Source organism: Eriocheir sinensis, unplaced genomic scaffold (assembly GCF_024679095.1).
Source record: "Eriocheir sinensis breed Jianghai 21 unplaced genomic scaffold, ASM2467909v1 Scaffold647, whole genome shotgun sequence".
In the NCBI taxonomy this organism is placed as follows: Eukaryota; Metazoa; Arthropoda; class Malacostraca; order Decapoda; family Varunidae; genus Eriocheir; species Eriocheir sinensis.
Genome location: NW_026111995.1, coordinates 2,501 through 145,000, shown reverse-complemented (window position 1 = coordinate 145,000; position 142,500 = coordinate 2,501). Strand labels below are relative to the sequence as shown.

General features: G+C 43.2%; 5 protein-coding genes across 6 annotated transcripts; 3 read left to right on the top strand and 2 right to left on the bottom strand.

Annotated features, from left to right (window-relative positions):
- Positions 1-21,333: 21,333 nt before the first annotated feature.
- LOC126993633 (glutamic acid-rich protein-like) lies at positions 21,334-36,733 on the bottom strand. 2 transcript variants are annotated; one of them, XM_050852802.1, is made up of 17 exons: positions 36,590-36,733; positions 35,343-35,384; positions 34,786-34,992; positions 34,040-34,313; positions 31,825-31,890; positions 30,867-31,180; positions 29,857-30,022; positions 29,472-29,552; positions 28,715-28,816; positions 27,766-27,927; positions 27,221-27,313; positions 26,998-27,079; positions 26,512-26,634; positions 25,811-25,950; positions 24,623-24,988; positions 24,240-24,454; positions 21,334-23,651 (listed from the first exon to the last, which is right to left on the bottom strand). In XM_050852802.1, exons 2-17 carry the CDS (start codon positions 35,381-35,383, stop codon positions 23,600-23,602), a joined length of 2,484 nt encoding a protein of 827 aa, XP_050708759.1. In that variant the 5' UTR covers position 35,384; positions 36,590-36,733; the 3' UTR covers positions 21,334-23,599. The 2 variants fall into 2 exon arrangements, with proteins under 2 accessions (XP_050708759.1, XP_050708760.1); XM_050852803.1 differs by having other exon boundaries at positions 27,766-27,876.
- A 1,005-nt stretch (positions 36,734-37,738) lies between these two features.
- Positions 37,739-47,705, top strand: LOC126993636 (uncharacterized). The gene is made up of 13 exons (XM_050852806.1): positions 37,739-37,945; positions 38,047-38,238; positions 39,178-39,313; positions 39,696-39,891; positions 41,529-41,736; positions 42,213-42,329; positions 42,700-42,803; positions 44,186-44,313; positions 44,697-45,075; positions 45,420-45,686; positions 45,840-46,700; positions 47,156-47,396; positions 47,628-47,705. The coding sequence occupies exons 2-13, from the start codon at positions 38,061-38,063 to the stop codon at positions 47,690-47,692; spliced, it is 2,880 nt and encodes a 959-aa protein (XP_050708763.1). The 5' UTR covers positions 37,739-37,945; positions 38,047-38,060; the 3' UTR covers positions 47,693-47,705.
- Positions 47,706-47,771: 66 nt separating this feature from the next.
- Positions 47,772-48,408, top strand: LOC126993635 (tRNA-cytidine(32) 2-sulfurtransferase-like). Its single transcript, XM_050852805.1, has 3 exons — positions 47,772-47,827; positions 47,946-48,072; positions 48,196-48,408. Exons 1-3 carry the CDS (start codon positions 47,772-47,774, stop codon positions 48,406-48,408), a joined length of 396 nt encoding a protein of 131 aa, XP_050708762.1.
- A 533-nt stretch (positions 48,409-48,941) lies between these two features.
- LOC126993634 (protein furry-like) lies at positions 48,942-64,018 on the bottom strand. Its single transcript, XM_050852804.1, is given in 16 exon segments — positions 48,942-49,099; positions 49,218-49,371; positions 49,531-49,723; positions 49,932-50,065; positions 50,349-50,537; positions 50,698-50,847; positions 51,204-51,305; positions 51,911-52,105; positions 52,241-52,377; positions 52,445-52,504; positions 52,507-52,521; positions 52,524-52,671; positions 53,282-53,625; positions 53,813-53,862; positions 62,140-62,323; positions 63,844-64,018. Coding segments are annotated over 16 exon segments (2,388 nt in total).
- A 4,383-nt stretch (positions 64,019-68,401) lies between these two features.
- Positions 68,402-136,443, top strand: LOC126993637 (uncharacterized; the record flags this gene model as incomplete). Its single annotated transcript, XM_050852807.1, has 3 exons — positions 68,402-68,534; positions 80,045-80,184; positions 136,274-136,443. Coding segments are annotated over exons 1-3 (443 nt in total), but the record flags the coding sequence as incomplete, so codon positions are not given.
- Positions 136,444-142,500: the final 6,057 nt, after the last annotated feature.

The following is a 142,500-nucleotide window of genomic DNA, read 5'->3' as shown; positions in this document are numbered from 1 at the left end:
CGGGAGCCTCTTTCCTGGCACGACTCGTTTCCGGTCCGGGAGTCACAGCGCCTCCCAATTACCCCGCAAATCACACCTGTTATTGACATCACCTGCCGCCGCCTCCCAACACCCCGTGCCCCGACTAACCCACCATCACGACGCACGCCAGACCCACCCATCGCCCTCAAGACCCTAAGGCCAATCTCCCTTGACCCGAAGACCGCATGTTGGCCCTTAAGGATCCCGTGACTCCGAGGTCGCTTGAAACGTATGTAAAATGGACGGATTCAATTTCCCGGCGGCAGGGGACTCGAGGCCTTAGCGAGGGTGGAGGCTAAGGCGAGGACGGGCCCGGCGAGGCTCCGAGCATCAATCCTGCTGTCATCCCACGCGCTGTTGGACGTGATGGCTCCGGCGTAACACCCAGGATTCATTATAGATTGTTAGGTGAGTTGCCTCCTTCCCCTCGTCCTCCTCCTCCTTCTCCTCTGGCTCATGCTCCTCCTCTTCCTCCTCCTTCTCCTTCCTGCTGGTGTCTTCTCCTTCTTGTGTTTGTGGTCGTTTTGTTTTTATCGTCCTTCTCTTCCTGTTTGATTTCTTCCTTTTTCACTTCCTCCTCCTCCTCCTCTTCCTCTCACTATTGCTTGTCTTTATCCCTTCCACATCCTCCTCCTCCTTTTTCACCTCTTCCTCCTCCTTCTCCCTCCTCCCTCCTCTTATTTCTTCATCTAGTCTATGGATGGATGAATGGATGGAAAGAGTTAATGAAGAGAAAAATAACGGCAAGGAATTTAAAGATCGCATGAACAACAAAGGTGATAACAGTGAAATTTGAAGAAACACACACACACACACACACACACACACACACACACACACACACACACACACACACACACACACACACACACACACACACACACACACACACACACACACACACACACACACACACGAGCTATAGAGTTGAATTCTCCATTATGTCATACGCACCCCCTCCTTCCCCCCCTCCCCCTTCCCTTTCCCTCCCCCCCCAACACACATAACACATATTCCATTATTTACCTGAACGAACTAAAATGATGCTTGTGATTTATGGCCGCGCTGAGCTGTGGGATTCGTTTTTTTTTTTTTTTTTTTTTTTCAACGGTCATATTTTTGTCTTGTCCTTATTTAGATTTTTCTCAAACTTCATGACACGCCAGACAGCAGCAAAGAAGTTTTCGATATCATATTAATAATTCTCTCTCTCTCTCTCTCTCTCTCTCTCTCACTCTTCTTGACCTTTACCTGGCCACGTTAACATTAATTGACTTACCTGTAGAGAGGGGGAGGGGAGGAACCGGAGGGGGGGAGGGGGAGGAAGGGAGAAGGGGTGAAGAGAGAGAATGTGCAGTGATGGAGAACTCACCTGTAATGTAGAGTGTCAAGGTGTGAAGGACAGGTGAGGAGGATACCTGCTTTAATTCTTTACTTTTGCTCAATCATTAATGTATAGGTGTTTATTATTATTATTATTATTATTATTATTATTATTATTATTATTATTATTATTATTATTATTATTATTATTATTATTATTATTATTATTATTATTATTATTATTATTATTATTATTATTATTATTATTATTATTATTATTATTATTATTATTTACCCATTGTACTTTTTGTTTTTCGTTTCTTAAGTCTTTTTTAATCCATTTTATCGCCATACTATTTGATCTATTTTATTTTATCTTAGTTTTAGGTGGATTTTTTTTATCTATTATTTTTTTTTCTGGAATGGGGATAATTCGTCATTAGTGAGAGGTTCTATTGCTACATTTTCTTGTTCTTTATTTCTTCCTTTATCTTGTATCTTCAGCATATTTGTGGCTTCACGTAATATCTACTAACTCATTTGCTCCAAGCTTCATCAATTGCTTCTACATTATTTCGGTAAGTTTCACGTTTTTTTCTTTTTTTCTTCTCCATCCTCTTCTAGAATTCCTCATGTACTTCCAACACAACATAACGTTCTCTATTTCATTACCTCATTGACTCTCGTGACATTTTCTGGTACCATTATTTTTTTGTTTTATTTTCTATTCTTTCCCTGTGTTCTTCATAAACCCATATCAGAACTTAACCTTTTAAAACTCCATTGCTCCATCGTTATTTCCTTATTTCCTATCTCTTTTTCTGGTACTTATCTTTGTGTTATTTTTTTCACTCCATCCTTTTCCTGTCTTCCTGTCTTCTATATATTATGTATAGCTGCATTGTTCCTTCGTTATTTCCTTATCTTCTATCTCTTTCTGGCACTTATCTTTGTGTTATTTTTTTCACTTCATTCTCTTCCTGTATTTCTCTATTTAATGTATAGTATCTACATAATCGTATAACTTAACATCATAAATACCTAGTTTTCTCTCCTTTTTCACGTTGTTGTTGTTTTTTTTACGTCATCCTCTTCTTCCTGTATTCTTGCTCGTAAATTCATATCCTAACACATCGAAGTTCTCTGTATAATGTATAATCTCTATATAATCGTTTAACTTAACATCATATATACCTTGTTCGTTCTTTTTTTCACGTTTTTTTTCTTTTCACGTCATCCACTTCCTGTATTCTTGCTCGTTAATTCATATTCTAACACACCGAAATTCTCTGTATAATGTATAATCTCTATATAATCGTTTTATTTTGCATCTTAAATACCTAGTTTGCTCCCTTTTTCCACGTTTATTTTTCACGTTTATTTTTCACGTCATCCTCTGCCTATATTCCTGCTCGTAAATTCATATCCTAACACGTCTTAATACCGCAACAGAGCCTCGTTTGCTCCCTCTCTGCTCTTTGTGTCCCGGGCGGCTTTTGTGCCTCGAAGACCTCTCGCCCGTGATCGATGCGCGTAATCACAAACTTTTAATGGCCCTTCACCCTCGAGGACCAGCTGTCGCCCCGCCTTTGTCGCACCTGTCGTCCAGCCAATGAATTAACACCTGGCCGGACTGTTACCTGTGTGGCCGCGACGCGAATTATTCAGTCCTCCATTTTACTAGTTCGCTTCTACATTATGGATAGGCTGAGAGGGCGATACTGGTAGGGTTGCGTGGTAGGTCTTTGTGTAGGGGGCGATGGTGCTCGGGTGGTCACATGTGGTACTAGAACTAGTCAGATTTATTTGGTAATCTGATCTTTATTTCAGTTGTTCATTTTTGCAAGTTCGGATTATTATTGTGGATACACTGAATAAGTAACACGTATGCTACCGGTATTGTCTTTTTTTTATATAAAGTAGGGGGTGTATGTGGGAAAGTGAGGTGAATCTGTAGTGGTGCTCAGGTGTGGTAGATATTATAATTAACCCTCAGATTTACACTATGCACAGGTGAAGTGGGTAATATGTGATTGTTTTTTTTTTATAGTAAGGGGTGTCTGTATGGTAAGGTGAAATGGGAAAGATGTAGTGGTGCTCAGGTGTGGTGATATATAATTAACCCTCACATTTACACTATGTTAAGTGGTTATAGTATATGTTTTTTTTTTTTATATATAGTAAGGGGTGTCTGTATGGTAAGGTGAAATGGGAAAGATGTAGTGGTGCTCAGGTGTGGTGATATATAATTAACCCTCACATTTACACTATGCACTGGTTAAGTGGGTAATTTTGGGGTTTTTTATAGTAAGGGGTGTCTGTATGGTAAGGTGAAATTCGATTGATGTAGTGGTAGTCAGGTGAGGCGTTAGGGCAGGTACGGTTTGAGGTAATTACCACTACGATTTACCTTATGAATTGATTGTGGGTAATATTTTTTTTTTTTATAGTAAGGATGTTTGTGTGTGGAAAGTGCGGGAGGGAAAGCAAAAGTGATAATGTATAGATGTGACGTTAGGACAGGTAATTCTTAAGGTAATTCTCACATATTTTATTTATATATTTATCCTTTTTTTTAAGCAAGTCATACGCAATAAAAAAACGCAATAAAACAAAAAAACTGCACATATTATGGGTTATTATGGATAGGATGCGGGTAATAAAGTTTTTTTTTTTTTCAATGGTAAGGGTTGTTTGTGTGGAGGAAAGTGAAAGGAGAAAGTTTTGGTGGCAGTGGTCAGGTGTGGCGTTGGGCAGGTAAGGTGTCCAGGTAATTAGGTGTGATTGGGTGGGCGTGTCACCTGTAGGCGTATGACAGAGTTACCTGGACGGCGCCTTCCCTCACCTCACCTGCGACGCGACACGACACACCCATTTGTACCTGTGTGTGTGTGTGTGTGTGTCTGTGTGTGTGTGTGTGTGTGTGTGTGTGTGTGTGTGTGCCGTTTTACTGTTCTCTATCATGATCGTCCACGTCTTCCTCCTTCTTCTCTTCCCCCTCCCCCTCCTCCTCCTCCTCCTCCTCCTCCTCCATCATTTATCTGAGTTATTTCCTTTTTTCCCTTTCACAATCCTATTTATGCGTCTTTCTCCACATCTCACCTGCTTAGCATTCTCCACCTGTCTCCCTCTCCATCATGCCTCCACCGCCTCTTGTCCACGCCTATAAATCTCCACTCCACTGCCTTTCACAACACTCCACCACCCTTTTGTTCGCTCCACTGCCTCCTCCTCCACCCCCTCTTCCTCTTCCTCCTGTCCCTGTTCCTTTCTCTCCTCCCTCCTACCTTCTATATCATCGCCTCCCCTTCCGTATCCCTCCCTCTCCCTCACACCTTACCCCTTCCCCCCTCACCTGTCCCCTTCTTCGCCGGGTAGTACAACACAAACTGTGGTCGTAGTGGACGAAATGCTTATTGATGCCTGATTTATCGTCCGCCTCGTAAAATAAATTGAACCACTTTGCTCCCAGGTGTATCTCTGGATCATGCAATGGCTGGCTGGCTGGTTCTCTGGCTGGCTTGTTGGCTGAATGGAATGGCTGGGGACTCTGCGATAGGGCGGCTCCTGTTACTTACACATAAACACGTACACACACGAACGCACGCACTTACAGGCAGACACAAACATACAGCCTCACGCACGCACACATATGGTAGTCAACTGTTTCTCCCTTTTCCTTCCTTTCTTCTGCTCTCTCCTTCTCCCTCCCCTCCATTACCTTACCTTTTCTCTCTTTCCCTTCCTTTCGTCTCTCTTCCCCTTCTCTTCTCCTAGTCTCTTCTCCCTTCCCATTTCTTCCCTTCGTTTTCCCTATCCTCCCTCTCCCTTCCTTTCGTTTGTCTTTTTTCCTCCCTTTCCTTCGTTTTTTGTCCCCATTTCCTCCCTACCCTTTTCCCTACTTTCCCTCTCCTCTCCATTTGTCTCTTATCCCCCTTTTCCTTCTCTCCATTTTCCATTCTCTCCATTTCCATTCTTCACCATTCTTCTCTCGTCTCTCCTATCTCCCTCCTTCCTCCCTTGATTTTCTTTCACATTCCCTTCCCTCCTATTCCTCTACTCTGTTCCTCCTCTTACTCCTCCTCCCCTTCTCCCCTCTTTTCATTTCCTTCCTCTTCTCCCTCTTTCTCAACTCCATTCCTACTCCTACTCCACCTCCCTTTCTTCCCTCTTCTCCTGCCCCTCCTCTCCTCTCTTCCTCTACGTAATTCAGTCTCTAATTCTACCTCCCTTTCTTTCCTTCTCCCTTACTTCCTATCCTTTCTTCCTTCCTCTATTCTATTTCCACACTACCTCCCTTCTCTTCCTCTCCTCTCCAATTCCTCCAAATACTCCCTCTCCCTCTCTTTTCCTCCCTCTCCTCTCTTCTCTTTTCCTCCTTGTTCTCCACCTCCCCCTTCTTCCTCCCCTCGTCTCCTTCCCTCTCCCATCCACCACCACCTGCCCTCCCTCTCCCCGCCCCTTCCACCTCGTGTTAAGCCATCGACCCAGACTCTGTATTGTGTTTGCTGTGGCCTGGCGTTCATGCAATCACATTATTATTCATATTACCGCGCAAGTTATGGCAATGTTTTGAAATACCGTCGTATATAAGTCAGATTTCTTGTTCCTGGAGAATTTATATAGAGTACCCTATGCCCCGCCAGCTACTTCAGGGAGAATGGCAGGAGGGTGGGTGGGAGGGGGTATGATGTAGTGACCGGTGTGTTGTGTAGTGTTGAGGAAAGGAGGGAGGTGTTGTATTGCCTGTTTGTGTTGCGAGGTGTGTGAGTGCGTGGTGTTTTTTTGTGGAGGTGAATATTGCAAAGGAACACATTTTGAAGGTGATGGGAGCTTTTTTTTTATGTGTGTGTATGTGTGTGTGTGTGTGTGTGTGTGTGTGTGTGTGGTTGAGACTAAGTTGCTGGTGGTGGTGGTGGATGTGTTTCTTACCTGTAAAAAGTCGTGATTAGTTTACAGGTAGAGATTCTTATGGTGTTGATGGTGTTGATATGTGTGGGTTGGTGTTGGTGTGTGTTTGTATATGTGTATGTTTGTGCGCTCAGATCCATTATTCTGCCACCATAACGCTAAACACATCACACCACTTCACCACACTTCACCTCACCACACTCATCATCACCATCCTATCGCCAAGACTAAATATCATCACCAAAACACCACAACACAATTACCTTTTTCACCAACACACACCACTACGTACAAACACCCCTCTCCCTACCCCCTCCACACACCATCCCATCACTCACCACACACACATTCAATAACGCTCTGATTTATAAAAATATCCCAAAGCCAGCCAGAGCCAGTCCTCCTTCTTGCCCCGGTCCCTGGCGTGTGGTTCCTCCATGACCATTTTCCCGTTTTGCTTATATCAGACGAGTTGGATTTACGAGCAGATAACGAGACGCCGCGGGGCCAAGGGCGGATAATGCTCGTATTGAAAGTGTATGTTGGAAAGGCCGCGTACTGAAGACGTGTTTGTGCGGCCATTGATGTCATTCTCGTCTGAAAGCACCTGTGAATACCTTGTGTGTGGCTGTGACGAAATGGAAACAGGTAGTGAAGTAGTTTGTGAAGTTCCAGGAGGAGGAGGAGGAGGAGGAGGAGGAGGTAGAAAGGTTGGGGTGGAAGAGGCGAAGGAAGAAGAAGAGGAAAGTTGGAAGTAGAAAGGAAGAACCTTGTGTGTACCTGTAATGTATTGGAGACAGGTAAAGATGTAGATTGTTGAGTCCGAAGAGAAGGAGGAGGAGGTAGAGAGGTTGGGGAGAAAGAGGGGAAGGAAGAAGAAGAGGAAAGTAGATCTAAAGCACCTGTGAATGCCTTGTTTGTGTACCTGTGAAGTAATGGAAACAGGTAGAGATGTAGATTGTAGAGTTCGAGGTGGAGAAGGAGGAGGAGGAAGTAGAGAGGTAGGGGAGAAAGAGGGGAAAAAAGAAGAAGGGGAAAGCAGATTGAAAGCATCTGTGAATGCCTTGTGTGCGTACCTGTGAAATAATGGAAACAGGTAGAGAGGTAGATTGTAGAGTTCGAGGTGGAGAAGGAGGAGGAGGAGGTAGAGAGGTTGGGTAGAAAGAGGGAACGGAAGAAGAAGAGGAAAGTAGATCAAAATCACCTGTGAATCCCTTGTTTGTGTACCTGTACCGTAATGGAAACAGGTAGAGATGTAGATTGTAGAGTTCGAAAAAGAGGAGAAGGAGGAGGTAGAGAGGTTGAGGAGAAAGAGGGGACGGCAGAGGATGAGGAAAGTTTATCGAAAGGAAAAAGAGAAAATTGAAAGGCTGCGAAAAAGGTGATTGAGAACGAACAGAGAGGAAGTAGGAAGCGTAGATTAAAAGACCAGCGCTGAGTGGACGAGGAGAGTAAGGCATTGTCGGATAAGAATAAGAAGAATAAGAATAAATAAAAGAACGAAAAGGAGTAAATTGAAAGGCTAAGAAAAAGAAGGCGATTGAGAACGAACAGAGAGGAAGGAGGAAGCGTAGATTAAAAGTAGGGTTTTATCGGGTAAGAAAAAGAAGAATCAGAATAAGTAAAAGAAGGAAAAAAGAGTAAATTGGAAGGCTACGAAAAAGAAGGTGATTGAGAACGAACAGAGAGGAAGGAGGAAGCGCAGATTGAAAGACCAGTGCTGAGTGGTTGAGGAGAGTATTGTCGGTTAAGAATATGAAGCCACAGCACAATGAAGGGACTGCGTGAATGCCGCCGCTCGGACCACAAAGAAAACGGAGAACCTGTACACAGCGAAGACGATGGTCCGTCACGCAAGGCTTCCCCGCTTTCGAACCTAAATATTTACTTACTTTCAACTTGGGGCGCCGGAAAGACCAAATATACACTCAGTTTGATATGAAAGGAGATACAAAGGAGGTTGGAGTAATAGGTAGCGCGCGCGCACACACACACACACACACACACACACACACACACACACACACACACACACACTCTCTCTCTCTCTCTCTCTCTCTCTCTCTCTCTCTCTCTCTCTCTCTCTCTCTCTCTCTCTCTCTCTCTCTCTCTCTCTCTCTCTCTCTCTCTCTCTCTCTCTCTCTCTCTCTCTCTCTCTCTCTCTCTCTCTCTCTCTCTCTCTCTCTCTCACTCTCTCTCTCTCTCTCTCTCTCTCTCTCTCTCTCTCTCTCTCTCTCTCTCTCTCTCTCTCTCTCTCTCTCTCTCTCTCTCTCTCTCTCTCTCTCAGTCCCGCAATCACTTTAATGTGTCCAGAACCTCGTCGTAAATATCGGTCTTGGCAGCCACTCCCGCCGCCGTTAGGATTAATAATTGCAACCAGGTAAGTGGCTTTAAAGATTGGATTAGCCACAGGACAGGTGCGGTGGTGGCGGGGACAGGTGGGTGGGGGTGGTGGGGGGGCGTGGTGGTAATGGTGGTGGTGGTATAGCCGCTTATTGTTTGTCTCTGTGTTACTCACGACATAATTTAAAAGTAGTTGCTGGTAATGGGTTTTGCTTCTTGTTTTCTTTTCTTTCTCTCTTCTTACACTGGTTTTTCTTTCTATCTTATTCGTGTTCGATCTGTACTTTGTTTCATGGGTTTGCGGTTAGTGTCAATTATTGTAGTAGTAGTAGTAGCAGTAGTAGTAGTAGTTGTAGTAGTAGTAGTAGTAGTAGTATTGGTCCCCTCTGAGGCTTCGAGTAAGACAATACTTTTCACCCCAACAAAACTGACTCGTCTGCATTAGAATTCCTCACGGCAGGGGATGAACGGGAGGCAGGGAGGAGGCAGGGGCAGGAGGCAGGCAGGGCAGCAGCAGCGGCTCTTAATATATTTAGCGGCGGCAGAAATATGTGAGTTTGTCCCTCGTGCAGCCGTCAGCCCTCCGCGCCGCGCCCTGCATGACGCGTCCCGCACCTCTGACCACCCCACTCCTCCTCCTCCTCCTCCTCCTCTAAGGGTGACGGCGGGTCGGGTACTGTTGCTCCTCTTCACCGAAATGCAAGCGTGAACACAACACGGGGAGAACCTAATATTTCGCCGGATAATTCTAGTGCGCAAGGATTTCAAGATTAGAACAGTTTCCCTGCACTCAAATCACTCCCCCGCGACCCGAGAATTATCACCAACATTCACGTGGATTATTGTACTACGTGAAGGCTTTGGGGATTGAACATTTTCCTTGCACGGTATTTATCCCTGAGGAGTCAAGACATAGTATACTGCCAATGCTTACGTATAGATATTGCAAGCAGCGTAAAAGATTGTTAATGATAACCCAATATTTTCTTTTTTCTTTCTTCTTTCTCTATTTCTCTTTCGTATGCAAGACTAAAACAGCTTCTTTACACGTGAATTATTCCTGAAGGCCCGGGAACTGAGGGCAATATTTACGTAAACTAATGTGGGACTAATGACAAGTTCGTTTTTTCTTTTTATTTTCGTTATTCAGAATTGACGTCGTTGGGTCATTCTCTTTCTCTTTCGTATGCAAGATTAAAACAGCTTCTTTACACTTGAATAATTCCTGAAGGCCCGGGAACTGAGGGCAATATTTACGTAAACTAATGTGGGAATAATGACAAGTTCGTTTTTTTTTTTTTTTTTTTTTTTTTGCTTTATTCTGAATCGTCGTCGTTGGGTCATTCTCTCTCTTTCGTATGCAAGATTAAAACCGTTTCTTTACACTTGAATAATTCCTGAAGACCCGAGAACTGAGGGCAATATTTACGTAAACTAATGTGGGACTAATGACAAGTTGTTTTTTTTCTTTTTATTTGCTTTATTCTGAATCGACGTCGTTGGGTCATTCTCTTTCTCTTTCGTATGCAAGATTAAAACCGTTTCTTTACACTTGAATAATTCCTGAAGACCCGAGAACTGAGGGCAATATTTACGTAAACTAATGTGGGACTAATGACAAGGGTTTTTTTTTTTCTATTTATTTGCTTTATTCCGAATCGACGTCGTTGGGTCATTCTCTTTCCCTTTCGTATGCAAGATTAAAACAGCTTCTTTACACTTGAATAATTCCTGAAGACCCGAGAACTGAGGGCAATATTTACGTAATCTAATGTGGGAATAATGACAAGTTGTTGTTTTTCTATTTATTTGCTTTATTCTGAATCGACGTCGTTGGGTCATTCTCTTTCCCTTTCGTATGCAAGATTAAAACAGCTTCTTTACACGTGAATTATTCCTGAAGACCCGAGAACTGTAACCAATTTTTATATATACCAATGTGTGACTCCCCCCCCCCCTTTTTTTTTTTGGAGGGGCGTTATCTTGAGTACTCTGATAAATGGAAACCCACTACTTTCTTTTTCTATCTTTTTCCTGTGCTACATTAAAACCATTTCTTCACACCTGTAGCCAATGTTCACGTAAAGTAAGGTGTGAAAAGAATGACAAGCTGATTAGTTTTTTGGGGCGTTATCTTAAGTACTCTAATAATGAAAATTCACTTCTCTCTTTTTCGATCTTTTTTCCTATGCTAGATTGAAACCATTTCTTTACACCTGTAGCCAATGTTCACGTAAACTAATGTATAAGAAAAATGCCAGTCTCGTTTTTATTTCTTTTTCTTTTTGTGTGTGTGTTTTTTTCTGAATCGTCATCGTTGTCGTCTCTCTCTTTCGTATAGATTAAAACCATTTCCTTACACCTGCAGCCAACATTCACGTGAACTAATATGTGTGAGAATAATAGCACCCTCTTTTTTTTCTTTTCTTTTCCTTTTTTGCGTTATCCTGAATCATCGTCGTTGAGTCGTTGTCGTGTTGCAGCGGAAGGCGGTGAGTAACGAGCCCCGTGGAGGTGTTCCCCGGCGAGGGTTCCTGAATATTGCAGTTTTATTCACCTGTCACGAAACGGGCAGGTAATACATAATCAGGCTCAGGTATTATGCTCTCTCTCTCGTTCTCGCTTTCTCTCTCGCTCTCGCTCTCTGTCCATTATTTTTCTCCCCATTTCTTTTTTCTCTCTCTTCATTTCTCTCTTTTCTCTTTCTCCATTTCTTTCTTTTCTCTCTTTTGTTTCTTTTCTCCCTCTGTTCATTCTCTCTCTCTCTCTCTCTCTCTCTCTCTCTCTCTCTCTCTCTCTCTCTCTCTCTCTCTCTCTCTCTCTCTCTCTCTCTCTCTCTCTCTCTCTCTCTCTCTCTCTGTCCATTATTTTTCTCTTTTTCTCTGTTTCTCTCTTTTCTCTCTTTCCTTTCTCTCTTTTCTTTCTTTTCTCGCCCTCTGATTATTAGTTTTCTCTCTTCCTCAATCAGTTTATTTTTTCTCTTTTCTCGCTCTTTTTATAGCCATTAGTTGTTGTTTTTTCTCTTCTTTCTCTGTGCACTAGCTCTCTCTCTCTCTTTCTTTCGCTCTCTCTGTCTCTCTGTCTCTCTACGTCCATTAGTTTTCTCAAGGGCGGGTAATTTATGGATAATGGCGTTAACAAAGACCAATACATAACCGTGACAAAATGAGGTCGTTCTGGTAGCTGGCCAAACTCTCCCCCCTCCTCGCCCCCTAACCCCCCCCCCTCACCCCTGTCTCTACACCTGTGCGCGGAGAAGTCAAAACAACGCCCCACACCTGTGATTACCTGATACACCTGAATGCTTGATACACTTACCTGGGCGAGCGTGTGGGTGGGGGGGTTGTGGGGGGGCGGGGTGTAAAGGTGATGGTGAGGGATAGTGTAATAGTGTTGGTGGTGGATGGAGGAAGATTGTGTGTGGGATTTAAAACTTGTGTAATGGGGATAGTGAGGTGATGATGAGGAGATTGTGAAAAGATAGTGAATGGATTGTGGAAATGTAGTGAAGAGAATGTGAAGGGATTGTGAAAGGAAAAGGATAGTGAAAAGATACGGGAAAGATAGTGATGGGAGACTGAAGATGGTGAAAGGAAAGTGAAAAAATAGTGAAAGAATAGTGAAGAAGAGATAGATGAGAAATAATAAGAGATAATGAAGGGATAGTGAAAGGAAGGTGAATGGGATCGTTAAAAGATGGTAAAGCGATAATAATGGGATAGTGAAAAGATAATGAAGGATAGTGAAGAAGAGAAAGTGAAAGGATAGGAAAGATACAGTTAATAAATATTGAAGAGATAGTGAAGAGAAAGGATACTGAAGAGAGAGAGAGCATAGTGAAAATTATGTGTGGGATTTAAATCATGCGCAAAGTCGGCATAGTGAAGAGAAAGACGAGGGATGTTTTAGGCAAAAGCAGTGAAGGACTGTGTTTGTGAATGTTCTTAGTGTTATGTTTGCGTGTGTGTATGTGTGTGTGTGTGTGTGTGTGTGTGTGTGTGTGTGTGTGTGTGTGTGTGTGTGTGTGTGTGTTCATCGTGGTTTATATGCCCTGTTGAGCTCAAGATGTATAGTTATAGAAGAAAAAATTGAACTCTTATGTGGAATGGATACAATATATAAACTAAGGTGTGTTTGTGTGAGGATAGTGACCCTTGTGTGTATAGATTTTAACACACACACACACACACACACACACACACACACACACTCAGGTTGTGACAAATATTGACAAAGGAAGAAGGGCGAGAACTGAGAATTGGGTGATCAGAGAACCGGAGAAACTCTATTGCCCTGAATATCATACTACCTAAGTGTGTGTGTGTGTGTGTGTGTGTGTGTGTGTGTGTGTGTGTGTGTATGGTTTTTCTAGGGGTGACAGGCGGTCCTCTGCATAATTTAGCGTAATTATATTTTGTTTTATTATGGAAGTAACGCAACCGCCCTCTCTCCTCGCCCCTAGCCTTGATGTTTGTGTCGTATAATTGTGTGTGTGTGTGTGTGTGTGTGTGTGTGTGTGTGTGTGTGTGTGTGTGTGTGTGTGTGTGTGTGTGTGTGTGTCCCTATTTTCCAGTTCTCCTTTCTTCATTCTCTTGCTTCCACACCATTCTTCAATCTTCACCTGCTTTCCCTTTCATTTTCTTCCTGTCTCTCCATTCCCCTTACTTCATTGTTCTTCTTTAATAATCCTTCCTTTTACCTTTCCTTAATTCATTCTTACGGGCCTTCCTCCTCCTTCATTCTTACCCCTGCTCTCTTTCTTTTTCCTCTCCATCTTTCTTCACTATAGTTTCTGCTTCCTTGCCTCGCCTTCCCTCCTTACCGTTTCCAATTCCTACTTCTCTTTCACCTCCTCGTCTCCTTCCCTTCTTTCCTCCATCCTTTTCATTCATTCTTCCATCTTTTCCACCATTTCCCTTCATTCTCCCTCTTCCACTTTCTCTCCGTGTTCCCTTTCCCCTTCCTTTATCCACTATACCCTCCCTTCCCCATTCTCTTTCATTATTTCGCCGTCTTCCCTTCCTTTTCCAATTCATTTATCCTCCTCCTCCACCTTTGCTCCCTCCTCTTCCACTTCCAAATGGCGGAATCCAATCAGTCCAGTCGTCTGCGTCTCAGGAGATATATATGAGGTCGACGGTGTGGCCAAATGTCGACTTAATGGTGTTATTGAATGGTGCTTTGTGTTCAGGGCCTTACACCACCCCTCTTTGTCTCACTCTCTGTCTCTCCCTCCTTCTTCTTCTCCCCTTCTCTCTTCTCCAACCTTTGTCTCTCCCTCCCTTCTCTAAATTCTCTCTCTCCTTTTCTTCTACTCCCTTTCTTTTTCTCTTCTTCCACCTCTTTTTTCTTCTCCTCCCCTTCTCTCTTCTCCAACTTTGTCTCTTCCTCCCCTCTCCACTTCCTCTCTCTCCTTTTCTTCTACTCCCTTTCTCTCTTTCTTCTTCCACCTTATCTCTTCTTAATCTCTCCTATTTCCTATGTTCCTCTTTCATTTTCCTCCTTCTCCCGTTCTTCCTCTTCCTCCCTTTCTCCATTTCTTGTCTCTTTCCCCTTGTGGCTCCTCCTTATGCCTCTTTCTTGCTTCCCTTTATTCCCCTTCCAACTCCTCTGTCTCCTTTCATCTCTGTCATTCTCCTTTCTTTCTCTCCCTTCTCCTCTATCTCCTCTTCCCTTTTCACTTTTTTTTTTTTTTGCTCATCCTCCTCCTTCTTCATCTTCTTCCTCTCTCTTACTTCACCTTTTTTTTTTTCACATCCTCCTCCTCCTCCTCCTCCCCCTCCTTCTTCTTCGACCATCTTCTTCCTCGTTCTTCTTACTTCACTTCCATCTTCCTCTCTTACCCACGAACAGGTAGAGATTACGTAGAGAGAGAGAGAGAGAGAGAGAGAGAGAGAGAGAGAGAGAGAGAGAGAGAGAGAGAGAGAGAGAGACCTTTTAATTATCTTTTCTGTCTACTCTGCAATATCAAAGACACCTCCATTACACCTTCATAATTGCAATAACTTTAGGTGTTAGTGAACTTAAGAAGAAATAACGAAGGTAGGAAATTTAAATCTTGGAAGAAAAGACAGAAGGGGAGAAGAAAGGAGAGGGGAGGAGGGGAGGAGTAGGGAATGGGAGGGGGGAGTGGGGGGGGGAGGGGAGAGATGAGGTTACCTTCTGTGGTGCATATGAGATGAGAAACATGATTGTGACATGAATAAAACACCGCGTGAGGTAAGATTATTTGGCAAAGGAATAGAGGAGAAACGTGAAGGGCTGCTACCAGTGTGTGTGTGTGTGTGTGTGTGTGTGTGTGTGTGTGTGTGTGTGCGTGTGTGTGTGTGTGTGTTTGTGTGCGTGTGTGTGTGTGTGTGTGTGTGTGTGTGTGTGTAATTGTGTAGTTCTAAGTGCGTATACGATTTACATTAATTATATCACTCTTGTAGATTAATATAGTCGTAAGCGATATTACTCTCTAACACACACACACACACACCTAGCTGTAACACAAAACAAAGCATTTAATCTGAAGAAAGATGAATTTCTCCTTCACTTCCTCATCTTTCCCTTGCTGAAACGCGCTAAGAGGAGACGGAGGCGGAACAGGAGAAGGAGGAAAGGGGAAGACTAAGAGGAAGAGAGGAAGGAGGAAGAGACACACCAGGAGGAGGTGGAGGAGGAGGAGGAGGAGTGGAGTTATTCGCTTAATGCCTCCCATACTGAATGAAAAGCACTCCACCTTACTCCCCTCACCCTCGAGAGAAAGAGAGAGAGAATTACAGTGCAGGGCCGAGATTCGAGGGGAAGCAGGTACCGGGCCACCCTCACCCTTGCAGAGACACTAACATATGCACGGCCGAGGAGGAGCAGGAGGACGAGGAGGAGGAGGAGGAGGAGGAGTGGGGTGGTCAGAGGTGCGGGACGCGTCATGCAGGGCGCGGCGCGGAGGGCTGACGGCTGCACGAGGGACAAACTCACATATTTCTGCCGCCGCTAAATATATTAAGAGCCGCTGCTGCTGCCCTGCCTGCCTCCTGCCCCTGCCTCCCCTTGACCTCCTTCCCTTCTCCTGCCCTGCCTGCCTCCTCCCTGCCTCCCTCCCTGCCTCCCGTTCATCCCCTGCCGTGAGGAATTCTAATGCAGACGAGTCAGTTTTGTTGGGGCGAAAAGTATTGCCTTGCTCACAGCCTCAGAGGGGACCAATACTACTACTACTACTACTACTACTACTACTACTACTACTACTACTACTACTACTACTACTACTACTACTACGCTAACATCCATCTCTTGCCTCTCGTGATAGCGTGTTGGAGTCTTGCTCGGTTCCCTTACGTCCGTGTAGCGTGATTGACAGAGAGAGAGAGAGGACTATATGTTTAACTCACTCTGCAGTAATAGGCCACTTTCCTTTTTTTTTTTTTTTTTACCTACCTTTCTCGTGATCATTAGGGAGGCTGTTCTCAGGTGTATCTGGGCAGGTGGACAGACAAGTGAACAGGTGATCCGTCTCTCTCTCTCTCTCTCTCTCTCTCTCTCTCTCTCTCTCTCTCTCTCTCTCTCTCTCTCTCTCTCTCTCTCTCTCTCTCTCTCTCTCTCTCTCTCTCTCTCTCTCTCTCTCTCTCTCTCTCTCTCTCTCTCTCTCTCTCTCTCTCTCTCTCTCTCTCTCTCTCTCTCTCTCTCACCTGGTTCATTCTTACAGGTAGACACACACACCTTTAAGTCACGTCACTATCACCTCATATTTTCACTTGTTTATTTTTTTTATATCTTTCTTTTTACTCCTTTCTATCTCATAACCTAACATCTTCCTTTTTTCTTTTCCTTTCCTTCCTTTCCTATTTCCTTCCTTCCTTCCTCTTCCTAAGCTTTCTAATATATTTTTTTCTTTTTCTCTCATAATCTTACATCTTTTCTTCTTTTCTTTTCCTTTCTCTTTCCTTCGTTTCCTTTCCCTTTCTTTCCTTTCCTCATTCTCTCCTTTCTTCCTTTCTTCTTCTCTTCTTAGGCTTCCTTATATCTTTTTTTTTCTCTCTTTGACAACTCAACATCTACTCTCCTTCTTTTTCTTTCCTTCCTTTCTTTCTTTTCCCTTCCTTCTTCACTCTCCTTAGGCTTTCTTTTATCTTTTTTCTCTCTCTCTCATAACCCAACATCTTCCTCTCCTTCCTTCCCTCCTTTCCTCCTTCCTTCTTTCCCTAACGTTAACTTCAAGCCGCCCCTCTAAAAGTCCACACTTCCCTTCTATTCCTCTTCCGCAAATTTCACTTTATTACCCTCTTTGCCTCCCTCTTCCACTTAGCTCCCCTTTTTCCTTCCCTTCCCGCGTCCTTCCTTCCTTCCTTCCTCTCCCCTCGCATAAGCCTCCCTCAGTCCACACGAATCAACAAAACAAACACACACAAAAAACAAGTCTTGATCACTCTCTCCCTCACCTTTCCCATACCTTCCCCCCTTCATCCCCTTCCTTCCCTCACTTCCATCGGAGAGGCAGTGAGGGTGGGACGGAGGAAGAAAGTGAAAGGAGGGAGCGAAGGAGGAGAAGGGAGAAAGGTTGGAAAGGATCAGTTTAATGTAAGGGAGGAAAAGGTTTTTGGGGAGGTAAATTTCCAATCTCGCACTCTCTCCCCGCTTGCTAATGACACCCTGGCGGGGATTAGAGTCCTCCCTCCCTCCCCTACCCCCCTTTGATCGGGAGAGGGAGAGGGAGAAGGTGCTAAAAGGTGCGATGTGAGTGTGGGGGTTGAGGTGCTTAGCGGAGGGAGAAGAAACCAATGATTACCTCCTCCCCTATCCTCCTCCTCCTCCTCCTCCCCTCCTCCCTCTCCTGGTTCTCCTTGGCGGCGCGTGACTCCTACAGAAAAAAGCAGAGGAGAGAAAGTGAGAGGAGGGTGAGTTTAAGGAAAAGAGAGAGTGAGAGAGAAGGAGAGAGAGAGAGAGAGAGAGAGAGAGAGAGAGAGAGAGAGAGAGAGAGAGAGAGAGAGATAACGGGAGGGGATCGGGGAGAGAAAGGGAGAAGAGAGGGGAGAGAGAAGGGAGGGGAGAGGGGAGTTGAGGGTGTGCGTAATGCGTTTCAGTTGGTTTAGAGAGAGGGGGACTGCTCCAAGCCACCCAACCGATACAAGGTGCGATTTCCCTCTCTCTCTCTCTCTCTCTCTCTCTCTCTCTCTCTCTCTCTCTCTCTCTCTCTCAGGAAGTAAAAAAATCTTCACCTCCTATTCTTACACACACACACACACACACACACATTTATGCAATAGGAAATGACCCAATACCCGATATCTCTCTCTCTCTCTCTCTCTCTCTCTCTCTCTCTCTCTCTCTCTCTGATAACCGCTAATGTCTGAGAGAAAGAGAGAGAGAGAGAGAAAAAAAAAAAGAAAAGGTGATTGGCAGTGATTGAGTGAGGAAAAGTGTTAGGATTCTCTCTCTCTCTCTCTCTCTTGGAAGACAGGAGAGAGATAGCAGGCAGGGCTCTAGAGAGGGATGCTGTCCTAGCGTCTCTCTCACTCACTCTCTATCTCTCTCTACCTCTCTCTCTCTCTCTCTCTCTCTCTCTCTCTCTCTCTCTCTCTCTCTCTTTTTTAAGTTATTACGAAATTTTCCTGAAACAAAATATTATAGGAGAGAGAGAGAGAGAGAGAGGAGAGAGAGAGAGAGAGAGAGAGAGAGAGAGAGAGAGAGAGAGAGGGGGGGGTGGGGGTGAAAGAAAGGAAGAGATGAAAGACAGCTAAAGAAAGGAAGAAAAGTAAGTTAGAGAAAATAAAAATAAAATAAGACAGATGCTAAGATAAAGAAAGAAATAGAAAGAAAAAAAAACGAGAAGTAAATAGATAGAGAAAAGAAGAAAGAGGAAGAAGAAGAAGAAGAAGAAGAAGAAGAAGAAGAAGAAGAAGAAGAAGAGGAAAAAAAAAAGGAGAGATTTGCATGAGATAATTTTCCCTCAAAGTTTCAGGACGCACCCTCGCACCCTCTCCTCCATTTATCTCCATCCCGCGCCTTCCTCCCCTCCTCCTCTTATCTTCCCTTCACTCCTGGACACATTAAGGTCACACTGTACTCCTGGAACGGTAATTACACTCAGTGTTTATCGCAGGGCCAGACAAAATCGTAAAATTAATTTGACCGCCATCTCCACGTGGTCACTTCTGTAAACAAACTGAAATGGCGGGAAAATTTGGCGGGAAATATTAATGTTTTTTCCCGCTTCATATTGTTTTTCTTTGCTTGATGATGATATTTTAATTGCCGTATTGTTTCTTAACCCTCTTTCTTCCCTATATTAACAGTAGATATATTGATAATTGTATACCATTGCAGCCTTCTTCTTCGTTGTATGCCTGCAACAATTAAAACTATCAATCAATCCATGCTTTTTTCACCATCATAACAATATCTATTCCAAGTAATTTGAATGGTTCCATTTCGTATCTTATTCTATCCGCATAACAATCTATTAATAATCTCCACACTAAATTAGAATTCCAAAGGCTTTCCATAGGAGTTTTTGGGCATTTCCAGTAGTAGTTTATGCTACCCTCAGTGGTAGTTTTGTCCTTCTTTTGTACCATGAACCTAAAGAAACACATATTTGACAAGGCTTTCGTTGGAGTTTTGGGCATTTCCAGTAGTTTTATGACCCTGGTGGTAGTTTTGCCCATTTTCTGTACCATGAACCTAAAGAAACATATTTGACAAGGCTTTCGTAGTAGTTTTGGGCATTTCCAGTAGTAATTTTATGACCCTGGTGGTAGTTTTGCTCTTCTTTACCATGAACCTAAAGACACACAAATTTGACAAGGCTTTCGTGGGAGTTTGGGGCATTTCCAGTAGTAGTTTTATGACCCAGGTGGTAGTTTTGTCCTTCTTTTGTACCATGAACCTAAAGCAACACATATTTGACAAGGCTTTCGTAGGAGTTTTGGGCATTTCCAGTAGTAGTTTTATGACCCTGGTGGTAGTTTTGTCCTTCTTTTGTACCATGAACCTAAAAAACACATATTTGACAAAGCTTTCGTATAGTAGTTTTGGGCATTTCCAGTAGTAGTTTTATGACCCTGGTGGTAGTTTTCCCCTTCTTCCGTACCGTGAACCTTAAGAAACACTCATTACAACCCAATTGACCCCCTCTTTGACCTTTAGAAATACTGATGTGAGAAGCGAAATCAGGTTTCTTATAATACCGACCTTCCAATAAGCCTCATAAAATTTGAATTATTGCATAAATTCAACTTCATTCCTGCAGCATAGAATCGCATTATAGAGTCCATTTATTTGAGTCATAGTCAACAAAATCTATAGCCTATTATAAGAAAAATGGGGAATATACGGCTATACTAAAATAAATATAACAAAATCTATAGGTAGGTACTGTTACAAAGGAAATACAATAAAAATAGGCTGTACTGTACGTTAAGAGATGGATAAAGCAAAATCTATACTTTAATGAAATACAACAAAATGGACAAATATACAACCAAAAAACAAGGGAAACGCAACCAAGTTATCCTACAATTAACCCAATCCCCCTAACTCACCCCCATGGCTTCATCTCGTTAAGGTCAGGCTGGGTCCGACCTTCCTCTCGCTACGTGCAAATATTGAAGACCTTTTTTTTCCTTTGCTCTCTCAGCCAATTATCTCGGGCTCATTTTTGCCCGGCCCAAGTTCGCCTCCCAGCCATAAATTCTTGGTATTTAACGAAGGAAAGGAAGTCTGATGGAGTGCCAGAGGAGGAGATAAAAAAGAGGAGATAGTGCCAGATGGAATAAGATAGAAGAAGAGATGAGAAGAATAAAGAAGATGGTGTCAAAAGGAAGAAGATATAAGGAGAAAGAAGATGGTCAAAAGGAGGAAGAAGATAAGGAAGATATAAAGATGAGAAGAAAAAGATAGAAAAAAGAAGATAATAGTGAAGAGGTCAAATGGAAGAAAAGATAAGGAGAAAGATGATGATTAAAAGGAAATTATTAAAAGGAGGAAGATAAAAGATAAAGAAGATATGAAGGAGATAAGTGCCAAGAGGAAGAAGGGATGGATATAAAGGAGAAATAAAGTACCAAAGGAGGAGATAAGAGATAAAGAAGAGATTGGGTGCCAAGAGGAAGGAGATAAGAGATAAAGGAGAAATAGTGCCAAAGGAAGAGATAAAAGAAGAGATAAAGAAGAGATAGCAGACCAAGAGGAGGAGAAAGAAAAGACAAATGTAAAGAATTGTGGTAGACTTAACATGTTGCTTTAATCTGAATCCACAATCTTTTTTATTCCCCCTGTAAATTTGTTTAGGCAGAATATGTTAAGCTGTTGGTCCATGTCTGTTCAGGCTTCTCAAAATACATAGATAGTAATAGAAAAAGAAAATAAGAATAAAACCATAATTGATAAGCCTAATACACACAACCTAAATTATATGCAAAGGTGATAAAAGAAAAAAATAAAATGGTCTGATAAAAACTTTCTAATATATATACGGAAAGAAAAACTGAAACTGTATGAATAATTATACTCCACAAACATCAATGGAGCTGGAAAGAAATAATATAAGTTAAAATGCCTTCCGACAAACCTAAGAGAGAATTGATGAGAGTATTCCTACAGCTCCATAATCATGTATACGTCAACAGGTCTCAAATCTCGCGCGTCTAACCCCATAATGGAATATACGATCATCAAACAAAAAAAGACAAAAGATGAAGAAGGTCCTAAATATCGTGCTACATACACAAAGGATAAACGTAACAAAACACAACGCTAGTTCACAGCATTTTATTTCAGCATGGCGTAGCAGGCCGACACATACACTGATATAGTTGGCCTGGTTACAGACACCTCACACGCCTACATAAGGTGCACTGAACTCACGGAAATGATGAAAAGTCGTACGCACGGAAAGTAAAGGTCGTCAAACGTCTCGGCAACACTTCTGCTCTAGGCCGAGGCAGCAAAACGCAAGGTAGAACGTCTAGCTACGAGTGTTCCGTGTGGCATGTACGTTGATTGGCTTAACGTGGCGTTACCGGGGAACAAAAGTATGGAGAAACCCTCTTGGCCAAGACTCCGATGTCCACACACACACACACACACACAGTTAGTCACATACGCATACACACACACACACATCTCATTGTACTACTGGCCATGCTCTCATTACACTCATATCTACAGCTGCCCTACACACACACACATATACACATACACACACACACACACACCACCCTATCGACAGCTCTCATAGTCCAGTTAATGTCAAATAGATAACCCATGGCGGCCAAGCTTATCCATCAGTGACACAAATAGGAGTCTCCGTTACACTCATGCTCATAAAGGACCTTACAAAATAAACTCATGATGCAGTGGTTTCCCGTGCACTTACATCAATGGTTGCTGCTGGCACACCTCCATCAGTGAAACCTTGGCATTCGGTGACTTTGTACAGTACGGAGGTGCCCTGGGCTCCCTCGGACGACACACGCACGGCAGCCTATTAAGTTGTACAGTGACGAACAAAAGTCGTGTCATTATATAATTTTACTTAGGTTCAATGACAGACCACATATTTTGGCCCATAGAGTCTGTGCAGTCTGAATATCTATGTAAATATCTAGCTCATGGTCTTGGGTTTCCACTTTTCACAACACAACTTTTAATCCTAACTGTACAATCATTCATGTCTTTCAGCTGTGATAAGGACTTCCGAACAGCATTTGGGTGGACTATGCACATTAACGGCTGCCTCAGAATCTACCTTCACTCATCTCTCTTGTGCCGTGTGTTAATTTCTAAACGGTTTCTCCCTCCCCAATAATCTCATCAGCAGTTGTACAGTCATCACCTCTGTCTTTCAGCTGCAGTAAGTACATCAGAGTATCATCCCCTTGCCTATTCATCTTATGTCTGCCTTAAAATTCTATAGTCTTTTTTACAGTGTGAACTTGATGGTTTCTTTATTTCTCTTATCAATTTTTCTATTTACTATTTGGTATACTTAAGTTTTATTATTCTCCATTCGATTATAATTCCTCATTTAACCCAGTAGCAGCAACGGGCCAAATTTGTGACTTTACCTTGTACCAGCGACGGGCCAAATTTCTGCCATGATATAAACCCCCCCAAAATAGGCGATGCATTAACTGATCACAAATGCGTTGATATATATTATGGAATGGTTTGCGCGAGTGATGATTTTTTCTCATTTTTCTCGCTTAGAGGGGCCTTTAAGAAAAATTATCCCTGCAGCTACCGGGTTAATTTCTCATATTCTTATTTTCTAATCGATTTTAATTCCTCACATCTCTTATTGATCAGGCTATTAATTATTCTAGCCATTTAGTTTCCCTTTTTTTTCCACTTACTTCCTCTCTTCTCAATGATTCTCCATGTATTATTTAATCAGATTACTTAGGTTCATTTTCCATACAATTTTACTCCCTCAGCTTCTCTTATAAAAATCTCAATGTACCTTTTCATCAGACAATTTGGATATCATTGTTCTTATTTGATTTCACTTCCTCAGTCCTCCAATTATCTTCTCTATGTAATATTCAAGCAGACTATCTTTCCTTGTACTTCTTCTTGCTTCCACACTTCCTATTCTTATATTAATCTTCTGCTCTCTCTCCTCAGCATTGCACATATCCACTTAACCAAACCACTTCCATAATATTTCCCTTCGTCAACCTCTAGTCTCCACACACCACTTCTTCTTCCTCCTCCTCCTTCTGCCCACACTTCGGACACAAGTACTACGGTGAGAAAAGGAGAAACAAAACAAAAATATACATCCACTTACAGGAATATAAAATGCATACAGAAAATATGTACTAAGGTGACTCCATTCCGTCGACACAATGTGGAAATTCGGTTTGGCTTCTCGGGGAAAGGGGAAGGATAGGAAGGGAGGGAGGAAGGAAGGGAAAGGGCAGGTTTGGGACAGCTTAGTAGGATTCACCTGTGACCTTTCCCTCCCTCCCTCCACTCCTTGTTTTCCTTCTCCCAGCCCCATGTCTGATTTATCCGTTTATGCTTCCTCTTGCTCTTCTTCTTCCTCGCCGCCTTCTCCTTCGTCCCCACTGAATTGAAAGAGAAAATGGAAGTTAAAGAAAGGGAAAATATCGGTAATTGAAGGTAATATTTTCAAGCCATTTATACAAACACAAAATTCAAGGTTCTATATGTATTTTTAACTTAACTTTTTACTTTATATGCAAAAGTGTAATTCTGCATCATATATTTTTTTCAACTTAAAGAAAGGGAAAATATCAGTAATGGAAGGTAATATTTTCAAACCATTAATACAAAGCACAAAATTCAAAGTTATATATGCATTTTTAACGTAACTTTTTACTTTATATACAAAAAATGAATTTCTAGTTTATATATATTTTTTTTACTTAACTTTTTACTTTAGGTGCAAAATCAAAATTGAAGTTTACATATGCATTTTCAACTTCCTACTTTTTACTCTAAGTGCAAATACGAAATTCAAGTTCACGATATATTTTTAACTTAACTTTTTACTTTATATGCAAAAACATATTTCTGGATCATAAATATTTTTCAACTTCTCTTTTTACTTTAGGTGCAAATATGAAATTCAAGTTTAAGATTCATTTTTAACTTAACTTTCTACCTTTTTACTTCAACCCAAAATTCCTTACCTGTTCAACTCCCCCTCAAAGTCCTCTCCTTCCTCTTCCAGTCCCTCCACCATTTCCCCCTCGCCCACCTCCTCCTCCTCTCCCTCTCCCTCTCCGTCATACTCTCCCTCCATCTCCTCATCGTACTCCTCCTCCTGTTCCCCTCCCTCTCCCTCCTCCACTTCTTCCCCTTCTTGTTGCTCGGTTCCTTCCTTCATCTCTGCATCTTCTTCCTCCTGCAATAATAATATTAATGATAAGAAAACAGAGAAGAACAAAAACAAGAATAACAGCAAAAATACTCAATAGACACCCCTTACTTCTTTATATTATCACTCTGACTCCACCTATTCACACACAAAATAAGTATAAGTATAAAGTATAAGTGATTTAAGTCTTCTTACCTCATTTGCCTTGTTCTGACTCCTCTCTCCTCCCTCTTCCTCTTGCTCTTCCTCCTCTTCTTCTCCTTCCCCTACCTCCTCCTCCTCCCCTTCGCCACCCTCCTCACCAGCTGCCTCTTCTTCAAACTCCTGGTGCTCCTCCTCTTCCCCCTCCCCCTCCTCCTCCTCCTCCTCTCCTTCCCCTTCTCCATCTTCCTCTGCAACATCCACCGTCTCCATGTTGGATATATCTTCTTCCTCTTCTTCAGCATCATCTTTTGTCTTCTCTGTCTTCCCCTTGTCTGCTTCTTTCCCCTCTTCCTCTTCTGCGGCCTTGGCTGCCTTCTCTTCCTCCTCCTTTTTCTTTCTCTCCAGCTCCTTGGCCTCCTGTATGAAAATAAGAGGTTGGTTTATGCATGTACGAGTGTATCATATATTATCATTATCTTCTTTTTCACTTTTTTGTCCTCCCTTTTTTTTACATCAAAGGAGTCAGTAAAAAAAAAAAAAAAAAAAAAGCCCATTACTCACTGCTCCTAAAGAGAGTTAGAGGAGTGGCCGAAAGATTTCTCCTCTTTTCTTCCCACCCTTTTTTACTCCATTTCCCTTTCTTTCCTTCTTTATTCAGCTCTTTATGCTTCACTATCATCATCTGTCTTATGTATATTCATTTTGTTATCCCTCTTCTTCTGTCTGTCTTCCCTATTACCACTGCCCTTTTCTTCTCCTTTTCTTATTCATTCCATTTTTTACTCTATTTCTTTTTCTCAACTTTCTTAACTATCGTTCTATCATCATCGGTATTCTGTATATTAATTTTTCCTCCCCTTCTTCGATCTCTGCCTTCCTTATCACCTTCATTTCCTTCCATTTTCTACTCAATATTCTTTCTTCCCCTTATTCAACCCTGCTACTTAGTTTCTTTTTTTTTTTTTCATTTGATTTTACTTCCTCACATCTCTCTTTGATTTCTATTCCTCCTCCTCCACCTCCTCCTCTTCCTAATGTAAAGAACCACCACTATTCTGTTCTTCTGTTAATACTTCCTCTCTTCTCTTAATGATTCCTAGTTCTCCTAATCTTCCTGACATATTAGAGCCCCCACTATTCTCCTCTTTAATATTACTTCCTTGCTTCTCAGATTTAAAGTCCTCCTTCTTCTCCTTCTGATGTGCAAGAACCGCCACTCTCCTCCCTGCCCCCCCTTACCTCTATGGCGGTGAGGCTGTTGCAGATGTTGTGGTAGTGTTCGAGGGAGCGGAAGTGATAGCGTGCCTGGCGGGGGCTGTCCAGGATGCAGAGGCAGAGGTCACACTGGTACCTGGTCTCCTTGTACAGCATATCCAGGCCTGTGTGTGAGTGTGGGCTGGATTTAGTGACATTAGAATAAAGGAGGGAGAGAAGAGATGTGATTGTGGTGTATAGAGTGCTGAATGGGATGGAAAATGTGAACAAGGAAGACCTAATAACATGGAATACAAGAAGAGGTTGGAAGAGGGGATTTGATTAGTCTTCCTTATATTGTATTGTGTATAAATAATAAATAAATAAATAAATAGTTTTGGATTTATAGGAGAAAGAAGACAAAAATAAACAGACACACAAGGGGAGAAGAAAATGAGAAAGAAGCAGAAATGATAGGAAAAGCAGGAAGTAGTCACGTATGGAAGTAAAAGTTGAAATAAATGAAAAAAGTAAAGATGTGAAATTACAGGCAACAGAACACACACACACACACACACACACACACACACACACACACACACACACACACACACAGAGGAGACAGTGTAGTGAAAGGAAAGAAGACAAGAGTAAAAAGATGTCAGGGAGAAGGAAAAGGAGAAAAGGAGATAGGGAAGGCAGGAAGTGAGAGAACAGAAGTGAAGGCAAAGAAAGTGAAGGCTTACCGAAGGGTTTGTTTGGGTCATGGGGCGGAAAGTTGGCTGTGGTGAGCTCCTCCAGTCCGTCCTCCTTCTGCTGCTCCATGCCCTCCTTCTTAAACTCGTGAACCGTCCTGTGGAAAGCCGTCTCTGTGGGGGAGCAGAATAGGTGGTAAGTACATGTGGAGTTACCCAATCGGGGAGGGAAGGAGCTCATGGAATGGATGGAAACTTGATGCTGGTAACACTGCAATGAGAACACGTACATCGCTCACCTTAACGATCATTACAGCAAACAAGAAAATGATTTAAAGAGGGAATTGATTTCTTTTTTATGGCAATAGAAAGACTGTAACAAGGAATATAGAATTGTACATCCTTTGTGCTATACTGGGGTGACTGTAAACCCTACTATAATATGTTCCTATCCCTTCCCAGGTACAGCAAGGTAAGTCAAGAGCCCTGCCAGGTGTCATGCTGCACAGGTAATGAGGCAGGATCCCCCACACTCACCTTCCTCCTTTGTCATCACGGCCCGCAGCTCCTTGTCCCTCTCCCTCCTGGCCTGTTGAGCCTCGTCATAGGATATCTGATTCTGTGGACGGAAGAAGAAAGGATCGTCAGTGCCTGTTACTTTGCTTGCCATATTCAGTGTATGAGAAGTTTACACCCGAAATTATTAGTAAGGTTGAAGAGGAAAACGTACAACAAGGCTGCCGAGGAATCTGCTACATACCTTGAGGTGGCGCATAGACAGTCGGTGCTCCTCCACATTGGCACGGTTGTATACATAGCCACAGCACTGCACCTCCATGTACCGACTCACAAGCTGCGGAATGACAACGGGTCATAAGCTCACGAAAAAATAATAAATGAATAAATAATGAAATAAAATAACCAGCTACAGGAGAACAATATATCACACCATTACAAAAAAACAGATAAATAAATAAAGAAAACAAATGATAATAGATGACACTGTGAACTATCTTTTAAGGGAAAACAAGGACACTGAATAAAGAAAAAAAAAAAAAAAAAAAAAAAAGACTGTGAACTATCTCTTGTATTGCTTCCTGCTTCTCACTTAAAATAACACACGCAACACTGCACTCCTGTCTTCTCTATTTTTTGTATGTACGGTAATTTTTCTTCAAGTCTCAGGGTAAAGCTATACTCATCATCATTGCCTACTAGCTGATCACTGAATTATCATTATTACTATTGTTATTTCTATATATTCCTGAACCGAGCCTTTTGAGAGGAGGGGTGAGTGGTACTAACCGTGTGTTCCGTTGACTGGCAGTGCTCCTTGGGGTTGGGGCTCATGGTACAGTCACACTCATTACACCACCGGGTCTTGCCTCTCAGCCGGCTCTTCCTCCTGTTAGCCAGCTGGGGAGAGAAAGAACTTGTGCAACGAACGTGAACTTGCTCGTTGTATAACTGCAATGAGAACACACATACATCGCTCACCTTAACTGTAATTACGACAAATGGGAAAAATTATCAAAAGGAGACTGAATTTGCTTGCTGGAAATACTGCAGCAAGAAAACACACCTCTCTTTTGGCTACTCTTCACTTTTATCTTTTATAGAAGCGGCGAGTAGCGGGCTTTTTTTTTTTTTTTGTACTATTTTTATTGCCCTTAAGCCATGTCCTTTGATGGGAAAAAAAAAACATTGTTCCCTTAACCATAATCACAAATAAGAAAAATGATCACAAGAAGGAGATTGAGTTTTCTTCCTTTTATATAGCAATGAAGTTAGCAATGAATGGAAACCTGCTGCTGGTAACACTGCATCGAGAACACACACATCGCTCACCTTAACTATGAGTACAACAAATGAGAAAAATGATCAGATTGAGTTTTCTTCCTCTTAAATAACAATGAAGTTAGCAATGAATGGAAACTTGCTGCTGGTAACACTGTGGTGAGAACACGTACATCGCTAACCTCAACTATAACTACAACAAGGAAATATGATCAAAAGAAGATCGAATTTTCTTCTGTTTTTATATAGAAATTGAGTTAGCCAGCCGTGGAGGGAAAGAGCTTATGCAACGGATGGAAGGAAACGATGCTGGTAACACTGCGACAAGAACATGTACACCGCTCACCTCGACTATCAATACAACAAACAGGAAAATGATTTAAGGAAGGGGACTGATTATTTTTTCCTTTCTTACGGCAAATAAATATGGGTGAATCAGAATGGGGCAGTAACTCACCTTGGACTCGGCAATGAGCAGGTCCATGGAGGCGGCGCAGCGAGAGTGGAATACGTGGGCGATGCGCTCGTGGTTTTTGCTTCCCAAGTGACTAAGATATGCCTGCAAGGAGATAATTAATGGATCAGAAATGGCCGTGAAAAATAATTATATAAAGATTAGGATACAATGTCATAATCATTTTGTATTTATAGGCTCAAAATATACTCATAACTCATCATATATCATCATCATATATCTCATCATATATCTCATAATGGAAACTAAAGGCCTTAAATGAGAAGAAAAGAGAAGTAAGAACATCTAGAAAAATTTATAGGTACAAAACAAAAGATTAGGATCATACTATATCAAATACTTTAAAATTGAATAGCTACAAAATATGAAGCAAAAGATCCCAGAATATCACATACTTCTTGTAAAAATTATAGGCATGAAAGATAAAGGTTCCAGAATAACTTACACATCATGGAAAATTAATAAACAAAATATGACAGTTAGAATTTTGGAATATAACTGATCTAGAAAAATATACAATGAGTCAGGGTTCCACATTCAAAGAGTTTACAGGTACAGAACATGTTAGCCTGTGTTGGACGTAGAGTAATGGCTAACGATGATGACTTACAAAACCAACAAAAAAACATATTGATAGACAGGTGAAGCTAAGAGAATTGGAAGAGAAAAACCACATAACACACACAGTTAGAGAGATGACAGGGACCAAGACGGACAGCAAGGAGCCCCGAGCACTCACCTTAATATTGGGGAATTTGGTCATGTCGCACATATGGCACTTGAGAGCGGTGCGCGGGAACACTATATTGGGATCGCGGGACTGTTGGGGGAAACAAGACGAGATGTTGAAACTCTTACAAGGCACATTCACTACTTAGCCTATAATGTATGGAGGCTTGGATTCTCTTATCTAACTGCCTTCCTCTTTCCTAGCTCAACATATCTATCTATACAATCTTTTTACTGTCTTTTTATGATCAGGATTTTACCGAGGGAATTATTTTTTAGTGAATCTCGAAAACTTTACTTACTGTATTTACTTTACTGTCTTCTTATTATGAGCACGATTTATTTTCTAAGCTTTATTTTTGACAGTGCGTCTCCTCAACAACGACTTCACTTACTTCATCAGTCTCGGTAGTCTCCTTCTCCTTCTTCTTCTCCTTGGTTTCTTCCTCCTTTTCCTCCTTTGTGTCTTTCTTGGTTGCCTCCTTGTCTTCCTCAGTCTTCTCCTTTGCTTCCTCTGTTTCCTCTTTCCCTTCATCTGTCTCCTTTTCCTTCTTCTCTTCACTGCAAAAAGTTGGTCATCCAATATGGAGGGGGAAGGGTGTGAGGCAACGCCAGGCAGGCCGTCCACCTAGCTAGCCTGCCCTGGCACGTTGTATACAGCTGTGCAGACTAACTTTTCTGTCACTTGTCAATGCCCATCTAACAGCCCTTAACTTTGATATATGAGGTGGTATGAAATTTCTTTGCCCCCTGATTCTATCCTTTGGTCTCTGTGATTCTGAGTATTATTATTATTTTTTTTTAATATTGTGTTGCTTCTGTGTACAAGTTAATCTGGTTTGGTGAGTTACAAATGTTGTTTTACTGATGGCAGTGAAGAAGTAGACTCCCAGAACTGCTTGTGCCTCCAATGACAGTACACTCACCCCCGAAACATGTGCCCACACTCAAACGCATGCACGACTACACGCACGCACAAACACTCACCCACACACACACACATATCCCAGCACACAAGCACTCACGCACACACACACACAAATGCACAAACAAAAATATATCTCTACACATGCAGTCAAGAATACAGTGAACATACCTCTCTCCCCCGGCACCGTGGGGAGCTGAGCGAGGCAGCCAACAAAAAGTTTATCAGGACTTGCTGGCAACAGGGCAAGGTGTGACCCTGTCTCAATCATGCTCAGGACTTGCTGTGTATGGTAACTTTTTACCTGTGTCATTCTCCCAAGAGTGTTAGGTGTGACCCTAACACAGTACACAGTGTACTGAGGGACCAGAGGAGGCAGGGAAGGGGGGTGACTGCACCTTTTTTACAATGTTTTACTTTGAACACTCTTGGTGGTGGTAGTGGTGGTGGAGGTTTTGGTGAGAGTGAGTGACAGCTTACCTTTGTGTGCCCTCCTCCCCTGCAGTTCCCTCTGCGGAGGCCTTCTCCTTCTCCTCGTTTCCTTCTCTCACTCTCTTTACTCCTGAAGTCTTTCTCTCCAGGTCCTTTTTCTCCTTTTTTTCAGGGTGAGGCATCTCTGATCTGGCCATTTCCATCTCCCTCAACTGTGAGTTTGACATCTTGCGGTAGCAGTGGGGGCTGCGGGGAACCATCCCGGCCCCGCCCCGGCCACGCCCCCGGTACTCGTTGTGGCCTGGGTGGTAGGGTCTCTCGCGGTAGGGGTACTTGTGCATGTGTTGAGAGCGCGCCCCATCCTGTGGAGGAAGACACTCGCCACTCAGATACCCTACAGAGGCAGGGGGAATGAAAAGGCTTGATGCAGGGAGGCAAGCGCTCCCTCGCGACACACACGGGGCGACACTCTCCTCGCAGGAAATCCTCACCCCAGGCACCAACCCTCTCCACATTTCAGGCCGGTAGAACACGTGAAAGGGAAAAGCAATGAGAACACTCTCTCATGGGGGTCAAACAAGAACAGCAGACACACCCGGAGGCGCGCTGCATGTCTTGGCAAGGGGTAACAATAAGGTATGGGCACAGCATTCACCCCAGCGGCTGTCTTGCAGGCTGCCGCATGCATGCCAGAATGGACTTTTCAAAACCAACGAAAAAAACATGTGTTGATGGACAGGAGGAGTTAAGAGAGAGTGGGAAGAGGAAAACCAGAAACAAAAAAAAAAATAGAAAAGATAATAATAATCATATACCAATTAGGAAGGGATGACAGGAAATAAGAAAAGACAGAAATGAGACCCAAGAGTAAATTAAAACCAGATTGGATAGATAAGTTGATAGCTGTAGGAAGATGGAGAAAGTAGTAGTGGTGGTGGTGGTGGTGGTGGTGGGTATCAAGAGGCCTCACTCACTCACTCCCTCCCTCACTGACACTGACACTCACCCAGTCGAGGCGCCTCATCTTCCTGGCCGGCGGACCGTAATCCCAATGGTCACGGCTCGGTGCCTCCTGCAGGGACAACAATTAAATTCAGTCCTGACTTACACCTTTCACTGCTTAGTACTTACTCTCCCCTTCACTCCTCCTGCCTGACATTTTATTCCCTTCAATAGATGACTATGTATAATTTTCTTCAATCTCACCCTGATTCCCATTATATATTTGTCAGCATTCTCTATACTCACATCTCGGTAAATCTTAGGAATAGTGTCTCCACCCCCCCCCAGCCCCCCCCCCCCCCCCCCCTACCCCCAACACAAGCCTGGGGACCTGTGGGGAACCGGGGGGTTTTGAGGGGGAAGGCAAAATCACTGAAAAATGGGCTTCCAAAATTTCCCTAGAAAAATCACTAAATTAAGGAAAATTCCCGTCTCGAAAGTAAGGAAAGTCCCTAACTTTATAACCTAACAGCTAACAGGAGCCCCCCTCGACCCCCTGCTAACCAAGGGGGGCTGTGCCACCCCTGGACCCCCCACATATATGATACGCCATAAAATCTTTTTTTTTTTGGTGGGGGAGCATATTTAATTTAATATAATCGAACTTAACGTAACCTAGCCTCTAACGGGGTGGGCTTCGCCCCCCTCGACCCCCACTGCTAACCAGGGGGGGCAACATCACCACATGTATGATGCGCCAGTAAAACTAGAGAAATGCAACAGTATGTGAGACCTTGGAAAGGTTATTATTCTCGTGGAGGCAATATTGGAGGCGCGTGCATGTCACAGCTTGATGCGCCCACGAAGCACCAAATAAGCGCACCCCATGTAGCACGCCCGTGTCACTGTTCGAATCTGGTGGATCCAAAGACAATAAGCACGTTTAGGAAACTTGACTCAGTTTCGAGACTTTGGATTCTTCCCGATTTTAGGGAATTTTTGAGGCCTATATTTCAGTCAATTTGCCTTTTAACACCCAAAATCCACATTCCGCATAGGTTCCCAGGCTCTCAATATAACGCTCGTTAGGCTGTTGAGTGTTAAGTGTAGCACATCCCATGTGACACCCCCGTGTCATTGTTCCCATATGGTGGTATTGAAGGGCCTCGGTTTTAGGTTATTTGACGGCGCAATGTGCCTCCTGAGGGATACCAATAAAGAGGCTAAATAGTCAGCTAACACTTACCGAGAGGTGTAGCAGAATAATACTTTCAGGAGACTAAAGAAGAGTTGAGTGTCGATGTACCGTCCACCATGGTGGCGCACGGAAGGAAGACTGAGAGTGAGACTCTGCTACGTGGCAACCTGGCAGCGACGTTGGCGTTGCCAGAGTGAAGGGGTTAATTCTCTTCTAAACCTTAAGAATATGTGCTTGAATGTCTCCGCCCATTATTTCCCAACAAACAATAGTTGAGTGTTGGGTCGGAAATGGGGGAGTGCCATGCATTGTTCTGCCCTCTCCTTGACCCCTCACAGCCACTGGGCACAGAGGAAACACTGGAGAGGGGGGACACACACACCTAACACTCAGCTTTTTCCTTGTTGCCGTAGAACTTGTAAAGACCGTTTTATGTCCAAAATCGTAATGATCCATGCACGTTCTGGATATTACTGGCTTAGGAACTAGTTTATATGGTGCACTGCAAGGCAGCTATGAGGCTCAGGCTCAGTCTGTCTATAGAAGCGCTCATGAAACAATAACAATTGACTTAGAAAAAATTGTGAGGCCAGCGTGGAAAAATACACCCCTTGTGACATAAACACGTCTGTCCACTTGTCAAAACCCTGTCGTACGTGGTAGAAATGTTGTAATTACCACCATACCGTGCCCTAAATGTGCACCAGCTATTCCTAAGATTGTCCCACATCTCTCTTCACCAGCATTGTTCCCTTGCTCCTTGTCACTAACTCTATCAATCATTTCCACTCACTGAACATCCCAATTCTTATCATTTTCTCCTCAAATTAAGTTTCAAACTTTTAAATGATCAAAGCGAAGGGGAATAAACACTAAAACAAGGCAAAAATGGCCATTAATACTATAAAAGTTGTATGTTCTCTCTATTCTCACCAACTATCAATCTTTTCCAGTCATTCAACACCTTAATCCTTATCATTTTCTAGTCTAATCAAGTTTCACAGACCCCTTCCAGATGACCAAAGAGAAGAGGAATGAAATAAACCCACCCAAACAAAGTCAAGGTGATCATTATACTCACGGAGGTCAGCACCGACTTGAGGATATCCAGGGCAATACGCGAGTCCTTTCCGCTGATGTGTCCGAGCTCTGCTGTCAGGGACTTGATGAAATCCGGGCCGCCACGCCTGTCCCCTGCTGGCCGCCTGCTGTAACTCTCGCTGCTGTGGCCCCGCTCCTGCCAAGACTGGTGGGAGTGGTGGTGTTGGTAGTGGTGTGAGCTGCTGCCGCCACCGCCGCCGCCGCCCCCGCCGCCGCCACCACCACCACCACCACCGGAGTATCCATCACGGTACCTGGCATAACAAGACATAGATTCGGAATTGTTTATTTGTTGGTTAGCTCACCTTGTCTGGTCAAATAATTATCAATCCATTTATAGGTATATTCCATGTGATTAAATACAGATTGTGCAGCATACCGGTATTTTAAGACAGTGACATTCAAGACATTTGCAGACTTCATTTTTGTCAATAAACTAGCAGAACTACACTACAACTGAATTTGAAAAGCCTCTCATAGAAGTTACTGGGGTTTTCATGGCCTGTTTTGTGATCCTAGTGATAGATTTACAAAACCTTACACCATGAACGAAAAAAATCGCCCATGAAAACCTGGATAATCTTCTCTGTGGCCTTGGAAAACAGTTGTAATAGAAGCCCGATATGTTTAAGAATATGGCCTTTTGTCTTTATGTTACAAGGACAGAACAGGATAAGTTATATAGATGTATAGGATAATAAACTATAGAGGGGTGTCGTAAGGTACCTGTGATGGCTGTAGTTGTCCTTGTAGCCTCTAGATGGCCCTTGTCGGCTTCCTCCTTCACCTTCAGCAGTCCACCTGTACCTGTCATTGTACCTCCCGCCTCCCCCTCCCCCTCCCCGGCCCCCGCCACCCCCATGACTGTAACCCCGGCTGCCCCCCCCGCTATCCCGTCCCCCCCAGCCTCCCATGCCCCCACGCCCATGTCCTCTGTGGAAGATAAATGCATTTGTTGTAGCACTTGAATTTCTTTAAGTTTTGTTCTTGTACACATATGCACTTGAAATAGTCATCCTCTATCTTTAATAGTTTTGTTCTTTCAGACATCTAAACTTGACAGCCCTGAAACCTTTAAAATGAATTCACACATGGACAGCTTTCTAATTTCAATCTTCAATACAAATAAGTACATTTGCAGCAGAAGATATACATAAGACCATAGTTATATATTTTTATCAAAAGAGCAAATCAAATAACTTATTCACAAAAGAATCAAGGAGAGAGAGAGAGAGAGAGAGAGAGAGAGAGAGAGAGAGAGAGAGAGAGAGAGAGAGACTAACCTGTAGCGATCCCCATCACCCTCAGTGTGATATGCCGGCATCCTGTGGAGAAAAAATAATAACATTTAGCTGCCAGTGGCTTCCCTTACTTAACCTGGATTAACATACTTTCTTTGGTTATTAGAAATGTTTCTAAGTGATGAGCAAACCAAATTGCTGCACTGTAGACTCCTGCAGCCACCCTAACTGTTGCTACACAATGGTGATGCTGTCATCATTAAATTAGGTTTGGATAGGCTAGCTTAGGTTAGTTTCTAAGCATGTGTATCTTCATATTTTGGATAAAAGGTCTGTATTTTCGCCCTTTATCCACAATATGAAGGCACATGTGTCATTTTGAGGCAGTGGAGCTGAACTACACATTTACCATAATCATATGTCTTTGGCATGTGTAGTCTCACTTGTCTTCCCTTCCATTTCATTCACTGTCCAACGTCAACTTTATTTACCTTCTCATCATTCCCTTTCTTTCCCTTGACTTTCTTAGCCCTTATCCTCCCCTTCCCGCCCAGTGGCCGGTGCCTGCGGCCTCCCGGTGAGCTACTCATGACCCAAGCCATTATTGATACACAGCTGCAAGTATCTGTACACAAGTGCAGAATAGTTTACTGATGATGATACCAGACGTGTGGGTGCTTAGGCCTACCCATACAGCCATGCACAAGGCCTAAACACACGCAGGTAACGCAAAATGGAATAAAGTGAGAAGGAAGGAGGGAAGAGAAGACGAAGAATTGTACTGGGACTGACGGGAGATAAAAGACAAGGAAAATACAATACTGAACCACGTGAAAACAGTGTTGGTGGGGAGGAGGAAGACGCAGGGAAGGAAACGAATGAAGGAAAAGATGAGGAGGAAGATCCAGGGAAGGAAACGAAGGACGGAGAAAAAGAAGAGGAGGAGGAGGAGAAAGAAGACACAGGAAAGGAAACAAATGAAGAAGAAAATGAGGAGGAGGAGGAGAAAGAAGACTCAGGAAAGGAAACGAAAGGAAAAGATGAGGAGGAAGACCCGGGGAAGGAAACGAAGGACGGAGAAAGAGGAGGAAGAGGAGAAAGAGAAAAAGGAAGCAGGGAAGGACACAAATGTAAAAGAAAAAGAGGAAAAGGAGGAAAATACGCAAGGAGGACCAACCACTCACCCACACCACCCATTGCCCAGCGCCCGCCCCCCCAAGACGCAGTTATTTCAAAAGCCTCTCACTCCTATACAACACTACTTATTTCATGTTTTCTTTCATCCTCACCTCTATCAGCCTCTCTACTTTATTTCCTAAGGTCTGGAGTGGCGTGTGGGTTGAATAAAGCGTTGAAATTGAGCGTTAAAGAAGAGTGTCTCGCCCCCTCAAGCCGCCTTCCTTCTCTGCCTTCTTCCTCACGCCGCCTCCATTGCCACATATTATCGTACTCACCACCTATTATTATTTTTTTTACAGTGAAGAAAGCAGCTCAAGGGCACTGGTGAATGAATAAAGAAGGCTCAAGGGCAAGAGTAAGTAAATAAAAACCCTTAAGAGTAAAAATAAATCAATAAAAAGAGCCCGGTTATCAATGGTTATCAATGCTCCTGTTAAGAAAGTAGATGATTGATGATTTATGACCCAAAACTGTCATATTCACAAACAAAAGACGATATTTAGTTGCATTTTCCATTGAAGAAAGTTAATTACTGATGTATTTTGAGAGATTGAAGCATAAACTCTACAATTCGAGTTACCAAATTGTCATAGTCAGAGGTTTCTTGTCGAATACGTGACACCCACATCCACACAAAAGTATATTAAATTATGCTTATTATTCAAAACGTTGATTAATGGTGTTCTTGTGGGTTGAAAGCATAGTTCTAAGCTATTCTGACTATCGTACTTGGAATGATTGTCGTACATCTGCCGACGCTTCTCCCCGCGCTGCCGATCGTTCCTCCTCAAGACAAGTGGCTGCCGGAGGTTATTCTGCCTTATTTCAGTCACATATATATCAAATAATTCCTAGCAAATTTTCTTAAGATATCTCAAGCAAAATCTAGTGAGAATCATGCCGGGTGTTATTTTCACCCACCAAGATGTAGCTAGTTTTTTTTTTTTTTGTGTGTGTAGGTGTTTATTCATGTCTATTTCAGCCTATTATGACCTTACTTATTATACAATTTTCTGTCATTGTAGATATAGAGGAGACCAAAGGGACGCCCAGGTCAGCCAATCCTGCTTGGGAGGACCGCCGGGAGTATGGACGGTGAGTGAGTGAAGCGAAGCGCCCCCCACGTGTATGCTCCCCATTAATTAGTTAGATATATAGATAGATAGATAGATAAATCATGAATATTCTGTTACATTTAGCGGCTTTTTTTCCGCTACTTTTTGTCCGATTGGCAACGCTGCTCAGTCCCGTCGTCTGTAGGTCCGCGGCACACGTGTTCCTCCTCCTCCTGACCTGACCTGTCCTCCTGAAGGGGCTCACGACGCCGGCGAGGTAGTTTGTGGAGGCCCTTCATGGTGACGCTGTACCCTGGACGCTGAGGGAAGTAGTAGCTGCTGCTTCATATATCAGTAGAGCGCCCTGTAGTAGGTGAAGGAGCCGCCCACAAGGTGTTCAGCCGCTGACAGGTGAGTGACGTTTACAGACTTATGGTAAAAATGTAAATTTTACCAGTTTTCCATTTCTAATCCAAACAGTATTATTGAATATCTTTGTTCTTGCTTTCCAGGGAGCCCAGCAGCCATGGCAAGGCCCGGCGCCCCCCGCAAGTTTTATGACTTTTCTGGCGAGGCGGGGCGAGGCGAGGAGGTGCCGGGCAGGGCCGAGAGGGACGCCAGGCCCGAGGAGCTGGTCAAGTTTGTGGCCGAGAACATAATAGGTGCTGAGGCTGTCTTCTCGTCACCCTTCGGCCCTCGCAAAGGTAATGGAAACTTGGCAAGGTCGGCAGTGTTTAGGTTAGCTATGTCATTATGGTCAAGCAGCTTAGAACCAAAGAAACTGTCTAGTGCATAACCACTATTTTGTTCTTTTTGCTGGCTGTCACTTGCCGAGGGTATTTTTGACAGTTAATGTACACTCTTCCAGTTGGTATATACCCATTTCTTATTTTTTATATATATATATATATATATATATATATATATATATATATATATATATATATATATATATATATATATATATATATATATATATATATATATATACAGTAGAAGTACCAGTTGAGGGGAAAAAAATAGAATATATAAAAAATACTGCAGAAACTTAAACTTTGGATAGAAAATGAACTTGTCAAAATCATGAACATTTATCAGTCTTTACTTTGGCAGTTGGGGGGATATTAACGAAAGTGTAGCCTACTAATTTCGAGATGCTGACTGCTTATTTCTGGACAAAATACGATGCTGTTTATCATGGAGATAGTATTTTTCTCCAGAAATCACTAAATGATTGACTTTCCAATGCCTTTTGTGGACTCACTGCCACAGCTGCAAAATAGCTTGCAGAGAGATTTAACTTGGACACCCGTGGGAAATCGAGGGTTTTGGGTGGGGGAGTGTATTTAAACTACTCCAACCAAGCTTTACATAACCTCCTAACCAGGGGGGGCCCTCCCCCCATGTATATGTGACTTATTTCTGCAAGGAGGTATTTCTCGCAACACCGGCTGGACCGCCGCCAGAGAAGGCTACGCTTTTGTGAATGTTATCCGGCAGTTGTTCCTTTCATCATATCTTAATTATCCTAATCTGTTTTTCCTGACAATCATATAATTAAAGAAATGTATACAAGTTGGCAAGCCTACTGTAATCCTTCCCTTCCCTTGTAGCCTTTTAATTTCAGTCTCCCTTCTCTGCAGTGGTGTACTGTGACTATACCGCCTCGGGCCGTTCCCTGGGCTTCATCGAGGACTACATCCAGAGCGAGGTGCTGCCCCAGTACGGCTCCACACACACCACGGCCACCGTCACTGCCCTGCAGACCACACTCTTCAGGTGCTGCAGGAGTCACTTCGTTATTGTGTCTGGTTCTGTACCCTATCTGATTCTCTCTCTCTCTTTTTTATTCCCATGGGTTTTACTACTGATGCATTAGTAAGGACAGATGTGTAAGATGTAGCAGGATATTAGCATAGTAACATTTCTTCTTCTTTTTGGGTTTTACAACTGATGCATTGAGATTTAGTTGTCTAAGTTTCCATGAAGTAGTGATTAGACATAAGTGTCAATAAAAGTAGTAGAGTCTAAATTGATCATTGTATGGGAGCATTATAAACATAGACTACAGCCGTGTCTTCAAACCCATTTGTGCATTTTTTTTTCATTTTACACCTTATTTTATTTATTCATTTTGTCTTACACTTCCTGCCTCACACAGACATGAGGCTCGTGACATCATCCGCAACGCCACGCAGGCCTCAGAGTATGACCGTGTTGTGTTTGTGGGCAGCGGTGCGACGGGGGCGCTGCACAAGCTGATCCACGGCCTGGCTCTTGATTGCCCGCCTGTTGTGATGGTGGGACCCTACGCCCACCACTCCTCCCTCCTGCCGTGGCGGGAACTCGGAGCTAAGGTGTGTGTGTGTGTGTGTGTGTGTGTGTGTGTGTGTAGAGTATTTTATGACGTTATGGTTACTCACAAAGTGCTATCTTCTCACCTTCCTTGGCCAAAGTCATGATAAATATAAGCAAGGTATTTAGGAAGGAATAGTAGCATGATTTAATGTATGCCAAAAGATTTACAGTGTGTTGTGTTGTGTTCTTTTTATTGCCTATTACGATATTTTTTGTTTGCCCTTGACTACTTACTTGGATGACTTGTTGATGTAATGTAGGCTAGGTAGGTTATATATGGCTCAGTGGCTTGGCATCAAACCCCCCAGACCACATTACCATAGCTGGGCACGATAACAGAAAACCTTATTCCCGAAACCGATAACTGATAATGGTAAACCTTATCGGTGATAACTGATATTCGTTAACTGGAGACACAAATATAGGCGATAACCGATATAAATCCACAATTCCGATACTAGGTAGCGATAAGTCCGATTGGCGAAAACGATATTATATTGATATTTCAAATAAAAAACATAGATGAATTCAAATTTTCATTATCTTTATTTAAAAAAAAAACATATAAAACCTGAAAACCACACCTTGACACGTACCTATGGACGGTAATACTAGAAACGCCTGAACCAGTGTTGTGTTATTTGGCGTCCCCACCGTCAAAAGCTGGCGCTTTTGTTTACAAACACTGGTCTCTCGTGAACTGTGCACACTCAGACCAGCAAGCGTAGACCTGTACAGTCTCACAAAGCTTTTTAACCATAATTAAGAGTTGCTGGAAGGCTGAATCAGACATACAGTACCACTACCACCATCCCCGCTGTTGCTAGAACGACACTGTATGAGTTGTATTTATATGTACAGAGTGTCGTTCTAGAAACAGTGAGGATGGTGGTGCTGTATGTCTGATTAAGCCTTCCAGCAACTCTTAATGTGTTAAAAAGCTTTGTGAGTATGTACAGTGCTACGCTTGCTGGTCTGAGCATGCGCAATTCACGAAAGACCAGTGTTTGTAAACCAAAGCGCCACCTTTTGACGATGGAACACCAAATAACACAACACCGGGTGCCTTCAATACCATGGCATGCTCACAAACGAATATGGAAAATCAAATTTGAAGCAGTGAATAATCATCTTTTGGGCAAAGTTAAATGATTTTTCTCTTTGACATATTGATTTTTGAGTCTAACATAAAAAAAAATAACCTAGTGTGTTAATGTTGATGATCTAAGTATGAAATCTCTTCATCGAAGATATTTCATACCTCAAAGTTTTTTCATACAACACCGGGTGCCCGGACCACGCATGCACAGTAGGGAGGAGACAATGTTTTTTTTCTGAGAGGCGGAAAAAAAGTAGCGATTATCGCTGGTTTGATTACAAAAGTAACGAAGATACCGATATATATTTAAATAAGTAGCGGATGGCCGATAACCTGATTTTGTTATCAGCGTTATAGCATCGTGATAACTTATCACGATAACGCCCAGCTTTGCACATTACCCATTTTCATAGTGTCTTAGTTATACAGTTTTCACAATTTTGCTTCCTACAATCCTTTCACAGTCCCGTGTGAACTTTGTTTCCTTTGTGGTTTCATTCGTAGCTGCAACCCTTACTCACACCCTCATCCACGTAGGTCATCCGCATCCGAGAGACGGCTGACGGAGCCATGGACACCCAGCACTTGGAGGAGGCTCTGGCCCAGCACCGAGGTGGACGAGGGCAGGTGATTGGATGCTTCGCCGCAGCTAGCAATGTGACGGGGACAGTGGTGGATGATGTTAAGGTCACCCAGCTCCTCCATCGCTACGGTGCGCTGGCGTTTTGGGACTATGCTACAGCTGGTGAGTGAGGTGGCCATGTGCTCTGTTTGGGGATGTTGATGTCTTCATATGTGCTGTTTCAAATAGTAGTTGTATAATTTTCAAGAGGGGAGTTTTACAACACCTCTCCACATGATTCTGGTCTCTCTGTTTTGGAACTTAACACCACTACACACTATTTGCAGGAGCAGTGTCAGTGGGCTGCCTCCTTTCCTCTAAAAATAAAAGGAAAAGGAAAAAAATTGAAGTAATGAGCTGAGGTATAATGTTGAACTACCTAATCAAAGGAAAAGATGTTTATGATTCCCCATTTTGTCACTTTTATTTTGCAACCCCAGCTCAGTTTTCCATTTTTCCCATTAAATACTGATTGGACTAGTGCATATGAATTAACTAACACACCCTAAAGAATTATTGTGTAAATGAATGAGTGTTTGGCAGCCTGTTCATCATTTATCAGCCACATATCTTCCCCTTACCCCCTACTTCTTCCCCAGCTCCATACGTTCCCCTGCGGATGAACCCCACTGTGCCGGGCGACACTGAGGGTCATGCCCACAAGGATGCTATTTTCTTCTCCATGCATAAGTTCCTGGGGGGAGTGCAAACACCAGGTGAGTTGCTGAGGGTTATTAATTCATTTTGCAGGAAGCTTACTAACGGCTGTGCTACATTAAGTTTAGGACAGAAAGAAGAGGAAACTAATGTGGAGGGTCTTTGTAGAGTCAGAGGAATCTTTTGAAAGGGGAGAATCACGACATCTTCAAAATTAAGCTTGATAATTATTTTTTCTTGTATTTTCTTATGTTATCTTTCAGGAGCTGTGTTTTGGGGTCATTTTTTATATCTGTTTTACCCCTGATCTGTCTCTTGTACCATTATAAATAAATCATAAGAGATGATACGTTAGCCTTGGTGGAGCTTCGAGTGAGGAACTAGTGTAAGGCCAAGCACTGATGCCTCCTCTGCTCCCTCCTCCCTTAGGTGTGCTAGTGGCCAAGGAGAGGCTGTTCCGGCGACGTGACCCGGAGGTGTGTGGCGGCGGCTCGGTCTTCTTCGTGTCCAGAGACTCCCACCGCTACCTCCAGGTGGGTCAGGGAAGGAGTGAAAAAACAAAAGAAAATGATGGAGGGGGAGGGAAAAAGAGTGGCAGAGGAGGAGGAGAAGAAGGAGTAGGGGTGAAAAAACAAAAAGAAAATGATGGAGGGGGAGGGAAAAAGAGTGGCAGAGGAGGAGGAAGAGGAGGAGGAGGAAAAAAATGACTAGGGAGAAAAAATGATGGAGGAAAGGAAGGAGGAGGAGGTAACTACAGTTGTCATTAGTGTTAAAATAATTAACATGAAAAATACAATTAGGTTAGGTTAAGTTTAGGGTATCTTCAAACACAGGATAGCCAGCACCTTATGGTATAAATCAACAAAGAATGACCTCACTTTGATGTTTAGAAAGTCTCATTAGTAAGGAAGCATATATGAATTTTCTGAGTGAAGACCTATGGTGTTTGTTTTGGTTTTGGTAGCTTATGTTAGGTTAAGTTTAGGGTATCTTCAAACACAGGATAGCCAGCACCTTATGGTATAAATCAACAGAGAATGACCTCACTTTGATGTTTAGAAAGTCTCATTAGTAAGGAAGCATATGTGAATTTTCTGAGTGAAGACCTATGGTGTTTGTTTTGGTTTTGGTAGGTTATGTTAGGTTAAGTTTAGGGTATCTTCAAACACAAGATAGCCAGCACCTTATGGTATAAATCAACAAAGAATGACCTCACTTTGATGTTTAGAAAGTCTCATTAGTAAGGAAGCATATATGAATTTTCTGAGTCAAGACCTATATTAACTGTTTTGGATTTTGTTAGGTTAAGTTTAGGGTATCTACAGACACATGATAGCCAGCACCTTATGGTATAAATCAACTAAGAATGACGTCACTTTGTTGTATAGAAAGTCTCATTATCAAGGAAGCATATATGAATTTTCTGAGTCAAGACCTATATTAACTGTTTTGGGTTTTGTTAGGTTAAGTTTAGGGTATCTTCAAACACATGATAGCCAGCACCTTTTGGTATGAATCAACAAAGAATGACCTCACTTTGTTGTATAGAAAGTCTCGTTAGTAAGGAAGCATATATGAAATTTCTGAGTCAAGACCTATAGTAACTGTTTGGGGTTTTGTTAGGTTAGGTTAGGTTAAGTTTAGGGTATTTTCAAACACATGATAGCCAGCATCTTATGGTATAAATCAACAAAGAATGACCTCACCTTGTTGTATAGAAAGTCTCATTACTAAGGAAGCATATATGAATTTTGTGAGTCAAGGTCTATAGTAACTGTTTGGGGTTTTGTTAGGTCAGGTTAGGTTAATTGGAGGGTGGCATGTGCCTCAATGGAGTCACTCAAACAATCCTGCCTTGTAAATTTTTCTCAATTCTCTAAGTTCCTGGGAATTTTACAACCCTACTTGCACCCAGGATGTAGAAACGAGGGAGGAGGGAGGAACACCAGCCATTGTGGAGGCAGTGCGGGCCGGCCTGGTGATGCAACTTAAGTCCGCCCTCACCCCAGCCTTCATCACCGAATGCAATGCTCACCTGGCACGGTAGGTTAGGGGGAGGGATGTGCTGGGGGTAATATTGCTGCTGTGGGTGTGTTTGAGCATTTGAAACAAGATGTATATTGTAAATTTGACGATATTTATGGGTAGTATCTTTTATTTGTTGAGTATATGGATGGCCCCAAGACTGTTTCTGATTAGGGAGATTTAATAGAGGTGCATATTTCCTGTACTTTGGTGAATCTAAGTCTTATTATTACGTACATTAGAAATTGCTCAGCTTTTTTATCTGAGTTTATTTATAGTATTTATTTTCTTAAGGTGTAATCTTTTTCATATTAACATTTCCTGAACTGTCTTTTTAGTTACTTATAATGAGTTGTATTGTTCTCTGATATTAGACATATACACTTGACACTGTGTTGCAGGGTGTTAGAGAACCTGGCAGGCAGTGTGGAGGAGCTAGAGCCACTTGGCAACCTCTCCAGCCCTGACCGTCTGCCCATCCTCTCCTTCGTGGTGCGTCACCCTTCTTCGGGCCTGCTGCTGCATCATAACTTTGTCTGTGCCGTCCTTAATGACCTGTATGGCATCCAGGCCCGTGGGGGTTGTGCCTGCGCCGGGCCCTACGCTCAGGACCTGCTTGGCATGTCTGAGCCCCTCACCCAGCGCTATGAGTCTCTGCTGCTAGAGGATCCTCGTCTCGACCGGACTCACCTTCGCCGCAGACAGGAACACAGTGACCTTGAGATGCTGCGGCCTGGCTTTGTGCGCCTTAACTTGTCCTTTGCTGCCAGTCCTGAGCAGGTGTGTTTCCATGCACTGTTTGTGGTGCTGCCTACTTCTCCCTGAGTCTGTTTATTGGCCCTAGATGGATTTGATTTATCTATAGCTCTGATGCACCACCCTCAGCCTAATTGCTGTGCACCACTTATTATATGAATGAGTGAGTGAGTGAGTGAATGAGTGAGTGAATGTGTGTGTGGGTGGGTGGGTATGCATGTGCGTGTTTTCGAATTTTCTCAAATATTCATCCACAAAACAATTTAAGTTAATGTCTTTTCGAACGGACATAAAAATAGATAAAGTAAATAAAAATGAACACTATACCTTTTGCACAGAAGCATAAACTCTTTCCCTTCCTTTGGCAGGTGGACTTTGTGGTGAAAGCTGTGTCAGAGGTGTGCCAAAATGCGTGGCGACTCTTGCCTCAGTATATCCTGAACCCAGAGACAGGAGAATGGAAGCACCACACCAACCTGGTCTTCAGGGGCCGACAGTGGCTTGGGGATATCTCCTATCGAGGAGGAAAATTTACCCGACCTGAGAGGACCTTCCCACCTGGCCAGCAAGACCCACCACCAGACTACACATTGTGTCTTGAGAAGGCCAGAGAGGTGTTCAGCCAAGCATCAAAGGTGAGGAGGAAAGGGGAGACAAACAGACAGACAGACAGCAAGGGATAGAGGCAAACAGACAGTGAGGGAGAAGGGGAGGGGGTCTTCCTTCATTTGTATTTTCAACCTTTTTGGAGATAGGATCGTAGTCTAATATCCATGTTTCTCCTGCAGGCCTCGCAGCGCCGCCAGCTTCCAGACGACACCATCCTGTTTCAAGGCGAAGCAGAAAAGTTACGCTGGTTCCTCCTCCCCAGTGAAGCCAAGACTATTCTGTTGGGGAGTCACACTTCCCTGAGCCAGTACCCTGAGGCACCCTTCACCCCAGTACAATACCCTCTGTCTGCGTCTGAGTTGAACAAGCGACCTGACTTTGTGTGGGAGGCAAAGGAGGAGAACTGGGTCATGAGGAGGAGGCCGTGGGGTGAGGTAGAGAGGTGTGACGTAGAGGATGGCAATGGAGTAAGAGAGCAAGGGAAGAGTGGGTCAACTAGCAAGGATGAAAAGAACGAAAGTGGACAGAGGACTACTAATATAAAAAATACAAACCATTCAGTGGCTAACAGGAAAACTAAAATTGGAGAGCATTATGATAGAAAAGACAACAAAGAGATAGTAAGTAAAGCTGAAGAAACCCGACCAGAGAATGAGAACCAAATGGAAACTCAGGCAAAGAATGAAGGACAGGAAGAAAAGGCCCATCACACAGAACAATGTAAAAATGAGAAAATCGAACCAGAGAATGAGAACCAAATAGAAACTCAGGCAAAGGGTGAGGAAAAGGAACAAAAGGTCCACACAGAACCTAACCTTAACTCCCTTATCTCAGTGACTAGTGGGGAGAAATGTGATGAAACAAAGGAGTCATCTCGGAGTCAGGATGAGGTCTCAGGAGAGGTGATGTGTGAGGGGTTGGTGTGCCTGAAGAGGAGAGGTGGCGGGCAAGGAACAGGGCAGGAAACGGTACAGAGGCCTGGCAAAGTGGTGGCCAAGTGGCACTCACCCCCAAAAAACATCTTCAACCCCACAATAGAGGTGAGTTAGTTGGGTTTTGTCTTTGTTAAATAATGTAAAGGTAAGTTAGTAGTGTTTTGTCTTTGTTAAATAATGTGAATATTCTATAAACAGTGAACTATAAATAAGCTTGCAACTAATATATTAACCTTGATTGTAAGTAAAAAAAAGAGGCAAAATTTCTTTGTATATTTCTACAGATAGTACAGCAAGGTAATGAGGCTTTATTTAAGTTCTTGAGCCCTTCTCTTTTTTCATTTTAATAATTAATCTTGGTCCTCCTGTTTTAGTTCGAGAGCCCTTTCCTCTTTTCAATCATGGTAATGGTTAATCTTGGTCTTTCTATTTTAGTCTGAGAGCCCTTTTCTTTTTATAAGCTTAGTAATAATTGATCTTGGTCCTTTTTAGCTCTTGCATTCCTGTTCTCACATTTAAGCCTCAGTCTTTTAAGCTTCAGTTCTTGTGTTCCCCTTCAGGCACTGACAGAGTTCGACATGATCCATGATGGTGACCGAGTGATGGTGTGCCTGTCGGGGGGTAAGGACTCCCTCTCCCTCCTGCACACACTCCGCCAGTACCAGTTCTATGCCCGGGCCCGAGGGATCACCTTCACCCTTGCCGCAGCCACCGTCGACCCCATGAGTGCCGCCTATGACCCCCAGCCACTCATTCCTTACCTGGCTAGTCTGGGTGTGCCGTACTTCTTTGAGCAGCAAGGTGGGGCAGACATCAGGAGCTTAACCTTTCCATTGCCTTCCTGTGTACTTGCCTGTATAAGTTCTTCATCTCCTTCATACCCCTTTGAAATGATTATCTTGGAGTCACTTGGTGAGGATGTGTCATATCTATTGAACCCTGTGTATTATTTGTAATTTCATGTATTATGAGTATTTATGTGTTTTTGTTAAAGTGGAAGTTCCTTTTTTATGAGCCTTTGTACCTCCCCAGACATCCTGAGTCAGGCGGCAGAACTACCAAACCTGAACTCCATCTGTAGCTTCTGTTCCGCATGAAGCGAGGGCGGCACGGCGGAACAACTACAATGTGCTTGCGTTTGGGCAGCACCTGGACGACCTGGCTGAGAGCTTCATGATGTCTGTGTTCCACAATGGTAGACTGCGCACCATGAAAGCTCACTACACAGTCAAGTATGTTAATTTTGCATTGTATTGTGATTCATGCTTTGCTTTATGCTCCCCATTTCCCCTACAACTTTACATTCTGAACCTGTTGCTTGAGGCTGACTGTTTCTGGCTTCACCAACAGGGAGGAGGACCTGAGGGTGGTCCGACCATTCGCATACGTCAGAGAGAAGGACTTGAGGAATTTTGCAGAGTCTCGCAAGCTGCCAGTCATCCCAGAGAACTGCCCAGCATGCTTTGAGGCCCCCAAGGTGAGGTTCAATGAGTGTGTGTGCATGATGCCTTCCCTAAACATCATAAAACTGTGCTCGGTGATAAGAGTGATAGTTTTAATGAAGCATGTAATGAGAGGGTTTATTTTGATGTCTGCACAGGAACGGCAGAGGGTGAAACAGGTGTTGGCCCAGCAGGAGGTTCTGTTCCCTGGCCTGTACTGGTCCCTGCGCTCAGCCCTGCATCCTGTCATGGCCATCAGCCGCACTGGTGTTGAGTCCACAGTGTTTGGCAAGAACGGTGTCCTGGCCACCTCAGGGAACAACAAGGCTCTCCCTCAGCACGATCCAGAGGAGGACGAAGAGGAAACTTAATACTGGTAAACTACAGACAAATATTGATTTCTTCCCTGTAGAACACCAATTGATGTTAGAGTAGATGAGTGGCTTTACTATGTCATTTTTGTAGCAGTAATAGATTCCTGTAACCAATGTGATTGGAATATAGAACAAAACCAGAAATTTTGTAGATGTTTTGGTGCAGAGATATTTATTGTTTTTAGAGGTATGCATGTAGTGGGAAATTGAGTGTAGTGGTCTTTCAGGTAAAGTTAAACTCCTGGAACACTTTAATGCACCATGTATTGCAGTAACTTACACTGAGATTCTGAACTGACTACACAGGGATTGGGGTGCTGTATGGCCCCATCCCTAGTACATTACAAAAGCTTTCTGACGACAACGCTTGTAATACTGTCACGCAGGACAACATTCAGATTACAAAGAAAGCTGGGATTATGCACAGAGACTTAAGAAGCACAGGACTTTGCCAACATAGAGAGCCACAGAGGATCAAACCAGACTGGGCTGGCTCTGGCTGGGCGGGGATTTGGTAATGCTGCTCACATCTAACACTGTTTATGGATGACAGAGTCTAGCGGGTCCCGCACCTGGTGTGGGGTCTGTTCAATCGCACGCAGGGCTGAGTGTGCAGACATGTTGATGTCCATGAGCCTGGAAATGGCTTCCTGCAGCTCCCCCTCTGTCCCGCACACTGCAATCATTCCTGGAAACAAGACATACATGTTAGATTATCACAGTCTAGGCAGGATAGCAGTTTATAGAGCAAACAGAAGAATTTCTCTTGTCATGGCAGAGTTCAGAGTCAGCAGACTAATACACACCTGGCTTCTTGTCTGCTAGGTAGGTGCAGTACGTGTTGAGAATGATGGTGATTTCATCATGGGCTGAAGAGGCCTCTCTGGGCCACAGGGATCGGTGCTGCCGCACAAACTGCAGCGCCCCAACCCAGCGCTGATCAGCCACAAGCTGCAGCAGCTGTTAGGGGAGAGTAGTTGATATGCAGTGTTCAGTGAGGTTTAACATTTTATCTTAATTCAACAGGTACAGTCATAGCGCCCAAATCTGAGGTGTGCATTTTCGTGCTCTGGTAACCTGCTGACACATCTTTCCAGGTTCCTGCTAGCTTGGGCTTACCTGCAGCTCTGCCTCAGGCTGGGAGGCTGGGGGCACCACAGGCAGCTCCAGGGACTGTGAGCCCAAGGAGGACGAGCTGACTGGTGAACCTCCTTCGGTGCGGCCCAAACTGCTCTCACAGGCACTGCCAACTTCACTCTCCTCTCCTCCAACACTCTCACACTCACCCTCCTCACCCTGCAACAAAATACGTCTAAGGTTTATTTTGAGCATGACGGCAAACTTTGAAGTCTCATCACCCTTATTGAAAAATGGGAAAATGAGAGTAAACTAAGCTCTGAAATGATTTCACTACCATTCTACTACCCTGAAATTCATGGGACAGAAATAGTTGATTTAAAGAAAACCTGCCCAGAGTTGTGATGAAGCTCAGACAATACACGTGCCTCCAATGAACTGACCTTCTGGCAACTCCCTCCGGCGGGAGGGACTGGGAGCTACGAGTGGGGGTGGTGGGTGGGGTGGAGTCCAGGGTTTCTGCAGCTGCCACAAGTTTGCCCTGGAGGGTGCTGAGCTCAACACTGTGATCACTTGACTGAAAACCACCAAATAGTTTTAATTTAAGCACTGGATAGCAACAGAAAAAATGTTATTTAATAAATTTTTATGCAAACTGATACTACTTGTTTTATATAACTAATTATACAGAAAGACTTTATTCCCTTATTAATTTGCTTAGTGGAGGATTTTTTTTTTATAGTACATTTATTTCGTGCTAGCCTACAGTGCTGACCCCTATTCCATTGGTAGTATGGGATAGTGTCATATATACCCCTGCTCCCTCTATGCTGTTTGCCAAACAGCCTCCCTTGACAAACCTGTGTGGCCCGGGCGGCCTGCAGCATCACCAGCAGCAGCTTGGCATAAGTGTCGTACAGCAGAGACAGCTGGAAGTGCAGCTTGTATAGGCAGCGGCACAAGTCAGTGTGCTGCTCATCAGGACACAGCTCGGGAAGACTCTCCCCTAGGTTCTGAAGCTTCACTGTTGACTTGATGCCGTCTAGACACTGACCACGTGGAAGGAATGATTAATATTTTTGGCCAAGGTGACTACTATATGCTGAATCCATGGTGGTAAGTTATCTAAAGGAGCTAAAAACAATATTATAAAAGAAGACTCGTTATAATCAAGCCCTAAAAATTTAATTGTGTGTGTGTGTGTCTTACCCTGTTGGCATTGTCCCGTTTGTCAAGGTAGGTGTCAAGGTGTTCGTGGAGGGCGATGAAGGTGGAGCGGAAGCGAGGGGTGAGCTGCGTCGACGTGAGCAGCATGGTGTCCACAAACACATAAGGGAGAGGAGCCGTCCCTGACACACCCTGCCGGAGAAACAAAAGAGTGATGCAGGGACTGGGGAGGAAGATGAGTAAAGGCCTGAAGGACGATAATTGGGAAGAGGAATGTGCTATCATCCACCCCCCAAAAATGAAAATTAGGTGGCTCTGCCGAGAATAAACAAATCTCAAGAAAATGTTAAGAGACTGAAGAAAAGAGACCGAGAGAGGAAATCAAATGGTGTAGGAATGTCAAAAAATATGGAAAGGACATTATAGCAGAAATTTCAACAAGATCATTAAAATAGGGTTGGGTTATAATATTCAGGAGGCATTAAGAAAAGGTACACAGACAGACCCAAATGGCATGATGTACTCACTATAGTGTATAAATATCTCACCTCCATGTGCGGGAGAAAGGACACATAGGCGTGGTTCATCTCCCGCCTCACCAAGTACTGGATGCTCTCCCCGACCAGCTCACTGAACTTCATCACACTCTCCTGCATGGGGGAAAGGTTTCTGTCAGTCTGGCTGAAGGAGAAACATTGGAGAACACTTAATCCGACTCTTCCCTTGATACAGTACACTTAATCCGACTCTTCCCTTGAAACAGTACACTTAATCCAACTCTTCCCTTGATACAGTACACTTAATCCGACTCTTCCCTTGATACAGTGCACTTAATCCAACTTTTCCCTTGATACAGTACACTTAATCCGACTCTTCCCTTGATACAGTACTCTTAATCCAACTCTTCCCGTGATACAGTAAAGTTGGAATCCTTGAAATGCTTTACTTTTATTATTAGGATGGTCAAAAGTTAGGTAAATATAAAGTTGGGGCATACACTATAGATGTGCATGGCCTCTGTGTTCATCTTGTGTGTCTGTGGTGAGTAAGAACCTGCTACCTCAGGACATGACAAGTGTGACATCCGAGTTACCAGTTTACCTTCCACGGGTTTTCACAGGCTCCATGTATACTTAGCTTAAACAAAAGACCACCTTCTCAATATCTGTTCATAATTTGTGCAGTTACAGCATATGCAATTTTCTCATTATTTTCCCCAGCTCACAGCAACTACACAACCCCATTCCACACTCACAGAGAAGACAGTGCTGAAGAGAGTACAGGTGCGGTTGGGGTGGGCGATGGGGGCGTCTGTGGCGATGAGAGAGAGCAGGTGTGCACGCCAGGTATCTTCTAGGTCGTTAGGCTGCCGGATGGGGCGGAAAAGCATGGCGGTGATGCTTGGGGAGGGGTTGCAGGGCGTCATGTCCCCGAGGTCTCCTTCACTACTCTCACTGGAAAGGAAAAGACCATGAGAATAACTATCATAAAATTCCAGGAAGGTCAAGAGTTAGCACCTTCATGATAAGTCAGAGAAAGAGTTAAGAGTGACTGTGTGGACAACTGAGAACAAGGAGATAACAACAGTGACGTACTCTGATATGGAGGTCGGTGAGGCTGGGCGGCGAGTACTTGTATCCAGCGTCAACTTGGGTGTCGGCGCTGAGACAGAAGTGGAGGCAGCCGAAGACACCACTGGGGGTTGATGGTGGTGATGGTGGTGGTGAAGATGATGAAGCGAGTGGTGGTGAGAGTGCCGGTGAAGGGAAGTGGAGGACGACGAGTGCCGCGATCCACTGAACGCCACTCCCACCGAGACTTGGGTCGTCAATAGGGGAGACTGATCCTCCTCCTCCCACCACTGCTGTCGGCTGGCGGAATGACCTTTTTGGCATGGGATGGGGTCAGGTCGGCACCTTGCATGTCCTCCAAGTGGCTGGAAAAGTCTCCCTCCCCAAGGTTGCTTGGGGAGCGACGCCTCACGCCCCAGAGGTTGAAGTTGTCTACACTCTCCTCCTGTGAGAAGACGGAGGAAGTGCAGTGTGAGGAAATGCCGCGTCGAGGGAAAGGAAAAATATTGTACCCCATAAAAGCAAAAGTCATGAAGGAAAAGAAAAAGTTAAATCCCATTAAAAATGTAAATTCATGAAAGAAAATAGAAAAGTTGTACCTCATTAAAAAAGTAAAATTCATAAAGGAAAACAGAAAACTTATAACCCATGAAAAAAAGTAAATATTATGAAGGAAAACAGGAAAATACAACCCCCATAAAAAAGCAAAATTTTTGAAGGAAAATAGAAAAGTTGTACCTTATAAAAAAAGCAAAATTAATGAAGGAAAACAAGAAAGCTACACCACATTAAAAAAGGAAAATTCATGAAGGAAAATAGAAAAAGTTGTACCCCAGAAAAAGAGTAAAAATCATGAAGGAAAATAGTCATACCTCAAAAATTAATGAAGGAAAACAAGAAAGCTACACCACATTAAAAAAGGAAAATTCATGAAGGAAAATAAAAAAAGTTGTACCCCAGAAAAAAGTAAAAATCATGAAGGGAAACAGAAAGTCATACCTCATAAAAAGTAAAATTCATACAGAAAAATAGGAAAAGAAAAAAAAAGTACTCACTCCCTGACTCTCCAGCTCATACTCCAGGAAGTCGAAGTCCTTGAACACCGCAAACTGCTTCTCCGAGGACGTCATGTCGTCAGCCGTGCGGTCGTTGTCGCCCGGGGCCACCGAGACCTCCTCTGTGGACGAGGCCATCGAGGACTGCCGCTCCAGCTCAGAACTCTGGCTGAAGATGACCTGTGGGGGGGAAGGGGGTGGGGGAGGGGGGGAGACAGAGGCATTAGGCAGGTAGTGGTGGTGGTGGAGGCGTTGTGGTAAGGTAACGAGCCTTATATTGCTCTGTGTGGATTTTTCTATTCTTTGCAGATTTTGTAGGTGGCAAGTTTGTTTGGCTGTGGTTGCTTATAACTAGTATCGTTACTGTTAGTTATTATTAGTTACTGCTGTTTTGTTATGCTTATTATTGGAAATTACTGGAGGAACAATCTGAATGTCTTCCTAAGTAACCAAAACTTGCCATTGAAAAAAGATATATTTTCATATTTTCAAAGACAACTTGGTTGGTGAGGTTGAGCCCTTGTGCTTTGCCTTCACACCCCCTGGTGCTTCCACACACTCCCAGGCACCCCATGGGAGCTCTGCCAGTGATGAAGAGTGTGAGGCCACAGTGAGGTGCACAGTGTGCTGGCTTGGCATGAAGGTGCACCCCTGGCACTGGGCAGCCAGCCACTCACCACCAGGAGTCACTGTCTCACAAGACTGCCCCAGTACAGGCATAAAGAATTTCCTCTGTCCACCACAAGTCTCACAATTCAGTCTACATAGAGCTGTGCACTGTAACAACAAATGCCACCCACAGTAAGAGTTGACTCACTTGAAAACATCACTCATAGCTATGAGACATGAAGGCCAGAGGCAAGTGAAAACATAATGCTAAGGCAAAGCTATGTCTGAACAAAATGACACCACACGATTACACCGTCAACACAACTAAAGTAATGAGCAAGACAAGGAATCTAAGCAGTGGTGAACACACCTCATGTTCACTGAAAAATTAAATTTAGAAACCAAGCTGCTGGCAAGTCTCACTGTGGGCTAATCTATGCCAGACTGTTCTTTGGTGCATTCAGGTAAAGCAGATTACGTATGCGCGCACACACACAGACACACACACTCACAGACACACACACACACACACACACTCACAGACACACACACACACTCACAGGCACTCACACACACAAACACACAACAAAGAAATGGGAAGGACTGTGATTCAAGATCTGAGGAGGTCAAAATGATGAAGTTTAGCAATTTCTCTCTCTCTTTCTCTCTCTGTCTCTCTCACACACAAACTCACACTCACACACTCACTCTCATATTCACACACACACTCAGAATGCAAATATGTGTGTAACCATCCACACAACTGGGATCACAAGTTAAGCATGTGATCAGACCATGGTGAACCACACACACACACACACACACACACACACACACACACACACACACACACACATGCACCAGAGCACCCACACACACACACGCACCAAAGCACCCACACCCTCACACACACTCAGGCAAGGGAGGGTCCCCCAAGCAAGCAGGCAAGCAGCAAGCCATGCACACTAAGTCAGGCGAGGCAGACATGCAGTGGCCACTCTACTACGACCTTCCATAGCAAAGGCAACTTGTTAGTAGGGTTCCAAGAGCAAAAAACTTAGAATCTTTATTCTGACAATTGCAGTGGTCTGGCAACTAGAGTTTGCAGTTGTGGGATGTGTCTGTGAGGCTGATGTATTTGCACTGCCTAGAGTGCAGAAAAATGGGGAAGTAGAGTGCAAAACATGTTTCAAAAATAATGCAGGGCAGGGTGGAGACATAGATACATTAAGAACAGCCACACCAATTGGACAAACTCTTTCTGGTAATTGTCAGCATATATTCTAAAATGTTAGTAAAGGCAGAAAAAATGTACGGTGAATTTTTAGTTAAAAGTGAACCAAAAAGTTGTTTTGGGAAGGGGAAAGGAGAAATTTTGGGGCTGTGTCAGAGAGAGAGATAGAGAGCTTCCTCTGTAACTCAGGATTCAAAGAAATAAAGTAAATAAACCGAAGTGAAAGAAAGCAACCGGTAAAGAAAGATGAGAAGAAACTCAAGGGAGCACCAGGAACATTTTGATGCTGGCAAGGCATTTGTTCCATAGTTTAATTTTTCTTTCTTCGGCGAGGTTACTAAGAAATGGCCAGCCTTTTCCATTCCTCTTCCTGAGTGCCAAACGGCAGGAGACACAAGTTATGGTGTATCATGAAAAAAGATAAGCATGAGAGAAGAGAGGATGGAGGGAAAGACTGAGAATGTAAAGATTTCAGTGGTGAGTGTGAGTATATTTACCTGGTTATATTTACCTAGGTGATATACAGAATGTGAGCTAAACTTGTGGGGTCTCATCCCTAAATCTAAATCCATTTAAAATAGTTTTAAATTTATGAATATTTCAAGCTTGAACTATCCAATTTTCGAAATCATCCCAGGTGTCAATGCATCTGTTAGAAAAAGGCGTGTTTCTTGATATCTCCAAGGCACCTTGTGATGGACAGCTTTTTTTTCAATCATTAATAAGGGAAATGAAATGAAGACACCTACACCGCTTTCCTTTATATATCGTTATGGTTTGGGTTCCTATAACAAAAGCAATTCAGAATTTTTGCCATGCAGTTTGTTGCAAATAAATAGAAGTAAGCAGTGCACCACATTGTTGGGCCAGATGTAAATTATATAAATAAATTCTTGTCCCATTGTCCTCGGTGCATAGTGTGGCGACGGTGGTGGTGATGGTGGCAGTAGTGGTGGTGGTGTTGGCAGTGGTGAGTGGGGGCAGTCATGGTGGTGAAGGCAGTGTAAATATTCATAAATATACATGGAAAGAAAATAGAAATGTAACAGAAGTGCCGAGTGAGTGTGTGAGAGAGGAGTGGCAGTGATGATGGAGGAAGAGTGTGAGAGAGAGACAGAGAGAGACAGAGACAGAGACAGAGACAGAGAGAGAGAGAGAGAGAGAGAGAGAGAGAGAGAGAGAGAGAGAGAGTTACCTTGCTGGCGGGCGGCTCCTGCTGCTACCCACCCCAAGACCATGGAACAGAGAGACACCAAAGACCACAGGTTAATGTAGCAAGCCAGGCCCCCCCACCCCTCCTGGATGGTCTCGGGGTGTTGGAGGTAAGGGGTCACTCGGGTCCTCCCACCTCCTGCAACTCTCACTCAACTTCTACTACCATCACTTAACCCTTTCTACTATTCCCTCTACTCCTTTATACTCCAACTGATCCCTTGCTATTGCCCTTTAATTCTTTCTATTCCCATTTATTCTCTTGCTGCTGTCCCTTGATTCTTTTTATTTCCACTTATCCGCTGCTATTCCCCTTTGATCCTCAGTATTCTCACTTACAATCTATTACTGCTCTTCAATCTTTTCTATTCACATTTTCTTTCTTGCTACTGTTTCGATAATTTCTGTTCCCTCTTAACTCTTCCTACTGCTTCTCCATCCTTTTCATTCCCACTTATATTCCCTTCTACAGTTAATCTATTCAACGTCATTCAATCATTTGTATTTTCACTCAAAACATGATTCTACCCTCAGACCCTCTTACTTCACCTCAACTCTTCTGCATCTCATGGTTGTCAGTTTACTTCTCTCTCCAAGCTCCCATTCCCTCCTTCCACACCTTCATTCCTAAATCTTTACTGCTTCTTTGACCGTCACACTTACGTTACATCAGTCCCTTGCAACTAAGACTTTGTTCTCATCACTGCTAATGACTTTCCCCTAGAACATTTTATAATCTCACCCACATAGTTTTATATCTACAGTAAACGGCTAACGACTATATATTTTCCTACATTTCCCACAAGAATTAGTTTATCATCTCCATCCCTACACCCAATCTCTTCATCAACTCGTCTTGCCCCATCTTTGAACCTGCCTTACCCTATCTTCTCCTCACTCAAATCACCCTATCTATCTATATCTCCCCTCTGTCGCCCATGTCACCTCCTTTTCCCTCACTTTATGCATACAAATCATTCTGCCTCTGGGGAATTTGGGTCCGAGGCTGAAAATTTGGGATTAGCTGCATTATTCTATCACACCTTGGGATGCAGAGGTGTGTTCTTAGCCCCCAGAAGCACCTAAAGCTAAAGGAAAGGGCCTATGTGGTGTCTTAGGGGAACATGGATCCAAGGAAATGCAACAAGACTAGGTACACTAACGCCCTTATTCTTAAACGTATCGGCCTCCCGTTACGACTATTTTGGCCACGGAGAAGATTTACCGGGTTTTCATGAGTGGGTGATTTCCAGTCCAGGGTGCAGATGGCGGGAAAACTATCACTGAATCATTAAACAGGCCATGAAAACCCAAGGAACTTCTACTACGAGAGGCTTTTTCAGGGTTTTCATAAGTGGTTTTCTAGTCCAGGGTGCAGATGGCAGGTAAAACTATCATTGGGATCATAAAACAGGCCATGAAAACCCCAGAAACTTCTATGAGTCTTTTTCAGGGTTTTCATGTGTGGTTTTCAAGTTCAGGGTGCGGATGGCAGGTAAAACTATCACTGGAATCATAAAACAGGCCGTGAAAACCCAAGGAACTTCTACGATGAGGGGATTTTTCAGGGTTTTCATGAGTGGGTGATTTCCAGTCCAGGGTGCAGATGGCGGGTAAAACTATCACTGGAATCACAAAACATCCATGAAAAACCCAAGAACTTCTATGAGAGGCTTTTTCAGGGTTTTTATGGGTGGTTTTCAAGTTCAGGGTACAGATGACAGCTAAAACTATCACTGGAATCACAAAACATAAATGAAAACCCCAGGAACTTCTGCTACGAGAGGCTTTTCAAATAGGCAAACGGAGGTGACGATAAGTTTAAGAACACGAGACAGGAGACTAAAGAGGCAGTTAACTTAATCGAATCATTATGCAGAGTGGACCTCACTACGAGCCAGAAACTGAAGATAGAGAACATTAAAAGATTTTACTGTTACCGAATGTTTTCCCAATTCGCCACTATTAGGTAAAGAATTGAAACTTTCTGAGGACTGAAAACTTAACATTGGTCAGCATAGCCACCTCCTCCTCTACCTCCTCCTCCTCCTCCTCCTTCTCCTCCTACTACTACTACTCCTACCTCTCCTCCACCTCCTCCCCTATATGTACACTTTTCATGGGACCCCCGGACACGCACACATGTGCACCCAGCACTTTACACACACACAGGCCCCCACATGCTTGGACGCCAGGGAAGGGAGCTGCTTGGGGGTTCAGGGAAGGGAGGTCATGCATTGTTAGTTTGATTTACCGAGGGGAGGTCAAGGAGGAGGGAGGTGGGAGGGGAGGGGCATGCAGACTCTGGCTCCCTTCCAGCGCTGACCACTCTCCCTCTCTCAGCTGTCCAGGGCGCCTCAGCAGGGTACAGAATGATGCCTCACACAGCAATACCAAATCATACCCCAAAATCATACTGAAGCCTTTAATATTTTGGGTGCGGGATTGCTACAGTGATTATTTTCCTTTGGCTTCTTATTTTTTCACTTGCTTCTCATTTTTTATTTTTTTTTCTAGCTTCAACCTTCTTTGATTTAAGCTTCCCATCCTATTCTTTGGGCACCAGCTGTTGTGTTAGTGTTCTTTTGCTCCATATTTTTTTTGCCAGGTTAAAATCTACACAGGATGAGGTAGACAGGAAGCACCACAACACCCACACACACTAATATCAACTCTTTTGAGGCATGTAAAGGCAGTCAACAGCCATCTTCAGCAACCCCATCACTCCATCACACACATTTCCATCTACTCATAAATTTTGAAGCCACATGTCATTTTAATTTTTCCCCAATGAAGGCAGACCTAGGCAAATAATAAAGGAAAGTGCCCAGTACTGCCACCACCAGACAACTCTACTTCCGCACTCTATAGCTCTGCCCATGACTCCTGCTGACATGACCCGCTGAGATGCCCTGGGCGGGGAGAGGGCGGTGGCAGGCCAAGCTCAGCACCCAGAGATTAGTAGCTACACGTATGTATGTACACAGATTACAGAAGGTTACACATGTACATCTAACCATTCTACGGATAATCCTAGTAGTTAAGATATACACAGCTGGTTAATCATGGAAGGGAGGTGAGGCAAAAAGGTGGAGTTTTAATACACTTTTACAGACCACAGACTACACACACACAGGAAGAGATGGTAAGTTTTTAAAAATAGATGCTTTAAAAATTATTACTCCCTTTTGCTATGTCACTCACACTTATGACTACAGTGAAGTGGACGGATTGGATTTGGTACTCTCTCTCTGCTATTGTTATATTATGTGTCTATTGTTATGAGGCTGTGTTATTTTCATCATTCATTATTATTATCATCATTATTATTGGTTACATATTATTATTGTCGTAAATGTAATTATTCTTTCTTAGTATTATTGTTATAGTATCATGATTATTATTGAGGTCAACGGTTATGAAATGTACAAAAACACGGTTAGCCAAAGAGTCATTGTTAGACCAGAATTCAGTTCATGCACACACGTACACGCACACAGACAGACGAGCCAGTGTGCCCACATGGAGACGTGTGTGTGTGTTCGGTTGTCCTCGGGGTTGTGGCTTACGCGAGACTCCAATTTGATGACCTTTGAACTCATCTTAAAACTGTGACTCTTTTAATTTGGTCATGTCTAACTCTTGGGGACATCTTTTTATTAATTGGAACTATGAACCTGTCTTAAAACTGTGACTCTTTTAATTTGGTCATGTCTAACTCTTGGGGACATCTTTTTATTAATTGGAACTATGAACCTGTCTTAAAACTCCCTGATTCTTGATTTAGTGACTGATTTGGTGACTCATAATTTTCTGGAACATACTTTTTACTGATTTGAACTTTGAACTTGTCTTATAACTGTCTGACTCTTGATTTGGTCACTCTTTAGGACATGCTTTTTAATAATACAAACTTTGAACCTGCCTTAAAACTGTCGTAATTTGGTAGCTAATAACTCTCTGCAACACACTTTTTGCGATTTGACCTTTGAACTTGTCTAACTCCCTGACTCTTGATTTAGTGACTCCTTTCTGGAACATACTTTTTGCTGATTTGAACACTGAGCTGGTCTTAAAACTCCCTCATTCTTGATTTGGTCACTTTCTAGAACATACTTTTTAATATTACGAGCTTTGAACTTGTCTTAAAATTGTAGGACTTTTAATTTGGTTACTTCTAACTCTCTGGGACATACTTTTTTGTGTTTCGACCTTTAAACTTATCTTCAAACTATCCGACTCTTTAATTTGGTCACTCCTAACTTTCTGGAGCCTACTTTTGACCAATCTGAACTCTGATCTATTATTGAAACTGCCAGACTCTTGATATTTTTTTTAGCGACTCACTACTCGCAAGGTTGGTAATCCTAAAATCACTGACTCGCAGCAACACTGACCAACTCATACTGAAGCAATCAACTCTAGATGACTCCACAACTGACTCATCTCTCCACAAGCACCGAATCGTAACAGTCAACAAACAACAGTGACACTAACTACACACTGGCTGTTTATTTTAGTCAGCGCCAACCATCCAAAACAAAGAAGGTAGTGGTCGTAACATAAGCCATTTATGCACAATTGAAAAAAGCAAGAGTTACTCTTCCTACCAAAAAAGTTAAAAAGGAAAATATCTACCGCTTCAAACTCCTGCTGATGACACAAGTGAGGGAACCACAAGTGAAAAATGGCTTGGTGGATAAAACTTTTGTTTCGTGAGATCAAAACCGCACAAAAAACTCATCCAATTACATAAAAAAAAAAATAAGGAACTGGTGTGTAAAAAATCATAATATAAAACTGAATACTGGAAAAAATAAAATAAATGAGGAATAAAATGTAATGGCAAGGTGTGTGAATTAATAAACACATGAATCAGTGGAACAAGCTTCACAGCGCGTGAGTGTCAACAGAACCGCCGCTCTCGCTCACTGCATTTCTACTCGTGAGGGAGACTTGGGAGACTAACATGCTGTTTTACAGGTGTTCAGGAGGTTCACAGAGACCCTCCTTCACTCCTGGCCTGTGGGAGAGGTGAGGAAGGAAGGAAAATGTTAGGTTACGTCCTTACACCATGATTTTCTTTATATAGTAACAGAAGCAGCTGAAGGGGAAAAAATAGCTCCACCAAAATGTTCCTGACTTTTAATTTCTGCAAAAAATCAAGGTTTTGTTATAAGTTTAAGATGTGAAAGGCAAAAGGTTTATAAAGGTCTTTAGATTTCCCGGCAATTTCTGGTTGCTTTTAATGATATTCTCATCTTTTCTCTTATTTCTGGTTATTTATCATTACTCATAAAAGTTAGTTTTGTATTCATCCATCTACTCTCTCTTCTCTTTTTACCTCCAATTTCTCCCACTCAACCATCTCTTGTCCTTTCTTCATCCCCATTATCCATGCCCTCATCCATCCCTCTCCTCTTTTAACCCGTAAGTCATGTGGGATTGAGATTCTGAGTGCGGCCGCTTAGTGCGGCTATATCAGCGTAGAGATTGACCTTCAATAAATGATATCTGTTATAAACGTGTCATAACATTACAATACACACATTCAGTTCTAAATGTGTTGTATCCTTATTTCTTAGATTTTCTATCAAAAATGTTTTTCTGGCAGTATCTGTCAAGGGAAACTTTTTACGCTTCTGTTTGAAAAGTTCGCCCAGAAGGCTTACAAGCAGCCATCACCAGCCCAGAAGGCGACAGCAGTTTGCGGTTAACCCTCATCTTTCTCCACATCAACCCACCCTCACCCTTTCCTCCATGTCCCTATCCATCCTCTTCTCTCCAACTCTCAATTTTCTACCCATCAACTCTCCTCTCACTCCATTCCTCCTCCTCCAGACTCTGTGAGAGCCAGGGTGTCTTCCAGCCAGCCACGGTGACGTAATCTGCAGCGGAGGAGAGGAGCGGGCGGGGAGGCTGTAGCCTGGCCCCCAGCCCCCTCCAGCACGCCTGCACTGGAAGCCCCCTCACTGCTTGCTGCATCCCTGAGGGAGTAAGATGAAGGGGAAATGTCACTCTAGAGGTTGTTTTTATTGCATCTTTTTCTTCCTTAGTTCAGCCACAACCCTTAGTTACCCTTTTGTAGAGGTTCGAATGTTGGCTATCACGGCACCTGTCCTGTAGAAATGGTTCAAGATGTCTTTTCTATGCCTAAATATGGATTTTTGAAAGCCAATTTCATTTTTATTGTATTGCTGTGGTCTATTACATAGAATGTATCCATGACCACGGAATGACGTATTGAAAAACAGGTATATTTTTATAAAAATATGCCAAAGTGGTGTCATAATTACTTATCAATATACTTCCAAAATACTGCTCCAGTAGATCAGCCATGTATATCATTCCAACTTGAATAGCAATTTCAATATATTTCTTGTGTTCATGCGTACAGTCATCGCCGGTTGTGTTGGTGTTTGGGCGTGAGGCCAAGGTTGGCGGGTTGGCCCAGCAATGAGTCATGATAGCCAGACACGCTGCTACACCCTCGCTGTTAGCAGTGTTGTCCTGCAGTGCAGTGTTACTACAGGCAGCCTTGTTAGTTTCTCCAACAGGGTTACAAGTGTCTGTTCTCCTTTAGAGCTCATTCCTGGCTTTGAACCTGAGCTTACTTCAGTTTCAGCCATACATTTTCATGGATATATGACAGTCCAGAGGTAATACACAATTACTCTTAGATATACTTGTAAAAATTGGGATAAAAGTGTAAATTGGTACAGTAGCAGAGCAATACCAAATTGGTCGGCAGCAAATGCAAAGACGCGAAGCTACGAGTAAATGTGGGAAATGTTTGGGGTATGTGATCAGCTGGCGACAGGGCGGCGGGCTGTGGTATGCAGGAGTACCAACATAAAAAACATAAATTCGTATAATGGGTTATTTTGGCAGCTGTGTGTAATTTTTTGTTGTTGGTGTTACAAAATGTTATGCTTCAGTAATGAAGGGATAATATTGTGCTACTTATATACACATAGAGAAATATAGTAATTTGTGCCGTGAATAAATTTGGTACTATGATATGATCTATAGAAAGTTGTAAACAATCCTCAGATATATTTTTACAAGAAACTCAAACTAAACAACAGTATAGTCATGAAGAAGCATTCACAGTGTGTCGGAAGCAATAACAAGAAGCGGAAGCTACATAGTACTGTTCTACATGTTTTCCACGCATTCACCACTGGAGTATTGGTGCCACGCGTGAAAGGACTCCACAGAAAACGATGCTTATAGGGAATACACATATATCGTAGGTATTTATATCGCTCAAATCGCTATTTTTTTCAATTTTATACAATAATATTATTTGGCCAAACTAAACCCCAGTTACACCTGCTTCACTCCTATAAAGCAACACTGTACGGGTTAAAACACTTGAGCACTACCATGCACAAAACTTTCAACTTACTGCTCAATCCATAGGAAAGCCACTGATTTGCCTTTCTCTTGTTCAAGGGTTGAACATCATCAAGGTCTTCACTAGACAGATTCTGAATCCAATCGCCTTTGTCGGTCACCGCTGTCATGTCCGCTGCGCTGGTCACCGTTGTCATGTCTGTTGTGTCGGTCACGACCGTCAGCGCCTGCTGCGTCGGGTCACCGCTGTCAGTGCTTATCACGAGATCGTCGTCTGTTGTGTCGGTCATGACTGTCATGCCTGCTGCGTTGGTCACCGTCATGTCTGTTGTGTCGGTCATGACCGCCGCGTCTGTTGTGTCAGTCACTGCTGCCAAGTCGCTGCATTGGCCACGATCATCATGTCTTTGTAAGGATAACAAGGTCACGTCTGTTGTGTTGGTCACTGCTGTCATGTCTGCTGTGTCGGTCACTGCTGTCATGTCTGCTGTAATCGCTGCTGTCATGTCTGTTGTGTCAATCGCTGTCATGTCTTCGCTTTGTTGGTCACTGCTGTCATGTCTCGTCTGTCGGTCGATCTGTTCCTTAGGCTGCTGTTGCGAAGGTCCAAATGTTGTGTAGGGTATCAGGCCGACTGCCTTCATCTTGCTGTTGGAAAATTACTCTTCTTTTGCCGGTTACTTTCACATCTGTGAAATATATGTATTAGGAAATATTAGTAATTATCCTGGTCGGACATTAAACTGTTTCAGTGATGGGGCCACAGTTCAGAGAGATTTGTGGTTTTGAGGAGAGTGGAGTCACCTTTATGGGGAAACAGCCTCAATATATAGATAGATAGATTCAGCTACATTTTACTACTCATATTCATCTCCAGATTGAGATCACATCATAGATGACCTTTCATCCTATATAAGAAATACAGTAATATGACCCTTTACTGCACATGGACTGCATTCTGTTTCTTCTACATCAGGTCATGATCACATAAAGCAATTAGTTGTAGAATACAGCTACATCTTACCGTCAGAATTATGTCTTTCAGATTTTTTCTTGCTGCACTTGGCAAGTTTTGTGTTGATGTGGTTGTAAGGGACAACCTTTTGTGGTGGGGGAGCAATCATATTGTAAAGATGGCCCTGAGGCAAAGTCTGTGAAAAACAATAGCTGTTAACAAAACAAAATTTACTATGGTAATATCGTCATTCAAATATGCTTATCTACAACAAACCTATAATAAAGCAAAATTGGCAGGAAGAGCAAAGCAATGTGTTGGAGATGGTTTGGTTATGTTGAAAGCAATGGAGGATGACAGGGTTGGTGAAGAAGATGAGTGCACGTTCAAACCGGGAGGGGGTGCGAGGAATCTGAGAGGCGGCCGCGTAAAAGGATGGATTGATAGTGTGAATGAGGCAGTTAAAGGGGAAGGGGACTGACACTAGAGCATAGCAGTAGAGTGATTGTGCGTGACAGGAGCACAGGAGGCAGCTAAAAAGGGCACACAAAAAGAAAAACAATAATAAAAAAAGCCCGCTACTAAGCTGCTCCTAAACAAAAGAAAAACAAAAGAGGTGTCCAAAGCAAGGTCAAACTGGAGGAGGAGATGTCCTGATACCCTCCTCTTGAAAGAGTTCAGGTTGTGACGGCAGGAGGAAATACAGATGAAGTTGAAGATTGTTCCAGAGTTTACTTCAGCGTGAGGGATGAAAGAGTGAAGATGCTGGTTAACTCTCTTGCATAAGGGAGTTTGGACAGTATAGGGATGATGCATGAGTAGAAGATAGTGTATGTATGTAGGTACATATTTTTGTCTAGAAAAACCTTAGGTTACGTTTGCAAATGTTGCAGTAACTGAATACAGACTTACGTGAACAGTCCAAATCCTGACTACTAATAAGAGTCCTTTGGCAGAAAGCTTTTCTTCATACGTTTCTTCCTACCACGCAAGGAATCAAAACCATCTTCCCCCATCCAGGTCATCTGCTGCTTCTGTCACTGTCTACTGCTGATGTCAGCTGGTGCTGCTCACATTCCTCGTAACTGTCTGAAACCCATTTAAATGCCTTTGTTCATTTCAGGTTTTCACTGCAAACATGACTCAATCACTTTTTAAACTTCCAAACCCTTAAAAAGTGTTACTCCTCAGGTGTAGTATTAACCTATTGCGAAAAAAATGACAGATCATTAGGCAATTTACGGAGGGAAGAAATTAAGACAACTGAAAGTGATCACAATAATCCCCTCCTGTATTTGGATTACGTGGGGCAAGTACAGAGACTTCTTGGATTTTGATATGCAGAGTTTCCAGATAAGGAGGATCTCTTCGATCTGCCTGTAACCTCTTCGTTACTGATGGCGTACATTGGTAGTACTTCATATAAAATTTTGGCTGAGGAACCGATGAAGTAATAGTTACCAATGCTTTACAGTTGTGGTCAATACAATATGTATTACTTACCAGAAGCTATTTTTACTTTTATCAATGGAAATTTTCTCCATGATTTGGGGTCTGGAATCTTCTCAACTAGTTAAGGCATTGTGAGCATCAACTTTGATGGCATTAATATAAAATCTGGCTGCCTTCAACTATCCAGAGGTAGATGGTACCACACACTCCTCTTCTCTTTTTCTGCCTCCCTCCAGCCACAATTCGATCTTTTCCACATCCTGAAATAGTTAATTTCATGCTTATTGCAATAGAATATGTTCAGTCTCCCCATATAATTGACCTCCGGCAAGAACCTATAGTACCTTATGTTTTACCCATTGTTTCCTTAGAGAACTTTTAAAAGCGTCATCAAGGGCAAAAAAATCAGACATGGAGACTATGAAAAAAGGTATTGGCCATTAATGGCAGTTTATAACAATACATTACCCAGTGGATTTAAACATTCTGATCATTTAAATCTTATTATCAGTTGCATTTACCAGTCGGAAATAGCTTCTTGGGATCCCCCAGTTAGGTTAAGTTAGGTCAGGTTAGGGTAATTATCCCACTGAGGTCCATCCTGTTCCTTTTCGCACTAAGACATTTCAGAATGCAATGGTTATTAGGGTTACGCCTGTGATTCCAATGATTGATTTTGTTGGAAATCATTAGTTTTATTACTATTACCTTCGGAGGTGCTGAGGGAGGAAACCAATGATTCTCGGCAGAAATTAATGTTGCAAAATCACATAGAAAAACATTAATAACCATTGCATTGCATTTGGGGAGGCGGTAGCTGAGCCCGGATAGTTTGAGAGCGGCCCTCGCGTTCAGGAGGACGCAGAGTTCAATCCCCGACTGTTGCCACCAATGGCTGGGATTTTTCAGCCGCCGAGTGGCTTAAAACTACCTACATGCTGTCCAGAAGATCACCTATCAACCCGACTCTAGATTCTAGGATTAAAGATGAGCTCCGGGAGGGTAGCATGAGCCAATGCAAGATGGCGCCACTATAAACACTACCAAGCCTGCGAGAACGGGCTGGGCCACCATCAGGCCCCACCCGGAAGCCATCATGAAATTCAGGATCCACTGGGAAGAAGCCTCACCGGTAGCAATAGGCCAAGACGAAAAAAAAAAAATCCTGAATTTCTTGGATGAGGAAACTAATAAACAAACACCAAACACAACCTAATCCCTAACTTAACCCATAGACTTCACAATCTCTTGACGGGAAAGCAGGCGGGGCCGTAATGATTCGTAAATGGCGATTTTCAAAAATTTAAAATTTAAATATTTTTCAAAACCAAAGAAGCCTAGCGACCTGAAACTAAAACAGAAGGCACCTCCCTTAGGCATATATGAGTCTCCATGGAGCAGCGGTATCAAAAAATTCAAAAGTCGTTCCCCTAATAAAAATCCCGATTAATTGTTTTTTATATAAAGTATAATTACAAAACTTAAAAAAGGGTATAAAATCCTCAGATTTTACGCTTTAGATGCACAAACATCACCAAATGCAGAGATAATCACTTATATTTTCAGAATCAATAAGCAATATTGCCAGCATATCTTATAAGTTTTTGCCCAGAAATAGCTACTTATTTTTTTTTTATTTAAGTGCAATTTTTACATGAAGTTTTTAACATCTAATAAATCACTTAATTTTCACATTAGAAACTTAATACTTGAGTGGAAAAGCATGCATGAAACATCTTAATTTTACTTCCAAACAAAAGCAAAATATTCATTTTCTATATACAATCACAAACTTATTTTGGTTTGAATTCCGATGTCACTTATTGTCGCAGCATGCGCCTTGCCGGCTATCTGGCCCTCGTCTCGAACAATCACTTCTTAGCCTTTTGGCCTCATGACTCAGGGGCCGGGTCAGGATTTCCTGGACTTGTACACGTCCCTGTTCCTCGCCGTCTCTTCCTGCCCTCCTCGATACTGCTCACTCTTCCTGCCGGGTCGGCTGCTTCAAGAGCCTTGTTCTTCCTGCGGCTTCTGGAGGTCACGTCCTTGGAGAAATTAGCACCGAAACAGTTGAAGAGGGACCTGCTGATGTGCGGCAAGATGGTGTTAAGAAGCCAGGTTATTGCCCTCCTGGCACCTGTACTCTGCAAGGTCGGGTCTGAGGAGCCGCCAGGAACTCCAGGAGGTGCCTCTGAACCCGTCCCTGTGGCACTGGCAAGGGAGAGGAACCTCAACTCTGCGCTCCTTCTTGTCCTCCCTGCACATCAGGGAGTCCCACAGCGACATCCTGAAGGACGCCATGTGGGGCCCATTGGGAGAATGGCCGCTTCCAGGACCGCCTGGCCTGTCTCCCAGCTCTCCCCTGTCGCACTCAGCTCGACCAGGGGCGTCGAACATCTACAGAGGGCGGGTGGCCCTCCCGAGCTCCACCGGTAATCTGTCATCTCCTCCTGCTGGGCAAGCTCCTGCTTGCAGCACTTTCGGCTGGCTGAGAGGAGTTGGCCTTGGACCTTCCTGGCCAGGTAGCCGGGCGTGAGTTGCCCGACCGCAGCGAGGCAACTTCCGTCCGCTCAGGCGGGTCCGGCTGGTCGTCGGCCAGCTCTCTGTGGCAAGCTGGGCCAAGATCTTACCTCGTCGTCCTCCTTCTCCTCTGCTCTTGGCTCCGGGTCCAGGTCGGCCTGCACGTCCCGGGAAGAACCTGACGAGCTTCCAGTGCAAATGCAGGCGCTAGGCCAACCTGTCCCCCAACTACCATAGAAGTTCTCCGCACGCTAGTCAGTAGTGAAGTTGGCGCCAAGACATGGTGCGGCGCTGCCAAGAGTGCTCAGTCGAGGTCTGAGTTGGCCTTCCCATGCACACATACTCGACCCCGTGAGGACGTGAAAGTGAACAACCCCCTCACTACCACACTGCCCACTGAACACATTCACTGCACTGCACACAACACTGAGTCACTGCACTGATGGCGTGAAATGCGGCTTCTCCACAGTTTACTCCACGGGGTCGCGGCGTCCTTTCACACATATCTTGTAGTCTCCTCCGTCACTTCCAGACTCGATCCACCGCCTTCTGTGTCTTCTTCAGTATCGTCCTCTGGATCCTTGCAGTTGTGGGGAAGGGTACAGAGACGATGAATAACTGTAGGTCCTTTACTTGGAGAGTAAACAGAGGCAGGACAGCGATAATCCTTTACAGAGGGAAGTGCCCAGCTGACTGGCGTGCCTTAAGGCGAGTTAGGCTGTACAGCGGGGAACTGAGCTGAGTTGCCATGTAGGCACTAACTAAACGTACATTTCTTGTTTCTGTCGTCACGTAAAACTGTGGACTTCATTATCCTACAGTTATCATTCATTTTACGTAAAGATTTCAACCTTCTAAAAGTTACGCAGAATTTGCCATTTTTACACAACGTTTTCAAAGTGCACGATGGTGCTATTTTATATAAGATTACCTTGAATCCTCGACCAAATCACTCTAGAGACACTCCTGCTCGCTTGTATGCACTAAAACTTGAAGATTTCTGTCCTGTTTCCACTTAAATTCGGAGTAAGAACGCAGAGTGTGTTTGAGTTGTACTTAGTGAAAGTCGCCATAACAATCGGCCCTTTCACGCCAAGCCAGCCAGCCAAGACTAAAGAGATTTCCGTCAACTAGCTGTGGCTCCATGCTTAACCTAACTGAACCTTAGACTAACGTAACGTAACCTAACTTAACGTTTTGTATCCTAACCTGCTCACCTCAATCGTCTCGAATCATAGTCCCTCATCACTGGAGATACGAGGCGGAGCTAGATATCAGTACACAAGGAAGCCGCCGATAGCTGGAACTGAATTTGAAATGAAGTGATGGAATGAAGATGTTAGACACGATGTCACTGGCTGATAGAAATAAAAAAGGGCGATTGGTTGAAGGAATCTAGAATTTTGCAAGAGTTCAAGAGGTCCAGTGTCATGAGGAAGGACTTAGCAGCCAAGAGACTCCTAGACAGCCATAATGCGCTGCCTTTCACACACATAACTATAAATATTTTTGCAAAATTGTATCTCGCTTATTACTAGTTTATTTACGGATGATTACTTAGAAGAAATTGTTCTACCTAATGAGAGGATTATAAAGATGATAAGAAAATCAATATGCAAATAGGGCGGGACCTCAGTGGATAAATACCCAGGTTATTTAGGTTACATTATGTTTCGTCTCTGTTTTAAGACATTCAGGCAACTGCAGCAGCCAGACTAAAGTAATAGCAGTTGATTTGGGATACACTCAAGAAATTATTTCAACTGGCCAATTTGGGGTCAGGTTATTAGGTTATCCTGATAAATAAGGTGCCTATGATAGCATTCACAAATAAAAAGTTAAATATCAAAAAATCACATGCTTTTTGCTACATTTCCAGTGATATATATGCAGTTCAAAATGTTCAGCATATGAGTCTTACCCTTTGAGGTATATTCCAGAAGTGAATAAGAGCAACTGGAACTGTACCTTGCTATATATAGGTACTATTAATGCACAGTAGTAGGTACATGATGTAATTAGTCTTGTGTATCATCATACTGTAAAAATAAAACCCAGCTGTTTCCTCTTTTACATCACTGTATCTAAGGCGAGTCAAATGTAGGTACACCCACAATCCCACAACCCACAGCCTCCACTTGTTTGCGGTGATTTACCTGTCCTTGGTCCACGAAAGCAGGGTCTTCAATATCTCTTAATGCACAACAGAGGAAAACCTGCAATCTAGACAAAACAGGGAGAAATCTGTTGTTACCGCTTCAACATCAAGTCCCCGAGTGAGTTTAGGCGGGAAAATGTTGATTTGTTTTTATCTAGTTCAGCAGTTGTCAGAGCGCTGATTTTCATGATGACGCAAGTTTACAATTGCGTCAATTAAGAACAAATGAAAGGCTATTTATGCGATTTAATAATTTAAAATTCATTATTTAGCAGAATTATAATATTTATTTAAGTACATGATGAGCCACAACCTTCTGGTAATAGGGTCAATATAGCATAATGTGCTATAATATCTAGCATTCTGATTGGCAACGCTGTGAAGTTCCTCACTGGCCACACACACACAAAGAGAGAGAGAGAGAGAGAGAGAGAGAGAGAGAGAGAGAGAGAGAGAGAGAGAGAGAGAGAGAGGGGGGGGGGGAGAATTACATAGATTTACAAAGAAAATCAGACCATACAGACCCCATGGTCCAGACTAGGTGGTCTGTCCTTAAACCTAAGTGAATTTACACTAATCAGATGGCTCCAAAACGTTGCTTTTCTGCTCTAGTTAATATTAAGTTCAAGGAAGTGACGGTCGAGCTTGTTTTTAAAGGAGTCAATCGTGTTACACTGGACCACTGATGGTGGGAGCTTATTCCATTCTCGCACTACAACGTTGGTAAAGAAAAATTTGGTGCAGTCTGAATTTACTTGTCTACATTTAAGTTTTATGCCATTATTCCTCGTTCGCAAAGTGTCATCTATCATAAACAATTTTGTTCTGTCTACATTCGTGAAACCATTAAGTATTTTAAAACATTCGATCAGTTTTCCTCGGAGGCGATGTTTCTCAAGAGAGAACATGTTAATGGTGGAAAGCCTTTCTTCGTAGGATTTGTTGCGCAAGGAAGGGATCAGTTGTGTTGCCCGACGCTGAACACCTTCTAATTTAGCAATGTCCTTTGCATGGTGAGGAGACCAAAACTGTACCGCATATTCTAAGTGGGGTCTGACTAAACTATTGTAGATGGAAGTATTACATCTTTATTCCTGAATAAAAAGTTTATTTTAATGAAGCCCAACATTCTGTTCGCTTTATTTCCTGCATCGATGCATTTATGTGAGAATTTGAGGTTTGACGCGATTTTGACCCCCAGGTTCTTAACGCATTGAACGCTTGCGAGTTTAACGCCGCGCATTTCGTATTCGAACTTCTTATTTCTTGTTCCAACTTGAAGGACCTGGCACTTGTCTACGTTAAAGGGCATCTCCCATCTATCCGACCAAGCTGAAATTTTGTGCAAATCCTCTTGGAGGCTTTGCCTGTCTTCGTCAGTGAGAACCGAGTTACCAATCTTTTATGTCGTCTGCAGATTTACTAATGCGATTATTGAGTCCAACATCCACGTCGTTGATGTAAATAATGAAGAGCACTGGGCCAAGAACCGAGCCCTGAGGGACGCCGCTAGTGACCGGCGCCAACTCTGAGTTAAATCCGTCAATCACCACTCTCTGTTGTCTGTTGCTCATCCAATTCGCAATCCATTGGTTTACTTGACCGTCAATACCTATTTGCTTTAATTTATAAAGTAATTTATGATGTGGGACTTTATCAAACCCTTTCTGGAAATCAAGATAGACTACGTCCAAAGATTTGGTTACGTCATAAACTGAGAAGAGGTCGTTATAAAAGTTCAATAGGTTTGATAGGCAGGATCTTTTGTTACGGAAGCCATGTTGTGAATCCCCAATTAATGAGTGGCTTTCGAGGTAACTCACAATTTTGTCTCTAATTATGCTCTCAAGTAGCTTACCCACAATTGAAGTTAGACTAATGGGTCGGTAGTTACCTGGTATTTTTTTGTCTCCTTTCTTAAAAATCGGTGTCACGTTAACCTTTTTCCAATCCGAAGGGACGATGCCTTGTCGCAAAGACATATTGAATACGGTTGTGAGGGAGGAGAGTATTTCACTCTTTGTTTCTTTAAGCGGTATAGGATATACTTTATCGGGTCCGGGACTTTTATTTGTTTTAAGTGAATGGAGAGCTTTAAGGACTTCATCGGTTGTTATTTCAAAATTAGGCAATGCATGCTCGCGATTTACATTAGTACTGGTGTTGGTGGTAGCGGGAGGAAGACTGTTAGTATTAAACACCGAGGAAAAGTAATTGTTTAAAAGGTTTGCAATGTGTTGGCTGCCAGTCACTAGTGCACCGTCGCTGTTTGTTAAAGGTCCAATTCCACTTCTGATCGCCTTTCTGTTGTTTACGTAACTGAAGAAAGATTTCGGATTATTTTTTCAGTTGGCTGCAATATTTTCTTCGTATCTATGCTTTGAAAAGAGAGAGAGAGAGAGAGAGAGAGAGAGAGAGAGAGAGAGAGAGAGAGAGAGAGAGAGAGAGAGAGAGAGAGAGAGAGAGAGAGAGAGAGAGAGAGAGAGAGAGAGAGAGAGAGAGAGAGAGAGAGAGAGAGAGAGAGAGAGAGAGAGAGAGAGAGAGAGAGAGAGAGAGAGAGAGAGAGAGAGAGAGAGAGAGAGAGAGAGAGAGAGAGAGAGAGAGAGAGAGAAAGGGTTGAGGCTGAGGCAGGAGAGTAAAGAGGAAGGGTGCGGTGTTTACGAAATAGGCAAAGATTTGTACCTCTGAGTTATTTCCTCCTGACGAGGCCGGAGGAAAGGAAGGAAGGAAGGAAGGAAGGAAGGAAGGAAGGGACGAGAGGAAGGAAAGGAGGAGGGAAGGAAAGACCCACTTCTCTGTCCATTTCTTTTTTTTCTCCGTTACAGTGTGTGTGTGTGTGTGTGTGTGTGTGTGTGTGTGTGTGTGTGTGTGTGTGTGTGTGTGTGTGTGTGTGTGTGTGTGTGTCTTATTTTCGTATTCATCTTTCGCTCATCTCTTTCCTTTTAGTCTTTTAAATCGTTTATATATTTCTGCTCCGTTTTAAAACATTTTCTTGTCTTTCTGGCAATCAGGCGGTCAGCCGTCCAGTTAGTCTTTGTCAGTCTAGCCTTTTCTGTGCGTGTTTGTCTGTCTGTCTGGAGGTTTGCATATGTGTCTCTCCGTTTTTTTTTCTGCTTTGATAAGTATGTCTGTCATTCGGTCTATTTGTCTGTCTGTCCGCCAGCTCGTCTGTATCTGAATGCATATCTGTCTCTCTGTATATAATTATAATAATAATAATAATAATAATAATAATAATAATAATAATAATAATAATAATAATAATAAATGGTTTATTCATTTGTAGGCAGCCATAATGCTGAAAATACACAAAAAATACCATACAATGAGTAATGTGGTGAGTAATGGGGGAAGTGGGGAAGGGTGATGAGTGTGTGTGTGTGTGTGTGTGTAGGAGTGGAGGGGTCATGTGATCTTGGAGGTGTTAATGACCCTCACAAGTGTCGGTATCGCACTAAGTCGATACCTGTCCGTGCGAGTTTTGACCGGGACGAGAATATTGTGGTGTCTTGTGGGTCTAGTGGGGAGAGGGAGGGCGGGTGGAAGTATATCTCTATGACGGGGGTTGTGGAGGAGGGACTTGCCGAATTTGGTCAGGTTTGTCTGGTATCGGTCCTGTAGGGTGGGCATATTCAGCTGGGTGAGTGCATGCTCGTAGTTGGTGTAAGAATTGCCCAGAATCTATCTGCATGCACGCCTTTGCACTCTCTCTAATTGGCGTTGCTGGGTCTTAGTGATTTAGGAGGCCCAAGAAGGAGAGGCGTAGAGGAGTCTGGGAAGGATGAAGGTTGTGTACAGGTCCTTGAGCGACCGTTGGGGCTCTCCCAGTGCCTTCATGCGCCTCAGCATGAAAAGTTTGTAGGAAGCCGCCCTGATGATGGTGGTGACGTGCTTGCCCCAGCTCAGCTTGCTGTCCAGGGTGACTCCAAGTAGTTTGGTGGATTCAACCACCTGCAGCTGGTGAGGGCCAACCTCCAGGGCTGGCGGTGGGATGGCAGTGGTGGAGGTGTGAAAATGCATCACCACAGTCTTGTTGGTGTTGATGGTGACGTGGTTGTCTTGCGTCCAGCTCTGCAGTCGGTCCAGAATGTGTTGTAGGGGCGTGTAGTCAGGGGCTGTGTTGTTGATGGAGATGCCCACTGTAGAATCATCCACGTACTTCCAGCGATGAGGGGCGTCTAACAGTGCATTGTTGATCAGAATAAGGAAGCAAAGAGGCCCCATGCGCGTCCCTTGTGGCACCCCAGCAGAGAGGGGCTGGAGGGTGGAGGTGCAGCCCTGATGACGCACAGCTTGGTGCCGGTGCGTCAGGAAGTCCGCCAGCCAGGATGTCAGGTGGGAGGGCAGGCCGATGTTTATGGCCTTGGTGATGACAGAGGTGTTGTCAACCAGGTCGAAGGCTTTCCGAAAGTTAATAAAGGCGAGGGCAGAGGAAGTTTTTCTGGTTTCCAGGTTTTTTAGAATGAAATCAAGGAAACTAATGAGGCAATGTGTTGTGGAGGAGGCTCTAACGTTGCCGAACTGCCTCTGATCAATTTTGTAATGAATAGTATCATATGCCTAGCTAAATAAAAAGTCTTCACAAAGCAGGCTCGGGATTGGAGTGATGGCAATGGGTCTTAGTTCATTAAGTGAGGTGGGGTTGGTGACTTGGGGGATGGGAGTGACGAATGAGGCTTTCCAATCTGTGGGGCATTTACTCTGAGTGAGGGAGGCATTTATGATGGAGGCAAGGGGGGTAGCAAGTTCATAGGAAAACTCCTGATAAAGCTTTATGGGTAAATCTAGAGGTGTGGTAGACCTTTTGAGTTTGAGAGATCTGAGCTTTTCGGCAACTTGAAACTCCTCCACAGAGGGAGGATTAGACGGGGAGGGTAGGTAGGCGGGGAGGGAGGCAAGGTCTAGGGGGGGAAGGCTTTGACAGATGGAGGAAAAGTGAGAGTTAAGCAGTTCAGCTATCTAAAGGGGGGAGGAGGAGGAGGGGAGAAAAGGGAAAGCCGACGACGGGTTGCCCAGACCACACAAATGGCGTATCTTGGAGAACAACTTGCTGGTGTTATTGCCCTCCAGGTGTTGTAGTTTTTTGGGGTAGTACTCCTTCTTCGCCACTGTGATTTCCCTGATGACTGTGTTGCGAAGGGCCCTGTATCTTGCTCGGTCCGTGTGGAAGGCGCGGTTCCTTTGCTGCATTAAGGCCTTAATCCTGGAGGTCATCCAAGGCAGGTCGGCTGGGTGGGTGTGTTGTGTCTTGGTGGGGAAGAAGTGGTGATACGCCTGAGTGATGGTGGCGAGGTAGTTGTTCCACTTCTACGTGACGTCACGAACGGTAAGGACCTCGACCCAAGGATAGCCCACCAACCACTGCCCAAACTGCCTAATCTTGGAGTCAGGTGTCGGGCGGGTGGTCCTCTTGGCCGTTTCGCACCTCCGTGAGATGGTAGGGGAGGGCGTCCACAGGACTGAGGTGTGATTGCTTCGGCCCATTGGGGGAAGGGGCTGAGGGGGGGAGTACCAGTCCGTCAGGTCAGTGAGGATAGTGAGGATAAGTTCCTATCGGTCTGTCTGTCTGCCTGTCTTTCTCTGTCTGTCCCCTTCTGACCTCTCTCTCTCTCTCTCTCTCTCTCTCTCTCTCTCTCTCTCTCTCTCTCTCTCTCTCTCTCTCTCTCTCTCTCTCTCTCTCTGCCAGTGGGGGTGTGCGGCAGGAAACGGTTCAGGCTTCGCTAAACTAAAACCTTTACTCGCCAGGCTCAGAGAGAAAAAACAGAAAGAAAATAAGAAAGAAACTGCACAGGACGAAAGCAAATACAGAATTTACCAGATTTTTAAATAGCTAACAGTAATAAGGATCACACACAATAAAGGAAGAAACAATTGCACACTTTCGCTCAAAAAAAATGAAAAGGCAAATGATTTAATTACAAAGAAAGAAAATGTCATAACACTCACAAAAGAGGAGAAAAAAAGGAAAAGTTAATACGAAAAAGATTCGAAAAGATGAAACACGTGTAAACCTTCGCCTTCCTTCCCCCAACCTCAAAAAACAAAACAAAAAATGCAGAGATAGAAATACAAAACAATGTCATAGCAATGGCATGGCCAGAGCTAAAAGGCACGAAGGGTAAAAAGTAAAAGTAAAAAGAAAACACGTGCGCACCTTCACTCTCTAAAAACAAGCAACAGCAACGAATGATGAATTATTATGGAAGGAAAAAATGACAACGTTAGAACGAAAAAAAAAGAAGAAAAAAAAGATAATTCAATTTGTATTCACCGGACACCTGATGCAACAACTCTTGAACAATCTTCCTTCATCTGTATTTCCTCCTGCCTACGACTTGAACTCTTTCAAGAGGAGGGTATCAGGACACCTCTCCTTCCGAAATTGACCTTTCTTTCGGCCACCTCTTTTGATTCTTTTTTTGGGGGGAGCAGCGAGTAACGGGCTTTTTTATTGTTTCCTTTTTTGTGCCCTTGAGCTGTCTCCTTTGTTGTAAAAAAACAAAAACAAAAAACTAAAGCAAAATAAGAAGAGAAGAAAAATCAATTTGCATTACCCGTCCCTGCGGCTCGTTTCGTCTCCAGCTCCACTCATCGACGCTCTCCCATCAGCTGATTTACGTCACCCTCTCTCTCATACGTTAAGGGAGATAAATATATAATTTAATGAAATAAAGGAAAGTAAGAGGAGGAAGAAATCCACTCAGCTGATTTACGTCCTCTCTCTCTCTCTCTCTCTCTCTCTCTCTCTCTCTCTCTCTCTCTCTCTCTCTCTCTCTCTCTCTCTCTCTCTCTCTCTCTCTCTCTCTCTCTCTCTCTCTCATACGTTAAAGGAGATAAATAGAGATAATTTAATGAAATAAAGGAAAGAGTAGGAGGAGGAGGAAGTACACTTTTGTACAGTCTTCTCAATTGTAAGTACTTGTATTAAAATGTGATTTTTGGCGTTTAATTATTTTTTTTTACATATAGGTGTTTTTGGTAATTGGTGTCACATAACTATTTTTCTCTCTTTTTAAGTGCTGCTTTAGAAACGAGGTACCGCAGTACCGCGGAACGCACGAGGGGGGGCGGGAAAAGTACCGGAGTACCACGGAATGCACTGGGCATGCTGAGGTACCGCAGTACCGCGTAACGCAACCCCAAACTTTTGGTACCGCGCCCACCACTGGTGTGTGTGTGTGTGTGTGTGTGTGTGTGTGTGTGTGTGTGTGTGTGTGTGTTACCTGCAAGACTCGCCGACACACACTGGATCAGGAAGAGTAAGAAAGGCTCTGCAGGTGGAGGGAGGGAGGTAGGGAATCTCTCTCTCTCTCTCTCTCTCTCTCTCTCTCTCTCTCTCTCTCTCTCTCTCTCTGAAGCCTTTCCAATTAGCTCCCCTCCCCTCTTCCCTTACGTTCTCTCTCTCTCCCCCTCGCGGTTATTAAAAGAGCTTAAACAACAAATACTTCAACCACTCACTAACATATTTAACCGGTCAGTTCAACTGAACAAGGTCCCGGAAGAGTGGAAGTTGGCGAACGTAACACCGATTTTCAAAAAAGGAGACAAAAGCGTTGCATTAAACTACAGGGCCATTAGTTAGACATCAGTGGCAGGAAAAATACTCGAAAAGATTATTAGAGACAAACTTGTTAAGTTTCTAGAAGACAATAATATAATCTCCGACACTCAGCATGGCTTCAGAAACAAGCGCTCCTGCCTAACGAATTTATTAGATTTCTTCCAAGGTATATATAAGAACTGGGATGCCCACATCCCTAGTGATGTTATATACCTGGACTTTCAGATAGCCTTCGACAAGGTACCGCACCAGCGACTCCTTATTAAGAAACTGCACTCGGCGGGCATTGGAGCCAATCTGATCACGTGGATAAGAGATTGGCTCACCGGCAGAAAACAACGAGTACTACTCAACGGACAGCCTTCCGATTGGCTTCCAGTCACTAGTGGAGTGCCTCAAGGGTCAGTGCTGGGACCCATCCTCTTTATCATGTATATCAATGACCTAGAATCAGGACTGAAATCCACAATATCAAAATTTACTGACGACACCAAGGTGGGTGGAAAGGCCCTCACAAAGACCGACAGCAAAATCATTCAGAAGGACCTCAATCACATTATCGAATGGTCGGAAAAATGGCAAATGTCCTTTAATGTTGACAAATGCAAAGTCATGCACATTGGGTCCAAAAATAGTAACCAAACATACATCATGAATGGAAAACCTCTGCAGGTGATGCAGGAGGAAAAGGATCTTGGAGTCACTATCAGCAGTGACCTGAAACACGCGAATCACTGTAAAAAAGCATATAACAAAGCCAACACTATGCTCGGGTTCATAGCGAGGAACTTCGAGTGTAAAACACCAGACGTGATGCTATCCTTGTATAATTCCATGGTAAGACCGCACCTCGAGTATGCAGTACAGTTCTGTTCTCCCAATTACAGAAAGGACTGGTTTACTGGAAATGATTCAACGACGCGCCACGAAGATGATTCCAACCATTAGGGCTAAGCCGTACGAGGAACGACTCAAGCGACTCAATCTCTTTACACTGGAGAAAAGACGCCAACGAGGGGATATGATTCAAGTCTTCAAGTACCTGAAAAAGTTCAATAACGTCGATTACTCCAAATTCTTTGACCTGCAAACCAACTCAAGAACTAGAAATAACGGTTTACCCTTTCAGTCGAGTCGTTGTAACACAGACATTGGAAGGAGTTTCTTTTCAAACCGAGTCATCCGCCGCTGGAACAATCTTCCCTCAGAAGTAGTAAATGTGAATACCATCAACTCCTTCAAATATAGAATCGACCGTTATTTCACTGCGTCGGGAGTAAACTGAATAACGAGGTGCTTTCGTCTGCTCCTCAATATCGAGGTGCTTTCATCTGCTCTTCAGTCCCCAAGTGGCTGTCGAGCAGATTAAATCACCCAAGCGGGCAACCTCGTAATGAGCCAATAGGCTTTCTGTTGCCTGCATTTCCATATTTCCATGTTTCCATGTTTCCACTCTTCCCGCCCACAAACCTACGCACAACCAGCCTCACCACCTCACAGATGTTGCCCAACCCTTTCTTCTACCCCAATCCTTATCCCCCTCTCTACCTCCTCCCCCTCCACTCCTCCCCTACCACCACACCCCTGCCTACTACACCAAACAACCCGCTCCCCTTTCCCCCTCTACCGTCCCTTCTTCCTCCAACCCTCACACCGCTGCCTCCCACAACAAACTCACCCCCTCCCCCCCTCTCCCTCCGCAGGTGCCGCCCACAGAACTCTGGAGGCGGATCAGTTTTGTCCCACCTGTCCTTACTTCCTGCCCACGTCCGTCGAGGTCACCACACCTGTGGGCATCCCGGCCAACCTCACCTGCGGCGTCAGGCAGCTCGGGGACAAGAAGGTGAGAGGGAGGAGGGGAAGGGAGACCAGATTTAACCTAGTCCTTAATGGTCTTGGGTGAGGAAGGAGATGAGGAGAAAGAGGAGATGAATGTGAGAAGTGAGGAGAGAAAAGGAGGTCTGAGTTCACCTATTCCTTTCTGTTCGTTGGTGAAAGAGAGGAAAAGGAAATGAGGAGAAAGGTGGTGAGGAGATGAGGAGCAGGAGGTGAGGATATGAGGAAGTGAAGAGGAGATGAAGGTTAAAAGTGAGGAGACAAAAGGAGCTCTGAGTTCATCAATACGTATTCCTGTTCTTGGGTGAAAGAGGAGAAAGAGGAGGTGAGGAGAATATGAGGAGCAGAAGGTGAAGAGAAAGAATAAGTAAGAAGAGATTAGAGAAAATGAGCTATGGGTTTATATATTCCTTCCTCTCCTTGGTTTGCCTGTGTGAGGGTTGGAAAGATAAGATAATGGACAGGCAAAGAGGCAAGGTGGAAATAGAAGAAACACGGTGAGCAGAGATGAGGCGAAGAAGTGATAAGAGGGAAGAGAAAAGGAGCTCAAAATTCGTATATTCCTTCCTTGTTAATGGTTTTCATGGGAGAGGGTTACGAGATGAGGGACAGGTGAGGAGATAAGGTGAGAAGATAAGAGGGAAGAAGGTGAAAAGAGTAGAGGAAATGAGTGAGAAGAGATTAAAGGAGTTCAGAGTTAACCTACTCCTTCTGTTCCTGATTATACTGTGCGAGAGTTGGAAAAAGGAGATGAAGGACAAGTGAGGAGAGAAGGTGAAAAGAGGAAAGCAGGTAAATGAAAAAAGAGAAAAGAAAGTGAGAAGACAGGGGAGAAAGGGATTTCTGAGGTCACCTGTTCCTGCTTTTCTTGGATGAAGGTTAGGAGGAGGAGATGAGGGGAAGAAGGTGAGATGATGATGATGAGGTGGGAAAGCCGGGGTGAGAAGAGAGGAGAGAAAGGAAGCTCTAATTTTACCTCTTTCCTGTTACTGCTTTTTCTGGGTAAGGATGGAACAAAAAGATGAGAAAGAAGAAGGGGAAGTTAAGTGATAGAAATGGAGAGAGATGAATAGATATGTAGATGGACAGTGACCCCAAATTACCTAAGAACAGGTCTCAAACTTAGGTCAGCAGAAAAATAAGTAAAAATTTGTAAGGCAGTGAATTATTAGACACGCATCGTGCGCGCGCGCGCGCGAGAGAGAGAGAGAGAGAGAGAGAGAGAGAGAGAGAGAGAGAGAGAGAGAGAGAGAGAGAGAGAGAGAGAGAGAGAGAGAGAGAGAGAGAGAGAGAGAGAGAGAGAGAGAGAGAGAATGCAAAACAAGCAAAAAGGGAAGCAAGAAGGAAAGAGACAAACGGATTCTGCCCCGGAAACCATTCCAATTAAGGTCATTTCTTAGGATGATCTGTCACGCTCCTTCGGCCCTTCGTTCTGCCATCCCGGATCCGACAAATTCCGTGATCGGCGCCTTCACGGTATTTTCGATTAACTTAATATTCCTGTCTGGTGGTTTTAAGAGGGAAGTCTTGCTCCAGCCCTCCTCGCCTCGGCGGGGCTGGGGAGCGTCAGGGGGCCCAAGGTCTTCCTGGCGAGCGTCGCAGGGCCCAGGAGTCCCGGCAGAGTGCCTCGGCTCCCCCGGGGCGTTCATGGCGGTGCTGGAGATCCCGAGGTTCCAGGGGCGGGGGGCGGGGCCAGCAAGACAGTACTGACCATCTCAATAACCAGATGACCCAGGTAATGACACGTTCGTTACACGTTGTAGAAGGAAGGTACTGAAGGCAATCGTGTCATCTCTACAAAAACAACAGAAAAAATCAGAAAAGACAAAAACCTAGCATGAAGGCGTGTGGTGTTGTGTGTTGGTATGAGTTAGTCTTTTCTGGGGTGAAAGAGACTTGCCCATACCAGCACACAGCACCAAGAAAAGGCGACACAAGATAACACCGAGAAAAAGGATAGAACAGAAACAATACCAGAAAAAGAATCATATAGAAAGAGAATAAAAGAAGAATGAAGGTATAGAAAAAGACCACCAAATAATGATATAGAACCACAACATCGATAAAAGGAAACTACCGTGTCATCTCATCAACTACAAAAATTAACAAAAAAATCACAGGGACAAAAAGGCAAAAATATCTAGCATTAAGGCGTGTGGTGTTGTGTATTGGTATGAGTGGGTCTTTTCTGGGGTGAAGGAGACTACCCCTACCAGCACACAGCACCAAGAAAAGGTGATAGAAGAGAACAACAAGAAATGAGGATAGAATAGACACAACACCAGGAAAGGAATTATATAGAAACAGATTAAAAGAAGGAGGCGTTTGGTGTTGTATGCTTGGACGAGTGAGTCTTTTCTGGGGTGAAGGAGACTCATGAGTACCCGCACACAGCACCAAGAAAAGCGATACGAGAGAACACCGAGAAAAGGAATGATATAGAAACAGAATAAAAGAAGGAGGCGTTTGGTGTTGCATGATTGGACGAGTGAGTCTTTTCTGGGGTGAAGGAGACTCAGGAGTACCCGCACACAGCACCAAGAAAAGGCGATTGAAGAGAACACAAAGAAAAAGAGGATAAAATAGAAACAATACCAGAAAAGTAATCATAAAGAAAGATAATAAAAGTAGAAGGAAGATGTAGAAAAAGACCACCAAAAAATGATTAATACAGAACCACAACATCGATAAAAGGAAAATATCGTGTCATCTTATCAACTTAAAAAATGAAGAAAAAAATCACAGGCAAAAAGGCAAACAAATCTAGCATTAAGGCGTGTGATGTTGTGTGTCGGTATGAGTGGGTCTTTTCTGGGGTGAAGGAACCTCATGAGTACCAGCACACCACACCAAGAAAAGGCGATACGAGATAACACCAAGGAAAAAGGATAGAACAAAAACAACAGAGTAAAGGCGAAATTTAGAAAAGAATAAAAGAAGGAAAATATAGATAAAGAACACCAAAAAAAATGATAGTATGGAATCACATCGATAAAAAGAAATATATAGACAAATCATCCACCTTTTCGGCCCTGACTAACATCCAGAATCATGGGTGAGTCTTTTCTGGGGTGAAAGAGGCTTATCCAGACCAAGGAACATAAAAAAAGAATATGAAAAGAACACCAAGAAAATTAAATAAAAGCAGAAAATAATGAAAAGAAAAAGAAAACACCAAGCAAAAGAACAATTAAATTAAAGTAAATTAAGTTAAATAAATAAATATATAACAATATAATTATATAAATTTTAAAAATATATTAAAAATAAAATATTATAAGAAAAGGACACCATTCACCTTTATGCCTGAACACCAACATCACACAAAAAAATGGGCGAGTCTTTTCGGGGTGTGTGGTGAAGGGGTGGGGGGGGGTTCATCCAAGCCATCACAGAACATCCAGAAAAAGGATTTAAACACAAACATCACTGGTAAAGGATGACTTACTTGGCTCATGCTGCCTCCCGGAGTTCATTTGTGATGGTCTTCAGGACAGCCTTGAGCCACTCGCGATGACTCCCTTTATTCAAATAGGAAATCAATATACACAAAGAGGTGAAGTTTTTAAAACAAGGTAATATATCGAGAGGCTCCATACCAATGTGCTTGAAGCAAAACATAATCAGCAGTGTATTATTCTTGTCACGACATATGGGCCTGAGACATAGAGTATAGACTTTCACGTTTTTGGAATGGAAACTGCGAAGTGCCCAGAGAGGAATGGAGAGATTATTTCTAGGAGTCACTGTATCAGATCAAAAAGGAGCTGCAATTGGATGACAGAAAAGAGATAATTAGATGACATAATAAAGCCACTTAAAAATGCAATTATCAACACATATATAAGAGAGAGGACCTCAGATTGATTAAAAGAGTGACAGAGAAAAATTAATGATTATAAAAGCACTGAAGAGAAGGGTTTTCAACAGGTGGCGTGGTGTTACAGAGAAGAATGAGGGACGTGTAGTGGAGGCTGTGAATTAGAGGCACAAAACAAGAACGAGTGGAAACGTTTGTGTGAGGCCAAGGACTTCTGCAGGGGAATGTTACAGGCTAATAGTGATGATGATGAGAGAGAGAGAGAGAGAGAGAGAGAGAGAGAGAGAGAGAGAGAGAGAGAGAGAGAGAGAGAGAGATAATTACATAAAATTACATAGAAAAGCAGACCACACAGACCCCATGGTCCAGACTTGGTGGTCTGTCATTAAACCTAAGTGGTTTTACATTAATCAGAAGGCTCCAAAACGTTGCATTTCTACTCTAGTTGATATTAAGTTGAAGGAAGTGACGGTCGAGCTTATTTATGAAGGAGTCAATCGTGTTACACTGGACCACTGATGGTGGAAGCTTATTCCATTCTCGCACTACAACGTTGGTGAATAAAAATTTGGTGCAGTCTGAGTTTACTTGTCTACATCTGAGTTTTACGCCATTGTTCCTCGTGCGCAAAGTGTCATCGATCATAAACAATGTTGGTCTGTCTACATTCGTGAAGCCATTAAGTATTTAAAAACATTCGATCAGTTTTCCTCGGAGGCGACGTTTCTCAAGAGATAACATGCAAGATGGGTAGAAGCCTTTCTTCGTGGGATTTGTTGCGCAAGGAAGGGATCATTTTCGTTGCCCGACGCTGACACCTTCTAATTTAGCAATATCCTTTGCATGGTAGGGAGACCAAAACTGAACCGCATATTCTAAGTGGGGTCTGACTAAACTATTGTAGAGCGGAAGTATTACATCTTTATTCTTGAATAAAAAGTTTATTTTAATGAAGCCCAACATTCTGTTCGATTTATTTGCTGCATCGATGCATTGCTGTGAGAATTTGAGGTTTGACGCGATTTTGACCCCCAAGTCCTTGACGCATTGAACGCTTTTGAATTTAACGCCGCGCATTTCGTAATCGAGCTTCTTATTCCTCGTTCCAACGTGAAGGACCTGGCACTTGTCTACGTTAAAGGGCATCTCCCATCTATCCGACCAAGCTGAAATTTTGTGCAAATCCTCTTGGAGGCTTTGCCTGTCTTCGTCAGTGAGAACCGAGTTACCAATCTTTGTGTCGTCTGCAGATTTAATAATGCGGTTATTGAGTCCAACATCCACGTCGTTGATGAAAATAATGAAGAGCACTGGCCCAAGAACCGAGCCCTGAGGGACGCCACTAGTGACCGGCGCCCACTCTGAGTTAAATCCGTCAATCACTACTCTTTGTTGTCTGTTGCTCAACCATTTCGCGATCCATTGGTTCACTTGACCGTCAATACCTATTTGCTTTAATTTGTAAAGTAATTTATGATGCGGGACTTTATCAATCGCTTTCTGGAAATCAAGATAGACTACGTCCAGTGATTTGGTTACGTCATAAACAGTGAAGAGGTCGTTATAAAAGGTTAATAGGTTTGATAGGCAGGATCTTTTGTTTCGGAAGCCATGTTGTGAGTCCCCAATTAATGAGTGGCTTTCAAGGTAACTCACAATTTTGTATCTAATTATGTCCTCAAGTAGCTTACCTACAACCGAAGTTAGACTAATGGGCCTGTAATTACCTGGTACTTTTTTGTCTCCTTTCTTAAAAATCGGTGTCACGTTAACCTTTTTCCAATCTGAAGGGACGATGCCTTGTCGCAAGGACATATTGAATACGGTTGTGAGGGAGGAGAGTATTTCGCGCTTTGTTTCTTTCAGCAGAGTTGGATATACTTTGTCAGGTCCAGGACTTTTATTTGTTTTAAGTGATTTGAGGGCTTTAAGGACTTCATCGGGTTTTATTTCAAAGTTAGGCAATGCATGCTCGGGATTTACATTAGTACTGGTGTTGGTGGTAGTGGTAGAAGGACTGTTAGTACTAAACACCGAGGAAAAGTAATTGTTTAATAGGTTTGCAACGTGTTGGCTGTCAGTCACTAGTGCACCGTCGCTGTTTGTTAAGGGTCCAATTCCACTTCTGATCGCCTTTCTGTTGTTTATGTAACTGAAGAAGGATTTCGGATTATTTTTACAGTTGGCTGCAATATTTTCTTCATATCTACGCTTTGCCTGACGCACTAATCTGTTTATTCGTCGCCTGGCATCATTGTAGAGTCTAATGTTTTCGGGCGTGCTTTGTTCTTTCTTTACGTCAACCAGCAACTACGCTTGATACGGGAGTAGAGGGAGCGCTGGCAGGTGAACTTTGCTCCTGAGAAGACTCAGGCGATGGTGATCTCTCGGTCATCGGCAGCAACACAAGCCGTCGAAGGAAGGGTGATGTTTGGCTTCGTCACCCTCCCGCTCCGGGATTACGTCAGGATCCTTGGAGTGGACATGGACCGAGAGCTGCGCTTCGACCTCCACCTGAAACACGTCTCCCACCAAGCCTCCCTACGTATCTCTGCCCTTCGTAGTGGCTAATTTCCTCGACAAGCGAGGAATTATGCTCCTCTACAAGGCCCAGGTAAGACCCTACCTGGAGTACGGGGTTCTGACATGGATGTCCAACGCTGCCACACACCTGCAGAGACTGGACTAGGTAGAGCGACGTTTGCAGCGACTGTTACAGGAGAACAACCCCCAGCCGCCCTCTCAGGATATTATGCCTCTAGACACTCTGGAGCACCGCCGGTACGTCGCTGCGCTGGTGGTGTTCCACAAGGCCCATGTACAAGAAGTACCACACCTGGAGAGGCTGAGGCTCCCCCCGCGAGAGGCTGTGGGAGATACGAGAACGGTACTCTCCAGCCACGAGCAGGTCGGGGTGCCAAGGTCACGCGCCAGCCAGCACCAGAGGACCTTCACCTCCAGGGTGTCCCGCCTGTGGAACACGTTCACGGCAACAGGGCCAACAGTGAGGGAAATGTCCACCCAGCAGGTAAAAGTGGCTGCTCACAGGTGGCGAAGAACATGCCCCACACCACTAGTGATGCTAAATACACAGTGAACAAGTGTAAAGGGCTTTTGAAATAATGCACAAGAAAAAGTGACATTTTAAGCCCTGAAAAGTGCACAGTGAAACATATGATTCTCGTTACGAACGATCGCATAAAGTGTCGTCGATGAAATACAAATATGTTGTGTACTACAGATTGGCAGTTTAAATGAGAGAGAGAGAGAGAGAGAGAGAGAGAGAGAGAGAGAGAGAGAGAGAGAGAGAGAGAGAGAGAGAGAGAGAGAGAGAGAGAGAGAGAGAGAGAGAGAGAGAGAGAGAGAGAGAGAGAGAGAGAGAGAGAGAGAGAGAGAGAGAGAGAGAGAGAGAGAGAGAGAGAGAGAGAGAGAGAGAGAGAGAGAGAGAGAGAGAGAGAGAGAGAGAGAGAGAGAGAGAGAGAGAGAGAGAGAGAGAGAGAGAGAGAGAGAGAGAGAATGCTGTCCTATATTGGTTACATCACTGGTCAACACACTTTCTCCCGATTTGGTTTTGTGGTTGTTTTTTTTTTAGCTAATTTCGAGGTGCTGATTTTAAATATGGCATCCATTTTTTGCTAACACATCAGGTTTTCATTCAGTAGCACATCCCTATTTTATGATGTACAGTATGAATAATTTACTTGGTCAGGATAGTTTACTAAGGCTCTTCGTCTCATCAGCTCTCCTCCTTTTACTGATAGTCTTCTATCTCTTAAATTCCGCCGGCATGTTGCCTCTCTTTCTATCTTCTATCGATATTTTCACGCTGACTGCTCTTCTAAACTTGTTAACTGCATGCCTACCCCCCTCCCGCGGCCTCGTCACGCTCGACTTTATACTCAAGCTCATCCCTTTACTGTCTAAATCCCTTACGCACGAGTTAACCAGCATCTTCCTCTTTCATCCCTCACGCTGGTAGACTCTGGGACAATCTTCCTTCATCTGTATTTCCTCATTCCTACGACTTAAACTCTTTCAAGAGGAGGGTATCAGGACACCTCTCCTCCCGAAATTGACCTATCTTTCGGCCACTCCTCTAACTCTTTTTAGGAGCAGTGAGTAACGGGCTTTTTTTCATTATTGTTTATGCCCTTGAACTGACTCCTTTGCTGAAAAAAAATAAATAAATAAATAAATTAAATATATCTATCTATATCTATCTATCTATCTATCTATCTATCTATCTATCTATCTATCTATCTATCTATCTATCTATCTATCTATCGAGAGAGAGAGAGAGAGAGAGAGAGAGAGAGAGAGAGAGAGAGAGAGAGAGAGAGAGAGAGAGAGAGAGAGAGAGAGAGAGAGAGAGAGAGAGAGAGAGAGAGAGAGATGGAGTTGGTGGCTGCTGACCCACCAGAAAACATCTCATTCTGGAAAACTTGCTGTAGTGACACTGATGTGGACAAGTTATCTTGTTGCGCGGTGGAAAGCCGCCGCGACGTGCGGGTGGATCACCCAAAGAAGGGGACGCCGAGAGCCGGGGCACCGTCACGGGGCACCGGGAACGTGGTCGAGCTGAGGAAGGAGTTATGTCCGCAGCGAAAGGAAATACCCAGCAAGGGTCTGGAAAGTGTTTCTCCTGAGTTGGTAGTGCATACCGTTCCGACTCTTTCCACGGTGCCGGTGCATGGCGCGGGCACCACCTCACTTCATGATAAACCACCAATACCACCTGATGTTTTCAGGGGATGGAAAAATGTCAATGCGATAGTCGTAGGGAATCAGGAAATCCCTCACCGAACCGCAATGCACGTCCCCGTGTCAGTCCCTAAAACCACCGTAGGTTGTGACATCTGCCTAGATGGGCCCAGTCGTGTCAACACGCTAGCGATAGAGTCCACCCTTAACACGGTACGCGAGGGAAGTAGGACTGTACCTTTAGTGGTTAATGTCGCTGGCGGTCCAGTTAAACTAAAAAATGGAGTCATTATGGGTCGCGCATTAGCGTTCGACGGACAGGTGTCCCCAGACCCTTTAGAGTTAAAGCGGCCTTGCGTCGGCGCGGTAGGTCAACCCGCCGCCGGCGACAAAACATCTCAGGCCTCATCTATCGATTCTTTAGTCAAAGTGGTCGAATATCCTGAGCTTAAGGGCCCGCTTCTGAAGCTTTTACATCAGTATCGTTATGTCATTGCCCTGCCCGGGGAGCCTTTAGGTGCGACTGATACGACAGAGCACAAGATTAGGGTTAAACCCGACACCAAACCGGTGTACATTCCTGCATACAGACTTCCACACAGTCAAAGGCAGATTGTAGATGAACAGGTTAAAGATATGTTGGACCAGGGTGTTATTCAACATTCCCGATCTCCGTGGAACTCGCCCTTGTTTCTAGTCCCTAAAAAGGACGGAAGTTTCAGGCCTGTCATCGATTTTAGGAAAGTAAATGAGGTGACTGATGATGATAGATACCCTCTGCCCGTTTTAGGTGACTTGTTAATGTCCCTGGGGCAAGGGAATACTATTTTCAGTAGTCTTGACCTTTTAAGTGGGTACTGGCAGGTGCCGATGATTACAGCCTTCAGTACCCCTAGCGGTCATTTTGAATGGTTAAGGATGTTATTCGGCCTTAAAACTGCACCCATTACTTTTCAGAGGATGATCAACACATTGTTCTCAGACATGATAGGCAAAGAAGTCTACGCATATTTAGATGATTTAATCATCTGTAGCAAGGATGGCGACAGTCACCTAGCTAAACTAGAAGCAGTTCTGCTTAAACTTAGAGGTGCTGGCGTTAAGGCCAAGCTGACTAAATGTGAATTTTTGAAGCCAAAAATCACCTTTTTAGGCCACACTGTTAATGGAGATGGAATCCACACGATGGATGATAAAATATCGGCGATAAAGAGTTTTCCGCAACCCCATACCCTCGAAAACGTTCGGTCTTTCCTTGGGTTGTCCGGCTACTATAGGCCTTTCATACAAGGTTTTGCCAAAATTGCTTCGCCTCTAACGCAGCTTTTAAAGTAAGAGGTACCTTTTCATTGGAATGCCCCACAACACAAGAGTTTTACAGACTTGAAGTCGGTGTTAATCAACGCTCCAGCCTTGGCATTCCCGGACTACAACGTCCCTTTTACACTTTATACAGATGCCTCAACTCTAGGTCTTGGTACTGTTTTGATGCAACCGGACGCTCGCGGTAAAAATCGCGCTATTGCGTACGCAGGTCGTACTTTAAACCAGGCTGAGTCGAACTATTGTGACCCATCAGGAAACCCTAGCGGTTGTTTGGGCTCTTAAACATTTTAGGGATATTATCCTTGGCTATCCTATCACTGTCTTTACGGACCACGCGCCAGTCACCGAGCTTTTCAAGGGTAGAAACCTCACCGGTCGACTCGCACGGTGGTACCTGACAATCCAGGAATTTGGGCCAACCTTTAAGTATTTACCTGGCCGCGCGAATGTCGTCGCGGATTCACTGTCTAGAAACGTACCTGTTGGCTCAGTGGCGGAAACGCCTACTGAAATTCAAAATTTCAGTCTAAAGGATTTAGCAGCAGCCCAGCGTCGACATGACGTTTGGGGTAAAGTAATAATAGGCTGAGTCGAACTATTGTGACCCATCAGGAAACCCTAGCGGTTGTTTGGGCTCTTAAACATTTTAGGGATATTATCCTTGGCTATCCTATCACTGTCTTTACGGACCACGCGCCAGTCACCGAGCTTTTCAAGGGTAGAAACCTCACCGGTCGACTCGCACGGTGGTACCTGACAATCCAGGAATTTGGGCCAACCTTTAAGTATTTACCTGGCCGCGCGAATGTCGTCGCGGATTCACTGTCTAGAAACGTACCTGTTGGCTCAGTGGCGGAAACGCCTACTGAAATTCAAAATTTCAGTCTAAAGGATTTAGCAGCAGCCCAGCGTCGACATGACGTTTGGGGTAAAGTAATATACGCTCTGGAATCGGGTGATGAAACAAGTCTCCCGCCACTACCTGTGTCTTTTTCACAATTTTTCTTGTCACAGGACGATGTCTTGTGCCGCTACTGGCCCCGCAAAAAGGAGTCTGTCGCACAGTTTGTGATACCGGAGTGTTATGTACCGGCGGTGCTGAACTTAATTCATGACGCGGTCATTGCTAGTCACCCGGGGAGGAAGCGCACACTAACAGCGGCCCGAGCGGTCTATTTTTGGCCAACTATGCGTGTAGATATTGACGCGTATGTGGCTAAGTGTGTCAAGTGTGGCCAACATAAAGGGACGGTGCCTAAGTCTGCGCAGATCCTAGAATACCCGCCCCCTGACCGGCCTTGGGATGTAGTTTCTATTGATTTGCTACAGCTTCCCGCCAGCCACCAGGGCTCTAGGTACCTCTTAGTTTGTGTAGATCACTTGTCTCGGTACGTTGATTTAGCCCCGGTGAAAAATAAATCTGCTAAGGCCATTGCTCATGCCCTAATAACTCATCTAATTTGTCAGTACTCCACACCTAGAGTGTTGTTAAGTGATAATGGAACCGAGTTTCGAAATCAACTTTTAGCAGAAATATGCAAACAGTTTGGCATTACACAATCTTTTACAGTCAGTTATCACCCAGCCAGCAACGGCCTTGCTGAACGCGCGAATAGGAAGATTTTAGATGTCTTGCGCCCGGTCGTTAGCGGTCTTCAGCATACCTGGGAGGACTGGCTAGCATATGTTGCAGCAAGCATAAACAGCCGTGTTTGCGAGTCAACGGGACAATGCATCTGTCAGCTTTGGAAGTATGCTGACAAGTCTTACATGCTTACCTTTTCCTTGACATACCACTGTTAACCGTTACGGCAATTATTTTTGACATCAAAGATGTCAGTCATCCACGATCGTTCCGTGGAAATTTGTCTTTTTAATTTGATGTTTATTAATGCTGGAATTACTTTAACTATCTATGCTGGATTTATATATTTCAGTGAGATTTGTTACAACGGTGATTTCACAACTTGGTGACAGGATTTTCTTTTATAGTACTGTAGAAAAACGGAGTATCAGGAGTCAGTGGTGATATCCCAGTCAGATGCTTCTAAAGCTCTAGAGACTTGCCCCTATCGTCTCGTCGTCCCTTCGTCACTTTTCCACAGGAAGTTCTCCGGATTTCACTACTTCTTTTTCACACTACCAGTGTTTGTGACAGTGGTCTGTCCTGAAAGTTCAACTTATAGAGAGGTTGCAGGTCACCTGGCGGTACGGGTGGCTTGTTCCCTACGTTCTGTCAATTTGACGACCTTTCCGGAGAAGCTCCATCATGGATTTGCAGCCACAAATGCCATCCCAATCTATCCTATTGACAGTTTAGTGAATCTCACCTTTTCTAGGAAGAAGTATGTAACAAATAGCCTTTCCGAGCTAACCTTTTCAAATTTCTCGGAACTGGAGTCAGCTGTCCACGACTCACTACCGGTTTACCTTGCCCCATATGTGCATTACCCATCGATAAATATTCCGGTGGTTGTTTTATCGTCATTGTCATCCCTCTGTTCTGCCTTGTTAAGCAGACTGACTTTGTACAACCTTCTTCAGGCAAAGGTTGCCCCACCGCTCTGAGTTCGTACGCATTGTGACTCGAAAGTTCAGTTTGTATCAAATCTTCTTCAAGGATTTTTCCTTTTTCTTTTTACTGTTCCAAATAGCTCCATTACCATGTATCCTAATGACAATTTAGTCAATTTCTTTTTCTAGGATGTTTCATGTAAATAACTATTCGAGCTATTATTTTGTTTTCTCGGAATAGTACTGAGCTTCCATGTCCACGACTCTAGCCCTGTTTACCTCGCCTTGTATGTACTTTGCCCATTTCTTGTTACTTCCATGATTATTTATATTATCATTGGCATTTCCCGATGTTGTATCGTTAGGCGGGCTCTGACTTGTATGTATTTTTTTTAATGCAACCATAACAGGACCTCGTTTAACTAGTACACATTGTGCGACTGTAACATGGGTAGGTACACTGATTTTAAAGGTCGGATGAGCCGCGAGGTCGCGACTTTTTAGGTGACCGAGCGATGTAATGTGTATATTTTAATGTACATGTGAATGTGTGAATGTATGTCGTAACGCCATGGCACAGCCGCACCCAAGGATGTTTATTAACACGTCGGTGCATAGGTTGTGCTTAGGAGGTGCTCCTTGCCGTGGGAACGGTGCTGATTCAGCAAGCCTGCTGCACTAGATCGGTCCTGCACCGGCGAGAAGCCGGCAGAAACTAGCGAGCGACGGGCGAGAGCAGAGGACTGCTCGGGGTGTGCGTACGACTCCTCCACAAAACCTGTAACTATTCTGTAAGACTGTTAATATAGTTAAAACGCCCAAAATAACTGTTTAAATCAACAAGAGAGAGAGAGAGTAAATTAAGTGAACTCAAAGTGAACTTAACGGCTCCGCTCGGCCAACACATAATACACCTCACTTAAGTAAAGGCTATTGTGTTCTCTCAACCACTTCAATCAACTAGAGAAAGCAGGCAACGGTACACCGAACCTGACGTGAGATAAAAGTTCGCGCCTTAAGTGTTTTTGTTTAAAAACAGCTAACAAAAACGGTTAACAACCACGGTCAAGGCCATGGGGAAAGGTCAGGACACAGACGACTCGGATCACGGCGCTGCTAAGGAAAGCTGAGCACGTCAAAGCAGTCCCGGGAAGAGCGCGGAGCACAATTAACGGAATGTGATTCAAACGAGATGAAGAAAAAATAGTTCAATGTTGGAGGATTCGTGAATGTGGACAGCACTACACCCGTCCTCGGCAACACTCAACTCCTACACAGTCAAGTGATATGTCATTGTAAGAGTTGTGTCTGTTATATCACAATGCCTGTGCCTGCATGATGTTTTTTGCTGTGGCCTTGCATGGCCCTACCGGACTCTTGGATTACATGTGTTATGTTTCCAATAATTTTATCTTTGCATTCTTTACTATCAGTTGTGTTTTCTTTACATTACAAACAAGTATTATTTCCTTTACATGAAACAATATCTTTTATTTACCGTAACGATGTTCGAAACCATTCAAGTTCGACTCTGTGTGCTAACTGTGTAATAAATGTTTAGAAAATTAAGGACAACCTATGTTCTTCCCCAATTTAAGTAAATATGATGAAAATATTTTCCGCGGGTGATTATTAACAGACCTATAAGTGTGGGAAATGCTGCACACGAAACAACAACATAAAGACCTTCACCAGGAAGAAGAAGCGACAATCTATCTTGTAAAAAAAATAATTAGGCAACAAACTAGCAAAGCAGTCACAGAGCACAAGAACAAAACAGAAAGGAAATAGCACATAAACCAAGTCACAGAAAAAAAAAACTATCAATCATACTTAACAAAAAACGAAAAGAAATAAACAAGCAAAAAAGAAAATTCAAAGAGGAAAGATCCACCAATAACTCAACCTGGATCTAACGAGGCTGTCACAAAGTCCGTTATGGAGGGAGAGGGAAGAGGGCGGAGGGAGGGGGGGGGGTTGTAGTGAGGGGAAAGTGGTTGGAGCCTGGTAATAGGGGGCTGTGAGTGGTGGGGGCATTACTGGTTGGAGAGGAGGGGCAAGAAGGTGTGAGGAGACAGCGATAGGAGGAGGAGGAGGAATGGGGGTAGAGGACGTGGGGGGAAAGGTGACAAAGTGGAGGAGGGACAGGGAACAGAGGAGGGGAGGTGTAGATGGGTGGTGAGGGCAGAATGATTAGGAGAGTGGAAGAGAGCGTGGCGGAAGGGGAGGTAAGGTGGAGTGAAGGGGATATAAGAGCAGAGAGGAACAAGAGGGATGTGGGAGGTGGTAGTGAGGGAAGAAAAGGAAGAAAAGAAGGAGGAGAAAGAGGAGGAGGAGGAGGAGGAGGAGGAGGAGGAGGAAGAAACATGGAAACATGGACTAGCAGGCAGCAGAAAGCCTGTTGGCTCATGACTAGGCTACCTGCGTTCAATGATTTAATCAATCCGTTTGCCATAGGAGTGGCTTGCAGAGAAGGATTAAAGCACTTGTGTATCTACTCTTGGGTACGTTCAGTTCACTCCCGATGCAGCAAAAGGGGGCGATCAATGCGTTTCTTGAAGGAGTTGATGGCCTCTGTGCTAACCACTTCTGCAGGAAGGCTATTCCAGAGGCGAACAACTCTATTCGAGAAATAACTCCTGCCGATGTCGGTATTGCATCGCTTTGCTTGAATTGTTTTTTCCGTTGTTTCTTGTTCTCAGGTTAGTTTGTAGCGTGAAGAGTTTGGAGTGATCAACATTGCTGAGCTTATTCAGGTACTTAAAGACTTGTATCATGTCTCCCCGCAGTCGTCTCTTTTCCAACGTGAAGAGGTTGAGTCGCTCGAGTCGCTCTTCATAGGGCTTCGTCCTCAGTGATGGTATCATCTTCGTGGCGTGGCGCTGTACTCTCTCAAGTAATTCAATGTCTTTCCTGTAATTAGGAGACCAGAATTGCACGGCATATTCCAGGTGGGGCCTTACCAGCGAATTATACAAGGATAACATAACTCCCGGCGTCTTGTATTCGAAGTTCCTCGCTATGAAACCAAGCATTGTACTGGCTTTCTTACAGGCGGACTTGCAGTGTTTTGTTTGTTTCAAGTCACTGCTGATGGTGACCCCGAGGTCTCTTTCCTCTTGCACTACATGTAGTGGTTCGCCACCCATATGGTATGTGTGGTTGCTGTTTCTGGATCCGATATGCATTACTTTACATTTGGTAGTGTTGAAGGACATCTGCCATTTTTCTGACCACTGAGTGATCTGGTCCAGGTCTCTCTGGATAATTTCGCAGTCTGCCGTCGTGAGGCCCTTCACACCCACCTTTGTGTCGTCGGCAAATTTTGAAAGATTGGATTTTAATCCTAGTTCTAGGTCGTTGATATATATGATGAAGAGTATGGGTCCCAGCACTGACCTCTGTGGCACTGCACTTGTGACCGGGAGCCACTCGGAGGCCTGTCCGTTGAGTACAACTCGTCGTTTTCTTCCAGTGAGCCAGTCTTCGATCCACGCTGTCAGATTGTCGCCTAACCCCGCCGACTTAAGTTTCTTGAGAAGTCTTTCGTGTGGCACTTTGTCAAAGGCTTTCTGAAAGTCTAGATATATAACATCACTGGAGATATGATTATCCCAGTTTTCAAAGATACCTTGGAAGAAGTCCAATAAATTGGTTAAGCATGAGCGCTTGTTCCAGAAACCGTGCTGAGCATCGGAAATTATGTCGTTGTCTTCAAAGAACCTAACGAGTTAGTCTCTGATCTTCTCGAGGATTTTTCCCGCCACTGAGGTCAAGCCGATTGGTCTGTAGTTTAGGGCCACGCTTTTGTCTCCCTTTTTGTAGATCGGTGTTACGTTCGCTTGTTTCCAGTCTTTTGGGACTTTGTTTTGTTGTAGTGACAGATTGTAAATGACGGTGAGTGGCTTGAGGATTTGCTGCTTGAGCTCCTTGAGCAGCCTGGGTGACAAGTCGTCGGGTCCGGTGGACTTGTTTGTCTCGAGTTTGTCTAGGTACTTTTTTACATCCCGTTCGTCGATTGTGCCAATTTCTAGGGGAGTGATTCCCATCGGTGGGGTAGGGCTCTCGGGTACAGACTGGGTGTTCTCGACCGTGAACACAGACGCGAAGTTTTTGTTTAGGATTTCAACCATTTGTCTGCTGTCCTGTGTTAATACGTCACTTTCATCTTTTAGGGGGGAGGAGGAGAAGGAGGAGGAGGTAGAGGAAGAGGAGGAGCAGGAGGAGGAGGAGGGGGATCGGCCACTAATTCAATAAAGCAACACAAATTCCTTTCTCTGGTTGCAGCATCGAAGGACAACGGCGCCTCGGGCTGGTTAGCTTCATTTTCTTTGCTTTTTACAGTGCGTCTTTTTCTTCCTTTCTAATCTCTTTTTTACTGTTTATCTTTTCTACTGACAATAACAACGTCTCTTTCAACCTTTTTTTATTTTTTTTATTTTACTTATACTTTTTGCTCTAATTTTACTTTTACAACTTTTACTTTTTACTCTTATTTTTTTCTGTTAAAGTAACAAAGTTTTTGCCTTGCTTTATTTTCTCTTTTTCTTAGCCACAGACGATTCAAGTGATTCTACGTTATATTCATACTAGTTCATCTTTCAAGCTATGTGTAAATGCAAGTATTTTCTTAATTCATATCTACTGACCTCTTTCTTCTTTTCCTCCTATTATGAATTCCTCTACTTATCTCACTTTCTATATATTTGGCTTTATCTTTCCTTACGGTTACTATCTCTATCTTCCTATACATTCACCCGTTTGATATTTCTACTCCTTTCCCGTTACCGTCATGTATAACTAATGAAACCGCACCATACGAAGCTTGACGTGTTCCGTTCTAGCTTGCGTCTGTTCAAACACTTCATCTTTTTTGCAGTGTCCTTTTCCATCTCTTTCATCATCCTTTCTTCCGTCTCTTTCCTCTGTCGACTCACCTCCTCTATAGGTGCCCATTGCCAGCCTTTTCTTTTACACCAGCTTAAAATGCCTCAATCTTTTTCCAAGTCATTTCAACGGTTTCCAAAGGATGCTGTTGAGCCGTAATAAGCTGCAGATTTTGTCATGTAAATTATCTGCTGTTCGGCGCCCCAGTCACGCTATAGTGCAGTTTCAAAAACTTCAAGCTGGCCTTCTCGATCGTACGGGGGTCGGTGACACATGCCGATCACAGTCACGACCATCTGCGACCTTCCGCGAATTACAGGTCGCTGATTGTCGTTATTAGGTCGTAAAGTCAGTGTGACCGGGGCTTTATCTGCTCGTATTCGAGCCTGTGCAGTATACCTGTATAATTAAACACCTGTACCTCGAGAGTAGGATGAAGTGGCTTTAATAGGACAATAGGGATGTGGTACTTAGTGTGTGTGTGTAATTCACCTCTTGGTCTGCTGCGGGTCTCTCTCGAGACAGCCAGCCGTTCCCCTACGGAAGAGCACGGAGCTCGTAGTACCGATCTTTGGGTAGGACTGAGACCACTCACGCACAACACACCGCGATCACGAGGTGTGTGTGTGTGTGTGTGTGTGTGTGTGTGTGTGTGTGTGTGTGTGTGTGTGTGTGTGTGTGTTTAAGTTTTATATAATATTCAATGTTGTATTGAGTGCAGTGACACAGTTCTCTCCCCCCCCCCTCTCTCTCTCTCTCTCTCTCTCTCTCTCTCTCTCTCTCTCCCGCAAACATACACAAATCATACATTTTCACTGTGCATATCAAATGGTGGGTCGTGGCAGCAACACACACACACACACACACACACACACACACTCACACACACGTTAAATGGCTGAGTCCGATAATATTTTGGGTCTCGTTGATTATTCTGCAGTAACAGTGTGGGTGTCCCGAGTGCGCGGTTAGTGAGGGGGGGGGGAGGAGTACTAGTAGTATTAGCATTATTAATATTATTATTAATATTATTATTATTATTATTATTATTATTATTAGTAGTAGTAGTAGTAGTAGTAGTAGTAGAAGATAGGAAGACACCTACCGAACCGGCGTGAGCTACTCCCGGTGAGGATATATGGGAAGCGAGGAGGGTGCTGAAGCCTTTCAAAGACCCTTCCCATGTCCTCACTAACCGTTTCCCTTTTGTCTCATCAACACCAGAGAGCAGTTCAGCATTCTCTCTAAAGACAGTTCCTCTCTCTTTCTACACCACACTACATTTACAAAACAGACACACCGTTTCCCAAAATTCAAAATTCAACATGGCGAAAAAAATAACTGCCTCGGAGTCCCCGCCTGGGGGGGTGGGGGACCATAAATTCCCCCAGTGAGGACTCCCCTTCTGGCTGCCTACTTGAGAGGTGTCCTGATAACTCCTCGAACCTCCTCCTTATCAGTTTCTGTAACATTCGCGGTCTCCATTTTAATTTTCATTCTGTGGAACACCATCTCCCCTCCTCTAAACCTCACCTTCTCTTCCTCACGGAAGCACAGGTTTCTGAGGCTACTGACAGCAACCTCTACTCTGTTCCCTCCTATTATCTCTATCCTAAATTTCAATTCAAAGCTGGATGTTGCGCCTACGTGCGCAACGCATCATCTGCTTTCGTGCCCACGACCTTGACTCTTCTGAATTTTCCACCATCTGGCTAAGACTTCACTGTCATTCTATTACTAAATACATCTGTGCTGTTTATCTCTCACCTAACTCTACTACCTATATAAAACTCTTTGACTATTTGAACTCTAAAGTGGAGCGCATCTTGACCCACTCTCCCTTCTCTGAAATATCCATCTTGGGAGATTTCAATGTTCACCACCAGCTTTGGCTTTCATCCTCTTTCACTGACCAGCCTGGTGAACAAGCCTACAACTTTGCTCTCCTCAACGACCTAGAGCAGTTGGTTCAGCACCCTACTCGTATTCCAGACCGTCTTGGAGACAGGCCCAACATTCTAGACCTCTTCCTTACCTCTAATCCTTCTGGTTACTCTGTCAAACTGTTCTCTCCGTTGGGCTCCTCCGATCATAACCTTATTTCTGTATCCTGTCCTATCGTTCCTGTACATCCTCTAGACCCGCCGAGGAGGTGATGCTTCTGGCATTTTGCTTCAGCTCGGTGGGATGACCTGAGGATGTACTTTTCCAGTTTCCCGTGGAATGATTACTGCTTCCTGGAGAGAGACCCCACTGTGTGTGCTGTGCGCATTACAGAGGTGATTGTCTCTAGAATGGAGGCATATATTTCACGTACTTTCTCTACTCCTCATGCTAAAAATCCTTGGTTTAATCATGCTTGTTCTCGTGCTATTAAAGATAGAAGCAGCTCACAAAAGTTTCCAGAGCCTTCGAACTCCCACTAACTTTGATCTATACATTTCAGCCCGGAATCGTGCCAGATCTATTCTCCGACTTACCAAGACTTCTTTTATAAATAGAAAATGTCAACACCTTGCTGCTTCTAGTTCTTCCCGTGACTTCTGGCATCTAGCCAAAAATATCTCCTCCAATTTCACTTCTTCCTCTTTCCCTCCTCTCCTTAACCCTGACGGCAGCACTTCCGTCTCATCTGTCTCTAAGGCTGAGCTCTTCGCTCAAACTTTCTGTAAGAACTCCACCTTGGACGATTCTGGGCATATTCCTCCTACTCATCCCCCCTCTGACTCCTTTATGCCTGTTATTAAGATTCTTCCTAATGATGTTTTCTATGTCCTCTCTAGCCTCAACTCTCAGAAGGCTTATGGACCTGATGGAGTGCCTCCTATTGTCCTTAAAAACTGTGCTTCTGTGCTGACACCCTGTCTGGTCAAACTCTTTCGTCTCTGCCTATCCACATCTACCTTTCCTTCCTGCTGGAAGTACGCCTTAGTACAGCCTGTGCCTAAGAAGGGTGACCGTTCCAATCTCTCAAACTGCCGCCCAATAGCTTTACTTTCATGTCTATCTAAAGCTTTTGAATCAATCCATCCAGCACTGCCGTCTCATCTATCTTGAAGGCTGAACTCTTCACTCAAACTTTCTGTAACAACTCCACTCTGGACGATTTTGGGCATATTCCTCCTACTTATCTCCCCTCTGACTCCTTTATGCCTGTTATTAAGATTCTTAAGAATGATGTTTTCTATGCCCTCTCTGGCCTCAACTCTCAGAAGGCTTATGGACCAGATGGAGTGCCTCCTATTGTCCTTAAAAACTGTGCTTCCGTACTGATACCCTGCCTGGTCAAACTCTTTCGCCTCTGCCTATCCACATCTACCTTTCCTTCCTGCTGGAAGTACGCCTTAGTACAGCCTGTGCCTAAGAAGGGTGACCGTTCCAATCTCTCAAACTGCCGCCCAATAGCTTTACTTTCATGTCTATCTAAAGCTTTTGAATCAATCCATAACCGGATGATTCAAAAGCACCTTTACACTTCTACCCTTCTATCTGATCTCCAGTATGGGTTCCGCAAGGGGCGTTCTACTGGCGATCTTCTTGCTCTCTTAGCTGACTCTTGGTCATCCTCTCTTAGCCGTTTCGGTGAAACTTTCTCTGTTGCGCTAGACATATCGAAAGCCTTCGATAGAGTCTGGCACGAGTCTTTGCTTTCTAAATTGCCCTCTTTCGGATTCTATCCCTCTCTCTGTTCCTTTATCTCCAGTTTCCTTTCCGGCCGTTCTATCTCTGCGGTGGTAGACGGTCACTGCTCTTCCCCTAAACCTATCAACAGTGGTGTTCCACAGGGCTCTGTCCTATCACCCACTCTATTCCTGTTATTCATCAATGATCTTCTTTCCATAACAAAGTGTCCTGTGCACTCATACGCCGACGACTCCACTCTGCATTATTCAACTTCTTTCAACAGAAGACCCTCTCAACAAGAAGTACACAACTCCAGAATGGAGGCTGCAGAACGCCTAACCTCAGACCTTGCTATCATTTCCGATTGGGGCAGAAGGAACCTAGTGTCCTTCAGTGCCTCAAAAACTCAATTTCTCCACCTATCAACTCGACACAATCTTCCAAACACCTACCCCCTATTCTTCGACAACACTCAGCTGTCACCTTCATCAACACTAAACATCCTCGGTCTATCCTTAACTCAAAATCTCAACTGGAAACTTCATATCTCCTCTCTCGCTTAATCAGCTTCCTCGAGGTTGGGCGTTCTGTATCGTCTCCGCCAGTTCTTCTCCCCCGCGCAGTTGCTATCCATATACATGGGCCTTGTCCGCCCTCGTATGGAGTATGCATCTCACGTGTGGGGGGGCTCCACCCACACAGCTCTTCTGGACAGAGTGGAGGCTAAGGCTCTTCGTCTAATCAGCTCTCCTCCTCCTACTGATAGTCTTCTACCTCTTGAACTCCGCCGCGATGTTGCCTCTCTTTCTATCTTCTATCGATATTTCCACGCTGACTGCTCTTCTGAACTTGCTAATTGCATGCCTCCCCCCCTCCCGCGGCCCCGTTGCACACGACTTTCTACTCATGCTCATCCCTATACTGTCCAAACCCCTTATGCAAGAGTTAACCAGCATCTTCACTCTTTCATCCCTCACGCTGGTAAACTCTGGAACAATCTTCCTTCATCTGTATTTCCTCCTGCCTACGACTTGACCTCTTTCAAGAGGATGGTATCAGGACACCTCTTCTCCCGAGTTTGACCTTGCTCTTGGCCGCCTCTTCTGATTCTTTTATAGGAGCAGCGATTAGCGTTTTTTTTTTTTTTTGTGTGTGTGTGTGTGCCCTTGAGCTGCCTCCTTTGTTGTAAGAAAAAAAAATAGAAGGAGAACAAAGGAGTACATAGGAAAAGCAAATAGCAACAGACCTCTTGGTCCTAGCTAGGCTGCTTTTGCTACCATCTACTCTAATCTACGTGTCAGAGACACAGGACAGCAAAGATGAAGGCTCCTCCCCTTCCACCAGTCCCTCCAGCCGAGGCTGGCAAGAAAATGAAGAATACCAAGTAGTATAGAAAAACTACAATGGAATTTTATATGGATAGAAGGAAGATTATACACGACGAATAAGCTAACACTGTTTTCTGTTAGACCGGAGCAAAATAATGGATGTTCGGGTTAGCTTTTAAATATTTGTCTTGTCGGTTTTTGAACGTGCAAATAATTTCGCTTTCGACGACGTTTTGAGGCAGACCATTCCATACATTGATGACATGGTTAAAGAAGTGCTTTGATTCATTTGAGTTGAAACGCTTTCTCGTTATTTTGTATCCATTGTTTCATGTTACGCTTGAGTGAAAGACCATAAAATAGCCATGAACATTAACGTTGTCGAATCAATTTAACATTTTGAATACCTCGATAAGGTCACCTCTTAGCCTGCGCTTTGATAACCTGAATAAGTTCAGTTCTTTAAGTCTGTCTTCGTACGGTTTATTTCGCATTCTAGGGATCATTTTAGTAGTAAAGATGTGGGCGAACTAACGAATTGTACAGTGTCAATATTACTTTTTCTGATTTATGTTCAAATGTACGATCAATAAATCTGATCAGTTTGTTGGCAGTTTTTTACTACTTCTGTGCAATGTTGACTCGGTTTAATTAAAGATCGTTCGAAATTACTACTCCAAGATCTTTTTATTTTGCTGGCTTCAAAAAGTCGCACTCCGTTAATTTGATAATGAATACGATCGTTATTGATTCCGATATGCATAACCTTGCACTTTTCAATATTGAAATCCATTTGCCATGTTCGTAGTAGTAGTAGTAGTAGTAGTAGTAGTGGGAGGAGGAGGAAGAGGAGGAAATTGGTAGGATTGAAGAACATGGAGATTAGTAGAAGTTGGCAGCACATTGAGGAAAATGAAGGAGGGATGGAGGTGTTTTTGGTGAATATTGGAGGAGGAGGAGGAAGAAAAAGAGGAAGAGGATGCAGACTGGTTCAAAGTGGTGGCAGGTAGAGAAAGGTAGTTTTGTAGTAGAAAAGAAAATATAGAAAAAAAACAAAAGAAGATAAAGTGAAGGGGAGACAGATAAGAGAAGAGAAAGATGGGCAGTGGATATCCCTAGAGGAGGAGAAAGGAGGAAGAAAAGAAGGAGGAGGCAGGTGGATGACTGGCAATTCGTGGAGGATGCTGGGAGAGAAGAAAAAGAAAAGGTAAATAGAAAGATAACAAGTGGAGGCCAGTGGAGATAGATAAGAACAGTAAGATAAGGTAAAGTAAGGAGAGGTAAGGTAAGGTGAGGCAGGGTAAGGTAAGGCAAGGCAAGAGATAGATCAGTAGTGGAGATTGTGAGATGGAAGATACAAGGCCGCTGCTTACAAGTGGAGTGGAGGTATTCAGGGCACGGGAGATAAGTGGAGGCCAGCAAGGAGACCAAACCCGCCGCTAACAGTGTGGAGAACTAATGTGGAGATGAAGGCAGCGTGGGGAGGCGGTTTAACCTGATGGACCTTCCCGGGAGCCTACAGACGAATGGGGGTAGGGGGAAGGGAGGAATGGGAACTACTCAGGGTAACTTAGGGGGCAGCGTTACCACCTCATGAGGCTAAGATAAGGGGTTTGATCGCCTATCAGGGTATTAAACACGACCCATGAGCACGTTATAAGGGGAGGAGGAGGAGGAGGAGGCTATTGCTAGATTAAGAGATGGGAGATGTGGAGAGGAGAGAAAAGGTCCCCCCAAAGAAGATAAAATAGAGAGAGGACTAGAGAAACGTAAAAGACGTTATGGAATAATCAGGGAAGAAAACAAGAGGAAAAAGGAGATAAAAGAGGAGGAGGAGGAGGGAAAAGGGTGGAAGTAAGATCAGGAGGAAAATGAATAAAAATGAATTAAAGAAGAAAAGTAAAGGAGAAAAAATGAAGAAAGACAGACGAAACAGGAAAAAAAAATATGAGAAAAGATAAAGAAAAAGAAATACGAAGACGTTGAAAACAAGAAGACTAAAAAAAAAAGAACCGAAAAAGAAGAACCAATGAAAAAAACGGGAAATAAAAAATGAAATCAAGAAAACAAAAAAAGAAGAAAAGAAACAGACAAAGAAAATCATGACCTGAAAACGAAAGAACGAAAGGAAAAGACAAGAAAAGAAGAAAATAAACAGAACACGAAGACCAGAGGTAAGGCAAGTCGAGGTCACAATTTGAGACGAAGAAGCAGTGGGCAAAACCTTTCCCTTAAGAGCTTCACGTCTGTCTGCCAGGCCCAGCCACGCCCCTGATCATCGCCGAGGGGGAGCAGCACAACCTGGCTCCCTACGCTCTTGTCACGCCCACACACACGACCTCAACTTTCTTCTTTCATCTTTCATTGCCTCCTATTCTTCTTCTTGATCTTCATTTCCTCTTCTTGTCTTTAACTTCACCTACTCATTCCCTCCTTCATTTTCTCCTGTTCTTTTTGTTATTCTTGTCGTCCCCTTATTTTCCTCATCCTATTTTCCTTCCAGTCCATCCATGTTCTTCCTCTTATTTTTTTTTATTCTTTCACCTACATGTCTGGATTGAACTGAGCCGAAGCAGGGGAAAAGGAGAAAGGGAAGGAGGGAAGGTGACTGGTAATGAAGGAAGGGAGGGAGGAAGGAAGGAAGGGTAGGAAGGATGGTCTAAGTGGACATGTTTACAAAAAATCAAACATGAGTGAAGTGAATGGAGGAAAAGACTAAAGAAAGAAAAAAATGAAAGAAGGAAGAGTGAAGGAAGGACCAAAGTTGGAAAGGATTAAAATGAAGGACGAAAGAAGGAAGTAAAGGAAGGAAGAAAAATCTGGGACGGATAGAAAAGATGACTGAAAGGAAAGAGAAAATGGTAAAGAGCAAGGAAAAATAAATAAAAGAAAGCTGGCAAGGACGGCAAGAATAGAACTGATGGAAAAAATAAAAGAAATAACGGAATGAGAGAGAGAGAGAGAGAGAGAGAGAGAGAGAGAGAGAGAGAGAGAGAGAGAGAGAGAGAGAGAGAGAGAGAGAGAGAGTGTGTGTGTGTCTGCGCCAATAATAAAGGAATTATTGTAAAGCCCATATTGGAAGGTGGGATGAGGGAGAAGTCAGGAAAGAAGAGAGGAAGGAAGGAAGGAAGGAAGGAAGGGAGGGAGGAAGGAAGGGAGGGAGGAAGGAAGGAAAGAAGGGAGGAAGGAAGGAAAGAAGGGAGGAAGGAAGGAAGAAAGGAAGGAAGGAAGGAGGGGAGAGAGGAAAGAAAGAAGGAAGAAAGGAAAGAAGGAAGGAAACACGAAAGAAAGCGAAGGAATCAAAGAAGAATGGAAGGATGGAAAGAAAATGAAGGAAGGAAAGAGTGAAGATATAGGAAGGAAACTATAAAGAAAGAGACAAGGGGAAGAAGAAGAAAGGAGAAAAGGAACGAATGAACGAGCAAACGAAAGAATGAAGGAAGAAAAGCAGAAAAAGGGAAAAAAACATTAACAATGAACAGAGATGCATTAGTGAGGGCAAGAGCGCGGCAAGAAAGAAAGGAAGAAAGGAAGTAAAGAAAGAAGAAAGGAAACAAGAGAGTAAAGGAAGAAAATAGGCAGGGAGGGCGAGTTTATGACATTCGAGCTGATAAAGGAGGAATTAAGAGGGGAAAGAAGGGAAGGAAGACGATAAAGGGAAAGGTAAGGAGGAAGGGAAGTGGAGACTAGCTGAGGGTTTATAGACAAAGAAGAGGAACCTTAAACCGATTACCTTTTCATCTGCTAAGAGGCGGAGTGAGAAGATTCGTCTGATACTGCAGTGTGTGATGAGGCGATTCAGCCGGTGTGTGTTGTCTGTTTAGGGGAAGGATATGTAGGGGAGGAGAAGGAAGAGAAGGAGGGAGAGGAGGAGGAGGAGGAGGAGGAGGAGGAGGAGGAGGAGGAGGGAACAAGTAGGAAGAGGGGCATGAAAAAACTAACCTATTTCAATGTTCGTCAAGGGAATTGAATCAAGTTAGTCGTAGGCGTGACCTTGAAGATGAGAAGAAAAGCTTATGAGAACATTCAAGTAAGAGGAAGAGATGCAAATTGTCTGTGGTAATGAAAAAAAAAAACATCTCATTACAACGCTTATGTATAAAAAATAGGAATGAATGCACTGGGAAAAATGCGATAATCCCAACATGTAAGTTTGGGAAAGAATAGTTAGCAAAAGGTGCTACTGGCAAGAAAATGATGTTGGGAAAGGTTGTAGTTGTGGTGATGGAAATAAACAGCCTATTTCAGTGTCCGAGATAGGGAAAATATAATAATTCATCATCCCTTTCACAACCACTGCCACATTCTTCAGTAAACACCCCTTCGGCTTTCTTCACCATCTTCCTTTCTTTATCCTCACCAACATCTATTCTAAACGAACATCACCACACCTTCATTTCACACTATCACCACGTTCTTCACTCACCACACTCATCCGTAAAGGCACTTTACGCACGCTGACATCACCAACATAACCATAACCATTCACCATTAAAATTCATCCTCATTCTCTTCCTCCTCCTCCGTCTCCTCCTCCATCACCGTCACCAAGCCTAAAACAAAGCTAGACGGATGGAAAAGAGAAAAAATTATGGTGGCAGTCAACTCGGTCAAGAGGCGGACTAAAAGCTCATAAAATACAACAATAAGAACTCCCCGCGAACGTTGTGCTCCGATATAAACACAAATAAAATAAAAAATGAAAACTTCATGTTTAATACCAGCGTTGGTAAATAAGAAAAGGCGATTAATCTCTTAATTCTCTCACTCCCCCTCCTCTTCCTCCTGCGTCTTGTTATGTCAAACAGGTGTGTGTGCTCAGGGGAAGGTGGTAATCTTTCTATATTCTTAATTTCTCCTCTTGTTTTTTTTTTTTTTTTTTTTCTACGTTGTTGCCTATTGCGCTCATAAAATACAACATCTTCCCGGTGGGGCCTGATGATCGGCCCAAGGATTCTTCCAGGTGGGGCCTGATGGTCGGCCCAGCCCGTTCTGGCGCAGGCGAGTGTTTATAGTGGCGCCATCTTGTATTGGCTCATGCTGCCCCCCGGAACTCGTTCTTGATTCGCTTGGACGGCTTCCTCTAGAGTCCGGGTTGATGGGTGGTCTTCAGGACAGCATGTGGGTAGTTTTAAGCCACTCGGCGGTGACTGAAAAATCCGAGTGGTAGCGTGAGGATTCGAACCCGCGTCGTCCATCACGCGGCGAGTGTGGGTCCAGTACGCTACCAGTTCGGCCACCGCCTACCCTCTTCCTCTTACTTCATCTTCCTCTTATTTCCTTTTCCTCTTAGTTTCCTTTCTTTTCTTTTCCTTTTACTCCTATTTTCCTTTTCCTCTTACTGTCTGTTCCCTTTTACATTATTTTCCTCATACTTTCTTTTCCACTAAATTTTTAATTTTCTCTTACGTCCTTCCCTTCTTTCTTTCTTTCTTTCTCCTGTTAGTCATTTTCTTTTTGTTTTCTTTTTCCTCTTATTCTCCTTTCCCTCTTACTACAATCATCATCTTTATCCATATTTTTTTCTTTGCTGTTTGTTCACCTTTACGTTTTTTTTTTTTTCCATATAACTCTTCTATCTGTCTTCGTTCCCTCTTCCTTCTTCGTCCACATTCTCCCCACGCCTCCTCGCCGCCTCTCAGTCCTCACACCTCTGTAATGACCGGAGCACGAGGCGACCCAAAGCATCCTCGGCTCCTATTTTATCTCCACTGGTTCATTTTTCCTTTTAACTTTTTTCTCTCCTCATTTTCTTTCTTTCCTTTCATCTACCGGTTTCCGTAATAACTGAAGACAAGCAGCTTTATTTTCTTTTTTTACGGATTCATTCTCATTTTAGGCCACATCCTCTTCTATTCCTGTCCTCTAATTCTTTCTCATTTATTATATTTTCCACAAGGTCTCCATAGGTTTCATTTGTATCCGTAGTAACGAAGACAGTCAAGAATATTTATTACTTTTCTTGTTCTACTCCCAAGGTATTTTTTTATCTTTTTCTCATCACTTCTCTTTCACTTCTTTTAGTATCATCAATCTTCAGATTTTTTCTCCTTTTACTCGCTTCTTCAGTCACCAAAAGTCACTACTTTTCTTCAATATGTTTTTGTTGTTGTTTAATCCGTGAATTTCCCAGTCTTCAACCTATCATTCTATCGCTTTTCCAGACCCCTAATTATTTCTTCCCCATTTACGACAAGGAATACGTAGAGTAAGTTAACTTCTCTCTTTACTAAAACCCTCAGCTAATTTCCTCTCTGACTGTGTAGGTAAATATTTACGATCTCATATTTTCTCCACATGGGTTTCTTACCATGAACACTAACTCAAAATATGAACGTAACTTCTTAAGACTTTAAACTCAGACTAAAATTACAGTAATCGATAAATACTCAAAGAAACATGAAACATCAGAAGGACGCACGATACATATAGATACGATACGTATAGATAAGCATACATGACACTGATAACAAGACGTACATGAATTAGATTAAAAAAATTGTTGTAAATAGATAAAGATATGCATATCATATAATTAAATGAAATACATACATGTAACAGATAACATTTAATAGAATATATACATAAAATAACATGCAAAAATCAGACACACATAACATACAGAGACAAAACACAACACTTAGGATAAACAAAAAACACAACGGGCAGATACTTGGCTAAACAAACAAGTAAAACAACAGGTAAACCGGTTAACTATCAGAAGGGGAGGAGAAAAAACAGCAGAAGGCGAGCAAGGAGGAAGAGAAGGGAAAGGAGGGGGTGAAGAAAGGGGAAAGGGAGGAGGTAAAAGGGAAAGGGTGGGGATCATTTTTTTACAATACTGGAAGAAGATAAACTACTGGAAGGGAGGGAGGAAAGGAGAGAGGAAGGAAGGAAAGGAAAGATGGAGGGAGGGAAGGAGGCAAAGAAGAGAGGACGCAGGGAAGTGAAGGAAAAGGGAGAGAATGGTAAGATGAGGAGAGGAAGGAAAAACGATAATTGAGGGAAAAGGAGAGGGGAATGAAGAAGAGGGAAAGAAGAGGACATGAGAGAAGAGAAAGAAGACGCTAAAAGAATAAATATAATATGAGGACCAAGTGAGAGAAGAAAGGACTGGAGACAAAATGAAAGGGAAGATAATAAAAGATGGCAGAGGAAAGCAGACCTAGAAGGGGAGAAGAGTAAAGGAGACGAAGGAAATTGAAAATAAGAGAAAGATAGGAAGAACACGAACTCAAAGAAATGTGGAATTGGAAGAGAAGGCGATAAAGGATGAATGGAGGAGAGAGGATGAAGAGGGAGAGAGATGAAAGGAATGACTGAGGAGTGTGAGGAACGAAGAGGGGAAGAGAGGAGAGAAAAGGGAGGAGTTGGAGGAGGGGGAGGAGGAGGAGTAGGACAGGGATCAGAAAAACATGGAAGTGGAAGGAAAAGTCAGGTAGGGGAAGAGTAAAAAAAAGAGGAAATAATGGAGGAAGAAGGAAAAGGAAGAAAAGGTGGCGATGAATAGTAGAAAATAAGTTGTGAAAAAGAAAAATAGGGAAAAAGTGGCCTCTCTCTCTCTCTCTCTCTCTCTCTGATACTCTTCCTCCAATCTGCAGCCTCTTTTTCCTTCCTCTTATCTCTCGTCTCTCCTTCCTCTCAATCTCCTTCCTCTTGCTCTTAACTGACTGCCCTCTCACCCTCCTCCTCCTCCTCCTCCTCCTCCTCCTCCCATTCATTCCTTTGCATATATTCCTCCCTTGTTCGTCTATCTATCCTCCTCCCCCTTTCCTCCCTTCCTGCCATCTTGTTTTCTCTCCATTTCTCCGTCATCTCTTCTTCTGCTTCCTACCTCCTGCTTTTTCCATCTCTTTTTATTCCTCCTTATTTCTCTCTCCCTTTCCTTCTATTTCAGAACATCACATCTTCATCTTGCGTCGTCTTCCCTTCCTCCCATCTTCTTTGCTTCTCTCTCTTACCTCTTCCTCTTCAGCATCCTCTCGTCTTCCCCTTCTTCCTTCTCCATATTCCTCATATTTCCCTTCCTTCTTTGCTTTACTCTTCCGCCACACTTTCTTACTTCCTCCTCCTCCTCCTCCTCCTCCATACTTCCCTCCGCCTCTCTTTTCATAAGTTTTCATAAGACATTTCTTTCCTCCTTTTCCGCCTTTCACCGGCTTGTGCCCACCTTCCTTTTACCTCCTCCCTCCCTCCCTCCCTCCTCCTCCCCTTCTTCTTTGGCCTTTCCCACTCTCTCACTTCCGCTTCCTTGCTACTTATTACCTAGCTCCTTCATATTCTCTTGCTCTGATACTTCCCTCCCTCTCTACTTTTCCCTTTTCTTTCCTTCTTTTGTTCGCCAGTTCTTCCTTCTTTACCTCCCCCCTCTCCTTTAAGAATCTTCCTCATCTTTCCCTCTATATCGTTAATTTCGCTCCCTCCTCATACCTCTTTTCTCTCTGACTTTTCCTTCTTCCCTCCTTTGCTACCATTTCACTCTTAGTTTTCTTCGTTTCATCCTTTTCTCCATCCCCTTTTCTGTTCCTTTTCTCCTTTCCTTCCTTTCCCTCTTTCTTTATATTCCCATTTCTTTTTTTACCTTCCTTCCCTCTCTAGATACCCTTACACACCTTTTCCTGAATCCCTCCTTCTCTCCACTCTTTCTCTCCTTCCCTCTACTCCTCCGTTCCTCCACTGGCGTCTCCTCCACACTAGGTCTAAAAACCTTCAACGAATATCCAGCAAACGTGAATTATTCATGAGAGAGAGAGAGAGAGAGAGAGAGAGAGAGAGAGAGAGAGAGAGAGAGAGAGAGAGAGAGAGAGAGAGAGAGAGAGAGAGAAAGCAGGAGCAGCCACGAACCAGTTGTCACCAACATTAACCGACAAACCAACCAATCAACACCAACCAACATGTAGGCAATCAGTAACTCTTATCAGTCAGTAAGCGAGTAAATCAGTAATTCAGTCAGCTCGTCAGTCAGTCAAGTAGTTTATTAGTTACCAAATCAGCCAGTCAATCCGTTAATCAATCTGCCAGTCAATTTGTCAGATAGTCGGTCAAAGAGCAAGTAACTATAAAGCCTATACAATTCAGTCATCCAATCAGCCAGTCAACCATTCAGTAAGTTGTCAATCATCAAACTAAGTCAGTCAATCAGTTGGTCAATTATTTAGCTCGTTATCGCCACAGAGTAGACAGTCTGTTAGTCGGCCAGTCAGTCGGTCAGCAAGTCAGTCAGTAAAGTCGTGTCCGCCATGAAGTGACCGCCACATCTTGACCTTTATCGCTACATGTCTTCCTGCCCCTTCATGCCCCTCTGTCCCTGATGAAGCCACTTGTCACCTCTAACCTCCTCCTCCTCCGTCTATTCATTCAATTCCTCCTTCCACTCCCCTCGCTTTTCATGGTATCTATCTTCTCCTCTCCTTGTTTCTCAGTTCTCTACTTTTACTCCACCTCCTCCCGCCGTCAGCTCACAGAGTATCGATAGCTTCAAGTCTTCATTAGATAAGTACTTCAGGGATATAGGATTTTGCTGACCCTTTTCATATGTTTCAGGCACACTGTACCAACACACGGCACGGCTCCAACCTGAAGACTTAATGTGTTAATAACTTCCCCCACAGCTTAGGTCACCAGTAGCGTAAGTTAAGGGTAGTAATTTCATCTTATTTCTTTCTTTACTGTAAAATTTCCATGCCCTTTTCTTCCTAAAAAGACACATGGTGTTCTCTTCTAACTATTTTCCTGCCGGCACGTTGCCGGAGGGAGAGGTGGGTGGGGAGGAGCCTTCATCTATTCTATCCTGTTCTACCACACGTAGCTAAATTACTATAAGTAGCAGTAGCAAACAGACACACTCCCCATAGACCGCCAGGCCTTATGGTGCCTGTTCTTCCTATGTATTCCTCCTCCTGCTTTACTTTCTTCCTGTTGAGCTTCCCGCAGTCTTTTTCTTTAACCTCACACCTTTTCCTCTTCCATCTTTTCCTCCTCTTACCCAAATCTTACCTCTATTACTTCTGTTTTTTGTCTTTTTTCTTCTTCGTTTTCTTCATTTTATTTCATATATTCGTTTTATCCCTTACCGCACACCCATCACCTTCCATATAGTTTCTCCCTTTGACCCTCCTCCTCCTTCGCCTCCTACCGTTTCCTTCAAAAGTAATAACACTCTTTAATAACGATCTGTACGGCATCAGGCAATTTAATTTCCTCACACGCTTTACGGAAGTTAGGCTAAGAGGTACGGGAATATCATAATGGAAGTAGATTATGTAGCAGCGAAACAGACAACGTAAAGTTGACAGGAGTAGGTAGGAAGACACCTACCGAACGGGCGCAAGCCACTCCCGGTAAGGTATACGTATATGGGAAGCGAGGAGGGTGCTGAAGCCCTCCAAAGACCCTTCCCATGTCCTCACTAACCGTTTCCCTATTGTCTCATCAACACCAAAGAGTAGGTCAGCATGCTCTTTAAAGACAGATCCTCTCTCTATCCACACCACACTACATTCACACAACATTCACATCTTTTCCCAAAATTCAAAATTCAAAATGGCGAACCATAACCATGCCTCGGAGTCCCCGCCTTGGGGGGGACCACAAATTCCCCCAGGGAGGATTTCGCTTCTGGATGCCGACTTGAGCGGTGTCTTGATAACTCCTCGAACCTCTTTCTTATTAATTTCTGCAACATTCGCGGTCTTCGTTCTAATTTTCATTCTGTGGAACACCATCTCTCCTCGTCTAAACCTCACCTTCTTTTCTGAGGCTACTGACAGCAATCTCTACTCTGTTCCCTCCTACCATCTCTATCCTAAATTTCAATCCAAAGGTGGATGTTGCGTCTTGTTAGGAATTAGGTCAGTTAACCAGGGGATTAGACAAATTAACTATTTCCCTTATGGAACTAGTCTCGGGCCAAGAGCTCAATCCAACTAAGAGTATCGTCTGAGCTCAAATAAGCCTTGGATGGTACTTACATACTTCGCTCATCGGCTCCCAGACCGAGACAGTATTACCATATTCACTGCCTGAAGACTAAACACATTTACAATGAAAGGAATAACAATATTTCAGTGTTTCCTTTCATGAAATAATAAATAACTGCCCTTGCGGAAAGGATAATTTAACCGATCGAAAGCCACGCCATCTGGCGAGGGAAATTCAAAATACCCCTTCTGACCCACGTGGTTGGCATTCGGCCCACATCATCATCTGCTCTCAAGCAAATAACACCTTCAGCGCTTCGCCCCACATTAACTCGCGACAGTGCTGTCTTAAACTTAGTCTCGAGGAGAACAGGACTCCTCCAGAACTTAATTCAAGAGACCACTACTTTTGAAACCCTTCGAAAGATAAGTGCCTCCTTCAGTGATAACAAATAGGTATTACTATCAGGCCTGTTAGGATTATCGTTGTAACGCTGGGAGGTGCTTGTAGGGGAAAGCCCGGCATCCCTGATGAATTAGTGGTAAGTGGTTTGTGTGTCTTTTTTGTGGAGTTGTCCTGGTGTAGTTCTAGTGTCTTGCGAGAAACATAACCGTTGGGTACGGTAAATTCACTGTATCACAACAGTCTACGTTCGCAACGACATCACTTGCTCTCGTGTCCACGACTTTGACTCTTCAGAATTTTCCACCATCTGGCTAACACTTCATAGTCATTCTATTACTAAATACATCTGTGCGGTTTATCTCTCACCTAACTAACTATGTAAAATTCTTTGACTATTTGAACTCTAAAGTGGAGCAAATCTTGACCCTCTCTCCCTTCGTTGAAATCTCTATCTTAGGAGATTTCAATGTTCACCACCAGCTCTGGCTTTCATCCTCTTTCACTGATCAGCCTGATGAACAAGCCTACAACTTTGCTCTCCTCAATGACCAAGAGCAGTTGGTTCAGCACCCTACACATATTCCCGACCGTCTTGGAGACCGGCCCACCATACTAGACCTCTTCCTTACCTCTAACCCTTCTGCTTACTCTGTCAAACTGTTCTCTCTCCGATCACAGCTTTATTTCTGTATCCTGTCCTATCGCTCCTGTACATCCTCTGGACCCACCGAAGAGGCGATGCTTCCGGCATTTTGCTTCAGCTCGGTGGGATGACCTGAGGATATACTTTTCCGATTTCCTGTGGAATGATTACTGCTTCCAGGATAGAGACCCCTCTATGTGTGCCCACCGCATCACAGAGGTGATTGTCTCTGGAATGAAGGCATACATTCCACATACTTTCTCTACTCCCCATGCTAAAAAGCCTTGGTTTAATCACGCTTGTCCTCGTGCTGTCAAAGATAGAGAAGCAGCTCACAAAAGATACCAGAGCCCTCAAACTCCCGCTAGCCATGATCTTTACATTTCCGCCCGGAATCGTGCCAAATCTATTCTGCGACTTACCAAAAACGCCTTTATCCATGGCAAATTGCGTTCTCTAATTCTTCCAGAGACTTCTGGCACTTAGCCAAAAATATCTCCTCGAATTTCACTTCTTCCTCTTTCCTGCCTCTTCTTAACCCAGACGGCAGCACTGCCGTCTCATCTATCTCTAAGGCTGAACTCTTCACTCAAACTTTCTGTAACAACTCCACTCTGGACGATTCTGGGCATATTCCTCCTACTTATCCCCCTTCTGACTCCTTTATGCCTGTTATTAAGATTATTAAGAATTATATTTTATATGCCCTCTCTGTCCTCAACTCTCAGAAGGCTTATGGACCAGATGGAGTACCTCCTATTGTCCTTAAAAACTGTGCTTCCGTGCTGACACCCTGCCTGGTCAAACTCTTTCGCCTCTGCCTATCAACATCTACCTCTCCTTCCAGCTGGAAGTACGCCTTCGTACAGCCTGTGCCTAAGAAGGGTGACCATTCCAATCCTCAAACTACCGCCCTATAGCTTTGCTTTCCTGTCCATCTAAAGCTTTTGAATCAATCCTTAACCGGAAGATTCAAAAACACCTTTCCACTTCTAACCTTCTATCTGATCGCCAGTATGGGTTCCGCAAGGGACGTTCTACTGGCGATCTTCTTGCTCTCTTAACTGATTCTCGGTCATCCTCTCTTATCCGTTTCGGTGAAACTTTCGCAGTTGGGCTAGACATATCGAAAGCCTTCGATAGAGTCTGGCATAAGTCTTTGCTTTCTAAACTGCCCTCTTTCGGATTCTATCGCTCTCTCTGTTCCTTTATCTCCAGTTTCCTTTCCGTCCGTTCTATCTCTGCTGTGGTAGACGGTCACTGTACTTTCCCTAAACCTATCAACAGTGGTGTTCCACAGGGCTCTGTTCTATCACCCACTCTCTTCCTGTTATTCATCAATGATCATCTTTCCATAACAAACTGTTCTATCCACTCATACGCTGATGACTCCACTCTGCATTAGTCAACTTCTTTCAACAGAAGACTCTCTCAAGAGGAATTACATGACTCCAAACTGGAGGCAGCAGATCGCTTAACCTCAGACCTTACTATCATTACCGATTGAGGTAAAAGGAACCTTGTGTCCTTCAATGCCTCAAAAAACCCAGTTTCTCCGACTATCAACTCGACACAATCTTCCAAACACCTATCCCCTATTCTTCGCCAACACTCAGCTGTCACCATCTTCAACACTAAACATCCTTGGTCTATCTTTAACTCAAAATCTTAACTGGAAATTTTACATCTCCTCTCTCACTAAATCAGCTTCCTCGAGGGTGGGCGTTCTGTGTCGTATCTACCTATTCTTCTCCCCCGCACAATTGCTATCCATTTACAGAGGCCTTGTCCGGAGTATCCATCTCACGTGTGGGGGGGCTCCACTCACACAGCTCTCTTGGACAGAGAGGAGTCTAAGGCTCTTCGTTTCATCAGCTCTCCTCCTCTTACTGATAGTCTTCTACCTCTTAATTTCTGCCGGCATGTTGCCTCTCTTTCTATTTTCTATCGTTATTTTCACGCTGTCTGAACTTGCTAACTGCATGCCTCCCCCACTCCCGCGGCCCCGCTGCACGCGACTTTCTACTCATGCTCATCCCGATACTACCCAAATCCCTTACGCACGAATTAACTAGCATCTCCACTCTTTCATCCATTACGCTGGTAAACTCTGGAACAATCTTCCTTCATCTGCATTTCCTCCTCCTTACGAGTTGAACTCTTTCAAAGAGGGTAACAGGACACCTCTCCTCCCGAAATTGACCCCTCTTTCGGCCACCTCTTTTGATTCTTTACAGGAGCAGCGAGTAACGGGCTTTTTTATTAATGTTTCTTTTTTTGTGTGCACTTGAGCTGTTTCCTTTGTTGTAAAAAAAAAAAAAAGTGTGCCCTAGAGACCACTTGCCACCCCTTCAGAAACGCATCTCGTACCGTTCCTCATTATCCCGTTTTCTTTATTTTCTTTCTCGTGTGTTACATAATTATCTCTCTCTCTCTCTCTCTCTCTCTCTCTCTCTCTCACACACACACACACACACAGAAAAAACCCGAAGAAACTGCATCCACGCGTCAATTATGAACAATTTAAGGAAAAAGAATAGCTTCTACGATTACTGCGTCCCCCATCCCACCCCTACAACTCACCGTCCCCCGTCTCTATCCCCCTGTCTGTCTTTTCTCACCCATTAACACGTTTCCTTATCCTTTCACCCACCCACCCATCATCCACCATCACCATCCACTCATCCTCACCCATCCACGCCTTCCCATTAGCCTCACCTCCCCCCCCTCGCTAACTAGCTGTATACTACCAAATCACGTTTATTCCATTCAGTCTCTGGTCACCCTCTTCACACACCCAAGGCACCCACGTTCTCACCCTCTTAATACGGTGCCACTCGTTTTTCCGCTGGGTGACTGCATGGCGGAGGGGTGGTTTCAAGGGAAGTGGAGGAGAAGGTATGGGTGGGGGAAGGGTGGTGGTTGATGAAGTATTGGAAAAGACAGAGGTGGTGGAATGGTGGAGGTGATGGGAAAGGTTGAGGGAGAGCCGGATGTGGTGGCTGGATGAATGGGATGTGGTGGAGGGAAAATGGTAGAGGGGAGATGGAAGAGGATGTGGATGTTGTGGTTGATTGGTGAGGGTTGAGGAAGTGGAGAATAAGAGATGGAAGTGATGGGAGAGATAGATGTATTGGATGGGGAGAGGAGGTGGTGGATGTTGTGTCGTTTTCTTTACTGTGTGTTTAGTTCAGTTTCCCAATATTCCTTTTGATACAGCTGCTGATCTTAGGTCTTTCTAACACACACACACACACACACACACACACACACACACACACATACACTTTAACACTTACATGACGCGGTGACTTGAAGACACACACACAACCCACCTTTCTCCTGTAAAAGAAAAAAAAATGTAATTATAAATCTTTAGTGTAAAACTTTCTGAATATTTAATGTTATCTCGCTGAGACACGCCTACTTAATGTTGTACTTTTGTAATAATATGACTCAAGTTGACGAAAAAGTAACCACGATAAAATCTTACATATTTGTGGAGGTTTTGGATCTTGGTTAGGAAAAGAAAATACAGAGGAAGACAAAAAGGCATAAAAAAATCAAAGAGAAACACAAATACACACAAAAAAGACATCAATATATACACAAAACAAACAAAAAGAAACAAAATTCTAGTTAACAGCACACGCCCACGAATATACAGCAAATATGCAAACAAAAAACGCGTAATATCGATATATGAACACACACACACACACACACACACACACACACACACACACACACACACTCGACTCCCTCCATCTCACCAGCCTACAGCACCGCCACGGGACCCTTCTACATCGGTTTGCTATCAAGCTACTCCACCAGCCCAGACACAGACATCCTCCCACCTTCAGCGATCCGCCCTCAGCACTCAGTGAGGCACTGCAACATTCCTGCTCCGATACGGGCACGGACTGACCGCTACAAGAACAGCGCCGTGCCCATAATGGTCAAATTTATAAACAATGCAAAATAAGAGCAGCACTTTTCGTATATATTGTAATATTCGTTACCAGTCATTATTATTATCATCACCATCATCATTATTATTATTATTATTATTATTATTATTATTATCATTATTATTAACATCATTACTATTAACTATATATTAGTTATTTCCATAATCATTTTTATTATGTACCATATTATTATTTTGTTCATTTGTTTCACTCATTCAATTTCATGTGTCGTGTCATATCTTTCACTGATGTATATTTTTAGCTCTAAGGCTGTTTGCTTCTCATCATTCAATAAACGGTTTATTATTATTATTATTATTATTATTATTATTATTATTATTATTATTATTATTATTATTACTATTATTATTATTATTATTACACACACACACACACACACACACACACACACACACACACACACACACACACACACACACCACTCCACTAGCTCAGTGGTTAAAGCTCTGCGCTGCCGGCTTTGCGTCCTGCCAGGCCACTCTCAACGCAGCACGGAGGCAAAAAAATAACACGGAAGAAAGCGAACGGACAAAAAAAAAATGGTACGAAAGTTAGAAAAAAAATACTGACTTTGGGCGTGAGGAAAAGTAATTAGAACAAAGTCTGCCTGCATTGTACTCCTCAGGTAACCGAGGCCGCGCAGGTAAATAAAAGGCGTTTAATGTAAAAAAAGTAATTTGTACTCCCAAGTAGAAAAAAATAAATGTGCACAATGAGGGAGAAAGGGGTGAGAAGGGAGGTGGGAGATGGGAGGAAAGGTGGCACAAGTAGGTCAGTATGGGGAAGGGGGAATAGGGGCAGCTAAGGATAAAAAGTCGGATTTAAAGGGAAGGAAAGGGAAGGGAAGGGACATGGAGAGAAGGGAAGGGAAGGGAAGGGAAGGAAAGGGAAGGGAAGGAAAGGGAAGGGAAGGAAAGGGAAGGGAAGGAAAGGGAAATGGAGAGAAGGGAAAGGGAGGAAAGGAAAGGGAAGGAAAAGGAAGGGAAGGGAAGGGAAGGGAAGGGAAGGGAACGGAAAGGGGGGGAAAAGAAGCGAAGGAAAGGTAATGGTAAGGAAGAAAATGAAAAAGAAGGAAAAACAGGGGAATGGAAGGGAAAAGAAGGGAATGGAAGGGAAAGGAAGGGAAAAGAAGGGAATGGAAGGGAAAGGAAGGGAAAAGAAGGGAATGGAAGGGAAAGGAAGGGAAAAGAAGGAAATGAAAGGGAAAAGAGGGAACAGGAAGAAAGGAGGAAGAGAGGTAAGGAAGAGAAGGGGAGGGAAGGGAAGGGAAGGGTAGGGAAGGGAAGGGAAGGGAAGGGAAGGGAAGGGTAGGGAAGGGAAGGGAAGGGAAGGGTAGGAAAGGGAAGGGAAGGGAAGGAAAGGGAAGGGAAGGGAAGGGAAGGGAAGGGAAGGGAAGAGGAGGGTGGCAGGCAAGTAGGGATGAGGAGGTGGGGGAAGGGAAGCTCACCTGGCGTAATTAGTAGCAACATTAGTCTTAAGAAATGGGAGATTACCTGCATGATGGATGAATGGAAGGAGTATCTAAGGGGGGAGGGGGGAGGGGGAGACAGGACGAGAGGGAGTGTTTATCTAGGACGTGGAAGAAGGCAGAGGAGGGAGAAACAAACGTAGGAAGAACAGGGAATAAGGAAGAGGGAAAGGATACAGAGGGAGGGTCCTGTTGGAGGGAGAATTGGAGGGAGAGGGAGGAAGAGAGGAGGGAAAAGAAAGGGAGGATATCTAAAGTGAAGAGAGATGAGGGCGAAAAGGAGGGAAAAGTTGGAAAAGGGAAGGAAGGAGAGGTTCTGTTAAAGATGATGAAAGAATAGAGGAAGGAAGAGAGATGGAGAATGTCTTAAGTGGGGAAGTGAAAAAGAGAGAAGGAAGGAGTAGAAAGACGAGGGAACGAGGGAGAGGAAAATAATATAGAGGAAAAGTTGGAGGGAAATGAAGCAAAAGAAGAAGGGGGAAAGGGAAAGTATCTAAGGTGGAGAAGAAGAGAGGAAGGGAAAGGAGGAGATGGAAAAGGAGTAAGAGTAAGGGATGAGGGAGGGACAGATATTGTCGGTACCAGGCCACGAAAAATGAAAAGAATAATAGTTACGTTGGAGAGGGATGGAGGAAAGCAGCGAGGGATGATAGGAACATCTTTGTGGAGGAGGAAAAAATTACTGAAAATATATTGTAAAGAGAAAAAAGTACGCCTGTAATAAGAGATAGATAGATAGATACACAGATAGATAAATAGATAGAGAAACAGACTAAATGGTGACAATAAAAGATGCAAATTAATGAAAAAAATAGTAAAATAAAAAAAGAAAGATTAAATCTAAGGAAGGAACGAAGGAAGGAAGGGAGGGTGGGAAGGAAAGAAGGGAGGGTGAGAGGTAGGAGGGGGTTAAGTTAAACATTGGAAGAGAGGGAGGGAGAGAAGGAAGAGTGTGAAACATGCACAGAGAGAAAGGGAAAGAGCGAAAGGAGAGAAAATGGAAAGAAGATCGCTGAGGAGAAACATAAAGGAAGAGAAATAATAAATAAAGGAGAGAATAGAGAGATACTAGATCGTAATGGGAAAAAAAATGAAATGAGAAACGACAGGAGTAAAAAAAAGTGAGGAAGAGGAAAAGGAGTGAAAGCAATGAAAGAAAAGATAAATAAAGTATTGAAAATAAGAAAATACAATATACAAAAGAACATAAAATGAAAAATTTGAAAAGTGAGGAAAAAGGTTGGAAAACGAGAAAGCTAAAACAAAGAGAAATAAAAGATGACGGAAAGAAGTCTGATAAAAATGAATGAGTGCAGAAAGAGAGAACTAAGAGGAAGGGAAAAAATGGAGTAGAGAGAAAGCGAGTGAAGAACAACAACAAAAAAAGAAAAACAATAGATAAAAAAATTGAAGAAAAACGAAATATTGAGAGAGAAAAACACGACAGAGAGAAAGAGAAAACGGTGAAGTGGAATAGACGGGAAAGAAAAGAAAAGAAGGAAAATGAGCAAAACAATAAGAGATGAAAAAATACTGGAAAAAAATGAAATGAGGATAAAGAAAAAAACGACGAAGAGAAAGAGAAAACGGTAAAGAGAAAACCCGAGGAAAGAAAGAAGGAAAACGAGGTAATAAAAACGGTCATTCGAGATATACTGCAGGAATTTCAGAACCCAACAGGAATCCAGCAGCAAAAGTGGAGTCCTGGAATACCCGCAGGAATATTTGATCTACAGGAAAAGGGCGGGAATTCAGGCATCAGGGAAAATACAGAAAACAGAAAAATTCCCCCACAGAACCAATAAAAAGAGATGGAGAGAAAAAGAAAGACAAAGAGAAAAACGAAGCGAGAAGAGAAGAGAAAGAAAGATAAAATATGAGTAATATAAACCGAAAGAAAATGCGAAGTGTATATACTTTCAATATTGGAACAAAAATGAAATACTGAAAAGAAAAACATACAATAGGAATTAAAAAGATACCAATCACTTAGGAATTTGGTGAGAGAAATAAAAAGCGAAAAAGAAAAAAAAACTTACTTTGCAAACTGGAACAAAAATCTGAAGCACTCGTAACAAAAAATAAAACAAACATGAATTTCCAAACAAAAAAAAAAAATTCAACACGGAATAAAAATAGAACCAAAAAACATGAAAAAAGATGATATAGATAAAACGTGCACCGAACACTTGACAATAAAACAAAAATACTGAAAGAACACTACCCCCCCCTCCCCCAAGAAAAAGAAAAATAAAAAAACTCCACAAAACAAAAACAAAAATCAATACTTTTAAGAGATGAAAAATAAAACTGACCAAAAATTACTTAAACAGAAAATATATCAGAACACGAACAAAACACGAACCAAAAACAAACAAAAACAAACGAGAAACAAAAAAAGAAACAATCAAATAAACAAACCAAGGAACAAACCAAATAACCACAGCACAGCACGTCACAACCGGGGGACGCGGAGGGGAGCACCAGGAACATCCAACAGTATTCAAAAATCTCTCCGTTCCTCCCTCTCTCTTCCTCTCTTGTTATCCTCTTCCTTCTGTTCTCTTTACTTACTGTCTTGTAATTCTCCCTCCCCTTCTCTCTTCTTTATTTCCTCTTTTTTACTTCTTGTTATTCTCCTTACCATTTTTATTCTTTAGTTCATCTCTAATTATCCTCCCTTCCATCCTCGCTTCTTTCTTCCTAACTAACATAATAACTAACATTTAAATCACATATATCAGAACTCTGCATCAAAATATCAACAATAGTTTCTCTCTTATATCAAGTGAAAGATCCTATGCCCAAACATGTGCTCAGAATCCTCTACAACGCTCATGTCCTTCCTCATCTTCTATACTGTACTCCTGTCTGGTGTAACACATACCCCACACACCTTATGCCCTTATTCAGATTACAAAAGAAGATCGTAAGAATTATTACAAACAGTGGCTTTTTTATCACACCCAAGTACTTTTAAAGAGGAAATCATATTAAAAAAATTTGACAAATAAAATTCATATTGCAATTAACATGTACAAGGTAATTCATAGTGGCAATGTAACCTGTCATCCACAACACAACTATCTCACCCGCACACGAGGAGATTTCCGAACACCTTTACATAATCTGTCACTCTTTCAACACTCACTGTGCTACTCTGGACCGAAACTTTGGAATTCAGTTCCTGACCACATAAAAAAACATTACCTACACTAAGTTCATTTAAAAAGAAATTAAAAAAGCACATAATATAACAGTACTGAATAAACCAACTTCCATTGTGTCCTTATTTTTTCCTTCTTTATGTCCTTCTTTTTGATTAACTATATAAAATGCACCAGGTTATTATTAATATCAATGTTATTATTATTATTATTATTATTATTATTATTATTATTATTATTATTATTATTATTATTATTATTATTATCATTATTATTATTATTATTATTATTATTATTATTGTGATGATTATTATCATCATATTCTTTTCTGGTGAAAATGTTTTACAAAACCTATGTTTATATGTATAGGTATGTATCTGCTATAACACCTTCATACATACGTGCCTAGGCACTAGGCACTAGGTTGGTTGGGAGCTGCTTGCTTTCCTTCAGTATTTAATCGTTTCGCTGTCTACATGTCTTGTTTTGCCCCAAAAGCTTTGCTTCCTATGGGATGCTTGTGGAAATAATTAATTCAAAAATTTTCAATGATGTATTTAAGCATATTAAAGTGTTTCAAGTGTTTCAAGTGTTTACTCCTCCTTTATTTTGTCATGCTTTCCTCTCTTCCGTTCTCCCTTTCTCTCTTACTTGGTATCCTCTTTCCTCTCTCTTCTTTACTTACTTCCTTTCTTCCTCCCCATTTTTGCTTTTCTTTTATCTCCTCTTTCTTCCTATCTTTCTTTTTTACTTCCTTCATTTCTTTCCCCCTTCCATTCTCTTTTCATTCATTAGCTTCCCCTTCCCCTTCCCTTCACATTCCTTTCTTTTTCCAGCCTCATTACTATTTCCATCCATCTTCCCTTTCCCCTTTCCTTCCATTCCTTTCCCATTCCTTTTATAATTTCCCTACTTCGCTTCTCTCTCCACCCGTTACCTTTCCTTTCTCCCATTCCTTTCGTTCCCTTCGTTTAATGTTTCTTTCTTTCCCCTGTCTTTTTCATTTCCCTATCTCCCTGCCCTTCTTTCTTTTTCTATGTTATAGTAGTTGTAGTTATGTATTTTGTGTATTATTAGTCATCCGTCAATGTTTATGGTACGATAAACATTGACGGATGACATTTCTACAAACGGTGGCGTGATCTATCTGCCGTGGGTTTTTTCCATTGATACCTGCATTCCTAATTCGTGGTGACATTTAATAATAATAATACACTGATATAACTACAAGTACTAAAACACTCGTTCTTCCTTCCCTTCCGTTTCCTTCCATTCCCTTTCTCCTTTCCCTAACTCCCTTCTCTTCCTTTTCCTCCTTTCCTTCTGTCCCCATCCCTTTCCTTCACTCTCATTTTCCTTTCTTCTCCCTTTACTGTTTTTATTTCCCTACCTCGCTTCCCTTCTCTTTTTATTATTATCCCCTTACCCTTTCCCTTCCTTACCTTTCCCTTTTCTTCATTATTCCCCAACCTCCCTGCTCTTCCCATCCTTTAGCTTCCCTTTTCCCCTTTCCTTCTGTCCCCCTCTCTTCCCTTCCCTTCAGTCCTCCGTCGCCTCTCTCCTTCCCCGTTCCATTTATTCCAATGATTATAATGTTCTCGTAAGCTGCTTCCTAATCGAGTCCAATCTTTGAGAGAGAGAGAGAGAGAGAGAGAGAGAGAGAGAGAGAGAGAGAGAGAGAGAGAGAGAGAGAGAGAGAGAGAGAGAGAGAGAGAGAGAGAGAGAGAGAGAGAGAGAGAGAGAGAGAGAGAGAGAGTTACATAGATAACCAGACCACACAGGCTCTAAGACCCAAACTAGGTGGTCTGTCCTAAACCTAAGTGACAGTTGTTATGCGGCCACCATGGCGTTGAAACTGACCTAGTGAACATTTAGATGGAGGAGATAGCGGTCAAGATTATTCTTGAACGATGTAGTCAAGTTACACCGCACCACTGATGGTGGTAATCTGTTCCAATCTCGAACGACAGCATTAGTGAAGAAGAATGTTGTGCAATTTGAATGAACTTGTGTACATTTGAGTTTAGCGCCAATATTTCTCGTTTGCGTCGAATCATCCATCACAAACAGCTTGGTCGGATCCACATTGGTAAAACCGTTAAGCATTTTAAAGCACTCGATCAGTTTACCTCTTAGGCGGCGTTTGTTCAAGAAAAAAAACAGGTTTAGATGTGACAGCCTTTCCTCGTAGGGTTTGTTCCGTAATGAAGGAATCATCTTGGTTGCTTTACGCTGGACATATTCTAATTTAGCAATGTCTTTCGCATGGTGGGGAGGCCAAAACTGCACGGATTACTCCAAATGAGGTCTGACGAAACTATTATACAAAGGTAGTATAACATGTTTATTCTTGAATGAAAAATTTCTCTTAATCAAACTCATCATCCTGTTTCCCTTTTTATCGGACCCGTTGCACTGCTGGGAAAACTTGAGGTTAGATGCGACTGTGACGCGAAGATCTTTGACCGAGTGAACGCCTTTAACTTTAACGCCGCACATTTCATAGTCCTTTATATTTCTAGAACCAACCTGCAGAATCTGGCACTTGTTTATATTAAAGGGCATTTCCCATTTTACTGACCAATGTGATATTTTACGCAAATATTCTTGTAGGATCCGCCTGTCAAATTCTATAAGTACCGCATTGCCGATTTTCGTGTCGTCCGCAAATTTACTAATGAAATTATTGATACCAAGGTCAATGTCGTTGATGTAAATGACGAAGAGAACGGGTCCCAGGCCAGAGCCTTGGGGGACAACACTAGTGACTGGCGTCCACTCAGAGGTCACTCCATTTATTACAACTCTTTGCTTTCTATTGCTTAGCCAGTGCTTGATTCATTCGTGAAGCTTACCCGCAATACCTATTTCCTGGATCTTATGAAGCAACTTGGAGAGAGAGAGAGAGAGAGAGAGAGAGAGAGAGAGAGAGAGAGAGAGAGAGAGAGAGAGAGAGAGAGAGAGAGAGAATAAAAGACAAGGACGAAAGATCAGTTGGAGACAGAGATGAGTCACACGAGGATTTGGAGGAGGAGGAAGAGGTGGAGGAGTAGGAGGTCAAAAAGAAAATTAAAGAGAAAAGGAAGACACAGGGAAAAGTAAATGAAAGAGGAAGAAGACAACAGAGAGGAAGAGGAGGAACAAAATAAGTAAAACTAGGACGAGGTGAAAAGGAAACAAGAACAAGACCAGGAGGAGGAGTAGGAGGAGGAAGAACTGAAAGCACATGAACAAGAATGGGAAGAGATAAAAAGAAGCAGGAGGAAATGCAGCAACAAAAACAAGCAGAAACAGGAGGAATAGGAAAATAAAATAAAGACAGCAGAATGAAGAGAAGATGGAGAAACAGGAAAAGAAAGGAACGAAATAAAACGAAAGGAAAAAGAATATGTTAGAAAAGAACCAAAACATGATATCGAGGAGAAGAAAGGAGGAGAAGTAGCAGAAGCAGAAGCAGCAGCAGGAGAAGGTGACACACACACACACACACACACACACACACACACACACACACTCCGCCCGTAACTTGGCGCGCCGAGCTAAAATGTCCACCTCGAAGCGCTAAACTTGGGGCTCCAACTCGTCAAAGTGGGCGGGAATCCATGCATTAAAACGGCGGACAGGCGGGCGGGGGGGAGGATGGGGAGAGGGGCAGGGGAAGGAGCGGGGGGAGGAAGGGAGAGTCGAAGAGAAAAAGATGAATCAAAAGGTACGAGGAGGGAGCGGAAGGGGACAATAATGACATAGGAATATTCCGATAATCAGGAGAGTAGAAAGTTTAAAGAGATAAAAAAATAAAAGGCGAATAGAAAGTTATGTAAGAGGAGGTAGAGGTGGGAAATACTGACATGAGGAGGAAGAAAGAGGGAGTGTGTGTAAGGAAAAAGAACCGATGATCATGAGGAGAGGAGAGGAATTAAAGAAAAATATGTGAAGAATCGCAAGGTAAAAAGAGGGAGAGTATTAAAAATAAGTTAGATGGGGGAATATTGCCACGACTCGAGGCAGAAACCGTGCAAAGGAAAGGAAAATACCGATGATAAAGCTGAATAATGAAAGAACAAAGACAAAATACCTGACGTCAAGAGGTACAGGTTGTGAAAGAGAATAAAGTCATAATGCAATAGGTAAAAAAAGGATAATCGAAATGGTGATCATGGTAGTGTTGATGATGATGATAATGGTGGTGGTGGTGGTGGTGGTGGTGCAGGCGGTAATGATATTGATTGTGGTGGTGGTGTCTGCCGGGCTGGGTGGCTGGCTGGTCGTCCCCTTTGACATTCACTTTTTTATTAATTATATGCATCAGCGAAAACATAATAATTTGTTTTTTAATGTTTTTTTAATGATTGATACCGTGTCGCTCGTCTGCCTGGCGTTGGATTGTGTTGCAGTGTATATTATTATTATTATTATTATCAACATTTTCATTATCATTCACTTAGCAGAATATGTATAACAAGAACATAAGGAGTCTCTAAGATGTCAGTAAGCATAGAATGAAATATCTTGTCACACTAACCCCGCCTAACCCCCTTACCCACGAATTCATATTAATTTTTTTTTCAATTTTTGTTATTATTATTTTTTATTACAATTATTATTATTATTATTATTATTATTATTATTATTATTATTATTATTATTATTATTATTATTATTATCATTAGTAGTATTAGTAAGTTATTTCTCCTTCCTCTGTCTATCCTTCATTTATATTTTTCTTCCTCCCTTTCCATTATATATTGTTTTTATTTGTTGTTTTTTTACATCATAGAACATTTATTATCATTATCACCTATTATTACCGTTATCATTAGTATTCATCATCACAGAACACTTGTCATTATTATCATTACCAATATTCTCCTCATTTTTCCTATATTTTCCTTTATTTCTGTCAACGAAGAAATAACTTTTATCATCCATTACAATACCTTTTATTATCCATTTCTGTATTAATCATCAAGTCCCTCTCTGTGGCATTCACGAGTGCTGCCTTTGTGTATTGCCTTTGTTTCCATGCTGTATTCCATTGACCTTTGTATCGGCGTCCCGTTCACTCTCACGCTTACTCACACACGCACTCGTAGGAGGACCACTCGCCGCTACCCATTCTCTCCCTCCCTAAAGCACCGCCACGCGAGCCTTTGATTAGCAGTTCACGGCGGGCGTTTTTCTCTCGAGCCAGCTCAGGCATCAAATCGTGTGTGTTTCAGTCTGGGTGAGCAATGGTGGTGATAAATGTGCGTGGTGGTTGTAATAATGGTAGTGGTGGATGGTATGTGGTGGTGATAGTGGTGGTGGTAGTAGTAGTAGTAGTAGTAGTGGATAGTAGTAGTAGTAGTGGATAGTAGTAGTAGTAGTGGATAGTAGCCGCAGCAGTAGAGGTAGTAATTGGGTAGTTATAGGAAAGTAGTGATGCTAATAAAAGTAGTAGTAGTAAATACTACTACTAATGATGATAATAATAATAATAATAATAATAATAATAATAATAATAATAATAATGATAATAATAATAACAAAAATAATATTATAATTTAATTATAATATTAAAAATAGCAAAAACAACGAGAAATATACAAATTACTATGGCACCAATTCACCACATCATTTATATACATCATGGCACATTATTACCTTCCCACCCGTCCGTTCATTCCCTCCCTCCCTCCCCGCCACGACTCCTGTCCTCGCGTCAGTCCCAATGTCAGTACATTTTCCACTCAACGTCATTTTTATAGTTTCTGCATTTTTTCGCCTTGTTTGACATTCCGTTTTATTATAATATGCTTATAATACTCGAATCTCGCAATTAGTTTCGCTTTTTCACACTCATGATTTTTGTCAGGTTTGGTCATTTGTTCTTTTGTCTCTATAATAATTCCTCTTTTTTCCCAGGGTTCTTCCATCACGTGACGCCAGTGGGATTATGGTCTTTACTTTTCTCGATTTCATTTCATGCATGTCTTTTTTTAGGCGTTACATTCATCACGTTTCCTGTATTTCGCTCCACGCACGAGTCTCTAGCCTAATCATCACCACCACTATCTCCAGTCACCACCGCCACCACCACCATCACCACTACCCCCGCCACCGGAACAAGTATCATCACCACTATAATTACCCTATTACCTTTCTCTCCAGTAGCTATACCACCGTAGAATAGCACTGGAAATATCATTATTATTATTATTATTATTATTATTATTATTATTATTATTATTATTATTATAACTAATATTAATAACCTGTTCCATGATATATGCAAATACTCTGTGATTCCGGCAGATGTTTGGCGGCACACACACACACACACACACACATACACACACACACACACACACACACGCACGCACGCACGCACGCACACACACACACACACACACACACACACACTAAACGTATTTTGTTCGCTTTAATGAATATGAACACTGATAAAAAAAATAAACATACAAGACCATCAATATCAACTACTGAGGCCAGGTGTTTTAAAGTGATACAAACGCAAACTATATCACTGAAAAATAAATTACAAAGCTCTCCATTAACAAGCAAATCAAGTCTTCCGCAATTATCATTGGGAAAGGAATAAACTCGCCTTTATAAAACCCGGAGACAGCTCATCCTCAGTATATTATTTCCATCCCCGTATCAAAAGTCATCCCTTTCCCGGCCATTGATCACAGAGGGAGGAAGGTGGGAGCAGGAGGAGCTCTGGAGCAGGGGAGAGGTGGAGATGGCGGGGAAGAGGAGAGGGAGGAGGTGGATGAGTGGAAGCCGGCAGACGAGATAGGGCGAGGCGGAGGAGGGAGAGAAAGGAGGGAAGTATGGGGAGGGATGAAAGCAAAATTATATAACACAGAACTAGTGGGGATGACGAAGGGGAAGAGGAAGAATGGGGAGCGGTAAGAGGATAAGGAAAGGGGTGTGGGGGGTACTGACGGGGGGCCGGCTGGGGGGTTTAAAAGGGTAAGGAGAAAAGTCATATGGTGGGGAGGGACAAAGACAGCGAGAGAGTGGGAAAGGGAAGGGAGGACAAGGGGAGGAGACAAGCTAGCTAGAGGAAGTGGCACATCGCTAGTCATATTATTACCTAGTTTTTTTTTTTGTTTTTTTACAACAAAGGAGGCAGCTCAAGGGCACACAAAAAAAGAAAACAATAATAAAAAAAAGCCCGCTACTCGCTGCTCCTAAAAAAGAAACAAAAGAGGTGTCCAAAAGCAAGGTCAAATACGGGAGGAGAGATGTCCTGATACCCTCCTCTTGAAAGAGTTCAAGTCGTAGGCAGGAGGAAATACAGATGAAGGAAGATTGTTCCAGAGTTTACCAGCGTGAGGGATGAAAGAGTGAAGATGCTGGTTAACTCCTGCATAAGGGGTTTGGACAGTATAGGGATGAGCATCAGTAGAAAGTCGAGTGCAGCGGGGCCGCGGGAGGGGGGGAGGCATGCAGTTAGCAAGTTCAGAAGAGCAGTCAGCGTGGAAATATCGATAGAAGATAGAGAGGCAACATTGCGGCGGAATTTAAGAGGTAGAAGACTATCAGTATGAGGAGGAGAGCTGATGAGACGAAGAGCCTTAGCCTCCACTCTGTCCAGAAGAACTGTGAGAGTGGAGCCCCCCCACACATGAGATGCATACTCCATACGAGGGCGGACAAGGCCCCTGTATATGGACAGCAACTGTGCAGGGGAGAAGAACTGGTGGAGACGGTACAGAACGCCCAGCCTCGAGGAAGCTGATTTAGTAAGAGATGAGATATGAAGTTTCCAGTTGAGATTTTGAGTTAAGGATAGACCGAGGATGTTTAGTGTTGAGGAAGGTGATAGCTGGGTGTTGTCAAAGAATAGGGGATAGTTGTTTGGAAGATTGTGTCGAGTGGATAGGTGGAGAAACTGTGTTTTTGAGGCGTTGAAGGACACCAGGTTCCTCTTGCCCCTATCGGAAATAATAGTAAGGTCTGAGGCTAAGCGTTCTGCAGCCTCCAGCCTTGAGTCGTTAATTTCCTGTAGGGTGGGTCTTCTATTAAAAGAAGTTGAGTAATGCAGAGTGGAATCATCGGCGTAGGAATGAATAGGACAGTTCGTTTTGGAAAGAAGATCATCAATGAACAACAGAAAAAGAGTGGGAGAAAGGACAGAACCCTGTGGGACACCACTGTTAACAGATTTAGGGGAAGAGCAGTGACCGTTTACCACAGCAGAAATAGAACGGTCAGAAAGGAAACTGGAAATCAAGGTACAGAGAGAAAGATAGAAACCGTAGGAGGGTTGTTTGGAAAGCAAAGATTTGTGTCAGACCCTATCAAAAGCTTTTGATATGTCCAGCGTAATAGCAAAGGTTTCACCGAAACGGCTAAGAGAGGATGACCAAGAGTCAGTTAAGAAGGCTAGGAGATCATAAGTAGAACGCCCCTTGCGGAACCCATACTGGCGATCAGATAGAAGGTCAGAAGTGGAAAGGTGCTTTTGAATCTTCCAGATTGATTCAAAAGCTTTAGATAGACAAGAAAGTAAAGCTATAGGACGGTAGTTTGAGGGATTGGAGCGGTCACCCTTCTTAGGCACAGGCTGTATGAAGGCATACTTCCAGCAAGAAGGAAAGGTAGATGTTAACAGGCAGAGGCGAAAGAGTTTGACCAGGCAGGGTGACAGCACGGAGGCACAGTTTTTAAGGGCAATAGGAGGCACTCCATCAGGTCCATAAGCCTTCTGAGGATTGAGGCCAGAGAGGGCATAGAAAACATCATTTTGAAGAATCTTTATAACAGGCATAAAGGAGTCAGAGGGGGGATGAGTAGGAAGAATATGCCCAGAATCGTCCAGAGTGGAATTTTTAGAAAAAGTTTGAGAGAAGAGTTCAGCCTTAGAGATAGATGAGACGGCAGTGTTGCCGTCAGGACTGAGGAGTGGAGGGAAAGATGAAGAAGTGAAGTTGGAGGAGATGTTTTGGGCTAGATGCCAGAAGTCACGGGAAGGGTTAGAGAAAGCAAGATTTTGGCATTTTCTATTAATGAAAGAATTTTTGGTTAGTCGGAGAACAGATTTGGCACGATTTCGGGCAGAAATGTAAAGTTCATAATTAGCATTAGTTTGAAGGCTCTGGTACCTTTTGTGAGCTGCCTCTCTATCATTGACAGCACGAGAACAAGCGTGATTAAACCAAGGCTTTTTAGCGTGAGGAGTAGAGAAAGAACGAGGAATATATGCCTCCATTCCAGAGATAATCACCTCTGTGATGCGCTGAGCACACACAGAGGGGTCTCTATCCTGGAACCAATAATCATTCCACGGGAAATCGGAAAAGTACATCCTCAGGTCGTCCCACCGAGCTGAAGCAAAATGCCAGAAGCATCGCCTCTTCGGTGGGTCCAGAGGGTGTACAGGAGCGATAGGACAGGATGCAGAAATAAGATTGTGATCGAAGGAGCCCAACGGAGAGAACAGTTTGACAGAATAAGCAGAAGGGTTTGAGGTAAGGAAGAGGTCTAGAATGTTGGGCCGGTCTCCAAGACGGTCGGGAATACGTGTAGGGTGCTGGAGCAACTGCTCTAGGTCGTTGAGGAGAGCAAAGTTGTAGGCTCGTTCACCAGGATGGTCAGTGAAAGACGATGAAAGCCAAAGCTGGTGGTGAACATTGAAATCTCCTAGGATGGAGATTTCAGCGAAGGGAGAGTGAGTCAAGATGTGCTCCACTTTAGAATTCAAATAGTCAAAGATTTTTACATAGTTGGTAGAGTTAGGTGAGAGATAAACAGCACAGATGTATTTAGTAATAGAATGACAATGAAGTCTTAGCCAGATGGTAGAAAATTCAGAAGAGTCAAGGTTGTGGGCACGAGAGCAAGTGATGTCGTTGCGCACGCAGGCGCAACATCCAGCTTTGGATTGAAATTTAGGATAGAGATAGTAGGAGGGAACAGAGTAGAGATTGCTGTCAGTAGCATCAGAAACCTGTGTTTCGGTAAGGAAGAGAAGGTGTATATGTTGTGTGAATGAAGTGTGGTGTGGATAAAGAGAGGATCTGTCTTTAGAGAGCATGCTGAACTACTCTCCGGTGTTGGTGAGACAATAGGGAAACGGTTAGTGAGGACATGGGAAGGGTCTTTGGAGGGCTTCAGCTCCCTTCTCACCTCCCATATATACCTCACCGGGAGTGGCTTGCGCCCGTTCGGTAGGTGTCTTCCTACCTACTCCAGCCAGAGCATTCATCCCATTAAATTCCTTCCGATTTCTTTACTGTGGGGACGGTTAGCGACTAGCGTTAGTGGTTTGTCTTAGATGTGTGCTTTATTTTCAAGGGTTTTGTTCCTGATCGTCATTTGTTGTCCTTAGTAACCCGTCAGGTAAATCTTAGGAATAGCGGCTCCTAGCGGGTGCGCGTTTAGGGCACGGTGTCGTGATAATTACAACATTTCTAGCACGTACGGCGGGGTTTTGACAAACGGACAGGCGTGTTTATGTCACAAGGGGTGTATTTTTCCACGCTGGCTTCACGATTTCTTCCAAGTCGATGGGTGATGAGACTGCGAGCTCCGGGTTGAAGAAAAGGAAGAGCCCGCTCGGAAAAATACACCCCTTGTGACATAAACACGCCTATCCGCTTGTCAAAACCTCGTCGTACGTGCTAGAAATGTTGTAATTACCACCACACCGTGCCCAAACGCGTACCCGCTAAGAGCCGCTATTCCTAAGATTTACCACCCGTCAAACTACAGCTGTAATGAGGACGACCTAATAGTCAATATTTTACAGCACAATGAGCCTGGTGACTGGGGCAGGTTCGTCATATTTAGAAGGAATACTGAAGTACCCTCAAGAATAGTTAGGCTACAGGAATAGGACGGGAATTCAGGTGTTAGAAAATATATATAAATAAACACTAAAAACCACGAGAGAGAGAGAGAGAGAGAGAGAGAGAGAGAGAGAGAGAGAGAGAGAGAGAGATACTGTAAATATACAAGCACTCGTACTTTCCACGCACCATACGTGACTGCAACAGCCTCCCTCAACAGATTTTAGACTGTGATACAATAGACTCATTCAGAAAACAAATACACACTCACTTGTCACCACAACACACCAACACTAACAACAACACTTGATTCACTTCCCTCCCCTGCACACTCGGCTCCCCCATTCCCCCAACAGCCAACACAAATATGCGTGTTATGCACCTGAAAGGTGCCCTGCGCAATATATATCCAGATCCAGATATAGGAATAAAAAATAAAAAAAAACACTGAAACAAATGTAGGGAATTAAAAGGTTACGTTAAGTGAGGTAACAGTTTCGGCAATTTGTTTAGGCTGAATGGGTCGTGGCGAGTGACCATGCGCCTGGCAGCTTCACTTGGGCCCGCACGCAGCGACACTCGGCTCGGAACACCAACATGGATCACAAATGAGCTCAGAAAACTTAGCTCGTTACATCCTTACCGGAAGCCTTATGGACGCGCTAGGAATGACAAACACGAAATAATTCTAGTTTAAAACAACCATATAGCAAAGTCAAACATTCATTACGTCAAATCAACACATTATCGAGACTTGCTACGGCTTGTCTTGCTCCCCATATGACACCTCTCTCCCGCCCCATCAACCCCCCCTCCCTTTCTCCTCCCAGCAGCCTGAGGTACGACGACTTTATATCACTCCCTCACACTCACGCTTCCCGCCCCTTCACACCCTCATTCCTCATTTGCAGTATGTCAGCGTGAGGCCCCGTTCACGTTACACACACGCACGCCGCCCCGTCCCTCTCGTCTGGGCGGGAGGAAAGGCGACTCTCAGATACTTCGATCACCGCCGCGGCGTCAACATCACCGGCCAGGTACCGATGACGTCACGGCCGGCAGCCAATCCTTGCACGGAACAACCTCTATCAAATATTATTTATACGTCTTTAGGTATCTTCATTTCACTCCCCAGGTGGTTCTATACATGGACAAGTTTCATAATCACTGTAATAATCAAGAATAGTCGCACGGGAAGGAGCAAACTGGCAGGACAAGGCTTTAGACGGCAGGGCACTAACTCCATCCTACCCACCGGCCTCCCCTGCCTCAGCCATGGCCTGTACACTGCGTCCCTTCCTGCAAGAAACACCACACCGTTCCTCACCTTGATCCTCGCGTAGGACCGCCTCAGCGTGCCGCCGTCCGCCACACACACGCGCGACACACCCGCCGGGGACCCCTACACGCACGGCACACGGACACACCACACCCTCCCTCACTCAGGGACGCCGCGCGGCACTCTGGGCTCGGCGTGACGTGACGTCACCGATGCGCCTTTGTTTTACCCTCAATGTCCGATGGTTTTGTCGACATGGTTACATTGACACTTTGGTCGCTTTCCATCGAATAATAAACATTGCTATTGAAGTTTGCGACTAAATAAATAGTTTATTCCATTGCTTAGTTAAATAACAACACTAAAATATCATTGCATTCCCGACGTTACCTCTGAGAGTTGGCAACACAAGGCGCTTTCCCTCTACGTCAGTGCCTCGCCACTCGTTATTACTGCATTCCTAAATATCTCACTATAAACGAAGGACTCCTCTCCAGACTCCATGCTATAAACCATTCCTCTGCATGAGGCGGCGCGGGGATCACTGTTCACCATCATAATGACTTGTACGCCTCACGCCTGCATGATCACTGCCACCATGGAGACACATCATTCACAGGCTTGCCAACACTGATGACAGGTACATAAGAACATAAGAACATAGGGAAACTGCAAGAGGCCGAGTGGCCTACACAGGGCAGCTCCAGAATTCTCCCCACTACTCACGATGGGTGAGGTGTAGTTTCAGGGGTTACAGGTACAGGCTTGAATCCTCGTTTACCTTCGGTACGGGCGTACGCTCCAGTACCCTGTCTCCTTACTGCACCCACACCTCACTGCCATCTGTCATCCTCGTCCATGTAGTTATCTAGTCTACTCTTAAAACAAGCTATCGTCCCTGCACTAACTTTGTGATTGCTGAGTCTATTCCATTCCCCACCACCCTATTACTAAACCAATGCTTGCCTATATCTCTCCTAAATCTAAAAGGTATACTAATAAGGCCCTCATAACCTTATAACCACTTCAAACAAAGTTACTCCCCTCGTACACACAACCAGGTGCTCTTCCTTCCCAGGTGTCACGAATCAGACAAAAGCACCTGATATTCCTCTAAGAATTTCATCCCTTAATTAAAACCAGGCACCTCATCAACCATTACATCAATTAAACAAAACACACATTTCTCCCGCACTACGTACAACAGGTTTTCCCCTCCCCAGGTGTCGTGGATCAGGCGCAAGGACCTGCACGTGCTGACCACGGGTAACTTCACGTACACGACGGACACAAGGTTCCGTGCGCTGCACCTGCCCGGCTCGCCCTTCTGGAGCCTGGAGGTGGACCGGCCCGCCATCACCGACTCCGGCCTCTACGAGTGCCAGGTGTCCACGCAGCCCAAGATATTCCGCCGCTTCAGGCTCAGCGTTGTGGGTGAGTGGAGGGGGGGAGGAGGGGGTATAGGTTTGTGGGTGTGTTTCGGGTGGAGGAAGGGTGGGTATAAGGTGATGAAGGTGGGTATAGGATGTGAGGATGTGTTTCGGGTGGAGGAAGGGTAGGTATAAGGTGATGAAGGTGGGTATAGGGTGTGAGGATGTGTTTCGGGTGGAGGAAGGGTGGGTATAAGGTCATGAAGGTGGGTATTGGGTGTGAGGATGTGCTTCGGATGGAGAAAGAGTAGGTATTTGGTGATGAAGGTGGATACAGTTTTTTTTTTTTTTTTTTTTTGGGGGGGGGAGAGGGCCATCAGCCCTGGCTGGGCTATTAGGCCATGGGTAAAGGGTGAGTGGGTGTGTTTGGGGAAGGAGGGATGGGCACAGGGCGTGTTGGAATGGAGAAAGGGTGGTTACAGAATGTGAGGGTGTGTTGGAAGTGGAGGAAGGGTGAGTGAGGTCGTTGTCGTCGTTGAAGATTTACCCCTCAGAGGGGGAACGGGCCTTTGTCCGATGCGACGACCCGTCGCTGTGATGGCAGGTTGAAACCCTCCGGCTGGCGTGCCGTCTGGCGTGCCAGGCGGGAAAACGGGTGTATGAGGCAGCCCGTAGCAGAGGAGAGCGAGCAACTCATCAGTCTATAGGTGGCCCAGAGGCCGGGAGAGTTGCTCGCTCGACGAGTGCTGGCGTTCCACTGGGTGAGTGAGGTGTGTGTTTGTGTGTGTGTGTGTGTGTGTGTGAGGGGGGGGTATTACGCGGATAAATGATTATGAAATATTACTCGTCTGCAGTAGGCTATGTACTGTGCATTTTTGCTGTCACTCTGTAAAATTAGCTTTTCTTTTGCTTTATACCAAATTTTACTATTACTTTTAAGCAAGCAAGCCTAACTATTTAACTAACCAACCAACCAGCTAACTAACTACTAACCATATAAATAAATAACCATCTAACTAACTTACGAGCTAACTAAATTACCAGCTAACTAATTAATTAACCAATAACTGATTACTGAACCCACCAACCAACTACTAACAAATTGACTAAGTAACAGTGGCGTGTGGTGCAGATGGATATGTTAATTAATAAGATGGCAGTGCGTGTGTCTGGGTGTATGGTGTGATGGTGTGGCCTGAGGGTGGGGAATTATTGTTTTTTTCTTTTTTTTTGGCCATCAGACCTGGCTGGGCTATTAGGCCATGGGGAATGAGGGAGCAGGACGGGGCAGGGAGGAGGAGGAGGAGGAGGCGGGCGTGGAGTGGGAGGGATACATGATGGCTTGATTGGCTTCTGTCTTACGGGTAGGCAGGGAGCAGTGTTAGAGGAAGGTGTGGGGGGAAATTAAGTACGTAAAGTGAGTCCGCGTACGTAGATTAGGGTTGAGAGTTGCTGGCGGTAAAGTGTGAGGAGGTTTGTTGGAATGTGTGGGGGAAGGGGAAGGAAAGAGGAGTGAGCTTACTTGGTGTGTGTGTGTGTGTGTGTGTGTGTGTGACACACACACACACACACACTACTACTATTACTATTACAACTACTACTACTACTACTACTTCAGCTACTGTTGTTACTTCTACCACTGCTGCTACTACTACCATTACTGCTACTACTACTACGCTAGATAACTACATGTTTCCTTTTAATAATGTTTCTGATGAAGATTTGATGGATGTTTTTAATTTCGATGAAATATTCAGGCAAGAAATTTATGAAAGCTTTGATCCCTTAAGTGTGCAAGATAACAATTATAACAATGATATCGATGTCAATCAGTTTTATATAAGATCTAGAAACACTAACTTTCCTAAATCTGAATATATTTTTCTTGATAATCTATCTTCTCTTTGTAACAATAGTGATTTTAATTTATTAACACTGAATGTAAGATCCATATCCACCAATTTCCAATATTTCAAAGACACTGTACTGTCTGACAATGTAATTTATGACGTGCTTGGTTTCACTGAAACCAGGCTCGACGCAGGCATTTCTACATTGTATTCTCTGACAGCATATGAAATGTTCACAAATAACAGGAACAGGTATGGTGGGGGTGTGGCTGTTTACGTCTCGAACAGGTACACAGGTCATAAAGTAATTGAATTCAGTCGAATGGAAACATTTATTGAGAGTGTGGCAGTGGAAGTAAAATTTAATGGTAAAATATTTTTATTTATATGTATATATAGACCTCCTCAAGGTAATGTGAATAATTTTCTTAATGTTCTCAATGAAATTTTAACTACTGCAAAAGATAAAAATCCTAGTGAAATATTTATTTTTGGAGATTTAAATATGAATTTATTACATAATAATGACGGTAACATTCAGGACCTTATGAATTTAATGTATAGTTATTCCCTGTTTCCACTGACAACCCTGCCAACACGAGTTACGGCCACATCCGCCACCCTTATAGATCACATTTGGTCCACATGTGTTGAGAACAACGTAGGAAATTATGTAATCAAAACTGATATTACTGATCATTTTCCAGTGATATCTTTATTTAAATGTAATAATATTCCATCTCCTCCCACATTCATAACGAAAAGAACGTTCACCCAGGAAGCTTTAGACACATTTAATGCTGCACTTTCTCACACAGATTGGTCTGATGTCATAAACTGTACATGTCCTAACAACTCCTATAATCTATTTTACAACAATTAAAAACAAATTATGATAATTGCTTCCCTAAGAAAACAATTAAAGTTAGTAACAAAATAATCGCAGTCCACACATTACTCCAGCATTAAAGAAGAGCATTAGAGAAAACATAGACTTGAAAAACTAGCATATAAATGGCCTTTAACTTTCGAGAGCAATATAGGACTTTCAGAAATAGACTAACATCACTTTTAAAAGAAGCAAAGAAGAAGTATCACCAAGACCAACTATTAGCTAGCCAAGGCAACCCTAAGTCTCACTGGAAGTCAATAAATAACTTATTAGGTAGATCTACAGATGGTAAAAACAGTGAAATTGAGCTACGATCAATTTGTTATAACATTCCTGATAAATTTAATGAACATTTTTTGAAAGCAAGTCAGCAAGCAGCAGAAACTGTAGGTAATGAATTTTTAAATTATTTACACAACTCTCCCAATTTTTCTATGTATTTATTTCCTGCCACAAACTTAGAAATTGAAAAATATATTACGGCATTTAAAACTTCTTCCTCCGGATTTGATGATATTTCCCCAATTGTTTTGAAACGCACAGCTAATAATATATCCATTCCATTAACACACATAGTGAATCTGATGTTAAAAACTGGAATATTTCCGGATGCACTTAAAAAAGCCAAAGTTGTACCACTACTTAAATCAGGCAGTAGATCCGATATTAAAAACTATAGACCTATTTCAATACTTCCAGCATTTAGCAAGGTTTTTGAAAAAGTTATTACTTCCCGTCTTGTAAATTTTTTTGAAAACAATAATCTACTCACAGACTACCAGCATGGGTTTAGGGCAGGTCGTTCCACAGAAACAGCTATTTTACAGTTCATATCTAATGTATATCAGTATTTAGAAAAGAAACATTATTTAATTGGAATATTTTTAGATTTATCTAAGGCATTCGATACATTGAATCACAAAATTTTATTGAGTAAGCTAAGTCACTATGGCGTTAGAGGTATTCCCTTAAAACTATTTGAAAGTTATTTAACCAATAGGTCACAAGCTGTATATTGCAACGCCACGTATTCTTCTTTTAGGGCAATCAATAAGGGTGTACCGCAGGGGTCAATATTAGGACCGATACTCTTTCTCATCTATATAAACGACATTGTTAATGTAAGTTCTAAATTCAAATATACGATTTATGCTGACGATACAAATCTTTTATTAAATAATGTAAACATTAACGATCTTCATATAAATTTAGTTACAGAACTAGAAAAAATTAATTATTGGACTAAAATTAATGAATTGAGTCTGAATATTGCAAAAACTAATTACATATTTTTTCAAAATCGTTCATTACAATATAACATTCCTCCTATAAACATAGAGGGAAACACATTAGACAGAGTAAATTTCACAAAATTTTTGGGTGTTTACATAGATGAGAATATGAATTGAAATCAACATATTTCATTTGTCACAAATAAATTAGCAAGGATGTGCGGTATGTTATACAGAGTCCGCAATAATCTCACACCTGAATCCCTCACTAGTATTTATTACACACTTTGTTATCCCCATCTCACCTATTGTGTATCAGTCTGGGCCTGTACTTGGCAGTCCTTCATTAAGAAAATATCAGTAGCTCAAAAGAAAATTTTAGGTGTATATTTTATATGAGTAGGTTTGAGTCAACACGAAATATAATTAATACACAAAATTTTCTTAGTTTTCCAAATATTCATAAATATTTTTTATTGTTAAGCATTTACAAGTGCCTTACACAGTATTGTGGAGGTCAACCTTTCAGACTGGTCCACACATCATACAACATTCGAGGTAATGATATCAATCTCATATGTCCACAGTTCAGAACTTCTCTCTTTAAGCACAGTATATTATACTCAGGTCCCCAAATGTGGAATTCATTGCCTCTACATATTAAGACTCTTCTCAATCATATAAATTTATCCATTTTTAAAAAATCTGTGAAAACTTATTTATATAATTGTCAAAGTAGTAATCAATTGTAGTGTGTGGTATGAACTTAGTTTCACAAGTGTAATGTTCATTATTATTATTATTATTATTATTATTATTATTATTATTATTATTATTATTATTATTATTATTATTATTATTATTATTATTATAATTGATATTGTTATTGTTATTCTCAGCAACATATTATTATAATTATTCTTATTGTTCTATACGTTAGTTAATAATATATTAGGTACCAATTTTGTGCCAATGTAAACATTAAATAAAATAATATAATTCCATGTCTGTCGGGAAGCTTCGGCTTGACAGGCTGTGCCATTGCCATGTTTTATGTTATGTTTATATAACAATATTCTTATATTTTAAAGGCAATAAATATTTACTTACTTACTTACTTACTTACACACATACACACTGTTGGGGTGTCTCCTAGTGGGAAGACGGGAGGGGGAGGAGGAAGCGCTTAAACTCACGACAACTGAACTTGTACAAATTACAAGTATAGTCAGTCTTCGCTCTGAAGATGGCGGGTCAGGGGGAAAGAACATGAGAGAGGACATCTAGCTCATAATTCAACCAGGCAACTTAGAAGTAATTATAGGGGAGTAACAGAGGGCGGGCTAAGAATCTTCTATACTAACAGCAGGAGCCTCAGAAACAAGATAGACTTACTAAGGGGTGGAGCTTGTTCAGAAATTTTTGACAAAATAGCGATCACTGAGACATGGATAGACACTGCCAATAGTAATTTTAGATCGGAATTTGAAATAACGGGTTATCAGATGTTTCACAAAGACAGAAGGGGCAGAAAGGGAGGTGGAGTTGCACTATATGTTAAAGACTCACTTAAATGTTTAGTTAACAATTCAGTCAAAACTAACATGGATTCAGAATCAGTTTGGGTGGACGTTTACAAAGGGCAAGAAAAACTAACTCTAGGAGTTCTGTACAGGCCACCCAACCTTAACAGGTAGGACACGAGTATATTACTACAGGAGATTGGCAAGGCGAGTAGGAGTAAAAATGTCTGCATAATGGGGGACTTTAATTATAGGAATATAGACTGGGAAGACCTAGTGGGTGACCTGGAAGCCGAGGATTTTCTTGAAGTTATATAAGATAATATCCTTAAGCAGGTAGTTACTGAGCCTACCAGAGAAGATAACTTATTCGACTTAGTCCTGACTAATAATGGAAACTTGCTACATGAGCTGAAGGTGGGCGGAGAGTTAGGAAATAGTGACCACGGAACGGTTCGTTTTAGCTTAGACTGGGCGGTAACCCACGAACCAAACCCAGTGTTAGTGCCAGATTTTAGAAGAGCAAATTTCGAGGGGCTTCAAAGACATCTTGAAGGGGTAAACTGGGATAATTTAGGGATTC

What these genes read in the sequence shown, in the direction of transcription:
- LOC126993633 (XM_050852802.1), bottom strand. Translation starts at nt 35,383, where the DNA reads ATGCCGGCATATCACACTGAGGGTGATGGGGATCGCTACAG. An exon ending in CCAAATTCCCCAATATTAAG is followed by an intron (nt 28,817 to 29,471) that starts GTGAGTGCTCGG and finishes ATCTCCTTGCAG; the next exon opens with GCATATCTTAGTCACTTGGG. An exon ending in TGACCCAAACAAACCCTTCG is followed by an intron (nt 25,951 to 26,511) that starts GTAAGCCTTCAC and finishes ACTCACACACAG; the next exon opens with GCCTGGATATGCTGTACAAG.
- LOC126993636 (XM_050852806.1), top strand. Translation starts at nt 38,061, where the DNA reads ATGGCAAGGCCCGGCGCCCCCCGCAAGTTTTATGACTTTTCTGGCGAG. An exon ending in TTGGGACTATGCTACAGCTG is followed by an intron (nt 41,737 to 42,212) that starts GTGAGTGAGGTG and finishes CTTCTTCCCCAG; the next exon opens with CTCCATACGTTCCCCTGCGG. An exon ending in TGCAATGCTCACCTGGCACG is followed by an intron (nt 44,314 to 44,696) that starts GTAGGTTAGGGG and finishes ACTGTGTTGCAG; the next exon opens with GGTGTTAGAGAACCTGGCAG.
- LOC126993635 (XM_050852805.1), top strand. Translation starts at nt 47,772, where the DNA reads ATGTCTGTGTTCCACAATGGTAGACTGCGCACCATGAAAGCTCACTAC. An exon ending in AAAGCTCACTACACAGTCAA is followed by an intron (nt 47,828 to 47,945) that starts GTATGTTAATTT and finishes CTTCACCAACAG; the next exon opens with GGAGGAGGACCTGAGGGTGG. An exon ending in CATGCTTTGAGGCCCCCAAG is followed by an intron (nt 48,073 to 48,195) that starts GTGAGGTTCAAT and finishes ATGTCTGCACAG; the next exon opens with GAACGGCAGAGGGTGAAACA.